The sequence below is a fragment of the Rhopalosiphum padi genome, chromosome 1 (genome assembly GCF_020882245.1).
Source record: "Rhopalosiphum padi isolate XX-2018 chromosome 1, ASM2088224v1, whole genome shotgun sequence".
Classification (NCBI taxonomy): Eukaryota; Metazoa; Arthropoda; class Insecta; order Hemiptera; family Aphididae; genus Rhopalosiphum; species Rhopalosiphum padi.
The window spans coordinates 67,287,440-67,410,584 of record NC_083597.1 but is presented as its reverse complement, the minus strand read 5'-3'; the positions used below and the strand labels follow the sequence as shown (position 1 = coordinate 67,410,584).

Sequence of the window (123,145 nt, the reverse complement as noted above, 5' to 3'; positions counted from 1 at the left end):
GAAAGTTCTCAACAACAACCAACGTCCTATTACAAGTAAAAGCTTTGAATATGATTTAGGAATTAGGCTAATCAGGCTTTCCTAATAAATCAAAACAAAAGCCAGGATACTTACAATTTTTTAAATCTTCAAACAAAATACTAAATTTTCATAACTGAATCTTTGAATAATAGAAGAGCAGGGAGTCTACCAAAGTCAAGCGAACATCGTGTAACTACAACCGAATATCCGTTTCATAATTTAAAACATTCGTATATCTATTTACAATATTAACATATATTACATATATATGAACATGTCTACTTCATACCAAGGCTGGGCAAGTTAATAATTTTTTTTTAACTCAGTTAAGTTAAAAGTTAATACACATTTTTTTTTAACTTTGTATAAAGTTAAAAAAAGTTATTATTTTTTTATTTGTTAGCGTAGGTACTTTATTTCTTATCAACACACGACTAAATTATAGACTATAATGCTTATACTTCATTCAACATACAGTATTTCTATATAGTATGTGTTTTATTTAATTTTTTTTCGTTAGAAACGAAAAAAAAATCAATAGTCATTTAAATAATAGTTAGGCTGCCTAAAAGCTGAAAATAATTAAACTTAAATAGCATTAATCATTAATCATTATACTAAAATAAATATTTCAATAAACATTATTTCTCTTTTTAATTATATATTTATATTATTATTATTGTTACTTAATAGTTGTTATAATTAATTAAATAATATTAACAACATTAAACCATTTGACTTTTATTATAAAATATTTTCTAATATAAGGGTGTTCCTTTAGAGTACAGAGTGATTGGAAAAATAACATTTTTAACTAATAAATTCACAAAAAAAATATCTTTTGACATGAAAACGAATGAAATAGTGAATATAAAAAAAAAAATTAACTTAATTTCACGTTAATTAAAAATAAATGTAGTAAGTTATTGAAAATCCAAACATAACAAGTTAAGCTAATAAGTTAAAATTAACTTAACTTTTAACTTATTAACTCGTTAATGCCCAGCCTTGCAGTTCAAACGAAGCTCTTCAGTATTTATTAGCTAATCCTGACTAAATATACTAATCAAACAATATAAATTACTTTCTTCTACATTAACACACAAAACAAAAGGTATAGAATATTACACAACAATATTGATCAACACAATTTCGAAATTTATAGAATTTTACTTTAAAAGTATTCAAAATATAAAATTGCATTACCTTAAAAAAACATTATAATATAAGTACTAACAAATTTATTTTTATTGTTAAACATGTTATTTTTTATTATTAATAATAGTCAATAGAGATTAATTTGTTTGTGTCCAAATTAAATTTCTAAAATATTAATTTCTTAAACAGGAAATATACTTAGAACATATGATTGCAAGTATATTATTATTTACAATATACATTTTAGTTGAATGCAAATAAAGTATCTTGTTCAACTCCATCAAATTAGTTATAGCCAGTCGTAGCATCAAATACTTCTAACCTGATAACAATTCTGTTGCTAAATTTCAGTATATATTCATACAAAATAAATAGATACTATAAATAACATTTAAAATTAATATAAACAAATTTTTGCTACACTAACATTTGAAATTAATAGAAAACATCCAATATTTTATTTTATTTTGTTTTATTGATAATTTTCTTGTCATTTTGCTTATTTAAAAAAAAACGTGGCATATTAACATTTCATTTTAACTCTGTTTATTGAAATTGATGTGCTTTTAGAATTTAGATTCAAAAAAAATTTCATATTTTTCTATCTATTTCGTAATCTGTACACGCATTAAACAAAAATTTTTCCAACGTATGAGCAGGCTACATACAACTTACCATGTGAGAAATCTAGTAATTTCCAATTGTAATCCACACACCTAGATATAACGATATTATCAATGCGCTTTTTTGATGATCGTTGCAAAAATAATTTACATCAGAAACTTTAAAGTTTGAATATGAATAGCATATCTGTCTAAATAATAGTATAATATTTCCTTTAAATTTTGCATTTAAAATTGTAGCTTCAAAAATATTGTTCATCATTTTTTTTTTTTTTATAAAAGACTGGTACTATAGTCATGGTAAATTTAGATACAATCCGCCACGTTTATTAGTAATTCCATGCGTAATTTTGTCATACGCTCTTCGTTATTCTGGACCAATTTTTTTATCGCCAAGATATGATTTATTATATTTATTTAATTATTTACTATTTTACTCACTGAAATCCTGATTAAAAAAAAATTTTCTAAAATTGTCACTTAGAGAGTTAATGAATATTATGATTTTAAACTTAATAAATATATAAATTGTTAGATAACTAATAAGTAAAATCTAATAAACTATAATATAATATAATAAATATATTGTTATTTTTAGATTATAAAAAATACGAAAATATCATTCGGTCATTTAATATAAGTAAGATAATTTATGTAATTTGCATGACATATTACAACTTTATGCAATTTTATCTGAGCTTAAATATATTCCAAAGGAGACATTGATGTAATAATTTATGTAATATAATATTTTAAAGGTGTGGATTAGAGTATAAACTTCAAATTGATAAAATATTTAAAAAATAATTAATACAGTGTTTTTATAATTAAATTTAGTTTGATAAAATTGTATGCTAAAACCATTAACTCAACCATTAATGAAACACTATAAATGTATTCATTATTACTACCACTTTTTTATTTAATTTGTAGGAATGGAAGGTGTGGATGAAAAAGGTAAAAACAAATATGGGCGTAGACACGGGGAGATATGAGTGATGGATTCCCCCATGGCCTCTTATATATACTTTATACATTATACAGATAATAAAAAAAAAAAAAAAATCTTATGTTATTGCTAATTAGCTAGTTTTTTTGGGTATATATATCTCTTCCCACATAGTAAATTTCTGTCTACGCCACTGAAATCAAAAGTAATGACTTAGGTATAAAAGTAAAACTTTTTTCCTCGAAATTATGCTATATCTACTAACACTTGAAGTACTAGGATTACTAGGTTTTAAATTAAAAAAATAATTATAATTCTTAACAGCACATTTAGTAAGTAACTTATTATTGTTGTTATAGATTACTTGACAACCATAGCACAAATGTCAGGTAATTTAATTTTAAGATCATTTTTCTAGGGTTAAATGTTTATATATTGGTTGTTTATTTATCTTTCGGTTAATAAATAATCAATAATTTACATAATATATTATATGGCTTTAATTTAGCTCACTCAAAGTTAAATAATCGAATTAAAATACCTAATAAAATTATATATTATTTAAAATATGTTTTTTTAATCTTTTCTTAAATCCAAGTCAATTATAATTTTCATACTCTATTTTCTAATCTAAAAATAAATGACATACTTTTTATTAAAAAATTGAGTTAAAATGTTTAAAAGCCCATGCAAGTAACTTTGCTTGTTAGGTTAAATTATTTACTTTAAAAATAAATAGAACTAATATTCATAGAATACTTTATTTTGATCCCTAGTGCTTGAATTTGGAAACATTTAGTAGAGTAGTTCAATTCAACGATTTGAAAACTACGTTCCAAGTGCAAAATTATTTAACACAAACCTCTGCCCCCCACATACTATGACTAAATTCTTAATACTACATCTCAGCTGACAAAAATATAAAACTTCAAGTATAATATATTATGTAACTATGTAAATTAATCTGGGTTAATATTAATTTCATTTTTCAAAATTCAAACAATACATTTCATACATTCATTCACTCCAAAAAGTAATTTTTGTATTATTAAAACTCCCCTTTTGATAGCAATTCTTACATACATGTAGCAGAAGGAAATACATAAATAACAATTATTATGAATTTGATTATTTAATTAACTATAAATTACAAAATTAAAATATTATTAATAAATAATAGTTCTTGTTTTTAATTCGGAAGTAACCACATCTATTAATAAGTATATTGTTCATCGTTTCAATTTCATTTTAGACAATATACTTTGTCATTTAATCTGGCACAACAATGTCAAACAGTTAATTGCAGTTCTAAAATATATTCAGTTTTTTTTAAAATTAATATCAGACAATTTTATTACTTTTTTGGGCATTGCATCAAATGTACTTCTTTTACGTTATTAATTGTAGAGCAGAGGACACACTTAAATTTACCTATTCTGAATTATCTTATATAATTATGTAGACTGTGTTTTATAATATTATTAACATAAATAAACAAATATGTTACAATAAAGTTTAAAGTGCAACATTTACTATTTATATCATAAAAACTGCCAATATCGTGCTCACAAAAGTAGAAATTTAGATATAATATTATTCAATGCCTTCTATGTATATAAATATAATACCATTTATTATAGTTACTAGTATTACCTACGTGACTGAAGTAAGTGTGACCGGGTCAACAATGCCACACCGAACATCATTATTAGTCTGAGATGTAATCTAAATCTGTAAAGATTCATTACGTACAGCTACAATTTATTTAAAATTAAGTTTATTAAAAAATATTAAAATTATTTTAAAATAAAATAAAATTTAAATACCAAAAAGCAAATTAGAGTTCAAATATTATTGAGCTAAAAAAATACAAAATCTAACTTACATAAATTCCTGCTAGTAGCCGCACAAATATGTTTTACTATACATGTCAATATAAAACAGGGTTTTTTTTATATAGTTTTAATTAATCAAATGTATTAACAACATCATAAATAATACAAGGCTTTTTCTACTGCATGAAATACTTAGTTTATCATGATTGTATTTTGAATCTTAAAATCATAATAAGTACCATTTAACTTCGATTTTAATCAAAAATAGAAATATTAATTATAAATAACACTTTATTTTTTTTAGATTTTGCACCAGATAAAGATGAAGGAGGTAAAATAAAATAAAAACTAAACAATTTTTCTCCTGGATTATATTTTGATATACTTCTAGCTGTATTCTCGACCTAGACTTATTTAATATCAATCTTTCTAAAATGCCCGTTTTGCTTTAGTAAAAAATATATAATATAATATAGACACAATTACAATGATTCAATTTATAATCTTCCAGTTCTTAATTTATTCTGGACATATATTTTATGTAAACACTAAAAACAGGAGACAGGTTCAACTAATAGTTAAAAACCTATGTAAATCCAATATCCTTAAGATTGGTATTCAACTATATGTGTTTATATTAAAAATATGAAAACAATAAATACAATAATTATTGAAATTATTGTGATTATAAGTATTTAGTTTTAAGATTTATTATTCTTTATTTTTTAATATGTTTATAGATATATATATATGCCATATTTCTATTATTATTATTATTGTTGTTGTTGTTGTTGTAACCTACGGCATCTTTATAATAAACAAAAAAATATTCGATGTTCGTGAGCTTTAACTGGATTTGTGTGTAATCCACCTATACATAAAGGTACTATAGTGTTATCCTATAGTAACTTATATGAGCTGGAAAAATAAGCAATAAACACTCTCCGAAACTAAAATAGATTCTTTGATAAGTATAACTTTTATTGAAAATGGCCCAATAGCTTTTAAGACTATAGTGGATAAAAAATACATAAAGAAACATTAAATAGACATTGTTCTACTGTTATAGTACTATGGTAACTAAATTTCAAATCAAAAAAAGGGTAGGAAAATAAGTATCGCTCTGCTGTACAGTAGAAGTGAAGAGTAGGTTACTAATTGGATGTGTTTAATTTGAATGCAATGACAGGTATCATTATGTACAAAAAACGATTCTAAACAGAGACGATTTGTGATTTGTCAGTCTAGGATATATTATATTATTACTTATATTTAAATTGTTATTTATTTTTCTCGACTACTGGTGAAAGTTTCAAGTTTCAAGTTTCTATGACTTATACTTTTTGAATAACAACAAATATTTTAAATCGTTTTAGGATATATTGTTATTTCACACGATTTCGTAAAAAATTATATTTCATGCGTTCATATAATTTTTTCTTTACTGACGCTGGGAGTTTTTTTTACAGTTATTTGAAGAAAAGTTTATGGAGAACCTTGTATTGGGTTTTTTAACCTAAAGTATAAATCACAAACATTTTATAAATTTTCAAATTCAAAATTCCTTGCAAATCTTCGCGATTTTGAAATATTTTATAAGCATTTGAACTTTAAATGCTTTTCAACAAAAACTGTGACTAACAATTTTTTACTTTTTTTTTACGATAAGTACAACTTATAATAAACCTTGTATTAAATTTTAAAGATTTATTGGAATGCTAGATTTTTTTTATCGGCATTTCAAAAAAAAAAAACTTAGAAAAAAATGGAACATTTCAGTTATCTATAAATAGCTTTAAAAAAGTCAAAATACTTTAAAAATTTAATTGTAAATAGATAACGCTAATATAAACATTTGATGAAAGTTTCAAGTATTTACATTGATTCATTTTTAAGTTACAGCAAAATGAAAAAAAATCGATTTTGTTGAAAACTAATTATGCCTAAAAATGCCCGTTTTTCCGTTACTTCTTTAAGGTTTGTCCTGACGCTTTTGAAAAATATTAGACATTTTTTACTGATTCACTTTCCTTTTCAAATCGGGGCTGAAATTAAAAATCAAAGCACTATTACTACTCCAAAACTTGATGACAGGCATAAAAATATAAAAAAAAAAACACGTATAATTGTAAAATCAATACATTCATTACACCGTTCAGAATCTAAAACCATTATAGTTTCTAATGATACATATTTTAATGGCATTTCATTTTTATTGTTATAGAATTCACTAAGACTTTAAAAGAATGGCCAAGTAATTTAATTTTTATATTATTTTTCAAACATTTTAAGTTTAAACATGATTGAATTATAATTCAAAATATAAAAATAATAACCATTTATAATTTTGTGAATCGTAATATTTGATTATACTATCAATGATATTTTTATAGTATTTTCATCGAATATTATAATATATTAAATTATATTGATCATATTGGATGTGTTCTAAACTTCTAAATACTAGGAAAATAGAACGTTTTCTACCACTAACACATTGTTAAAATACCATATTTGCAATATTTAGCAAATTATTAATAATTAATTGATATACCTATATAACAGAATAAATGAATCATTAAATTTATTCTATGACTATACTTAGTACAATTTCCCCACATTAACTATAATACTTATTTTTATTAAATAAATCTATTATCATTGGATGAACCTTCAAATTAATACAATTACATACAACATTTTACTTTTTTAATTTTTCGCATAAAATAAAATATGTGGTTGGACATCAATTGTTCTTGTATGTTTCAACTTTTTTGACCTAGTCTTCGTGAATATTCCTTAATTCATTTATCGTCTAACACGTGAAATGTAATGCCTTACTTCTTCACTTGTATCTCGTGAATATGGTTTTCCAGTATAATGTACAATAAAAACCAATGAGTACCTACTACCTACATAACATTACATTTTAACCAGAAATTTTAAATTGTTTGATAACTTATAATTCTATTAATAGTGGAATCGAAAATATGTTAAATATTTTTTGTCCACATAGTATCTGAAAAAGTCAACTTTGACACTTGTATACTTTTGACTCCTTTAATAAGTTTTATTTTTCACAATTTTCTGTTTTTCTCGTTAAACTATACTTACTTATCGCTTCATTTTCTAACTGATTAAATCGCGTACGTGTTTAAATACCCTATTATTTTTTTATGTTTGACGTTTTAAAATGTTTATTTTTTTGTTGAGATTTTGGAACAGTTATTTAACTCTATGTTAACGTTACTAATAATAGGTCAAGCTTTTCCAATTAATCAGCTACGCTAAACTTTGCACCCTAGCTAACAAGGTTTGCCATTGTCAACAAATTGTTAAAGTTCAACATTTATTCGAGTAGAGTAATGTTTAATTTATATACATCTTTGTTTAAACCAAATAATGCCAACATTTTAGAAATTTAAAATTGAAGTATATAAATTTCAGTTAGGTATAAAAGTAACAAGATACTTTAATTTATACAATTCTTTTTTTTTTAGGTGCTAGAAAAGAATACTGGTGTTACCACATGAAGGTGTTAAAAGAATTGTTGCAATGTAAATATTCTTTTTAAAATAATAATTAATTATCATATTTATTTGTTTAATTTAAATTTAAAAAAAGGTGACCAAGACAGTACAGCCTACGTACCGTTCTAGTGTATATTATTATAATATTATATATCAAGGAGGTCACTAATAGATGTATTAAACTTTAATTCAATGATATATGATTGTATACGAAAAACAATTCTTAGCGAATAGAGTCTGTCAGAGTACATAACTAAATATATTTAAATATTTTAAAATATGTTTTTTTTTTAATACCAACTAAAGTAATTATTAGTAGTAATTAACTTTACTATAATCATCGTTATTCGTCATGAAAATATGTAATTTTATTCAAATTTGAACTTCAAATACATAAAGAAAAAAATGTATACCTATGTAATATGTATTTTTGATATTTATATACATATAGAATAACAATAAGTTATATGGGATCATGTGTTAAGTTTTAAAAATTTTGACTTAGTGAATAGTTTTTAATCGTCATTCATAAAAAAAAAACATTTCAAATGTCTATAAATAGCTCAAAAAGCATCAAATTATTTAGAAAATTATACCATATTAATAAGAAATTTAACCATAAACATTTTATAAAAATTTCAAGTATCTACTTATCCGTTTTTTTTATCCATAAAAAATCAATATCGTGACTATATAGTATATATTATGTGACTTTCGGGTAAAATTTTTATTTTAGAAAATTAATGAGGAATCTTGTACTAAATTTTCCAATCATCGATAAAAATAACTCTTCATGAATTTCTAACTACAAAATACGTTTTCGAGGTTATGACAAATTTTAACAAAAATAACTTATATTTTTATTTTTTAAATAACCTTAAAAACAGCTAATTTATAAGTTATTTGATGAGTTTATATGATATAACAAAAATAAAAATAAATAATGTTTTACCAAAGATAATTTTTTTTTTTTAGGTGAAGATAAGTATTTGACAATACGAAAATGGTGCGAGCTAAAGTGTAATCCTTCCAAAAAAAATGAAAATAGCACAGATATATCAGAATAAAAATTAGTTTTATTTTAATGCTATTTATAACTTTCATTATATGATATAAAAATACATGAATTCTGTTATATATAGTATGCTCTAGTATAAATCGTCAATAATACGTCATTTTGAAATTATTTATTTGTATAACTCAATTATACAAACATAATTTACCATTTAATTTTATGTGAATTAATCCACGTATCCAGCAAATCACGAAATTTCGGCGTCATGTATAACGCATTATAACGTATTGTATATCTTAAGCTCAGCTTTATAAACTTTGATTATATTATTTCATACAACGAGTATATAATTATTATTGACTATAACTTATCTCAATACCGACATACAATTTTAAGAGGAAAAATTTATTTTTTCTTTTTATATTTTGACCGAGTACTGTGTTATAGCAGTCCTAAACATTAATTAAGTATGTTTTAAAAATATTAAAACAATACGTACACTCTAAAACTAGTTTCGTTTAAAACTAATTATTTATAATATTTATATAATACACGATTTTACATAAACAGAACTTTATGGTTCAAGTATATGATTTAATTTATCATTTATGTAGTTCCATTTTCGATTACATTATATACATCCATGTTAGTGATTGTTATAAAAAAAAATAACAATAACATTTCATAAACAACATTATCATAATATATTATTTTATTATTTACATAAAAATAATAATAATAATATATAGTTACTAATAAAAAATAAAGGTCAACAGCATTGCACGTTAAACCTTTGAACAACTTAAACATAAAAAAAAAAAAAATGTGTACAAATCAGTCCTTTAAAAAAACAAGTGTAAAAAAAACCACTGTCGTTAGACTACAATAGAAATCGACACGTCTATCAATGATGGTAACTTAAAATTAATCCTATACCTTACTCTAAAGTTTGAAGAGACTTTAATAGTACTTGATAAATGTAATTCAATGGTTTTTGTATCGACATAATATAACATTCATATCGCGAATAAAATTAAAACAAACAATATCAGTTATAGAACACTTTTGTAGAGTACAAATAAAAACAAAACAAAACAAAAAGCATATATTAAGTGTCTCTCTTAACTCTGTTTGAAATAAGGATAGTTCATACGTATAATGTATATAAAAATTACAAAGATAACACAATACGCAAGTAGAGAAAATAAATTCAAACAAATCAGACGCTTCGATAATTATTTCGATATAAATAAATAAAATATAATATCCTAACGTATAATTATACAACTAAAACACACATGATGAAAACTAACCGTTTCCGATCACATGTAATTGATAGAAGTTCCGCCGTTGTTTTTGGGTTCCGCGGCGATCCACCGTCTTTGGTCAGCCATTGCGTGGTTGTAGTGGTACTGGTGGAGGTTTTGTTGTTGTTGCTGTTGCTGTTGAGAATGTTTATCAGACGAATGCTGGCGAGACGAACCTCCACCACCATCTATACTGTAACATGATGACGTGCGGTCCAACGACGTCGGGCTGACACTGTATGCCGTGCCTGGAGGTGCAGCGTGTTTGCCCCGCTTGATGGAATGTGTATAGTCCTTGGTACCACGTCGTCTCAGTGTGAAGTCCCTTTCGCCCGTCACTTGGTACTGTTTTTTCCACTGCACCCAACAGTGTCTATATATTGGATCCACCGGGCCCCAGTTCCGCGCCGGTTTGATGGTACTCAGGAATTTCTATGGAAAACAAAAGCCCAACAGGTGCGTCAAAAACATCATAACATAATACGATACAGCACCGACCGGCCACCAGACCGAACACTCACTTGTGAAAAGTTGTAGTCCACCTGAGCGGATATCTGCCATATGGCTATACCGATAATCATTGACCACGTGAACAGATAAACGATCCAACCGATTACGTACAGCCACATGGAATCGTGTGAGCTATAATCAGACTCTGTTAGCGGCATTATAAACAGACTCCAAAACTCAAACACCTGCAGTTATAGGATTAGTCATTAAGCATAATTTATGCTAATAAATTTTATAACATACATTCATTAAAAAAAAAGGTTTTGAAATGTCCACTATTTATTTCAAATTTCCAAGTGGTTCAACGATTGAAGTCAAATATTTGTTTTACAAAAATATTTTACAACAATAACATATTACAATATTTTAATTTTATATAAGCGAACCTACGGCGTATTTGGTGGTACATACCATAAACAAAATCGGAGTACTTAGCCACACAAATTTCCACACGAAACACAGTTTGTATCCGAGTACAAACTCGAAGTCGTTGGATAGCGACTCCAGCCCGTAGATCCAGACAAAAGCGATCAGTTCCAGCACCGTGGATGTGACCACCATGCGACCAATGATGTACTCGTCTAACAAGTGCACGGCTTGAAGGTTTTCCTGAAATTCAAAATGGCGTCGATATAAATTTATAATAAATAATACTATTTTAAAGCAATCACGTCATATACTTACTGGCAAAAGGCACAGGACACCCACCAAGAAACCGATAAAACATACCATGCAAGTCAATATCCACCATTTCCATTTTTCCTTGGTCTCAACGGATAACCCTACAATAGCAGTGTAAATAGCAGCTATCTGTAAATCGATAAAACAATTGTTAGTTTATTGTTATTTGTGCATATATACCTATATGTTCTAATTATAAATTGTAGTTAATTTTTTTTTATAATGTAAACACTGTTGAATTTTTATTTTATCATTTAATAAAATACTATTTAAAAGAATTTATTGCATTATTATATTATGTATTTATTTTTTATATTTTCTTTTCAAATATTCAATGTTTATCTGGTTATGATTACTTTTATGGTATAATAATGTAATAAAGTACAAGAATATTCCCACTGTTATCAACTATAGATTAACCCACTGACAGATATTTTATATAATTTGTTTTTGTGGTTCATTGTCTGTTGAAAACATTTTAGAACAATAATTTACGAACAATTTTACAATTAACTTTAGTACTAAATATCAAGTATTCAAGTAGAATATAGGTAAAATGATTTTGAAAAACCACTTTATAAACGGTTTTCGGTCACTTACCAGACTCAGAAATCCGGAAAGAAACACTAGTGTATAGACCAAAGCGGCCCACATATCGGACAAGATGCCTTTGATCGTCAATTCGTACACAAATGTCAGGAACCATACTTCTGATATGGCCGACGTTGTGAACATTTTCTCTCCGGCTTGTAATTGCACATCATATATCCACATTGTAACAATTGAAACGCTACACACGCCGACTACGATGCTGACCACCGTAAGCATTACAGAAGTCCTATTAACAATTTTTTTTTAAATGTGAGAACTTCAGTCCATCAAAACGATAATTTAAAAGAAAAACCCTGCTGGGCGCTTACCAAAATGGATTAGACTTTGAGTACAGTCGACCTGCGCACGTTGTGATATTACCAAATCCCAAATGAGTAGTAAACAAAAACTGTACTATGGCGTGGTACCATATCTGAAAAAATAAATATCTACAACCGTCATATTCTATGTATAACATACTTTAATACTCGCTTCATGGTTAAAAATTAAAGGCTACTCAACTATTTTAAAATATAAATTAATAAGAAAAGAGATAATTAATTTTAATTTTTTTTTTATTTCGAGTCCAAGTAAACCAAAAATTACTGCGAACTTCAATAATATTAAGCTATATAATACAGTAATAATAATTATCTAAAATAAAGTAGAAAAAAGTTATTTACAGGTTAAAAAACACATTGAGATACACTCTACATAACATGATAATATAGTTAAAACAATAGTTTTAGTCAGAAATATTAAAAAATTAATTTTAGAATATTCTGCGTTTACAGGATTAACTAATTTTAATGCTTTTGATTTTTTCCAAAAATATAAAACTATCACATTCAACTTAAAAATACAAATATCTTATAGACTTACGTCTAGTTTCCACAAAGTCTCCCATTGAATGTTTAGCAATATTTCCAGTCCTTGTTGATTGGCGTTAAGTCCTTTGACCAATAAAACTGCAATTGTAATAAACGTTGCAGGTACGACAAGTAACGCCACTGTTCTGTATGATTTACTGTTTTTTATCAGGCTAAAAAATTAATATGAATTAATGAGTTTTCGCCAGCAATAATTACTAATTGATTGAGTATTTAATTTTAAACATCCCCAATTGAGATTAAAATAAATAACCCCCTTTTAAAAGTTAATTATTTAGTCGATAATTTTTCTGAAAATATTAACGTATCAGAATCAATAACCGAACTAATAATTTTTTGAAAACCAGAAGTTTTTATCGCAACAGAATACTCCTAAAGTATTAAAACAAATAAAATAAGACTTTTACAATATAGTCTTTTGAGTACATTTAAAAATTTTGATTTTGAATAACTGCATTATTGACAAAAAAGAGAGGTGGAATTCCTGGTGAAGACTGTGTATATTTCAATTACCTAAGTGGTTACGTACATTAACACATAATATGAGTGCTGTATTTTTCTAATAATATACCCTTGACCGGTAACAATATTGTTTATATCAAACACGAAGGTTCGGTCATATAAACAACGCTGTAGGTTTTAATTAAATAACAATGAGGAAAAAGCTGTATAATAATGAAGTCATGGTGTATAATTGTCTCAGAAATAGAAGCGAAACATCCGGGACAGGCGTACATCAATGTTAAGCGGTACGTGTACGACTGTAAATTGTAATATGGCACCTACATATTTTAATCTATGCATTGTTACAATTAAAAACAGTGGTCATGGGTTAGTTGTGCTAAAATTGATGACGTATTTAGTAGTCGGTAGATCAATTTTGCCGATTTAATTTAGCGATTAACAAACCATTTGTAACGCTGCAGTATTTTGGAATATGTATTTTTTTTATCTTTTTCTTTTGCGTCGATGTAAACGTCAATAAAAACATTTTTTTTTTTAAATTATAAATATTTAATTAAAAATTTAAAAATATTTTTTATCAAAGTACATAAATACATTTATACAACATTTACATGGTTTATATTTATTTTTTACAATAATAGTTATATACAATTATATCATAGAGTTCCAATAATTGGTTATTATTTTATTAATAAACTTAATTTCGTGTGCATTTAAAAACAAAATGGGCTTAATCGGTAAACGCTAACCACCAAAGTATTTATGCGACGTAATTAGTTAAGTACCAAAATAATAATAACACGTACCTTATAGCGGCTATGATCCAAATAAGTAATATTAACAAAATGTCCATCACAATCCACTGCCAGCTCAAGTGCGGTGGTTTGATAAAAGTCTGCTGAAGACATTGGTCGCTGTTGATAGAGTTAGAACTCACTCCTTGCTATAAATACGAAATACAATTAATATGCAATATTCTTTAACGACATAAATAATAAATTTCAAAAAATCGTTATTATTGAGAAAAATTTATTTTACTAAAAAATATACTGTTCCAGACTCACATAAAAGCTGATTGAATTGCTACACTCCGGAAACGGGATACTCCCGATGATACTACGTGAGCCGTAAAATAATGATAGCGCCATGATTATCGGGTAGTACGCAGCAAGTAACACGGACGCCAAAACTTTGACGAAACCAACACCTGCACAATTTTTGAAGAAAATTAAATCATAGAGGTAAGTACTTAATAATCCATATTTTATAACAACTACGATATTATAATGAACTATACCTTTGAGTAGAGGTACGGCCCTCCATAGCTTAGTGGTGCCTTGTTGACAAAACTGACCGAGCGTTATCTCCAAAAACAAGAGAGGAACCCCGAACACGACGGCAACTGTGAGATATGATACCAAAAACGTACCTATATAACCAACATTGACGATCAAATAATATATTATATTATTTTGTGAGGTACACGAAATAGGTACTTATTTTATTATCGTTTATGAATAAGTATTGAATATCATAGGAATAATTAATAGCTTTTTTTATTTTTCATCTGTCATCACGTCCATTATTTATATATTCAATGGCGAGATACACACGATTTAGATTTCGTGCTTAAATTATAATTTTAATAACTTATACATGGTTATCATTTATTATTTAAATACAGTTTGATTTAAACAGCATTTAAACAATACATTATTATATATAATACTACACGCATAGAGCAAGTATAGATATTGATTGTAGAATTTATTTACATTTACGCAATTACACTACATAAATATATAAAATGTGAAACGTGCCTATCGCAATATCCTTCTATTACAAAATTCAAATTTAAAATGTGTATTATTTATTGAAATACTCAAATACGATATGTCTTGAATTAGAAAAATTCTTATACTTTAATTCCAAAATTACAGCATTACGATAAATTTTGAATACAAATACTGATTAATCTAATATTACTACACTACTTTAATGAAAATAGTATATTTAACGATTAAAAAGTAATAATTTAAAATGCCCTTATGTTTTCTAAAATCTTGATCACAATAAACTATAATATAGAGTGATTTTCCAAGCATGCTCGACCCTCCCCTTTTTTCTTCAATAACCCAGAACGCCATATTTTCACATTCTTGAGAACTTTTTACTATATAAGGTGTATCCCGAGAATACATAAACTTCTGGTTTTCAAATTAAATTAAAATTCCCTTTCCTACTGTATTAAAAAGATTTTATTTTTGAAAATTACGGAGTTTCAAAATTTAAATTCGAACGAATAATTTTTAAGTTATTTACTAAAGATAATAGTTTTATAATAATTATGGGTTTGGAAGGTATAAGGGAAAAGATGATTGGAAATTTTAGCAATAACTTTTATTCGTCTAATAATATAAAGCTATATATATAATTTGTAAAATCCAATACCTTATCGATTTTATAACAATTAAAACTATTTTTAAAGACTATTATCCTTTGTATAAACATTTAAACAAAGGATAAACTAATTGTTCAAATTTTAAATTAAATACTAACATAAAAATTGTAAAAAAAAAATACCCATTAAATAATTTACAGTAAAAAATAGGAGGTTTTCATTCGAAAAACAAAAGTTTGTATCGCCACAGATACTTCGTTTGCAGTACATTTTTTAAAGTTTAATTTTTTTTTTTTAGAATGAGCATACTTGGTGAATCATTTTTATTATATAATATAACACAAAATAGTCAAGCAAAGCTTGTACTGACGACTCATAGATAAAAAGTTATTAAAATCAAAAACCTTAGTTATACGCATAAACCACTTAAGTACAATAAGTATTAGGATGAATAATTTAAAAAAAATCAATAATTCGTGTAAAACACACAGGAAAAAGTAGAAAAGTTATCTACCTATAAATTGTACCTATTACATTGCGTGACGTTCTTAAACAGCGCTGTCGTGTATCGATGTGACGTACAGAATAGTACATTTTGTAGGTACGTTGAGGAAATTTTATCGTGAACCACATAACTTTTTTATATTATAATTACAGTATTACACACTGTATAATATATTTCAGCATGTATGTGACCAGATAAAGAGAACACTTGTGTGTATATTGCACATAATAGTACAATATGATAATTCGTCATTTTATGGTAACATAATATTACGCACTGCAGTTATTATGTCGCGTTTCATATACACTTCACGTGGCACATATTATATACTATATACATATTAAAAAATAAAATTATTATTTTATAGTTTTGACAACAATTTGCATAATAAAATAATTCAGTATGAATGTAAAACAATTGATGAATATTTAAAATGCTACACATCATGAATATGTTTTTTTATACCTAACTACAATAATATGTTGGTGTGGGGTAGCGGGAGTGATAAATTTCGAAGATTTTTGGATCAAAACAAAGACGTACTGTACTACAATAAATTTACAGTTTTAGAGGTACTTACCGCCACCATACAGAAATACCATCCGAGGCAGTCGTATGACGTTTGCTAGACTTAATGTCAGTGAGACGGTCATCAACAGCGTGCCAAAACTCTGCAGACAATTTGATTTGCAGCAATATATCTGAAAAAAAAACCGTAACGTTAAAACTTGGTGTGAAAAATCGACAAACGGTTATTTTATGGCTATGTATAATATTAATATTAATATTTTATATAGGTATCTACTATCTATAAATACTATATACATTATAGTTGTATCTGAAAATATTGAACGGTACACTTCTGTTGCATGAGAAGAGAAACATATTAACTACCAATAAACATTTTGGTGTGTGAATTACAAAAATATAATAAATTCAGCGCGAAACTAAAACCTAACGCTTATAATAATTGTTGCTGCACTGCCGGCTGTCGTAAACTGACTAATTACTCTGTTTTTAAATTCTACCCACAGCTAAATTTTTATCCCGTCTATATATGTTTCCCGATGTCGCGACAAATAATGAATGTTGTAAAAAAATTTTAAAAATTGTATAGAGTACACCTATATACTACTACTCAAGTTCTCCGTATGCTCATATGCTCTCTAATAATTATACTAATTAGATTTAGTTACAATAAGATAAAGGTATGATTATAATCATTTTTCACTGGGTTAGAAAAGCTTTAGTTGAATGTTTTAATTTAATATAAGATATCTCATAAGTTGATGAAATAATATTATTAACAATATTAAAGCTACATACAATTCTTTTTATATCATTTGAAGTTCAAATTTTGACAAAATTAATTGAAATCATAAAAGTTGGCAAATAATTTTGTAATTCAAATTTATAGAATTTTCAATTTTTATAGTTAAAGTTTGAAAATGTAATACAATTATATTTCACTAAAGTATAATGTAACCAAAAAATATAAACATAGTTTTTTTTCAAACATAATATTATGAGTTTGGACAAAATTAAATATTTTAAATTAAAATATTAAAACGGTTTTCTTATAATTTTATTATAATTTAAAAATATTATTCGTTCGAAACTTTTAACATATATTATTATGTGTACAAAAATAATATTTTCAAATGCAAAAGATTCGACAAAAATGAATTCAACTTATTTTACTAATAGTTAAGTAAATTACTTTAATAGTAAAATTGTACTAAATTGTAATAAATAAAAAAATACTATACTAATATTAATATAGGCTGGCAGGCCGTCATCACTTAGAATCGTTTTTCATGTGTAATAATTCATCATTTAATTCAAACTTAACACATTGGTACATTAGAATGAATTTTACTCCCCAATGACTAGGTACACTCGACCCCTACAGTACAACAGAGCAATTATTTACTTTTCACCTTTTTAATGATTCGATCAGACTGGACAGGTACTAATATAACTTAATATATATATATATTTTTTAAATAATAAATTCGTGTTTAGATATAGCGATAATAACAATTTAAGTATTATGTGTCTATATTTGTGTAATATTATATTTTGCTAATAAAGTTATTATTTATTTATATTTAATTTTATAATTATACTGATGAATTCATGTATTTATATACAATATAATATAATTTAATATATTAAAATATTCAACCACGCCGACAACGAACGTATGAGCACCAACGATAATTATATTTTTTTAATTGATTCTATCACTAAATAAAGATTTTATATAAATTAAATACCTACTATTAATTTAATAATTTTAAATTTATTATACTTGAATTTTATCAATGAGTGTACCGACTATACACCATGTGTGAATAATTCGTACATAATAACATTTTTTTCACGTGTGCCAATTTCAAACTGCCAAATAATACGCACGACAATAATTTCCATCAATATATGCGTAATTATACACATTTAATGAATATTCCATGTGGATTTAAAAATCAAAGCACCACAGTACTGTCATCGAAGAACACGAGATTAATGTGCCAATGCGAGATACTGTAGTACTGTGGTTGTAAACGATAATCGGTATCATGTTATTATACATTTTGTTTTGTTATATTTTTTTAAGTCAATGAGTATAATGAACGTAAAAAAAAGACAAGTATTTATTCAAAATCATTTTTTTTTTTTGTGGTTTTTGAGTAAACTGAGAGTTAACCATTTGTTACAAACATTTTAAAGAATAATATTTTGAGAGGTTTATCATAGATACGAATATCTAAAAATTTAAAAAATCTTAATTTTAATTAACACTTATAGACTTCGGTGCATATACAAATAGTGTGATATAAAAATCACTACACTTAGAAGTTATGCGGAACTACCTCTATTATATAACAGGTACAATATTTACTGTCGCTATGCAACTATAATATTGTAGAAATCTGCAATTTAACAATATTATACAAGATACAACTAGGGGGCGAAAAATCTTAAATATTATAACATACATAATATTATATAAATGTATGCGTTTTCATCAGATTTATGTAATCGTCGGATTTGTGAGAATCTTTATCACTGCAGGTGCTACTGTGCTCAGTGTGCTCACAGGTATTATTATTATATTATGTATATTATGATAATTATATTTATTATGTATTATGTGACACGACGGCGATGCCCTCGGGGCTTGAGTGCCTCAGTAGAAGTATAAATTCTGCTGACGCAGTACGACGAAGAAGAGTGACCGCGGGCGAAGTTAAATTCCAACCACATATTGAATGCGAATAGTCGGCTTATGATATTATATAAATGTAATTTATAAATATAAAATGTAAGAACGTCGTTATCATAGTCGCCTTTTTCGGGGAGACGGTAAATTCCGCACGCGCACGCCCAAATTACATAACGGAATACGAATTATTATAAACGACACTGTTTCAATATGACATATTAAACGTATATTATATTATACATATATATAAACGTGTGTAAATTAAGGAAAGATTTGTGTTTTGACGGCCAAACCCGATCGTGACACAAGAAAAATAAAATAATTATAGAAAATTATGTTGTTTTTAGCACTAGCCGTGCATGGAGATTACATTATATATTATTATTGCTATTATTTCTGTTGTTATACACAGCTAGACGTATAGCTGGACGATGACGAAACGGTTCGCTAACGATTTGGCCAAACTACGGCAGCTATAGGTACCAATATGTATTGTGTTTTGTGAATATACAGGCGGTGACCGTTCTCAAGAGAAAAAAAATAATGAAATGAAGTAATAACAAATTATAAATCGATTCTAGATGTTCTATATAATAAATTACTGTTGTACTATTACATTGCCATCTCTATCAAAATATGTAGGTACCCCATTAATGTGATGTTTGAGTAGTTTATTTTGAGGAACGACCTACTAGATTTAAACGATATATATTTTTATAATTTAAACATTACTCATTTTATTTTTGTTATATATTATCCGTATTCTAAAAAACTCGATTGAATTCAAAACACTTGACCTCGCCGCTTACTCAATTAGCTGAATACGTAATATACGTATGACTATTTTTAAGTACGCGGGTGTACACTGTATACAGACCTAATTCTAGTACTACCATATACTATATCGACTACTATACATATTTATCGAATAACAATACGATTTTTGAGATCCGAAAGAATTAAATAGTCTGTTTCATACATCGATACAACATGTTATGTACATTGTACATATTATATTATCTTTCGTGTTTTGTGTAATACTAATGTAACTTATCCAGCTTTGTTTATACATTATATTATAAGCAAAGCAAATTTTTAACTCTAAACATTCTCGCGTTAGCACTCAAATATTATTTTTATTTTTTTGTAATAAATGGTTTTATATACATATATAATACAATATTATGCATATTTTTTTTTGTAGGTACAAATAAAACATATTTTCTTAAATTACATGTATTCTAATGTCATTGAAAAAAAGTAGTTATCACAATGATAAACAAATTATCTGGTTTGTTTGCAAAAAATTAGTCTTATATGTATATAGTTACTTCGAATTATACATGTTTACAATCCAAGAATTTTAAATCGTATTTAACAATTTTCACGTTAATATTTAGTATATTTACAATCGATTATAATTTAATTGATAACAAGTACACAAATTGTATTTTTAATGTTTGCGTCGTAATCCGTAATCCAAAATAATATTTTGCTAGGTACGTGTATCATTAACAGACCTAGCAGTACTTTCGCCCATTAAATATCAAATAAAAACTACTATTAAAACATTTAGAGAAGATACTATATATAAACATTATATATACTGTTTTATGTTATGGATCATTTTAAACTAGACATTTATCGTGAAAAATATCATAATTATGTGTATTTAATTTTTTAATTTCCCACGGTTTCTCATACTGAAAAATACTAATTAACAACAAGTTACGTTCACGATTTCATTTTCCCCTGTAGATAGCAAATCTTTCATTTTATGAACTAAAAAATAAAATTAACTTTTGTTTGAAACCAATTTGAAATGGCAATATTGATTAACACGATATTCTATCATACATATTAGTAAATAATAAATAGTAAAAACAAAACTATTCGATATGAAGTAAAATACAAGATAAACTAAATACTTTTTGTAAATATTTATTTTAATATGTTGCGTTCCTAATATTCCATTTTAGTGAAGCAATAAAATATTTCTTAAAATTGATTTATGATGAAATCGTGAATAATATGGTAAACATGTATTCAAAATTCCGATGCAAATACGTAATATGCACCTATACTCTATAGACGTAAAAAAACAAACTAAACTAAATATTCAACTATTTTTAATTCTCGTGAATGTATAACAAAATGACTTATTAATATTTTGTATACATATAAAACATACAATAATAAATAAAAACTATTATCAACGAAGACCCAAGCAACATCCATAAAATTCTGAAATTTCCTATTAAGAAGAAACCTTCTCAAACAAATATAACGTACCTACTTATATTAAATCTCTATGTTAATACTTTTAAATGTGATCAAAAGCATATTCAAATATATTACTTACAATACAATACGTATTAATTCCATTAGTTTTAAGATGCCAACAGATAGTATTTTAATAAATAATAATAATAATAATAATATTAATAATAATTATCGTAATAAATCTTTTTTCTTTTTGCATAACATATATTTTCATATATGCTGTTAGTAACTTGGGAAGTGATATTTGTATGATATTACTAATTATTAATAACTATAGACCACCTAACTCGGTTAACCCACTATAATAGGATATGACGAATTATAACTATCTGTTTTGTTGGGGAAAACATAAAATCGAATTTGGAAATTTAACCACTCGATAACGATATAGTATCTTTATCCTAAATGTATTAAATAAAGATAACTTATAAAGTATTTTTTAGCGTAGGTGTAGGTACCATCGTGAGGAAGTTTAAAGCGGGTGGGAGGTAGACTTCACGAGACGGGAAGTCGTAATCCGATCGCGACACAACATTTTTAACGCGTCATTGGTGAGGTCACGTCGATATGCACGTATATATAATATATTTATATATCATGTATATACACATATTGCATACACACCAAACTTTGCTTTTGTACTATTGCGTTCACGATGTCTAATGCTGCGAACTTTCGGCGGATGGCCGCCGTCAACGAAAAACACATGTGGAGAACTCCGCTCTCTCCTCTCTTCACGATACATCCAACGTATATATCACGTTATCATCTTGTTACCTATAAATAAGTCTCACTGCCAACTAGCACTGTTCTACTTATTATTTACAAAAACGAAATCAAGAGATCAATAAATAAAAAATGTTAACGTGTAATGCCACAGCACCGCGATAATTATAATACATGTTCAGTATAGTTTAACGAGGACTGACGTGCACGGAAAACCGACTAAACGAGCGGAGGATCGATGTAACACGGTTACAATTATAATATTATTATTACTACTACTATTATTATTATGCACACGCGCACACTCCACGGATGACGTGACCAGTGACCATTGCAGAATCGAGCGAATAATTGTAACCTATCGTCGACACTCGAACCTGGGTGGACAGTTAAACAAAATAACACAAATACGGCAACAGAATTAAAATAATAAAATAATATAGAGGTCTACCTATATCGAGAGAGACCACGGTACTAGCCTCGTTATTATAGCGGAAGTATTTGCCTCCCCCCGGCCGCTAGACGCGTGCGTCGCGCGCGCGCAATGATCACGACGTGACGATTGTTTACACACATGCAGCGGCGATAATATATGTACGAGCACGTGTCGATGACGATGACATACCTGTATAATATTATCGGCTATAAATACTATCGTATAATATGTTTTATTACTTAAATATTCATGTTGTAAATGAAACCGTGTACACGGTAAAAATTATTGACGCGGTCACGGTGTATAATCGACGCCTCTCGTTGTAGCTCATCCCTTCTGGATCCCAAGGATACCTTCCCTTATATCCATCACGTGCCCTTCGTGATTTTTTGCCTTGGCCTAGTTTCTCTACCCACAATATCACCTTCTACACATCACCAGTTCGGGGATTATGTTTTTCAATATGATATAATATACAGTAATATTATACTTCGTTAAACCATAATTTTTATTAACTTCCTACCCATCTCAATTTCACTTGCACAGTTTACATCTTCCAAGTTTTGTGTACTAGTTTCATGCCCATACATAAGTCCAGATCTGTTAATGGTAACGAAACATTTAGATCCCTATAAGTACATATTAGCAACATTGATTAAGTTTATAAGAATAAAACATTTTTTTTTTTTTATTTTAGTTGAAAATAAATGAATCACCCCATAAGTTTAAACTAGTATAAATTAAACAGCAACTAATGATGCCAAAGAAGAAGATGAAGTTAAAAGAGTATCACGGAAATTAGGTTTATCCGAATTTGAAAGTGTAGTTGACTTTCGTTCAAGAAATGCTTCTTCTAGTTTCATGAAGGCATTAAATATACTCCTGACTTCAACAGTTGATTACGAACAAGGATTTTCAAATATGAACTTGACAATAACTGATTCGAGGACTAGTTTAAACATCGAAAATTTGTCAGATTTGGTGTTCATCTCTATCAATGGCCCTTCAGTTGCAAATTTAAATCCACGACCTTATGTAAAGATTTGGTTGAAAGATCACCGTTCAGCAGTTTCAGCTCCACGAGGTAAGGAACGACAAAAATCAAACGATGAAAATAAGTTGCAGAAAATGTTTTTACCAATGTATTTTCTTAATGTTTTTAATATTTATAAAGATTGACGAAATATACGTAATATAAAGAGGATATATAAAAAATCTGATTTAAATTTTTTTCCATATTATTGAAACGCTCTTTACCGGCTTTACTCCTATAGACCATAAGAAAAATATTCTTATTGTATTAAATGTTTATATTTGATGATATAGTATACTCTCAAAAAAATTAATGGGAACACCACTGAGTATATAATTAACAAAAATCACTAAAACATTTTAATATAAAAAACTAAATGTTGAAATAATATTAAAATATATAAAACTAGTTTGAGTACAAAAACATATTTTGTATTTACTTAAGTCTTAGGGTCTTATTGTAGTACAACTTGGTAAATATATCGTAAAAAATCTTACCCATAAGACTTAAAATTATGTTGACATATTATTATAACGTATAGTGAAAATATAATAATACATTTTAGCCCATAAAAAAATGATATAACAACTATATCATATTTTATGATTATACTACGATAATATCATTTAATATTTATCAAATTAAGTGTTATTTACCTACCACAAAATATGATCTATTTTAGAAGAAAAAAATGTTTAAAAAAATTATTTTATCATTTAACTAGTATATAATTTTTAGTTGCTTAAATTGAAGAAATGTAGTATTAATATGTAAAATACATAAAATTAATCCAACCTAAAGAATTATTTGTTTTGAAAGATTAGCCGATTAAATAATAAAGTTTATTGTTTTAATTTAAGTTCTTGATCATCTTTTGCAGCAATAAAACCATTCAACACTACATTTTATTGATGAGTAAATAAACTATAAATAACTTCAATCAATCCGCATGTAAAATAATGTGCAGTTTCGGGTGAACGTTTGATTATTAGCCCGGACTAACAAATAGACACTTCAATTTTATTTATTTGTTTAGATAAAGATATAGATTATAAAAAGTTTATATAGAAATTCATCTCTATACTTTTAAACATCAGTTTCTAGGTTCTACACAATAACTTATTTTATATGATGCTTATACAAAATTTAAAATATTATAAGTAAGTATTGTTTTTTTTCTTATTATATAAAATTAAAACCAAACTCGTCGAGCAAGCTTTACAGATTCGTATAATATGTATTCATGGTTATTCATGTTAATTCATATTATTTTAAATGACCATAATATGTATTGACTATAGTATTTTAATTTTTTACATTACCTACTTCGTAACTAAGTACTTGAAAAACTTGTTTGTACAACACACAAGGAAAAATGGACGCACCCGTTTGGGCGCGAGGACATTTAGGTGCATCCATTTGGGTTCGAGTATTATTTAGACGCAAAAAAATAATAATAAAATTTACAATTGAAAATGTGTGTTGTCTTTCAAAAAAATTAAAATAAATGTCAACGCTATTTTTAAATGTATTCAAATTAAATATAAGAAAAAATGTATTCAAGGAAGTTAATACTTACTAAGATAATAAGGTTTACTGTTAAAATAATCAACCAAGAATATTATAAATAAAAAAATACATGAAAAATCCACTTGTTAATGAGTTTAAAAAAATAAAAAAGACAACAATATAATATTTATTTTGGCTTTCAACTAAGTTTGAGGTTCATCGATATTCGATTTTAAATTAGTTTGTATGATCAGTTAACACGCATATGCACTTGTTCCAAATCAAATACTACTGTATTGTCACACGATGTATTTAATCACTGACGACAATATAAATATAATAGATACAACACACTATCAAGGTTGATCTACAGCTTCTGTGAATAATAATAATCTCGGGTCTATCGGAGAAATCGAATTCCAACCTTATTCAGGGACGTGAAGATAGATAGTACGTGTTCGTTCATGACACGGTTTTTTGTACAAAATATTTCCTGGCCGATGTTTTTTTCAACTACATATCTATCATAGCATACCTACGTAGATGATGCGCACGTATGACGTCTATAATACGAGTTTTATTATTATTATGAACTATGTTTTTACTTTTTAATAATACACGTTTTACAAGTTTAATCGCGTTTTGTGAGAAAAATCGATATACCTAAACGTAAAAATGCGCTTCACAAAAGAATAACCGGTTATCACTTTCCATGTCACTACCTAAACTTATAATTGCTGTGGCATTTTAAAACATGGATTTAGAGCACTTAACTTTAGATCATCATGGCGGACGGTGAGATGTGAAATGGCATTGTTTCATGCAGATAACATATTGAATTAATATGCTTTAGAAACTAAATCAAGAACAATAACGAACGAGTTAAAATAAATTCCAAAAAACCAACGTGCGTCATTATTTATCTATATATTTTTTTTTTAATGGCAGGTGGTATTACTATTGAATTAAGACTGGTTAGTAAATTTAATCTAAATAAAAATGAATATCATAAATATAGAGGGGTATTGTATAATTATGGGATATGACTAATAATTAATAATTTAATAACAATAATTAATAATATTTAATAATACACATTCAATAACTTAAAAATAATTTCACCATTTTTTAATTTTATCTTATCGTATTTTATCAACAAATACGTGAAATCACTTTACCGCTAGTGGAATACTGACATTTAATATTTAACAACTTAGCTTGAAATCCATACATATATTAGTATATTGCCCGGGTAACTTAAAGAAACATGTTTAGTATTGTAATGTAGTATAATATTAATATATTATGTACCTATCTTCGTATAAAAACGACTTCTCCGATTCAGGAAATAATCAAAAGTAAAGTCATCGAACTTGATATACCCGTTTAAATATTTTAATAACTTTCGCAGTACAATAAACCAGGCCATGGTAATGCTACAATGGCAACGATACAATATTTGATACCATTTAAAAAATAATAATTGTAATTATTCAGAAGTCATAGATATAAGTTAAATTTCAATTTAAGATAAAACACCTCATTCAAAGTACAAATTGATTTTAATATGTTAAATAATAAACGTCATATTATCTAAATGTAATCAAAGTAAGTAAAAATTGAGTTCATGATGATTTCTAAAACCAAATAACCGCAATACTTAATTTTATTCTGCATTTAGAACAAAATTGAGGTTACGGTTATTTCGTAAAACTTCAAAGTTAAAAAGAACTGGGAGGTCACTATATAGTATGGTATGTGTTGAGTGTACAATATCGTTGTGTAAGGTACTGTGTAATGAACGTGTTAAATTTGAATTCAATGATAAATCATCACATACGATAAACCATTCTGAACAGCCTATATATTATTAAGGAGGATATTTATATTTATATTAGTATTATATATATATATATATATATATATATATATATATAAATTACTAATACGGTAGATTAAACTAAGCATTGCAAAAACAATTTGCATATATTTTTTTTATATAGTAAGGCATAGAAAAATTTATTTTAAATTTTACCATAAGGTCATAGGCCATAACCCACACAATAACAATACAATAAATGCATATTAAATCTCAATAAATATTATTTATACCGTTTAATACATGCAATTAAATTAAATTGTTATTTATCATAAATGTGCTATGTCTATAAACAATATACAAAAAAAATGAAAAATTGTATCATATTTAGAAACTGCTAATATAAATAATAAAATATATAATTTATATAATAATAAAATGGTCATTTAAAAAGACATGTACCAATAAATACTACTAAATAATACTAAAACTATAGTATTTATAATCAATGATATTATATTATTAGGTATTATAACAAATAATTACTAAGTTCCTATTTTCTTTCAATAAAAAAATATATATTTACTCCGTGGCTTATATGTTAACATGACCTTACATAACGTATACCTTCGTGATAATATATACTTTATATACATTACGTTAGTTTTAAATTGGTACCTAATAAGTAATGACATCATTTTTAATACAGATTTTGTGAAATAATATTTGATTTGAATACAGCTTACGAAATACAAACGAAGAATAATTATAAATTATAATAATTATTTCAAATGCGTATACCTACAACCTACATAAATATTTCATAAATACGTTATAATATATTATATACAATACTAAATAACTGAAATATTGCTTTCTTTGTGTAACTTAAGACGTTCCTAACAAAAATTCAAATTAATTTTGCTCCTTCAACAGTTTATGGGTTATTTTTAAAATAAAAATGTATACTAAAAAAAAAATCCATTCAAATATTAAATGACAATTGTATATCATATTCATTAGTTCATAATTCATGTAATTCACATTTTTAAATATTTTATATAATATTTATAAATACTTTTTTTAGAACTGAACAATAATAATAAAAAAATGTTGTATTACATACACAATGTAAGTAAGCAGCAAGTATAAATGTAAAGTAAAACATATTGTTGTATTATAATTTTATAAACACAATCGGGTAGTCATAATTTTATATTTTATGGTATTTGAAAAAAAAAATTAATATTTTCCATGAATAAGCAATAATATAAAACCATGATATAGTTAGTGATTATACCTATTCTTTCCCGCTTATAATTTTATTATAGTTATTATATTATTGTTTAATTTATAAAAACCTGTCTAAATTACTGGGATTTCTCCTCCACGCCTACATTGATGAGCTCATATATACGTATACGTATTGTATTTGACAGAATACTATTTCAAAATCAATAAATTATTTATTTATGGTTTACTATTTTGATGTTTTGAAGATTTCTTTAATACAAATAAGTCAACAATATTTAGTTGATACGCATAATAAAAGAAAAGAGAACGAATAATATGTACTTAAGCTATTATGTTTATATAATAATAGATAAGTGACAAAATAAAACCAATATCTTCAATAAATTTAAATCGCACAAAAGTTAAATATTTAAAATAAAAAAACAACACTGGTTTTCCGAGATTTTTAAAGGGAATTTAAAATTTATTTCAAAGTTTGCCATGAGATCAAAGCCCCTACAATAACAATACAACAATTAATATTATTTTTTATGTCTCATTTATAAAAAATTATATATTATTGTCGTTTATAAAAGTATGTCAATTTTCTTGACTTTGAAACATGATATCAAATATAATCATCAAAAACTTCTTCCAGGTCATTAACTACTATTACATGGATGACCAATGATAAATATATCGTGTATAATAAATTAATCAATAATAATTAATAAGTTTATTATATATAAGAATAAACTATATTAGGAAAGAATAATTCCGCCTCGAGTTGAAATGAATAAAAAAACGTCACGAGAAAACTATAATGTACCATCGAAGACGACGATAGTTGTAGGTAGCAGTTGGAAATTTAATCACAAAACCGTTGTCAATTGTTTACCCGTGCCTAGCTACCATGAGTGTACATATACATCTAAATATACACCGAACCTATTGTTTACATCGACTAATCTGCCTACTGTCATACACTCATACATATTGTATTCAATGTATAAGGTGATCCAATTAAATGTCTATAGTTATTTTTAAACGGAAAACAATCCAAAGCACAGTATAAGTTTGATAAAATAATATTTATAATAGATTATATAAAATAAATAAGTAATTACAGCTAATACAATAAAAATAAAACAAATAAAAGTATATGACATATGTTGATCAATCACAGATACATAAGTTGATAAAAATGATAAAAATTTAGTATTTTATTTAAAAAGATTTATTTTATCTACTATAACTATATTACTAACAGATAACAAAATATTTATATAATGTGAGAAAAAATGTTTATTTTTTTGAAGGTTAAAGGACGTAAAAAAAATTATTTTTTAACCTTATGATTTTTTATTTTAAAAGTAATTAGACTAATTAAAAAAGGATAATCGATATATTGTTTAGTAATTTGTATAGGAAGTTTATATATAATTGATTCTTTCTATGTTTTAAGGATCTCAAATTTAGATAGTCAAAGATATTGACATATTGTCATATCCTGAGTGAGGAAGTCTGTTGAAATAAATTTAGAAACAAATATATCAAAGAACTTTATTTTGAATTTTTTTAATAACAGCATAATGACTAATTTCAAAAGTTTCCCAAATAATCTATGCATGTTTTACTTAAGAGTTGTAAACTAAAAATAGTTATATAAAGACTTTTTAATGTAAATAATGTAAAATTAAAATCATAACAATTGTGTTTTATTAAGCCAAACATAGAAAGAACTTTTTCTTGGTTAAAAATATGAGTAAATTTAATTTAAGCTGAATTAAAATATTCCACAAAGATCTTCGATTTGAGAGAATAAAATACTATAGAGTATGGACAAATAAGTTATAGATAAAGAAATAATATTAGGTTTTTTTTTTAAAACAGTACTTCGAAACATATTTATGTTGAGAAACATGTTCCTTAGAATACATCAATTAAAAAGATTATAACAAGATCTTTTTATCAATACCTAACCTAACCTGGCATCCCCCAAATGATTAACATATTATTTAAAAATCTTAACAACATCTATAAATAAAATTAAAATAGAATGATGTATAAAAAAAACTTATTTACCTTATATTTTTTTTAAGATTTCACTTTTTTATATACATCTTTTATTTCATATCCGAATATCCCCAAACAGAATATTCTTCGAACAAGTTAGTTTATTAGTTAAAAATATTTAAAATTTAAATAAACAGGGACGCGGAGTATTGGATCAACATTTTGCGGGGTTCTCCAATACCACTTTATTCTGCTCGTCTAAGTTTAAATACTTTCTAAATTATAAAAAATTAACTACTTGTACGAAAAATATTCAATTTCGGAATATTATGAAATTAAAAATGCATATTTTATTTCAAAAAAATAGAAAATGTTGTTTTGTAGTGAAATATAAAATGTTCAAAAAACTTTTGAAACTTTTTGAAATAATTAGTATTGTCACTTAAATGGATCACATTTAACTTTAGTGTTATAAATACAAATCAGATCGACTTATGAAAAGTCCATTATCGAAGATATATATTGAACTGCAGTCTTCCTTCTCAAAAAAAAAAAAAAATCGCTAGATCTATCATTCACACGACGACTATACACAGCTTCACTATTACGACGATAGCACAGGGTACGCTCCGTCGCCCCACACTTATATCCACTTACACTGTGTATATATAAATTATAAAGGTGCTACATAATAATACTAATACTAATAATAATATATGTATTATATTTGTTGCGCACACTGTCATCGTTTCGTTTTTATTTTTTATAGGCACTAGGCGCGCACCGGCACAATAAGCACCGTTGCACGTTGACATTGTCATCGCGTATATACAGACCATACATAAATGAGAATTTTTAATTTTCGTGTCGGTCGTGCATATGTACGACACATACCATTCCATTGTAATCGAATAGCGTATATATATATATATATATATATATATACACACACGCACCATTCCATTGTAATCGAATATCGTATATAAATATATATATATATATGCTGCACACACACACGCACACCGCACCTCAATCCACTGCAGTCGTCTCCGTTACCTACAGGTGTATATTATATGTATACAGCGTGTGTTTGGTGCACACTTATTGTTATTCGTTCCTCGCTTTGACTGTAAGTAATAATAATAATATTTAAGTATTTAGTCCAACAAGAACCTTGTAGTTATCATGAAGACGATAACCATTACGAATCGCCTACATATCCTTTATTATTATTATTATTATTATATATACAATATACATAGAAGGAAATAGAATGTAAATCGGTACTATAAAAAAAAAAATTGTTTTTTAAAAAAACGGTAAGAGGCTCGTGCCCAAATGGTGTCACACAAACAATGACCGACACGTACTGTCATCCAAAGAATATTAATTTTAACGAAGAAAAAAATATATGAAATAGAATGATAATTCGATTATATAATATAAGATTCATGTGGTTCGTCTTAAGGGCGTATAATATAATGAACACGTCGTGCGTCACCGAGACGAAAACAATATTTTTTGTTATTATTGATGGACCTGATAGGGTACAATGACTAGGTCTAGAAAATCATTAAAAGTACCCCAGTAGTTCTAACATTTTATAGAGTACCCAATGCTCCAGACTACTACGCTTATCTAATATTTATAATCTTTAAATACTCAAAAATTATAGCTAATTTACTCGTTTGAAATTCAATTTGTATACATCGAATTGCTACAGAAAATATTCTGCTTTGGGATATGAAATTAAAAATATATGTTGTACAATGATATCAAATTATATAAAAACTATACTTTCAAAAAATATTACAAGTTTTTAAAATAATGAGTATAAACATCAATCATCTTGTACTATAGTAATTTATCGTACACAGAATTTAATCTGCAGTCTGATATACATCCATGTTTTTGTTAGAATGGTTAGATTTTTAAATATACTTTCGAGATGCTTTTGAACAAATATATATGTTTAATAATTTTGATTTTGTATATCTAAAGGGTTACATAACACCGATAAAAGAAAAATTGGTGGAAGTTTAGAATGTTTAATATGGGTACTAAACCTATACATTATACACATTACCTATACACAAATTAATGATTTTAAATAACGATAATCTAAAAAAATTAAAACAAACTCTTAAAATTCAACATAATGTTTGAAAATATAATCAGTTACGGTACCAGACGGAATTTTATCTCATTTACCATAGAAATATATTTTTTTGTACTCACCTAAATGTAAATAATTTACACTTAAATTGTATTGGTTCCATTTTCCATTATATCAAGTTATACAATATTCCATATTTTATCGTATTATAACAAGACAACGATTAAAAATGATGTTTTAATCCATTAGATCACGTTCTCTTAAGTATAATATCAATATTTAATTAAAACCACATGGAACATTAAAATCTATAATTGTACTATTATTCGCCGTTTATAATATCCATTACACAGAGAACAAATATATCAAATTTCAAAATAACAATTAACATTATATTTTATGTTTAAAATTTATCGAGAACTTAGAACATATTATATTATAATAATATAATATATCCTCATCTTGCCTTCTAAATTAGATATCCATATCATAGAAAAAACTATTATAATGTATAACTACGGTCAATTTAAAACGTGCAAAACGTAATAATATATCAAATGTAACATTTTATATTAGTTACATTAAAATATCAATGTAACGTATACCTTATACCTACCACATTATAATACAAGTATTATTTTAACAATACATTATAAAATCGAGGATTAAATATTATTATAGTATTATTATACTATAAATCTAAATAGCTTAAAAATTCAATTATATTTCTAATAATTTACATGTATTATATAATGATTCAATGGATACTATAGTGATAAGTGATATAACAATCTAAAGTAAATATAATATTTTAATTTCCCCCATGTTTGGAATCTATTATCTATTTTAATTTTTAAGTTACATGTATGACAAAACATAATCCACAAAATCTACCTACCAACATTACGATTTATGCATTTCATTATTTACATATAGTAATATAATAATTTTATGAATAAATTCAAATTATTATTACATTTTTTAATCACCTTACTAATTGTACTTAAACGACCGAAAACATCATTATTTATAAAATTTAAAACCAAATAAACGACGTATATCTATATGTTTCAAAATATAATATTCAACTTTCAACATACGTGTAAGTAATAGTTAAATAATTCAAAAATATTATTTAAAATATACAAAATTATTATTAATCATCTATCTACTAAGCTGTCACAAGATATTTTCTATATAATATTATATTATTACTTATATATATAAAATATTTATTCGGTGGTCGTTTGTAATACAATGTACCTATGCAATATGCATAACCAATTGTGCATTATGAATTTGTACAGCAAAATGTGTATAAGTCATAAGATAAGAAAAAAGTTAGTCCTACCTATTACAGAACTCCTACTGCACAAAAACATCATTAACTGTCAAAAATAATACACTCGTTTTTTATTAACCCTAAAATATTACGTGATTTTCTACACACATTGAAAATTTACTACGCTCATATTTCGGTGACTTGGTGATGTTTCTTGTATTTATTCAGGAAACGAAAGACTAAACTAAAAAAAAACCACTATTTCCATTTTTTGAGTCCATTTTTTCTAAAATAATTTGAATAAACAGATTTGTGTGGTTCACGGTCCGCAGAATTTAACGAGCTGTGCAATTTCGCCTTGTCAAGGCCGCCGTGCACGAAACTATATAGTTATTATTACTTATTATAATTGGAGGTTCTACGGCAATTGAATCAAAAATTTTGTTTAAAATGCTACTTTGCATCACACACAAATTCGTTATCAGTAAGGTTTGAATTTATATAAAAAAAAATCACGAAATATATTCTTTAAAATATGTATTATGCACCAAAAATTCCCAAACATACTATAAAATATGATCGCAGTCATGTTAAAAAAATTAATTAATATAAAACAAGTTACAGATTAAATCAATATTTATTTATTCATTTATTATTGTTTAAAAAAAATAGGTATGTATAAAAATATTAATTTCTCGAAATTTTACGTCAAGTTCTTATTTTAGTTACCAAATAGTGTAATTTTCCATAAACAAAAAATCTAATGTAAACTTAAAACTGTAAAATATGCTCTTAAAGGTATAAAATGTTGAAATATGCACAAAAATACTCCAAAAAAAATCGTATTTTTAATAAAACACATTTTCATAATACATTATATATTGTGCTTACTCAGCCTATACTGTACGACCAACCAGTAAAAATATGCAAATGTATACAAATCTAAGCCCCTATCAGTCATCACAATCACTTTTTGACTAGGTAAATGACGAATTTCAGCATATTTGATAACGGTTAATTTTATTGATCGCTTGACTGGAACTGACGTAGCATGTAGATACTTATATTACTATTATAATGTAACGATTTTAATACCTATACGTACGTACTACACGATACATACGCGGGTAGAATTACATTAGTACATAATATTATTTTCTTTATTAGTCCTACTATTGTTTAGTTTTCAAGCCCTGAGGATGTACAATTAATTTCTAACGGAAAATAACAACAAATTATTCAAACTAAAACCTATTGATTGTAGTTCAATTTAATTTTGCCAGTAGCAGCACATTCCGTATACATGGGTATTATTCTGATTTTCGTAATTTATTTTCAAGATGTTTGGTATACATTATATACTATATAGTGTTATGTACAGACAAATTAATAACCAAATCATTACTAACATTAGTTATGTGTAATTTTGTATTGCAACCTTGATTATAATGAAAAATAACGTATTTTAATATAAAGTTAAATTTTTCATTAATATATTTAATTAATAGATAACATTACCTATAAATATGTATAATAATAATATTTAAAATATAAAATCGTGTAGCTTGCCTCAGGTTAACGATACAATTACTTCATAAATATTTTTGGATTTTAATTTAAACTTATTATTATTATTAGATATTATTAATAATAAATGAATATGTTACTGTTCCAATAAATGCAAAATCACGCATAATCAACTCGGTTAATAATTAATAAAGGCTCGTGTAATCTACATGAAATAGGTTTTCACTCCCCAGGTTAGGTTATAACTTATAACTTAAAATACAGACAAACATAATCCGTAGAAGAATATTCTGTAATACACAGTATTTACTGATTTACTTTGAGTAACTAATAATAGTAATATATATTGTGTGTCTGGGACAAACATTACAACACAAAGGTGTGTCGAAAACTTTATCTATAAAAACACTAAACACTTATATAACTGATCAAAACAGATCCACGTGTAATGTACTTAAAATATTATAATTACACTAACTACACTTGTTGTGCGCTTTCACCCTAATATAGCGTTTGTTGTTTATATAGAACATTAGCATACCTATATAGTGTATTATTATAACTGTCCTAACTATGTATAGCAGTTGTTATTAGACCCCATCTCAATTGACGGTCCATCAACTCATATTACGTACTCCGTGGTGCCAAACGTTTTTCTTCATTTTGATTAATTTTTTTGAATTTGAAAAAGATTTAAAATTAAAAACTAAAAAATGACCAAATTTACTTAGCGATCGATTTTTAATAGGATGGAGTTATAGATATACACAACTTCGCCCCCAACTATACAGTGATTTGCGCTCCACGGTGGTGGAACATTTGTGATTTACTCGAGTTATAATTAGTTGTGAAATATTTTTGTATAAGTATGTAGTAATGTAGCAAACTGTAAACTGCAATATTGTACACTACCTAACACATCGTAAGGGACTAAGTGAAGATGAGCACATAATAGAAAACAATTATTTAAAAAAAAGCAAAAATCCGATATTTACGAACTCTTGCTTTACAACAATGTATTACAAGTATGAGCGACGAGTATAATATTGCAATAATTGACTATATGACGTTATATTTATTTGGATTGCCCGCAGGATTCAGTTGGTACCAGAGTGGTATGTAATGGGTCAGTACGTACCTTTGGCGTATCATCGCTGTTGGCGTCGATCCCCACGAGCTTGGTGGTCGAGCCCATTGGGGTGTGACTGAACGGGGCGGCCGCGCCCCCGCGGAGATCAGCCGTGGTCCCCACCGCGATGGCCGCGGTACAGCAGTAGTCGTATTCGTCCCAAGCGGCCGCGCCGCCGAAATCGCTCAGCCCGCTTTCGTCGCGTCCACCCGTCGAAGCCGCGTCTGTCGTAACAGTGGTCGACGTCGTAGTAATCGCCGTGGCCGCGTCACAACCGTACACCAAATACGTCTCGCGGTCAAAATTGCAACAGTCGTGGTCGAGGTTTTCGTCGTCGTGATCGTCGTCGGCTGCGGCGGTAGCGCACGCGAACGCTGACACTCGCGGACTGACTGGCGATATAGGCGGCGGCACTGGCAGTCGTGACTGAGGCGGCCGGCCGGCCGTGATGCGCTCTCCCCCGCCGACGGGTTCCAGTTTGCGGAACACGCCGTAACACGACATTTCGGCGCTCGCCACTTCCGACGGGGCGCGCGACGACGTCATCATCGTCGATTCATTCTTGCCGCGCATCGCCGAAATGTTCGACACCGACCTTGTGATCTGTAAATGCACACATACATCACATTATTTTTTGTATATTAATAATGGTAATAATAATTTAGTAATGACTCGAACGTGTTTCATACAATACAATATTATAATAGTATATAAAAATATGTATTGCAATGCGTAATATGAATAATTAGCAATGTTATTAATTTGAAAATATGATTAATTTATTTTTACTATAATCACAGGACATAGATTAAAAATACTAAAAAAATATGATTAAATATACTAGCATATATTTAATCTATGCTTTGACCGACTAAGCTCTTTTTTTACATTGCCGTATATGTACAATTTGTAATTTATTAATTTAATTAAACAGCGGCAAGCATAAAATAATATATACATGATTAAAATAACATTAGCAAACATGTTTTAAAATATAAATAAAAGTTAACTACACAGTATTCGGTTAGGCATTATAATATAACTGAAAATACAAATTTAAGTTTGAAAATTTAGGTCCGCAAATACGTATTAGTGGCTCATTTGCAAAATAAAAAGGAACATTATTCAATTTCAACGCTAAGGTACCTATATCTACTTTAAATAGATTCGCGTGATAAATGCAAAAGAAACAATTTTTCCATTTAACAATCTTTCAATGAACCAAATATCTACGTGCGCCTTCGCTAAGAAAGATTGGTCCAGTATTTTTGCTACCAGACTACCAGAGCATATACGTAAGTGCCAAAAAGCAAAAACTATACTCTCTCAAGTTACCTTGAAAGGATTGAATCATTTGAATCACTAGCTGTATGATAATTCCGCACAATAAAACCATACTCCAGTATTAGGCGGACCCGAGCATAATGTAGGTAACACAAACAGACATACGTAGTTAAAGTTCTTTTGCCAACCTCATACCTATCAAAACCAAATGTTTTAAATGACTAACAGCACACATATTTTATGTTTATTTATAAATTATAATCGTGTGATTAACGCTCAACGCAATGATGGCCAAATTCAAACGAAATGGTTTTTGTTTTCGCATACAAATGTTTTTACAAATGTTGTTATAATATGTAGTAAATACTACATTATATAATATGAAATTATTATTTACACATAAGAAAATAATTATATTACTAGATTCCATTGAGAAAATTGTACATACTGGCTATCAATCCACATTATATGGTTTTATAATATAATAACTAATAATACATAGGACTTATGTATAGATATAAGATAAATCTACCGAGTAAAAATCTTACAGTTATTATAAATATTACTAATGAAATCAAAAGATTTTAACATATTTATTGTGAATAAAATATTTAAAATAAATATTTCTTACCTATCCAGTATCCACTATCTAACCTTAATAAATATCACCTCACATTAATCACACTTACTGTTCTTCTATATTTAAAGTTTTGGAAAAAAATCTCTTTGTAAATTAGGTACCTATATAGTATATTCAATATATGGAGTAAAAAAATCGTGTTATCACCATACCTATAAATACACTATTTATATTTTATTATAATTTATATATATATCACCACTCGCACTCGTTCTGTAATATCATGGGATCCCAACATAGAGGTTTAACTATTTTTGATTACTTTACAAAATACCTAGTAATAACATTGATTTTAAAATCAATGATAATAATCATTTGGTCTGCTACATATATAGGTACGTATGTCGAAGTAGTCTCATTTCATAACTTTCTCCGTGTATCGCTATCAGGTCATCAGTTAAATAGATTTTTATATAATATCATATTAGCATTTTATGGTTATTACCTCGAAACAGTATTTAATTTTTAAATACATAAACCAATAGGTATTGTAAAAATAAGAAAAATATAAAAATCTCTAAGCCGATTTTATAAATATTTAACACAATATACATAAATAGAATATATCAATTCTAATAGTCACATTGATACTTAAATTGTATGTTGGGCCAATAAGTATTTATTGACCTATAAATCGATATTGTAAAAATAAAATATAAATACATCATAAGACAAATTTATGTAAGCCAGAGTCTTCAAGTGGGGCAAGGCAGGCAGTTAATTTCATATCTTGTGGTTTTATTTTTAATGTCTTATTTTATAGTTCATATTTCTGAACATAAACCGTTTTATGATTAGATTAATAAATATATACTAATAAGTAATGACTAATAATGAAATTATCCATGGATGAGAACAATACAACTAACTATATCTAAACTATAAATACTAAATAGGAAGTATGAACTAAACACTAATCGTTTTAAAAAACATTATAATACCTCGACTAATCTTTATATATTTTAAATAAATATATAGATACATTCATCTTATAAGTTATAAGTTTATAATTATAGCCTATAGGTAAGTGTTTCATTTATCATTATATTTTTTTAACTGATGTCGCCTCATTATCTGTATACTTAATTAATACACCTTCAAAACTTAAAACAATCATGGACAATTAGTTTAGTAACATAAGTATAATCATTCCTATTTAGACTCATTAATATAAATTATAACAACACCTAATCGATAAAAACGCGCGCTTCTCATGAAATATTTCAATTTTTATTCAGAATTCTGCTTAAATGTTTATTTATTCATTTTACTTCAATATATTAAATTTGACTTTAATACACCAAATCTATTTTATACTTATATCTATTTCAGTTTTCTATAATATATTATTTTTTTGATAATTGGATTATTTATGCAGTTCAACTATACCCACATGGTCACATGTTAATGTTAGGTTATATAATAATACAACTCATTAAAATAATGAACTCGGATTGATTTTTCTTTTCAACAGTTGTCTAACATCATATTATAACGTATACTCTTCCTCTTTCTGCTCTTTTTTTAGATTATAAATACTTTTGAAAAATAAAGAAAAAACAAAAATTTTAATAATATTTATTAAATATTAAAATCGAATTATTCCAAAATAGTTACCATCAGATATCATTTTTATCATGGGTATCAACAGTACAAAGTTTGAAACAATTGTTGTCGTTTCAATTTAATATTTAAATTATAAAAGTAGAAAAAAATTTGTTTGAAAAACTTTTTAATGAAAATATAATAATATAAATGAAAATTAACTGAAAAATTAGTGTATTAACTCATTCATCCTGTTAATGTAGAGTAGGTATAGATAGCTAATAATTGAAAATATCCGTTTTTATATTAAACATGAGTAAATTTGTTTTATGATTACATTCCAAAATAAATTAAACAATAAACAGTTCACTTATTACTTTTAAGTTAGTATAGACTAATTAAAGTTTAAACTATATTTCAGATGTGCAAATAATAATTTATTATTTACAGTGTACACCTATATAAGACTTATGCAATAACAAAATCAAATATAAAAAGTTTTAATAATGGATATATTTTTTTTGTTTACAATGTTTTTCAATTGTGACATTCCATTTTATGTTTTTAACGTATAGATCATATTATAGGTAAGTGATAAACCATAATATATTAGTATTATCACTAATTAATAATTATATAAACAACAATGGTATTATATAGGACTACAACTTAACAAGCTACCGAGAGAAAAATAATATACGGAAATAAAAAAATACAAAAGTTATTATTCAATAGTTAACATCTAAAGACTTCACTATAACCTTGAGATCTAGATGGCCTTCTATAATAATTTACTATTTAGAACAAATGTGTGTATACTTTATTTACAAATCAGTTATTTAGTTACATATTGACAAATAATAATCAATAACCATATATGATTATTATTTTATCATACTTAAAGTTCACAAAAAAAAAATAAGGATATTAATATAAACTTTTAATAACTACCATAATATATCGATATTTTATAAGTAAAAGCACTTGTAATAAAAATTAAAAATATATTTAAACTTTTGTATACACTCTGCGGGTCAAATCTATTCAACGATATAACTATTGTAAGAAGACAAGTAATAAATAAAAAATATTGGAGGTCAATTTATAATTAAGTAGAATTTCATACAACAATATTTAAACCCAAAAAAATAGATTCATCATTATTCAAATAGTTATTTTTTTATATATATATTATGTTTAATTAGTTTTTACTCAATAGTCATATACTTATACATTTATTTAAATCACAGTCTCTAAATGATATCAGACAGCTCTCATCGTAAATTTGAAGTTCTAACATATTGTCAACAGTTAATCATGGACATTGGTTCAAAACATTCTACAATTCTATAAATTATACATTTAACTACTTATATCAATATACTACTTAATTGATTGGTAATACATAATATTAGACTTTATAATAGTTAACCTAGGTGTTATATCATAACTGTGTATTTTTTACATTAATATTTAATATACTTAATTTAATTTTAAGTTATAAATATACTTAGAGAATATATTATAGTTAATCACTAATCACTTTATTGTTTTATAATAATTTAAAAAACTCACTTATGCTATAAAATAAACATCATTATTATTTATTATTTTTATTAGTATGTTAAAAATATTTTTATTAATTTTTCAAGAATTTATAAAAATGCCATGGTGTGTCACTGTGTCCCATTCTCAACTAAAAAATAATAATAACAACAACCAGCTATAAAAACTATAACAATACGATGATAAAATGTTTATAGTATAAACGATTATGTTTTACAAAAAAAAAAAAATATTTTTATATCATGTTTCTAATCTAAATGTTTATGTAAAGATAATCAATTATAAGATTAGGTACTAAATAATTTATACAATATACATTATATTTTTATCTTTTACATAAAGCTTTTTTTTTTATTAAATTTTTAAAGTAATAGCAGTTGAATTAAAAGAAAAATTACCATATTTTATTATTAGGTAATTTATTTACCTTCGTGTAATAATATTTTTCCATTTAAATATCTGTATTTTTAGATTTTGAGTGAAATGATGAATATATTGTTTGTACAATTACGTGTGATTAAATTTATTTTTGAGTTCGATACTTCGATTAAACATTGAATGTGATTTCTGGTAGCAAATTGGATTTAGGTGGAATTTTAAAGGTAAAAAAATTCAGTGCTTTTGAAAATAACCGAGTTAAAGAAAAATAAGAGAAAAAACTAAAAGTTTTACGTAAATCAAATATTGACAAAATATATTTTGCAGTTTTCTTATTGTAATGAAAAAAAATTGTTAATAAAGCTAAGACGTAAAAATTTAATATAAGGTACCTCCTAAATATTTTTTTCTCTTTCTGGAACAATCTATAAATCTAAAAATATATAAGCTTAATTTTTTTTTTATAGACATTTAAAATTCATATTTGAACAAAGTTGGATATTTAAATGAAAAATATGGATAATTATTTTATTATAGTTCAAAATATTCGTGAGAACTTGAAACTTGTGTCTATATAATCATATTTTATTATACTGAATGGTTAATGATAATTTCATAATATTGAAATTATCATTAACCATTCAGTAAAAAAAAATGTCAGTTGAAAAAAATTAGTTTAACCTACAGGATTATACTTATAGAAAATACATTTTCTAATAATAATGTAATATAAATATATTCTTAAAAAAATAAGCTGACAGATCTCCGCTTAGAATTATTATTTTTATGCAATAATTTATTATTGAATTCAAATTTATCAAATTAGTTCTAATGGTGGTTACGATAATATTAAAGGTTAAGATTCCTGGTTATAGTGATGATTTTAAATCACTTTCATTTAAGTCTCCTAATTTTTCAAAATTATTTTGTAAACTATTTACATCATGTATGTTTAAGCTTTAAATTTTCAAAAATTAAAAACTTAAGCATTGTAGCTACTATTTTTAGATATGACTATATGGGTATATTATAAAGTTTTAGTTTTAAAATTTTAAATATATAGGTATTATATTATAAACTACATCAAAGTTTAGTTATTGAAATTATTATTGTATTATATTATTAAATTCCAATCAATTAGAAAATAGAAAAAAATCGGAGAACTCATTCTACAATTTAGTAGGTGTCGATTATGCGCAGTTTATCTCATTATGAAGTATAATCTATCTTAAATAAGTGTAACTTCAGGCGGAGGCTTCTGTGGATGGCAACGACGTTAGTCACACTGTTAACACGAACCAAACACGACTAACACTCTAACGAACGAAACTTTATTATTCTAAAAACCATCTATAGCTTGAATTTGCTAAGATTAACATGGTAAAGTAATATTTTGGCTGTGGCCAATCATTAATAACGAAAACTGAAAACAAAGAAGACAATCTATATTCAATCACGAGGCTCGCGCACACTTAACAAATACTGTATGTCTATAAAGTAAATAAAGTTCCTAGATTTTTTCTATTTTCTAATTTATCAGGATTCAGAATACAATAATAACTTCAATAATTTAATCAATAAATAAACTTTGATGTCGTTTATCTATTTACATATTATTACATTAACCTACCTTCTTAAAATTAAAACTTATAGTATACCTGTAGTACATATAATGACTAAGTTTTTCGTTTTTGAATGTTGTATGCTTAAACATACATTATGTAAATAATTCTCAAAGTAATTTTGATACACTAGGAACTTAATAAAAATTATTTCTATAACCTTGAATTTTTACCATAAATTATCCAGTGGAAAAATATTTAAATTATATATTTTTTAATTTAAAAGAGGTTAATTAATTACTAATAACATTGACTTATTGAACCCCCCCCCCCCACACTCATACGGGAAATTTATTAAAAGTGGACAATTCACTCATGGTACACTCCGTTTTCGTACTATAATATTACATCATTTATTATTTTTACCAATATAGACATATAGTCGTCATCAAATTAAACAAAAACGAATAATCATTGATATATTATATCGACGAATAGATAGAAAAGTATAAATATAATATGAATATAATTCCATTAACCTTGTACATGAATTTCTAGTTTTTAAATAAAATAACAAGATTTTTTAAAAGATATTAAAAGTTTTATAACATAAATTAATACTTTATATCTACGTGATAAATTCAATGACAATATTTTGCTATAAGTTAAATTTATTATTTTCAAAAAACTAGTCCAAATTATGAGCATTGATGACTAATGATTAATTATATCTTATGGGCTTATGGCTTAATAGTTATATATTATAATATATGTCGAGCTAAATAATAATTATAATATTAATAATAGATCATTACATTATTACAATAAATAAAGAAGATTAGATACAACAAAATATACATAAAATATAAACTTGATTTTTTTATCTTGTTCATTGCGCCTGAATACACTTTATTCATTGCAAGCATTTATTTCTATATGTACATTAAGAAGTAGATATATTCTTTAGCAAGGGATAATTATATTAAAATTATTTATTTATTCATATAACAAATACGTATGCAATTATTAAATTTAGGCTGTAGTTATAAAAATAAACTGTTAATTAATCACTAGTCACCTGACATATAGTATCTTATTTAGAATTTCTTGTAAATAAAATATATTTCTGCATTTAAATTACTCAATTAAGTAAAAATTTTATTGATGTCACAAATTAAACTTGCCTAGCATAAACACAGTAATTTCGATGTTTTTAATAAAAAAAAATACTTGGAAAACAACATGTACGAAATAAATTAAGCAAATAATAGAGGTATATTCAAATATATCTTAACCAATTAAACATTTAATAATAAGTAATAATCACTATTCACTATGAGGCTTAAGAAAAAAAAACTGTAAAATAATTAATTTATAAAAACATAAATAATATGGCTTATTATAAAAATACATAGATTACAAACACAAAAAAACCTGAGTAACTGACAACCGTGTTTGATTTGAATTCAATAATAAATCATTGCATACAAAAAACGATTCTAGGTGGAAATATTCTACAACCTATATTTTTTAGAATATCTTATTATATATTAATATTTTTCTATTAGTAATAAAGTAGGTTGAACTTTTTCATTGTACATAGTAAATACATTAGTAACGAAAATTTTCAAATCCTTAAATATCTACATCAAAATATTTGAAGATGAAATTTCTATAAAAAAAAATGTTTTAAAAATGGATATTTATATTTATGAAATTCTTGGATAGGTGAAACTTATGATGAACTTTTTATGACATTTTCATTAATTATCTATTCAAATTAAATATTTTGAAAATGTTAAATCACACCATAATATTCGCAAATTCCGTGTTTTTATTAAAATTTGAACATCACACATTGATAAAAAAAAAAAAATCGTTCTTATTTATTTTTAATATTTTTATTTTTTACGGCATCTTAAATTAAATTTTCAAATTATATTATTATTGTCTTTTATCTTTAAAAAAATGTATATCTACCTAACCACAAATGCGTTTATGAGGTATTAAATATTTCCTAATACAAGTCAAAATATATCTGTGGCTGTCAATAAAATGGAAACTTAAAAGACTATTAACTACTCAATTTCAAATTTTAACTAGTTATTTTATAGAATTACGGGTACTTTCAGTTAATGTATTGAATGAATCCATAAATACATACTTCAACTAGTTATTCTACATACTAATTTATTATTCTACAATCTGCATACTAACTAGATATTTTATAAACTAACAATAACGGTTTATTGTTAGTGTATTTAAAACTATTTTTGAATTTATATAATATACGTATATAAAATATAAAATTAATTTTGAAAAAGTCAATTCTGATTTGTACAACGGCAATTTATTAGAATTATTAAAATGTTAAACAAATTTCGAATTAGAAAAAAATCAAATATTAATAATATTAAGTCAAACACGTTCTAAATTGGCTAGATTATTATATACCTAAAATATAAATATTCATTTTTTTAACGTAAATTTATTAGAATTATTTAATTATTATAATTAAAATTTTTATTTACAATCATTAAATTATTATCATTTTTACAAATTACAATTTTTGATTAGTACATGAACTTTTTGGGTGGCATTTAGAGGCACATTTTGTGGTGCACTTTTGTTGACAAGTGCATTTGAAAAACTCTTAACTATTACCTAGTGAGTAGTGATTGGGATTCGGATGCCTTTCAAAGACAAATATCTTCATTTGGGATGTCACTAATGTTATTTATTCCAGTCCCGGTTATCTACCTATAACGATGACTATAAATTTCATACATTAGCGAAAACCCAACTAATTTCTATATATTAACCAGTAAACCCGTGTAATTTATATATTAACGAGCATATTTAGAAATTTTATAGAATATCTAGTTATTTAACAAAATATCGTATTACATACATTACCGCTGATATATATATATATGTTTTTTTATAAAAATAATATTATTAGATATCGTTTTTATTAAAAACTGATATAGTTATCACATTTCTTATTTAAAATTTTAAATAAGTACATAATTTTTTAATTTGGGTAAATGGATTACGGGTGCTGTAAACGTATGATAAATTGTTACCTTATATTTTTATCTTCACATGAACAACTAAAACTTATTGGTTAAAGAACACGTGTATATAAAGGGCAAGAATTCGTCACTAGAAATCCGAGTCATCTATTAGGGTACTAGCGACGCCGGACAATGCTTGACCGCAACATAAATCACATTAGTGACAGCGAACAACCAGCACGCCACATCAGGCCTCTAAATAAAGCTATTTATATAAACTAAATATTAATATAAATTATAAAGTAATATAATAAAAAAACTTTTCAAGCAGTGAGAAAAAAAATGTTTGGAGTCGACAAATTAATAGATTTACCACCTACCTCCTTCCATGAATTGTGGTTCGGGACGACCCAGCATAACTATTCAATTTAAAAATATTATTAACTTTTCTACATTTTTGTAATTTTGAAGAATATCGTCAAAAATTGAACTTCCAACTTACTCACTATCATAAATTTAAATATATCCTTTGTCAAAAAAATGTTTAAAAGTCAAAAATTTTAAATATCTAAAAATAACACAAAAAAGACAAAATATTTTGAAAATACTATAATTTCTAAAAAACAAATTAACCATTTAAATCTTAATATTAGCTTCACATAAAATAAATATTACTAGTTTTTAACAGTTTTAAATTAGGTATTTTCAACTATTAAATATATACAACTGAGAATTCTCTAATCTTTCAAATACAAACTATAATTGCTGTGAAAAACCACCCTACGATGGTTTGATCAAATGGTAGGTAAGCTCTAAAATGAGAAGACACGTCATTTTTATTTTTTTACACTTAATATGTTTCATTCTCAGAAAATATTAAAAAGGTAATTAAAAATAGACAAACCTTTACAAAATACAGTAGGAACAAAGTATAGTAATCAGACAATGTCTGAAGGTTGAATAAATGAAATGACAATAAAAGTGTAATCCTTATAAAATCAAGGTCCAATAGGCAATGATCTAATGTAATACCTAACATAACCTAAATAATTTCATTGAATTTATAACAATTTACGTTTATTTTAAAATCAATTATGATAACTGATCTAGATACGTAGATAGATATCAATAAAATATATAAAGACAAACAAATTAACCCTAATAATAAAATTGTTAACGACATATCTATCAATAACGAAATACAACCAGAGCTTAAACAAAATCATAATCGCAATGTTTCGAATATTACACTATACATTATATACTACCTAACCTATACTGAAATTATGAAATCTGTGAGAATCTATTTCGATAAAATTATATTTATAATTTTTGCAATAAGTACAACAAAATCTGTAACGAAATATATTAAAATTTAATGAGATTCAACCAAATATATTTTCCCACGAGTTTTACTTATTACATAGGTATCAATGTTCTGCAATATTTCTTAAGACTACCTTATATATAATATAATAGGGTTAACACATCGTATATATTTAATAATAATATACTTTAATGCTATATCCTAGTAATCAGTATCTTGTACCTATGCATTATACGTATAATAAATACGTTCAAATTTTTATGAAAAGAACTTGCGCTTTTATTTTTTTTTGGTTTTAGCTACACTTATGAGAAATCTTGAATTACATTTTCAAAGCTTTATAATCAAATGATTATTGTTTTTTATCATGTTCTCAATGAATTCGGTCATTTGTAAAAACAAACCATTCGGGTTATATGGGTTTCAGCTGTATTGATTTCTTAAGGGTTTTCAGGGGTGTTATGAGTTAGGCCTGTTTATAATGTAATACATTCATTGTACAAAAGGTACAACACACATGTTAGTTGATCACACATAACCACACAGTCCACACTCGTAATCAATAATTAATAAATTCAATGTTTATAATATTAGATTAAATCATGAAAATACGACAAAATTATACATAACGAATTCGGGATTAATTTAAAGTTTATAATTTCTGACTCATAGTATTATCTTTTTTAGTTGCAAGAACTCATAACATGTTATTATACATAAATAGATTAAGTTATAAAATTAATGTTTAATACCTATTGCTATTATACCTATACAAAATGCATTATATATATAATATATATATGTATATATAAATTTAAAATAATCGTGGGTATTCGTTTTTTAATTAGTAATTACAACATAACAAAATCGATTTTATCAAAAATTAGTGTTGCGTAAATATCTTCAACTATCCGGGAAAAAGGACTTTTTCTAAGTTTATTAGTACCTAAGATAAATCGTAATGGAGGAAAAAAACCATAATTTAAAAATCAGGGGATTTTTTACCTTTAAAAAGTGTCCAAAGTACGTATAGTATGTTCAAATCACTCATTTAATCTAGATATTATATAGATTATATATTATATCAATACTTATAAATATATATAAAATTGTATAATAATAAAAACATGAATTTTTAAAATGTATAAACGTATTGATTTACTACTTAATTTTCATAATACTTATTAATTATTATTATACTTATTACTTATTATTTATTAGTTATTACATAAATTTCACTTAAAACAATGCAGTAGATTATTTATTAATATTTCATTATTATTTTACAATTTGTAAAGTTATAATGAAAAATATATTACCTATAAGCTATAACTAAAGTTTACTGTGACACACTGACACGTTATTATATATAAATAACTGTTCTGTAATCAAATTGCACGCAACTACGCAAGTCACTTCTCTTTTAAATAGTCACCTATGTCATGCAATTAATGATCGAATCAATTTTGCTAGTGTAACCAGAATTTTTTTAAGAGGGGCCCCTACTTTATGTGATATGTTAAACGTTATAAAACGTTTTTCATAGTTATATTATCATTTTTAATATGTCATAATATGAACCATATCACCATCGATTAAGTTTATTTAATCAATGCAATCACAAAATCACAAAATCTGCAGTTGATAATTTAATATTTATCCATATTATATTCTAGATTTAATAATAAGATGTTAAATTATGCATAGCCAACGGAAGGGGGTTCAGACACTAATATAAGTACACTAGGCACAGATTTTTAAAAACGACAAAAAGGATTAAAAACGCGATTCTATAAAAAGTATACAACGTGTTATCTATTATTGCAATCATGCCGAACTAAATGTGTTTTTTTCGACATTAGGTACTTAGGTATACTTCTATTCGACCATCACAATACAATAATATTATATAGTACAATATTTTCTATTAAAAAATAACAATGATACATTTTACTTAAGTACACATCTTCAAACTTTCGAAGCAAAGAATAATAATTAAGCTAATTAAAATTAAAAAATAATTGTTATACCAATATCACTCGTATATTATTGCGGAATATTAAACGGCATTCATATTCGTAAATCGTGATTACTGCTTAACTGCTTAAGTAATTTACTTAAAATACAAGACACATATTATAAATATTAGAACATCAATGGCGTTGTATTTCGAGTGTTCAGATAAAAATGTTTCAGTGTAGTAAAAATGAATTTTATTAATATTAAAAATCAATGCGCCTATGTTATTACAGTAGGTATTCGTCATATACTCGACTTGTCAATACACACATATGTACACGATAAATGACAATAAAAATCGTGATGAGTAGATAAAACAAATAAAAAAAATAATTTTAATTATTTGATTTTAATTTTTAAAAAAATCTTTTACCGCGATTATTCAGATTATTGTACGAAAACACACAGAGATTCGCATATACCTAAATTATTTTAATATTTCTATTGTTTTAAAGCAGGCAAACCTAATAATAATTTATAAAAATAAAAATAATAAAGATATAATATATAATATTGTCATAATCACTCACTTTTTTTGGTAATCCCGCTAACATAGTTATTTTTTTGCTAGCCGTGCAAGATCGTCCTCTATAACGAACTTTCCAGTTTCCCTATAACAAATGCACCGACCTTTAACGCGCGCGCATTATTTCTATCAAGTTATTTACTATGACGAATCACGTAATCATTTTTTAAACTATTATTTTGACTGGCAAGCGACAGACGCCAGCGCAATACCTGTACGCGGACACGGTATATAAACGCTCGCACGGCGCGCCGGCGCAGCCTTTGTCGCGATACTACGGTATAATACGAGTGAGGATGAACGTCTACGGTCGCGATTCTCGACTAGTGACGGGCAACGGCCAACGGCAATGACGGTAATCGAAAATACCGAGTACGTTAAATAAATGCACTCGCACTCTAACGGTTGTGTGTAAGTGTGAGTTCGAAAAAACACCTGCTGCACAGTGCACACACTCACTAACATGCATACACTACCTACGCCATGTGCACAAACGCACAGTTTACAATAATAATAATATTAATACGCGATCAACGACGGGCAAACGTCATGATAATATGTGCCCGTCCAATAGAATGTATTCCGAACTATACACGCGCGCTACGAGGTGCATTTCGGCAGTAATTCTATTTATTTTTTGTCTACCATGACCCTGAGACGCTGCCGTCTGTGGCTCCCCGACACTCCGAACGGTTTTTTTTGTCTACTTATTCGTCGGACGAGTTCTCGGTCAAATAGCCACACGTTAAAAGGTGACAGGGGGATGCAAAACATTAGTCAGATTGATTTATATTTTATACCACATTGACACATGGTCGTGATAATTACTAAAATATATATTAGCGTGCATTTTAATACTGTGAGTGTGTTTAGTGGTAAAGGGCGAACCAACATGTGCGTTATGTCAGTTGTATAATAAACTATGTCTATATATACATATATATCAATATTGTTTGAAATTTTATTACATTATAACCAGGCGTTGCACCCGAATAATTCAGAACCCGTAACACTCTTGAAAACCTTTAAGAAATCAAAACAGTTGAAACCTATTACCCATATAACCCTAAAGATTTTTTTTTCCGAACGACCAAAATCACTGAAACCAGAATAAAAAAAAAATATTCACTCGATCGAAGAGCTTGAAAATGTAATACAAGGTTCCTCATAACTTCATAAGTCGTATCTCATATTAAAACAAAAAAATCTAAAAATCTAAAATCACAATTTTTTTTTATAAACATTGAAGTGAAAGTTTGGTCAAAATAAGATACTTTAACAAAAAATTACAATAATAATTATTTTGTTGTAATTCAAAAATATTATTCTTACGTAATATTTTTACGTACTTAATTATATTTATATACACAAACACATTTTCAAAAAATTTAGATTAATTTATTTAAACTATGCCTATATTTATTATTCTACAAAGCTATTAAAGTATTAATACGGTTTTAAAATAAATAGTATTAACTTAAAAATCAATAACAATAATAAATTGTATAAGTATATTATAAACCGTCTTGTATAATAATATAATAAAAACATTATTTTCAGAAAATATCAAATCTACCTACCGTAATATTAATAGTAAAATAAATTATTTTAATAGCCGCGTATAATGAAATAATGTGCTAATTATAGGTTACCTAATGTCGTTGAATTTAAATTTAACACATAAAAGTTCATTGCAGTTACTTAAGTATACACTCGATCACTAATGTATAGCAAAGCAGTTACATATTACCCCCTTTTTTAATTTAATATATGTTTTTTAATAAAACTTCTTCCCCATTGAAAATATACATGTACGCCTGCAGTACGCCACTGCTTCTGGTAATAACTTACATTAAATACTATAGTTATACTATCAATAATTTACGTAGAACGGTGACTTCACCAAGTACCTAAATAAATATCTAGTACATAAAATTACACATTTAAAAATAGATACTTGACCTAACTAGCACTTAAATTAATTAGCTCATGGACGATTTGATAACTGATTAGTCTACAAGGTTTTAAGGGTGTTAAACAATTACTACCAGTGTAAATTCAATAATTTATCTTTTAAAGTAAAAAATATATATGCATGAATACCTAGATAGCTTATTTAATCTATCAATGACAATGCAGTCCATTAGAATCGTTCGACCTTCGCTTACAAATTAAAAAAAAAAAAATTATTATTCAACGGCGTTACCTGCTGTACAGAATAGATAGCTTTTTGCATGATAAAATATTATAGATCACCGATAATAATCGGCCGCGGTTAATTTGAATTTTGTTCCCTTGTTTTGATATAAAAAAATCTAAGTATTCGTACTTTTTTTTCGTGTGATGGCGATTGACGACTGCAGGAACGTCCGAGTGGTCGTGGACGTTTATCTGTACTGAACACAAAAAATAGGCTTGGTTTACACAACGATAATAAAATAATGTGGACAACAAATGTGTATGTGTGTGTAGTTTGCGACTGTGCGAGGGTACGGCTCTGCTCTTGAAGACAGTCACACGAGGGGGTAACACAAAGAAGTGACCATATGGGGGTATTCCATTGGGATCGGCATGCGTGTGTCGAGGAAGGTATAATAGAGAGCACATGTTTGAGATTTTGGAAAAGAGTGAGTGGGGGTGAGAGTGTGATGCTAGAGGGATCGTCGGCGGAATAGAATTGTAGGTATATTCGTATACAAAACCTTTTCAGTTTTTATAACAAAATACACTGCATCAAAAGAACGAATAGGCACTTCGTCATTATAATAGCTAGTATACCTGTTATATTAGGTAGGTACTATAATAATTTTAATTACTATAATTATTACATAAAATTAGAGGTAAGTAATAATATGTTAATAGGTTCTTACATGATATACCTATTGCATATTGCCATATGTATAGGTAATATACAACTATACAAGTGTATATAATTGTCGTCAATAAATAATAATATTATTTTTGCGAATCCATTTCGTACATTGGTAATTTGAATTTTAGAAATATAAATTGTTATTCCAGAATCGGTAGGTATAGACAATAGACAGTTGTATGATATAGGTACAGTTATGTACGTTTCAATAAGTAAAATAAGTCGCATTCGAAAAGAAAAGTACGTAATACAAAATATATCATACTTTTAAGATAAAGATTGTAAAACGTATAATTCTTAAAAAGTAAAATGTTGAACGAATAGTTTGACGAAGGTATCTACCACCAAATTAACGTATATTATGCCACCCCCTTCTTAGAGGACTCGATTTTTTACTGTTTATAATTAATACATAATAATTAATAAGTATAATCTAGTTCGACCATTTTTGGAATTTGTTACATACAACATACTCGTTCAACGAGGAGAAAAATCCATTATTGTGTGGGAGTCAGGGCCGTATTTACAATTTTTGCGCCCTGGGTCAACTATATTTTTACGCCCCCCCCCCCACCCCTCCAAAAAATAGATCTACTTTTTTGATTTTTCTCAATACATTTTTAGTTATAATTCTTTATTTTGCTTTAATTTGTCTATTTGTTGTTTTAATTACTATTATTAAAATGTAGGTTTAAGAGGACGTTATACCCGTATAATATGTTTATCTCTCTCGTACTAATATACCTCAAAGCAAATTTGCGTTCAGCCGAATACATTTTGTGATGTTAGCTTTAATATTCGAGTAAATTTACCTATTATCAAATTTATAGATAAGAATATTATCTATAAAACTTCATATGCTTTTATTGATATTATAACTTTATAAAGTGAGTTATGAACATTTTAATGTTGTAGTGTTTTAAATAGCTATAACTCAATTTAAAATCATAATATCAATAAAATCATACAACATTTTATAGATAATATTATTACCTTTAAATTTGATAATAGGTAAATTTACTTTAATATTAAAACTAACATCACAAAATGTATTCTACTGAACGCAAATTTGCTATGATGTACGTTAGTAAATAGTAAGAGAGAGACAACACATTTACATATGCGTGTATAACGGTCTCTTAACAATATATATTAAACATAAAAAAATCTACAAAAATGAATACAATATGTATAATATGTATATGTAATATACTTATATGTATAACTGCAGGGGGTAGAATATCAACCCCTCACTATTGCTTAAACACCAATTTTAGAAACTTTAAATAGGTATGCAAACAGTACGTGTAAATTAGTACTTAATTAGTATAATTAGTAAGTAGATTCAAAAAATGGATATAATTAATTAAGCGACGAATTAGATTGAAAATACAAATAACTAAAAGAAAAGACGCCCAGAATCTAGAATTGGAAAAGCGTACGAATATTACATCGATTACTTGGTACTAGGTACTATCGCAGGCGACAATTTATAATTATAGGATATTACTTAAAAGTTAAAACTATGAGAAAATGGTTTATTGCCAAAATAATTAAAGTTATCCATTAGACTTATAAATCTAATGACTTAATAATATATGTCTATAGACATCATTTTACATAGTTTAATTGAGATCATAGTGATCATACCAAGCACGGATTCAGGATCAATTTTCGGAGGGGTTGGGTTAAAATATTTATAATACATGAATTAAAAATACATTATAAAATTTATAGTTAGTTTGTTCCTACTTTAAAAATATCTGGAGGGTTGAACCCCAAATCCCCCCTATGTATACGGGCTTGGATCATACACATTTAATAATCTATTTATATGCACTCAAAGAAGAATGTAATTTAATCAACGAAAAACTGGTATGATTTTGATTCAATGAAGTCAACTCATTATATTAAGGTTATTGATTTCATTAAATTAATGAAACTGATAACTCTTGAAAAATAATAAATTTTTCATTAAATCAATTTGGTATGATAATAATTTACAATTTAAAGAAATTATTTCTTTCGTAGTAAGATATCATAATATAATAGAAACAAATATTAACTGTAATTTGTAATAAGATTAATAATACTATCTTTAAAATATTACCTTAATTTCTTTAAACTAAAGATTTAATGTACATACTAGACAAAGGTAAATTTTCCTTCAAAATAATGATTATTTAAAAAAAAGATGCAATGTTATCTTTGAAATGATAAAATTTGTCATACATTTTAAACAATAAAATAGTAAATCAATGGAATGAAATCATAGAAATTTAAACTGTATTTTTTCCGAGTGTGGATATTGAAGCAAAAGAATAAATATTTAAGATCGTCTTGATCGTGCTCATATACCGTAGCTTGATAGTTGGTACTGTTGCAAAAACTTGTTCTGTGTTTTTACCTTATTACCCGGTATCCTTATCTAACGCCGAATTGATTATAGGTAATATGATATTAATAATTAAATAACTAAATAATTTATAATAAATATTTTAACTGTACTATGAATCATATCATAGACAAAGTCCGAGCACATTTTTAGTGTCGGACAAAAAGTCCGAAAATACAAAATATTTCATATAATTCATATTTATTTTAAAAATTTAAAAATGTTTGTAAACATTATATATTATACACATTATATTATTAAATTTATTTCTATTTTCTTATTTTCATTTATAATTACGAGTATATAATTTAATATTTATTACAACATATTAGAATTAGAACAACAATATCAAAATTTATTTGTAACTATACATTTTAACAAACAATGAATTGTATTTTATTTATAAACACGTCAATCTAAACTAAAACTAAAAAAAATAGTATATCATAATTATAATAAAAAAATATAAATTTATCATTATTATAGGTATCTACCTAACTATACTATTAGATATAGTGGATTTCCGTTATATTTTTGTTAGTTATACGAAAATATAATAATATTATGTGTACCTACAGCATTTTTAAATTTTTAAAATAAATATTAATTAGGAATACAAAACATTTTGTATTTTCGGGCATTTTGTCTGACACTAAAAATGTGCTCGGACTTTTTGTCCGACTATACAAATCGAATTCGGATTTTTTGTGCAACTTTTTTTAAAGCGAACTTTTTGTCTATGGACTTTTCGTCCGTGATTCTCAAATAGTATGAGTAGGTACGGCAAAAAACGTTAAATGCATTTAACTTTAAAATTTCATATATTAATTAAGTATAAATATATTATAATAAGTCACTTGTTAAATTACATGAATAAATAATAATAAAAATAAATTATAGATATCATCATTCTTATTTCCTTCTAAAAATACTAATTTTTCAAGAGTATGATGTCTGATAATTTATTCCTGGTAGGATTATTAGTAAATCCTGCCGGGGATATACAGATATAGGTAACTATATAAGTTAATATGGCTATTAGGTTGAAAAATAATTTCGTACAAGTTGTACTGCAATTAAATTATGGATTCATAAAATTAATTTTTCAAAGTATCGAATATTTTTTGACACAATTATTTTATGAAATACTCGATATATTGACTAAAAATGTATCACGATACAGGATACTCAATACTTCATATAATTGTATCGAGATACAAGATACATGATACATTTGTATCTTAGATACTTGTATCGAAGATATTGCCCAACCCTGACTATGATGTATTAATATTCAGGATCAACAACCGGCGGAATCTAGCTTAAAAAATTCATCACAATAATCATTGTTTCTTACAAGTAAAAAGGTTATTTCGATGGATGTAAATATGTGATATACTTACTAATTAGCACAGTACCTATTAATTATATTATCATCATCGTAGTCATTAGTAAATTAATATAGAAATAATAAAGTAGGTACCTATACTGACTTATCTAGTATCTACTCTATGAAACTAACTTTTGTATCATTGTAGTATTATACTAATAATGGCTAATGAATAATGAATATATTAGCAAATATGAAATAGACCATAGTATTTTCAAATTTAGAGTTATTAGTCTTTATTCTTTTAAAATGTATCAACTATTTTATTTGGTCCTTTCAGAGTTCAGAGCATAATATAATTTTTTAGTCTGTAAATATACAATGACTTGTTTCAAAACATTATCAAGAAGAAGGTTTAGGCGTTGTGCCCCTCTTCCAAAAAAAATTATTTTGTTTTATAAATGTTTTCACTAGCACAATTCAATTATAATATCGATTCTTTGTTATGTACACATAAATGTATGTATTTACTTACCCTATCTCCTACTAACCAATGAAACCTAATTACACTAGTTCCTCCAACAATAAATATTGTTAGATTAGGTAAAAACAAATTTACATTTCAATTATTTCAATGTTGCAACATTTTAATAGTAGGTATATATCACTTTTTTTAGATTCTGAACGGAGTGATGAATGTATTGATTTTACAATGATGTGTGTTTTTTTTTTGTCTGTCATCACGTTTTGAAGTAGTAATAAATAATGCTTCGATTTTTGACTTCAGCCCCTCTTTGAATAGTAAAATTCATCTAGTTGGTACTTTGGGAGGTCAAAGTAAAAGCATCGGGAAAAACCCTAAAAAATAACGGAAAACGGGAATTTTTACGCATAACCATTTTTCGACAAAATCGATTTTTTTATTTTGCTGTAACTCAAAAACAAATCATTGTAAATACCTGAAATTTTCACCAAATGTTTATATTGTGGTTATCTATTTACGATTAAATTTTGACCTTTTTAAGCTACTTATAGACAATTGAAATTTTCGACTTTTCTAAGGTTTATTTTCTTAAAATGCCGATAAAAAAATTTGGCTATCCAAAAAATCTTTAAAATTTAATACAAGGTTTATTATAAGTTGTACTTATCGTAGTAAAAAAAAAATCAAAAATCGTTAGTCACAATTTTTGTTTATAAGCATTAAAGTTCAAATGTTTACAAAATATATCAAAATCACGAAAATTTGCAAAGAATTTTGAAGTTGAAAATTTATAAAATTTTTGTGATTTATACTTAAGGTTCAAAAATCCAATAATAGGTTATCCATAAGTTTTCCTTCAAGTAACTGTAAAAAAAAAATTCAATTGTCAATATAGAAAACATTTTATGAGCGTATGAAATTTAATTTTTTACGAAATCGCGTAAAATAACGATATATTACAATTTAAATATAGGTAATAATATAATATATCCAACTAATTATCATTGACTGACAAATCGTCTCCGTTCAGAATCGTTTTTCGTATACAATGATACCCGTCATTGCATTCAAATTTAACACATCCATTATAGTGACCAGTGACCTACTCTCCATCTCTACTATACAGCAGAGCGATACCCACTTGCCCACTTTTTTAAATGATTATTGTATAAAAAATTAACAAATAGTTTTAGTACAATGAAGATACTTATGACCTATATTAAATATACAGCAATAAAATAAATGCATTTTATTTTTATTTATAAACAATGATATATTACATATTTAAAAAAATTAAAATCAAAAACTATTCAATGTTATATATATATATATAACATACAATATAGGCATACAAATTAACTGTATATGTATATTAATTTTATTATAATATACAAGTGTAATAATCATGACGTTTATTTCAATATCTTGAAAAAATGTTATTTTAAAAACTGCACCTTAGCACAGAGACGTTAATGATCCACATTATGAAAATTGTATATTATTTGTTGGAAACCAAATCAATTCATACTTGACAATATAGCATAAAAAAAAATTGTATACCTACTGGTTATACAAATAATGAATACAATTAATTTTACAATTAAATTTAACATTTCAAATTAGCTTATTTATTCATATTTGAAAAGTAAAATTTTTCAAAGTTAAATCAATCTTGTTTAAAGACTGAAGCTAAAAATGTATAAGCTACAACATATTCAATAATTACATTTTAATAGAGATAATATTTAAGTATCACTGTATTATATTTTAAACATTAAAAAAAAAAAAAAATTATAAAATAATTGGTAAAATACATGGTTTTTTTTATTAAATTAAAACCAAATATAAAAGTAATTTTGAAAATTATGTGTTCTTCAGTATTTTAAAATTTATTCTTCTTGAATATCAATAACCTGCGGACAAAATATAAAATGTTTTATTATAGTACATTCAACATAATAAACATTATAATACATAAAATCTTGTATGTCAAAACTATTTTTATTTGAAATAAAACTATACATAGCTTACATTCAATCAATTAATTTAAAAAAAAAACTAAATTGATTAATATTAGTTATGTTTAAATTTTTTACTTAAAATAATAATTAATAAAAGTATATCTAATACACCTAGGTAAATAATATTTATTATATTCAAATTTTCTAGTGTTTGTTTTAAACATTATTCAATAAAATTATAGTAGTTATCTGTAAACATTTTACATACCTACACATAATTAACATTTATAATAATAAATATATAATACAAAATTGGGACAATAAGTTGGTTGGCAAACAAATGGGAAACTGTTAAAGCTTAATGAGAAGGTGAAATTTTGAGACCCAAGAATTGTTTTAAAAAAATTATTAAGATTCAGTGGTTTTTCTAAGGCTTCTTTCATTATTCTTTTCCTGAGATTACTGGAAAAATCTAAAATGTTATATACCCATAGGCATCGATATACCAAACATAAACATTACATTTTAAGACATAAAAAAAAAAATTAAAATATTATATATAAATATAAATATGGTTTGGTACCCTATTTTATTTGTAACTCTCAATAGTAAAATTATTATTTTAATTAATTTTAAAATTAAGTAATTTATATGTTTATTTTATAAGCAGTTTAATTAATATAAATGTATTTAATATACCTAGTCAATATTTATATTTATTTTACACAAATTTTAATTTCAGTAATAATACATGTTTAACTTATTAAATTATATAAATTAAAAAAAAAAGGAAACATCTTGGTATTTTACATTATATTTAATGAAAGTAATATCATTGATTAATTATTAAGTTTCCTGCACGCTAAAAAATATATTATGACATCAAACAAGGATAAGACTAGAACTGTATTTATTTTTAGTCTATGAGCAAGTATGGCACTTCTAGTACTTGATACAGGTTAGGATATTATATGGGACTAAATAATGTATATTATTATAAATTTATAACATACCTAACAATTAATTTTGTTATGTTTTATTCACCATTAACAATAACTAATTGAATCTATAATAAGTCATAAAATATACGTTAAATAATAAATCATGTCATGAGATAAATTATTGTAACAGATTGATATTTTTAAGTATTTTTCCTATTTTACAAGAGAATAACCTAATTATGAGTTAAAAGGATGCTACATACATGTATTATCTTTAAAAACAAAGAGCGTAGAAAATTGATGTTCATAAGAATTTTTGTGTTATTAATTTCAATTTTAAATAAATTACCCTATTATCAAATTTAAAAGTAAGAATATTATCTAGTCGTCTAATGGACTAAAATTAATATTTTAATTTTGAAGTCTGTTATAACTTATAAATTAGGACTATGTAAAATATTATAATTTTCAAACGCTTATAACTTATCTTAAAATTTAAATATTAAATAAAAGTCTAAAACACGCTTTATATAATAATCTTACCTATATGCATTTGATAATAAGTCAATTCACTGTTATATTTAAACTAACAAGACAAAATGGATTTTTATTTAAAATAAATTTTCTGTTGTGTTTATAGGATAGAGATGACATATGACAGGTTTTGAGATCTTTTTAAACAAAATATAAAATGTTTGAAGAAATATCAATTTTTATTTCATACGTTTTGTTATGTTTGAAAAATTAATAAATTATGTTTACACACAAATACAATACAATAGGATTGTATTGTATGTTAGAAGCATATTGGGATACAATTAAAGTTAAAATTGGATGTATATTATAACTTATAAGTTCTTTATATTTTATTGTACACTTGTAACATGGCCAATAGAATAACATAACTTTCATAATATTACAAATATCAAATAATAGTAAGATTACTATTTTCAATTATGACAACAAAATGTTGACCTTTACATTAAATATATTTTATACATTAGTTATATGCAAGTTCATAAAATTATTGTGGGCATTTCATACAAATTTATGAAATCATTAAATTAAATTTATATATAATATATAGATTTTACATGTAAATATATTTAGATATTTCTGCTCGTAAGTACTTATGATGCATTATATATACATATATATAAATAAATATATTAATATATATAAATAAATATATAAATATATATATATATAATTATATTACAAATTTATCTCATTGCTATATAAAAAATTATTGGTTAAAATATTTACCTTATTTATACAATATAGATGGTGGTACGATAGAATATTTATGCAACATAATTGTAAGTATTTCGATCTTCTGGTGTGCGTGCTAAATACTCTCTTTCGATTAAACATTCAATACGTTTCTTAATAAGAACAGGCGAAGGCATAAACCTAGATCTTAATTGTTCTGTTACCTCCATAATAAGTGTATTGTGTGTTAATTTTTTACGAGCCTTCATAATGCGTACGAGGGCTGCTTCTATTTCATGTTTTCGATCTTCTTCTACTTTGTCTTTAGTCTTCTTCCGCTCTGGTTCGTTTTCTCCTTTGGTAGTAATCGACTGAATTTTAACACGATACAATTTTGAAGTATATGACTCATTAACAGAAAACTCATGATGTGGTTCAATATCTTTTGTTTTGGGACTCTTCAACAATACCCTTTGTGACGGCTTTCCCATTGCTAAAGATTGTAATGCCCTAGTTAAGTCTTTTTCATTGATGTCAGTTTCATTCATTATCATTTCCATTGTCATCTTTTCATAACTGTTAAACAACATCAATATTGCCATCTGATAAGTTGATACTTGGAAAATATGCTTACGTACAGATGAATTAGAATTGTTCATGCTAGTACCAGAGATAGACGATGTCGACACAACAGTACTACCACTTCCATTTGAACTAATTACAGATGTCGCACTATTCTCTCTACGGTTGTCATTGAAAATAGCAGTTAAATCTGCAGAACCTAATTGTGGTTGAAGTCGAAGTTGCCTGCCATTATGTTTGCCCAGATAAAATGTTCTAAATTCTTCATATGCCAAACGTGCTATGCTTGGAACATTGCACTTTGGAGTAGTTGTTGGTAATGGCCAAAATCCAGTAGTTAGTACGCGAACTGATAAGTCAATATTATTGCAATTAGATGATGGCGAATTGGACAGGTACAATTTGAACGAATCCATAATAGTATTTGACAAAGACATGTCTTTAAACATACCTTCTAGTTTGGAAGTAAATTGACATCCACATTCAGTTTTTAACTTTGAGATCATATTTTTCTCATTATCATCACTCACAGACTTGTTCAACAACAATCTTTTAGCTAAATGTTGTTTGTAGTATGTTTCAAAAACGTCTTTGTCCTGTAGAAATCGGAACAATACCATGGCTTTATCAAGCACAGGTTCTAGATCATTTTCATCAATACCACGCACTCCTTTTTTCAATTTATCATCAATAAATAATGACATATATTCAGGAGACTTTGAGTTAAGATTAAGAAAATGTTCAAAATCTGAAGATATTGTTTGTTTAAACATTTTATCACTTCCAAACGAATTATACAAAAAATAATCCAATTTATCTTTGAGATCTAATAAGCTTTGTACATAAGTGACGGGATTTAAATCAGTCTCGTCTTCTTTGACTAAAGATCGGCCTTCTTCTCTTAAATACTTACTTAAGCAATCAGACATGGTCTTTAAACCATCAGACAAATTGCTCAATAACTTATACATACAGGCCAGATCTTTTGTTCTCTGATTCTTCAACATGAAAACAAATCCAGAGTTTTCCATTTCAACAATAGTCTTCATATGCTTTTTAATAAGCTCTTCTTCGACTACTTGAATCACACGGCTTTCAGTAGAAACATCAAGGTAATTTTTAGCTCGTTCAGCTTCTTCATTTATTCGAGATTCAGCTTTTTTAATATAAATGGAAGCACTATTTTCAGCCAAAAGCATTTGACTTTCAACATTATAAAATTCACTAGACTGAGCGAGGAACGGACGTTCAAAATCTTCTTGATAAACTATCCTATTTTGTATACCTAATATCATAAGCATTTGGCAGGCATTCTTAAGTGCAATACGGTCTATTACTTCACCGTTTCTTTCTTTCATCACCATGCTCAACAGTGTCTCGCGTAAGTGATCTCGTATACGATCATGCCGCACAATTATGTCACGAAAGAGCACAAGTCCAAGATTATAAACACTGTCGACTTCGTTGTTCTTCACATACACCTTGTCCATATACATGAGAATGTCTCTAATCATGACCATAGATGTTTGGTGGTCCCTCCAACACTCATCCAAGGTTTGCAGGAAGTTATTGTTTAGAGCAACGAGAACGTCCTCTCGCACCTTGGTTTCCAAGTGTATAGAAACAGTCTCCCTCATACCATTGTATAAGCGTTCACCGTGCTTTAACAATATCATAGTGTATGCATTTCGATACAGTTCTTCAAAGCTCAGACATGAGTTGTTTTTCTTGTGTATTTCCTGTATGGCATTTTTCAGCATTGCCCAAGTGGTGTCAACAAACTTCTCGTCAGTGCGAGACGGGAACGCCTTGACACGCATGTTGCCCCTCTTCTTTGGCACAGTACTATTCATGATACTACTGCGTCTCCTTCCCAATGGGTCACTACTCATAGTTGGCACGCAATCACCATCAGTGCAAGATGGTCGTCTGTTAAATCAAAGTGGTCGAATGTATAAAAAAACATATCACATCAATCTAGACACAAATAAATGATCTTGCAGTACTTAATAGTGGTCCTTGGAGATTTTTCGTGCACAACCTAGGGATGGGAGGGGGTAGAAAAATCGGAGACCGAAAAAAATACCCGTATATATAAGACTCCGTTCCTCCTCTTCTTGGCGATGTACTGGTGAATATCAACTATTATTTCCGGACTACAATAGTCGTGATCTGATCCCTCAGATCGTTTTGCCGTAACCGCAGTGCACTTAGCGAGCACGGAGTCTGAATGATACCGCAGGTGCAACGATAAACTAAAACTGATGCGGCAACATAGAGCAGCACGATCAATTTCAGACACACGGACACTTTCACATGAAATGAAGCAATGACCAGTCGAAAAAAATATCTCAAATTTTCAACGCGTTTAAATCATTTAATTTGACTATGTTTCAAAACATAAGAACACACTACTATCAGTATAATATTGTACACTATGAAATTAGTAGTAAGAATATTGTAGTATTGTATAGTCTACAGTGGTGGCGAAAATAATAAAGTGTACATACAAATATACAATACAAAATGTATAATACATTTAATGTCTTTCACACGATTTTTTTGCTGTTCGTTAGGTTATGTTGGTTATCACGGGTCTGTCGTGGTTTTTGTTCCATGAAAATCGTGGCTAAATTCGAAAATCCTCGTCGTACGGGGTCACTGAGAGAGAGACGTGGAGACTCAATAAGTGTCTTACAGGTTACAGGCCTACAGCAATCTGCACTTCTGCAGCAGTTAGCTAACGTCACTCAACTCAAATTTATGATGATTCCGTGGGGGGAGGAAGGACAGATCCCAGTATCCCACAATCCCAAATAATATTCAAGTTTTTCAAAAATGATTTATATAATTATTATTATAACTTTTAAGTTTTAAGTCAATATACACCTTACGCGTTACCGTACGACAACGTGAATAAGTTCATAGAATAAATATAAATAGACAACATTCATTATTTTAAAACTAATATATATGTTGAAAATATCATTATTGTATATAGCTAAATTTGTAGTATACCTAAAAATTGTACCTATGTGCCAGTGAATGTTTTTGAATTACAACAAAATAATTAATATCATTATTCATTATTAAAATATGTAATTTTATCAACATTTTAGCTTTAAATATTTATAAAACATAATTTATTGATAGTATATTTTTTAGATTTTATAGTTTCATTGTGAACTACTCCAGGGAACATCATATTAACTTTTCAAATTTAAGCTATAAAAATTGAAGATTTTATAAATTTTATACTACAAAATACTTGTAATTTGTAACTTTTTGTGATTTTGACGTATTTCGTAAAAATTTGAACACAAAAGAAAATAATTCATTATTGTAAATCTATTCATTCATTACTTTGCTTGTAATCAAAAATGTACCTCGCCTAGCCCCCCATCACCAAAAAAAAATATAACTACTAAACATAGTTTGAGTTGTCAAACTATACTCTATTTTATTAGTCGAAACAATAATTTTAAATTAGATATTGTCAATCGAACTAAGTAATCAATTAATTATTTTATAATTTAAAATATTGAAGTTTAATTCTAGAACATTCGGCTATCCAACACAATCAGGGTGCAATATTAAAAAATTAAGTCAGTTGTCCTAGCCAGCTGGGCATAAGCCAACTTAAGCGTCTACAATTTTACATCCATGATATTATTGGGAATAGAATTAAATTTACTTTAAATACTAATCAGATACCATAATTGATAATATGCATAATACTGATGATTATGTCTTATGTGTTGTCACTAATTGAACATAATAATCAAAAGCATTATTTTTGCATAACATTTACATATCAAGTAATGAAATATATAAATTTTTATCCATACAAAACATTAACTAGGTTGTACCTAAATCAGTTAAAATATTTAAGACAATTTATTAATATGAGTATATTTGTCTTATGAGAACCACTAATGACCAAATTAAAACTATTTTAAGTTTTTTTAGTTCTGACAAGAGAAAAACTACAATAAAAAGTATTTAATACACTATATATAATGTTATAATTTACTTGTAATTTTAACAACTTAAGTAACCACAAGTGTATTTTTTAATGATACACTTATATGAACTGTTCAATTTTTACAATACTGATACATTATTCATTTATTAATATTAATGATTTGTAACAAATAAGTAATTAATTGTTTTTTACCATATTATATGTATATAGGAAGTAATATACAAGGAATATCAATAGATAACAAAAAAAAAAAAAATTGAAGATGTGGAATTTATTTACTTACTAATACATAGAAACAAAAACTTGTTTTGAAACATTGAACTAAACAATAATTATTACTTTTTTTTTTAATTTTCCATTTTTCTTAAGTTTTACAATTTGACTTATGTAAAAAATAGACAATATAGTACAAGACAGTCTATTAAATCATATTATTACTATAACGGCCACCATTTGAATTTTCTTCATCGGGTTCTTCCTTTTTGACCATATCTGGATCATATTCATCATGAGGACTGTTGTAATTATCATAGTCATTATTGTAATTGTCATAATTGCTGTCATATTCTAAAAATAAAAAAATTAGATAAATATTTCAAAATATTATTTACAATAAGTACTTAAACAGTAAAAATAATTTGATATTTTTAAATTTTAAATAGTCAAATATTTTTAATTTAAACATAACAATTACAAGTTATATCATAATTCTTTAAAAATAACGAGTATTTTAAGTTATTTAGCATGTTAAATGCCATATCTTATTTAGTAAATTTCTCATGGATCAAATTCATTTTTAAATAATTGCTTAAATATTATCAAATGTATAGGTTTATAGTGCAAAATATTTCATCTTATTTTTCAAGGACACTAAATTAAATAGATATTTAAAACAATAATATTTTGGGATCAGAGCTTAAAAAATAAACTATGAATGAGAGACAAAGACATCTAATGACCAATTATGTAAACAAACTATTGAGTTATATAATGTCCATCATAACTGTCAACATGTTAAGAGAACGTTATACCCGAATGTGTTGTCCCTGTCTTACTAACGTACATCACAGCAAATTTGCGTTCAGCAAGAACACAGTTTGTGATGTTAACTTTAATATTAGAGTAAATTTATCCACTATAAAAATTTAAAGATAAGAATATTATCTAGGAAATGTCATATGGTTGTATCGATATTATATAATTTTAAAGTTGTAATATTTTACATGGCTATAATTGAATAAAAACTTTAAAATTATAATATCAATAAAACTATATGACATTTTCTAAATAATATTCTTACTTTTAAATTTGATAACACAGAAATTTACTCTAATATTAAAACTAACATCACAAAATGTGTTCTGCTGAACGCTAATTTGCTATGATGTACATAACAAATAACACATGCGGGTTGAATCCTCTTGAAAATATTTAAGTTGAAAAATATACCTAATCTATACATAGATTAAAACACTTTTTCTACCGGTGTTTTAAAACACAAAACTAAATATAGTACATCATTATAAAACCAATCCATTGCACAGAATCTAAAATAAATAAACTAACCATCAACAGGTTCTTGTTTAATGTGAATTTTGTCATCACGTTCAGAGTTGTCTTTATCATGTTTGTCACGGCGATCTTTACTCCTGTAGAACACAAAAGTTTTAGTTTATGAAATAGCTACAAAATTAAAATGACACTTTACTTGTCTCGGCGATGATGATCTCTTTCTTTGCGATCCTTCTTACGTTCACGGTCCCTAGACCGACTACGTTTCCTTTTTCTTTCACGATCATGATCTTTATCTCTAGATTTAGAAACAGGAACCTCTTCAACTTCATCATACTCTACATCTCTAGCACGGTCTCTACTACGACGTCTCTTGCGTTCACGTGAACGTCTGTAATAAAGTTTGAATATATTAATGAAATTATTGTATCTTATCAACATAAATCCACTTTACTAAGCACCTTTTGTTTAAATTATTTTAATTTTTTATTTCATAAGTAGAATTTAATAACAAATTTTAAAATAATGTATAACTTTTCCCTTAAAATTGGTTTTTACCCAGTCATCTACCCAAGGTGTTTTTGCATAGCAAATTAGAGGATATTTTTTATTTGCAAATGAAACAAATCAACAAGTATCAATCAACAGATGTACTTTTTTAAATTAGGAAATACATTTATTTGAATTTTTAAAGTGTATAGTTATGTAAATAAATAATAAATTAATGATAGGTAATTAAAATTTCAAAACTGATAATTTTTGAAAATGTTTAAATTGATTTTCCTAGGATTCTAAAAAAAAAAATTCTAAAAGAAAAGATGCCTGACAAAGTACATTTGATATGGTATAAATCATTTCTTTAGCATACATTAATAAAACTAAAAAAATAATTATTTTATTTTCAAAACTAGTTTGACTTTAAATATCATGGTGATTCAGATTTAAAACAAGTATTTAAAAATGTTAGGTGTTAAATTAGATACGTACTAATTCTAATAAAAAACTAAGCATTATTTTAAAATGTAAAAAAAAAATGGTTCAAGTAACTCAGTTATAAATCTTAAGATTAACACTTTGAACAATGTTAAATGTTAGAAAAAAATAATAATAGGAAAAAATTTAAATAGGAAAAAAGATGTAAAATCAAGTTTGTTTTAGAAATAATTTTTAAAGTATTATCTAATAACAGAATAAAATAAACATACTATGTTTACAACAAAACCAAAATGTTATATCAGTTAAGTTATACACACACACAATGATATTTGATACTTGATAGTTTAACCAATGGTTTTATTTAATTATTATGTGTAAATTATAAATATATTTAATACATACGACTTAGAACGGTGACGTTTTCTTTCACGGTCTCTACTACGAGGACGTCTTGGTTCACGTTCACGATCTCTATCTCGATCACGATAATCACGTTCACGATCTCTTTCTGTAGTAACACTACGTCCAGAACGACTACCGGCCATTTCACGGGCATACCTTTCTCTTTCTCGTTCATTATCTTCCCTACCTGAATGTTTCAAATTTACTTCTGGTCCACCTCGTCTTGTACCCCCTAATCCACCTCCTAAATTAATAAATAAAAATCCATTAATGTAAAATTATAATAGTTGTTATTATCTAATATTAATTAGATTAAAAATAAAATTAATTTACCTAATCTTCTGGGAAGCCATCCTTTGACTGTGCGTGCTCTCTCAACATCCACCAATACTCTTCGTCCATCAATCTTTTTTCCATCAGCATGTTTATATGCAGCTATAATAAATATTATTGGGGGAAAACAATTAGACTGAACTAAGACTGTATATAAAAACCTTGCTGACCATAAGAAAATTGAAAATTGAATAGTACCCGTCCCGATTCAAATGAAAATGTGTAACTAGTTAATGAAATTCTTGAACAAAATTTGTTAATTGAAGAGTTGATAAGATAGCACAGATTGTATCTTTGAAATGTATTGGAACAAATTTAAAGTACATCAGAACCAGGACTTACCAACCTCATAAAATCAAAATTGTAATTCTCGTAGAAAAAATTAGAAAATAATCAAATATTTAAGTACCTACCAATTATACTTATTTGCTATTCCCAGATTGTTTTTTTAGCGCAGTTTGTAATGCCAAGTGAATCCAAAATTTGTCGATTTTTTTTTTTTTTTACTTTACCTGGGACGCCAATACTTACACATGGGCGCAAAATTATTTTATTACCCAGTAAAATTAAGAATAAGAAGAATGTGTAAATGAAATAAAAATATCACGTATTCTTTCACCAATATCACATTATCTTACCTTAGCATATATTCATGCTCGAAAGAATAAAATAAAATATAAAATATTATACTATTATTTAAAAAAATAACATTACAGTTTACCATATTCTGTAATATCCCCAAGTTGTGTAATATCCCATTAATTATTTTATTTTTTGTATATATATTAACTAATGTAAGTTAAAATGTATTTTTAAGTTAAAAAAAAAAAAAATAAATAAATAAATAACACTTGTTCACCAATAAATACGGGTTATTGAAAAAACTAATAAGTAATGCACATTTAAAAATGCATTGTACTTGAGAAAATTTTTGGAAACTGAAATGATGGGTTAATTTATTTTGTAATTTGTATGTTGGGCTTACCACACATACAAACCTATTATCAACAAAGTCGTCTACGTATAATCACAGGGTCATTAAAGAAGCTCCAATCAGCGAGCTCTTCACAGTTCACTGCATCAAGAACAAAATACAATTATTAAAACTGTACCAGAATGTTTTATTTTTAAATTTTGAATTTTAAAGATCATTGTTTTTAAGAACGCGCAAGGGTTGATATAAAACAAGTATTTAAAAAATAATTTTTCAAAACTGGCGAGTCTTTAGATTTTGAATTTTTTAGAATAATCTTTAGTTAAATTAGAGGAATAAATTGATTATACTAATCCATATATATATTTTGAAATTGTTATAATTTCTGTTTGCCAAAATGACCAGTTATTAACATTATAAAAAGCACAATAAATAGTATATCTGTTTGTGTATAGGTTGTTATAATGTTAAGCAAATTTGCATTTTGTTTATACTTAAAAATCAAATTAGTGGATAAGGTAGAAATTTTTTAATAATTATAAAATTAAAAATTAAATGTCCAGGTACGTAGGTTGAAAAACAACAAATAAATTCCAAAATATTCACAGGCCAGTAAAATCAATTTTGTTAGATTTTAATCTCAATAATCGCCATTTGAGACCACCAGGTCAATTTTTGAAAATAAAAAATAATTTAAACATTAATTACTTACAATGCATATCACGTTCATATTCGTACTCAATGAAAGCATACCCTCTCGGTTTACCATCAATCTTATTATGTGTGACAACAATCTGTATAAATAAAATACAAGAGTAAATTAATATCAAATACAGAATATTTAAATAAAATAATTTACCTTTTTTATAGGACCATAAAGTTCAAATTCTCTTCGTAATTTTGATTCAGATGTATCATAATTCTGAAATACAATAATATATGCATATATGTATAACTTGCACTTATTAAAATTAAATAGGTAGGAACAGTTTTTTATTTTTGTAATACAATTTGAGAATAATATAGAAATCTCTAGATATATTACTTATTAAAGTAATAAGAATAGTGTAATCTATTAATGTCATATAAAACTTTTCATCATCATACAATTTGATATTAAAATAACATAATATACAATAATAATCATTATTAATAAAGCACGGTATTACAATATTTATATAATTTTTTTAGCTACAATAGTAGTGTAGCATTTAAATGAATGTTTTAATGTTATATTGATTTTTGTAGTATGTTATTTTTGTGTTTCAGTTAATTTATGAGAGAAAATATATTCTGTTATTTAATATTTAGTAACAAAGCAATACTAAATTATTTAAAATATAGTAGTTTTTTTTTGTCAATTAGCAATAAACTAATAAAGTACCATAAATTTCAAAATTGAATTTAATGATTTTTATAACTCTAATTAGGATAATATTATATTCTAACTAATGTATGATTAAAATTTAATAAATATTAAATCAAGTTTCTTGGGATTATTTCAATTATAATTGTAAATTGGGAATTAAAAATAAGTAATATAAGAATAGTATACAATCTGTAAAAACTACAAAATTACTTACAATTCTAGCAACAAATAATGTTTTGAATGGATCTGTTGTAGCATTCGCAACTGAATGTGGTTCCCCTAAAATGGAACAAGAACAAATATTTATTTATACTCTATAAATGTTACATAAACAAAAAAAGGCATTAATCATATGCTTACATAGAGCAATTTCTTGTTCTAATTTGTACGCCACCTGTTCAGCCTTTTCGCGACGACGGCGCTCTAGTCGTTCTTCTCGGGTTTCAATTTTTGTTGGAGGAGGCGTGTCTTCAGGGTCCTTTGGAAAACAAAATTACGAAATTAGTACAAGAAGTAATAAAAAAATTGGCAAGACTCGATTCAACGTTAAGTTTGGCCATACTTACTTCGAACAAATCCATAAAACTCCCGACGCCTAAGTATCCACGGGTTTTCTTTTCGTGAGGCAATTTGGCAACCGGCGGCAGGTAAGGGACTGGGTCCCTCGGCGCGAAAAGCGCCAACAAATTGGGCGGAAGAAATTGAGTCATCGTATGATGTTCGAATTACTTGTGGTTCAGCGGTTAAAAAGTGGTTGGAGGTTAATCACCAAAGCAAACCATTGAAAAAAATAAATAAGATCAACAACTACCTACGAGTTGTTACAACTAACCAATTGGGCCGATTCCGTCAATTGACTATCGATAATCACTTATTCACTCTATCACAAAAAACACGCACTAGCTAATGGCTATTCGCCTAAAATGAAGTGACATCTAATGGAATACACACAAAAAGAATAACAAAACACATTTACATTGAAGTTGAAGCAATGAGTATTGACGAGTTTACAACAGCACTATGGTTTCGGTCTACGAAAGACCAACTACTTAATATTTATACCGTACACTGTCGAATAACATAAATGGTCGACCATTTTAATCAAAAGTCATGGAATAAAAGAAACTACCAAACACAAACTGTATACACTGGATCACTGCCTTTTGTTCTACAAATTTTTTCCTAAATCAACTTGTTCTAATGATATTAATTTCCAAATTTTACCTTTTCCAACGCATATATTTGTCGCACGGACTAAGATACTATTTTGGTAGTTTGTCGAAAAAAAATTGTTCCGATCACGATTATAAAGAACGTAAAATCGTATAATCGTGATTCCGATGGATATTTTTTCCCATTATATCTATTCACATACACCTTAGTTCCAATGAACGTTTATTCCATTATTTATTTGTTCCACACGATTTATTAAATTTTTATACAAATAAATATTTGATACGTGTTCATTCGCACATGATAGACTTTGAGTACTTGGATTAAATATTAATCAGAAAATAAATGTGCGGGAAAAAATTTGAATTGCATATAGTTTCCTCATAAGAGACTTATACCACTGATTATACAAACAAAAATAAACTACACAATAACAATTCTTTTTTATAAACGTTTGAATTTCAAACTATATTTAATAAGGCTTAACATACTTACAAGGTTCTTCAAAAATGTCTCATATAGCATTTAAAATAAGTACATACAATATTATTTATAGACATTTGATAAAACTGCATTTTTAAAATCCAAATCGAAATCTAATAATTTCAAAAGTATAAAAATTTGAAACAGTTTCGACCCTTACTTTAGACCCGAGCAATTAATATTTAAAAACTCAATTCTTAAAAATATGATTTATACCAATAATAACAACATAATCAACAGTATCTATTGTACTTGGTTTGTTGATTTATTAATCTATTTATTTCTACGAATATTTTTGAATCATAATTGATTTTCAAGCATGAAAACATTTTTAGGCTTCAGTTTTTTATATCATAAAAAGATTATAAACGCAATATCATCAGGATTTTTAGTAAAAAATTCAGAAATTTTAGCTAGTTCTCAAAAAACATGTTTCAAACCCTGCTTTATATCTTATATGATATAATATAATCAAAAAATAATTGAATAAAAAAAAAGCAAACATAATTTTTTAATTTTTTTAATTTATACTTATTTAATTACTCAGGTTTTTCATAATACTCCAATTTCACCAATAAGAGATTTTTATCTCAGTGGTGAGTTGGGCCATTAAACGCGATTTTCTCTTATTGAAACTATATTGTAACTAAATATTATGGCCAATAAATCTTATATTATTATTATTATTAATTAACGTCTTCCAGTTGCAAACTTAACATTTCACGATTTTTTAGACATCAATGTAGGCATAGAATATAGATAATATGCTATAATATTCTATTATCTATGAAGTATGAATGTAGGTAACCTACACACTTTACATGTTTTTAGTGCTTTTACCCTAGAATTAAATTAGACAATATTGTCCATTATTTATTATAAACGTATTGTTTGGTTTAATTATTTGTACATTGGAGATTTTAGTATAAATTCGACGATAGATGATTAATCTAATTAAAATTAATTTAATTTAATCTTATCAGCGTGACAGCGTCTAAATAATGAATTTAATACATTTTTAAATTTATTGAATTTAATGAATTTGTTTATATTAAAATTTAAATTGTGTATCCGATATGGTCGATATGGATCAAGGTAAATAATCTCTTATAATCTGATAACCATAGCCGTGATATGAGTTTTTGAGGTTATGTTCGAAATTATCGTAATGACGATTAAATATTTTGATTAACAATTAAACTCACAATAAACAGTAAACTCAAGTCGAAGTACTCGCAGGAATTGAGGAGTCATTTAGTCACTACCTATAAGTAAAGCTTTTTACCATGGATATTAAACATCAAAACTGGATTCCTGGAAATTTTAAGAATGTTCCCGATACTGGACGTGCAGGTTTGTTGAAATTACAATATATTTTCATATTTCGGAATCTCTATTGTTTTTGTTTTGATCGACATTAAGTGAAAATAGTTTCAACATTACTTTAAGATATTGAACTATTTAAGAAACTGTGGTCTGTTAGTGTTGGGATTTTTTTGTAGTATATAAAGGGACGTAAATATGTTGCACTGTTGAGTGCTAATTACCAATCAATTGTTCTTTGGAAACAATTAAAAAAATATGATTATCTACTGATGTTTGTAATTAAGATATAGTGACTATAATGTATTTGTTAATTTGACTTGTAAAAGAGTAATTGTATGATATAAATTAGTTCAATATTTTGAGTGATATAACGACCCATCTTCAATGTATTTTCACTATTCTTAGCTTTAATATTATCTAATAAGGTCATGCGATAGACCCCCTTTATTTATCATATTTATACAAGTGAAGATTTAACAAAATGTTCTGCTGATTTTAATTTGCTTATTGTTAAGTGTACCCTACAGTTTCCACTGTATTGAAATATATTTGCCCTGTCAGCTCACTTGACATTAGTTTAATGAGTACAGTCATTTGATAATTAAACATATTCAGTAATCCAGCCTCCTATAATTATTTTTGTTATATCAAATACTATTAATAAGTCTATACACGTCCCAATTAATTGATTAGATATTATATTTTTGTTTTTAATGTATATACCTAGTTGTTACAAAAAAAATGTTCTAGCAGATAAAACTTTAACATACAACTTTGTCTCTAGTTGAAAAACTTACAATTTTAAAATAAATTAAAAATGTATAAAGTTAGTCCTCTTCTAATATGTCTTCTGGTCTGATATTTATTGAATTACTGAGAGATGACTATATATTAATACATTTTTAGATATTATGTGTATAGATATATAGTCCTATCTCACTCAAGTATTATATTAGTTACTAAATAGTCAATAAATAAATTGTTTTTATTTTTAGCACATGATGTTGTACAACATGGTTGGACACCAATCACAACTACTACTTCTGTTCTTGGTGTTGTGTTTGACTCTGGTGTAGCTTTGGCTGCAGATACACTTACATCATATGGTTCAATGGCATGTTTCCAGAATAATCCCAGAATATTGACGGTATGATAATTTTATATACATATACTCTGTCCAATTCTGTCCAATAAGATATTATTCTCGTGAATCACTCTGACACTGAGACCGGTTTCACTGAATCTAGGAAAAAAAAGCCCGGTGCCAACTAAATACATTATTCGTTATTTTATTATGATTTACATAATTAAATATAATCATTATATTTATCTATGTAACACTTTTTTAACATATTTATAAGTATAGCACAATCTGCATTTAACAGTCAATAATTGTCATTTTTCATTTGTACTTACATAATTTAAAAAATATTTAAGGGTAAAAATGTAAAATAATTGTAATTTATCAATTGTATTATATAATTAAAAAAATGTTAAATAAATTATTTAAATTATATACAAATGACAATTAATTTAGTGACAATATATGCAGATTGCAGTTATACTTTTAGATATGTTTAAGAAATGGTACAAAAATAAATGTTAATATTTAATTATGTAAACCATAATAAAATAACGAATAATGTATTTAGTTGCTATGGCTTATTTTTCCGATTACCGTTTCACTATAGTTATAGTGGCATGTCATACAAGGATGCCCAGAATCTACTTTTGTTGGGTGTGGCATGTTAAGCAGAATATAGTATCTTAATAATTATTAACTAAAAGATTAATAATAAAATTGATTAATTGAATATGATTATGTTTTATCAACAGGTAAATCAAAACATTATTGTTGCTGCAGCTGGTGAATACTCTGATTATCAATTTATAAGAGATGTTGTCGAAGAAAAAGTGAGGACTGAAAAGAGTCTTAACGATGGAATATCAATGAAACCAAAAGCTTTGCACACTTGGTTGTCTCGTGTTTTGTACAATCGCCGGACTAAGATGAAGCCTCTCTGGTCTACATTCTTAGTGGCTGGAGTCCAAAATGATGTTCCCTTTTTAGGTGAAATCGATAAATTGGGAACTGCATTTATAGATGATCAAATTGCTAGCGGCTATGGTGCGTACCTTGCACTACCGTTAATGCGAAAAGCAATTGATGAAAAGCGTGAAAAATTCAATTCTAAACTAACAAAAGATGAAGCTATTGATCTACTTAAAAAGTGCATGGAAGTATTGTATTACAGGTAATTGAATAATGATTTTTATCTCATACTGTGTTTCTAAAGGTTTAGGCATCACCTAATGCTTTTGTTACACATTAATTTTGATTAAGTATTATGATTTATTTTACAGAGATGCAAGGAGCCACGATAAATATCAAATTGGTATTATTACCAAAGATTCTGTAGAAGTACAAAATCTTGCATTGAAGCCTAGATGGGAAGTTGCAAAACTGGTACAAGGATATGAATAAATTATTGGAAGTCTTATATAACATACAATTTTGTCTTATCATTATTTTTAAATAATTATTACATTTATGTAGGGATTAACTTTTTTTTGCTAATAAAAAATTTTCATGGAAAAATATTTGTTTTCTTTTATAATTCTATGTAGTATACTATTATAGGTCTTGATTTTTAATATGCATTCACTGAATACTGAAACCATAATTATGTGATCACTAGAGGCAGGCTCGGATTGAATATGTGAGTTAGCGAAATCAAAGTTCCTTATTCATAATAAAACCTAAAATTGTAAAATATATGTATGCACAATTATTTTTTATAAAAATTTGGATGAAGAATAATGATTGCTATTATGTGTTTATATCATGAACTTATTTATGTTTTATGACAAAGTATTATTGACTATAATACCATACATAATAATATATATTATTCTATTCTGTAATAATACCTACTATATATACAGCACAATGGTACATACTCATTTGCTCACTAAATTTTTTGTTCCAATTTTCTACCAAAAATCACCCTCAACTTTGAAAATCAAAGTATTTTTATTGATCCTAAAAGATGATGACGCAAAAATAAAAAGCATATAACTATAAAATCAATACATTCATCGCTCCGCTTAGAACCAAAAATATAATTCAATAAATATTAAAATATTTTTCATTGTAGGATTTATTATTTTTATTGTATAAATATTATATGTTAAATATATTAATGGCAATGGCCACATGGTAAGAATTTATACATTAGTCGTATAATCGTATAAATATGCTTAATTTAATGTAAGATATAACGGCTTTTAAAAAATAATAAATACAATACATAATGTACAAATAATTAAAATTAAAATATATTTAAAAAAACTATTTTTCCTTTGATAATGAAAATAATATAATATAAATTAGAGTGCCTTGATAGAAAGACACTGTAATATAGATGATCAAAAAATGGATTATATTATGTAAGACAAATTCAACGGTATTTAATATTACTGATGGAAAAATAGAAGAGTTAAATAAAGTTTCTTTAAACGTTAGCTATTTATGTAAAAATAACAATAACAAATTGAAAAATTAACTCAAATTAAGCATTTAATTGAGAATTGTATGACGATCATAGATATTTTTTCTTTGTTCTTTCACCTGTTTCTTCCATTTGTCTTGTTGATGTCCAAATCTGTTAAGAACATTACTGCTGTTAGCTATAGAAACCATTGGATCACTTCCTCCCCTTGCATTTAACGAAACAGCTGGAGGAACTTCATCCTATATTCCAAATTAATTGGTAAAAAAATGTTTGTTAATACACATTTTAGTTATTAATGTTATTATAAAATATAAATAAATTATAAAGTTATGTAAGATGTAACTAATAAAATTTAAATGAGAAAATTGATACAAACACATGCATTAAATACTTAAAAACCAATAAAAAATAAAAATTGATAATTTTTTTGAACCCAGCATTTGTCACACAGTATTCAATATTTTTAAAACAGGCATTAAGTGGCCCACAAAGTGCTATAGATACATCCATTTTATCCAGAAGTGAACATAAGTAACAACATCAAGCACACTGATCATGATGATTAAGTTAAAAACTCTTTATCATATTGATTTATTATTTGACAAGCAAGGCATTCTGATATAGTAGTAAAAAGAGTGGTGTATTATTCTAATGACAGAAAAAACAAATTAAGCACAACAATAAAAAAACTCAAATATGTCCAACTACAACAATATTTACTGTATAAACCATATCTTTTGATGCATTTTTGTAATTTTTCCAATTTATTTGACATGGTCATGTCGAAATACTTTTTCATATCACGGAACGTTAGGAAATAACTGTTGTTATTATATATTTTGTAAGAAAAATTGGGAGAGAATTTGTTGGACTTACAAAACTACCGCTATCGGACATGGTCGCCTCCAATAAAGAACATACCTCTTCGTTGGTGTGCTCTACGTATGCGCCAACAAGCTTGCGTCTTCTCATCATTGGCTCCAGACATAGCAGGAAAAACATGTACATCACCAAACACGATATCACACACAGCACAATTAAAACCACCACCTAAATAATATGAGTAACAATTAATAACATATTCAACATGAGTTAGATTAACTTGTTACTTTCATAGTTGTAGTGTTTCTACTTTCATAAGTACAAGTGCATCGCGGACATAATTCTTTTTTTGTATTATTCACTTCACCAATAATTGGTAAACTTACTCCGTTACAATCGCTGAAAGGAAATTATATAGTTATAATTAATGTCATAAATTAACAATTTATTATGAACATTATTTTAACTCACTTGCTAGGAAGAACATTAGCTATAAATAATTTATTATACATTTCTGTACCATTCACTATAGTACAAACACATTTGCAACGGGCATCTTCATATGATTCAGCCTGAAAAGTATATGTTAGCTAATAAAATGTTGAAGAAATACAGGTTTATAGACATTTTTCCATTAACTACCTGCCTATCTTATTATTTATTTATTTATTATATATAAATTCATGTTTGTTTCTTTATTCTCTATGTACTTGATTAAACTGTGTAAGTAACGGATGGAAAAACAAAAAATATTATGTATACAAAAGTACTTAGATAAAAAGAATTAAAATGACACATTAATTGTCAAACAATTTTTGAAGTATTGAACAAAAAGACTCAAGTTTTTTTTAAATTTAATTTTGGATGAATGCACCACTTATATTTATAAGTTGTATATTTAATTTATTTACCTATTATTTAATAATTTAATGATATAAGTAAGAGTATAGTAGTACCTAAGTACTTAAATAGGACACCTGGTTAGTTTAATTATTGATTTAAATTTGTAACAGAAAATTAGAACTAATATCTTATACAATATTATATCAAAATAACTGATAAATTATGATAGATAAATTTGGATTTTCTTTCTGTGATGTTTTTGTTTATTTTTTATGTGATTCCACGTACACAGTATTTATTTCACAGACTTGTGATTTATTACAAAATCAGTAACAAAAACAATTTGTTGATTAATAGTTTTCTCATAACATTATCAAATTTTAATCATTACCTATTATTTTATTTTCTGAGTTTAAAGCAAACTATGTTCATTATTATATCTTACAAATTAGCTATAGGGACTTCTTTGTTGCTCCCGCTCTTGAGGATTCGCTTATTTAATGCTCAAGTACAAGGTGAAAATATTTGCAAAATTTAACTCAATATTTAACTGACTAAATAAATTAATAATATTCAAAGAATAAAAGCCATTTAGTAACATAAATATAAGATAAATATAAGTTTAATTAACAGTGTTAGGTTTTTTAACACTGTTAAAATATGAAACGGCTTTTTAAAATGTGACTAGATAATTAAAAATAACTCATATTTAGGTAATTGCATATTTTGATAACTATATTTAATTTTAAAAACATTAAGTACAGAGTTCTGATCATGAGAAATATATTTTTGCAGTATTTACTAATTGAAAATAAATAGGAGTTATTTTTGCGGTATGTGAACTTTAATGTCTAAAATTGTTAACTGTCAAATAAAATGCTTACCTTCAACAAGGTGATCAACGATAATACGCCCACCATAACAGGAATCTTAACCATTTTGCATAAAACTATAATAATAGATGTTACGTTTAACAGTGGACGGTAAACAAAAAAATCTTGAGCATGACAATTATTATTAAATTGTATTAATATATCAAAAATTCGATGACACTATAACAGCAAAAACATTAATAGGATAACCGATATCTTTAAACACCAACTAATGATCGATCCCGGCCATTTAACACATCAAAAGGATTTAAGATTACGATTAACATATTTATTATTTAGACGTTTTGTTAACGCGAATAATAGCGTACAAAATATTTATAAAAAATAGATACTACTGGTACTATAGGTATATAAATATTAAATACTAATTACGAATTACTAATTAGTAAATACTAAATAAAAATAAAATAAATTTTAACATCTGTTATCAGTAATGTTTATGAAAAATGAAAAAAGCTCTCAATACTTCCATAATCTATAGACGATAATAAAAAAAGACTCCCGTATAGTAAATTTTAGTATATTTCTTAAATATAACATATTTTTAATTTTGCTATTTATCACTGAATATAATTATTACGGCAATACTATAAACCCAGCTGTGTAACTTCTTGATGGAATAAAGAACTCTTATATACTAGTACTGCCATCTAGTAATCCATAAGTTTAATATTAATGATATTAAATTATTAACTGGCCATTATAAAAGCTAATATAGTTCAATTATTATTTACTATAGAGTATAGGTAAATACAATTAATAAATAATAATTATAGGTAGTACTCAAGTATTTAAGTCTAAAACAACAAACAACTTTTGATTAAATTTAATATAATGAACACAATGACTTAAAAATCATACATATTACGTAACGAGACACAACTCAAATGTCTGCTAGTGACAAATCTATTAATCTAATAATTAAATATTCATGTAATTTTATAGATAGACTAATAACTATTAAGTATGAGAGTGTTAAGCATATAGTGTTAGTCATTAATATATTACTGGTCTTAAAAAATTGACATCCAAACTAATAATTGCAAAGTTCTTTGGAAAATTCACACTAATTACAAAAGTTTTGAACAAGAAAGGGCTATTTAAAGTTGGGCCTTCCTCAGTTTCACCTCTAATCACTCTTTTTTTATTGACTTGCTATTTACTTGCAAAATCATTGCATTATGCAAAAATTAATTAAAATAAGTATAAATTCCAACTTCACTGTGGTAATAAAATGATCGTATCTCATACCTACCTTGCGAAATAATAAATAATTTGAACTATACTGTACTATACTTTATGCTAAATAGTATATTTCATAGATTTATTCTCCACACTAATATAGGAAAATATTGTATTTATTAATTTACTATAAATGTCTGGCATATATAAAACTAACACATTTAGTACTAAATTATTACAAATGTATTAAATGTGAATGTGAATAATAAATATTTTTGGGTTCAAAATAATATATATTATAAAATAAAATTATACACCTATAATCAAAAATGTAAATTATAAAATAAATATATTTATTGTAAATAAAATTATTATTTGTTTGAAAATGAAACAGTAATTTAATAATTCAAGTATATCAACAAAGACAAGTACAACTTAAAAATAATCAACATAAAAACATGTACAACATATAAAATAATAGGTAACAGTTAACAGGAATAATATATCACAGACAATATAATCATAAGAATAAATTATATCAATTACTTAAATATTTAATATACAAACAAGCATTAGTATTAGTATTAGTTAAATATAATAGAATAGAATGAACAAGCTTTGGTTAATAACAAAACTCAATTAATTTTCAGACCTATGGCTAAAATACAAGTTTAAAAATAATTATTTTTTTTTGTACCTATCATAAATATTTTATATACATTCCAAGATATATCATAAGTAATAATTATAAATAACAATCTAACATATTAAAAGTATGTTGATTAATATAAAATTTATCGAAAAATCATCATTTATTCATGGTTACAATAATTGTAATATCATTAGTAAAAGTAATAACTCATAAAAACAATATTTATTTATTTAATTTAATTTTCTTAAAAAATATAATTTTTATTTAATAATAAGAGGAATTTATTCAATGTTCCAGGTTTATCTAATGAACAAGTCATTAAATACTTTATACATAAAGTTATTTTGAAATTAATAGAAAATTGACTTATAAGTTTACTGTAAATACAATTGTACGTATATTTACAATACAACATCAATTTTACTTCTTCCAATACACATTGTGACTGATACATTTTCAGACTTGGAACATAACTAAGATTAATTTATAATAATATTATTATAATCTAATTCTGGAATATCTGTTGAAAATTCTGTTGTAGTTGACAACAAAAATTGATTTAATGTTCTTTCAGTGCATTCAGCAATGAACCTCAAAAATGGTCTGATGTCTCCTTTATTTGCAAATTCCAAAGTTCGATAATATCTAGAATAAAAAAATATAAAATAATTTTTAAATATAAATATCAAAACATTAAATTTAAACTTACTTATGTCTTTCTCCTTTTGGTATAATAACTGGTGGATAGCCAGCTTGCATTAAAATCATATTCATCAGCAGACGCGAAGTTCGTCCATTACCATCAGTAAATGGATGTATATGTACTAATTTGTAATGTGCCAGAGCTGCAAATCTCACAGGATGTAATCTGAGAGTAGATTCAGAATTGAGCCATAAAGAAAAATTTTCCATTAATGTTCCAATATGAGATGGACCAGGAGGGACATGGCCACCAACAAATACCTAAAGAAATTATTAATATCAATAGAAAATTATATTTCAAAAATTGTATTAATAAAGTATTGCTACTGTTATACATACTTGTGTTTGACGGAAAACACCACTTTCTAAAGGATCAACAAATCCCATTACTCGTTTATGAATTTCCAAAATATCATCAACAGATATACTACCAAGTCGATTGATTAATGTTGCATTTATATACTTTAGAGCTGCTTCTAGACCTATTATCTCATTGTGTTCGGCAATACTTCTACCACCAATGGCCATTCTAGTTTCTAAAATAGATCTAGTTTCTGATAAAGACATTCTATTTCCTTCAATCCCAACAGTATGATAAATGTGCTAAAAAAAAAAAAATCATCATCAGAAGTTAAGTTTTTTATTACAAATGTTATTATTAAAATAAATATGGATAATAAAAAAACACAAATAAATAATATGCTTTATTTATTATCATATAAATTGTGAGTGGGACAATAAAAGATTTCGCTTCACAAAAAAAGTCTGAGTTCAGTGCCACGAATAACAGAATAACAGTATACATTATTATTTTTATATTTCAAAGAAGAACATTATTGGGGGACTTACAAATATCGGTTATCAAATTAGTAGTAATTTAATTAATTAAATATTTTTTAATTTAAAATAAGTATAGTCATGTACCAGCAAAAAACTATTGATTCAATATTCAATTTTTTATTAAAATAAATTTACTATTTAATAGTTAATGAATAATACCTAACAAAATACCTATATATTTTTTATTAATTATAAAATATACAATCTATACAATAAATCAGTAAAACATATGTGCTATATAACGATTAAAATATATTCATTGTATACCTCAAATAAAAAAAAAAGTTTTTTTTCAAAGATGTTTATATAATTTAATATGAAAATACATAATTGATATTTTCCAAAAAAAGAATTATTTGGATTATTATTTGATGTATAAAAAGAGCCTAAGTAATTAGACAAAATAAAAAATAGTATTGTAGTTTTCATTTTTTAAATATTGTTTTTTTTATTATTTGTTATATACAAAAATATATTCCTATATTGAAAAAATATAATTGAAATAATTTCCTTGTGGTTAGTTACCTGAAAATATGCTTCTTTTTTTGCTCTTCTAAGAGCCATATTAGAATCTGATATTAAAGCCATTTTATCTCTTTTTTCGTCAATACGTTTAAGCTGCTGCCAATCCAAATCATCAACAATAATTTGAGTTCTCTTACGATTAGTTAATGCTTCTTTATGCTTTGGACTATATATAAGTGCCTGTTGAAAATACTTTGATTAAATTAAAAGGTCAAATATTATTTTTATCAACAAACCTGAAAATACATCTGATCGGCTGTTAAAATGTCATCTCGAAGTGTCTCAATAAGTTCACCATAGCCATTTAATAAATCAGGATTTTTTGGAGCAAGTGCAATACCGTGTTCAATAAGTTTCAATGCTTTTTCACCTTTACCCATTGATTTCATCTCGTTGGCAGCAACCAGTGACATTAACGCTTCAAAATTGTCTTGATCGGCTATACAATATAGATTCAATTAAAATATACATTAAAAAAAAAATAAATCATTATTTCAACATACACACAACATCCACATCTGTTTCTCTGATGATTAATTCATGGGCGTCTTGATTCGAATCAACATATTCATGATCATCAAAATCAATAATAGAAAACGGGCGACGTACAATCAAATGTCTGGTTTGATCATCAACGTACAGTGTGTAGTTCCAGTATTTATTAAAAAAAATACTAGACAGTGCTCCAATCAAAAATATAAAGATCATAGAATAATATTTAGACATTACCCCATTGGTATGGAGTAACTTCAGAGCTAAACACCTCATGATTATTATTGAATGCTATATAAATTTATTATAATATAAAAATGTAATAAATAAAACTTCACGATGGCCCTGCAATGTACACAACAGGTTTCATTCTACAAAAGATTTTCATGAGTGTTGTTGGTCTAAAAAAGACTCTGTTCATTGTTCGAATCTGTCAAAATCGGCGTTGAATAATAAACATATTGTTAAAACAGTGAACTACTAACTAGGAATGATATGAAATGAGATTATCTTCATTGATGCGGAAGGCGGTAGCAGACAATTACGGTAAACACGTATATCGACTACATGTCTATATATATGTGTCTATAGTAGCAACATGTCCACATTTACATATTAAATAATTTTAATATTCAATGATTCTTAAATGTTATTTAGTGTAGTATTATTAATGTATTAGTTATTTTATAAAGCCGTATTTTATTTATTTATTTTAGGGACATTGCTATATTTCTAAATAATATTATTTTTTGATACCTTTACAACATCGATACTTATCTTTCGATATAAGTACTTTTAGTATCGATATTTTACTATTATCGGTACAAAAGTACTCGTTCGGTCGTATCGAATCATTTTTTTAGATTTATATATTAGTATATTACTCTATGATTTATTTACGCTAGAGGGGATTTGAGATTTAGCCCCATCATAGAAAATACTCTATGAGCCCCATCGACCATTACCAATTTTTTGAAGATACTTACAACTTACTCATATCGGTACTTTTTTTTCGAAATTTTATTTGGATTCGATAACAAGTAAAAGTATCGATGTTTTTCTTTCGGTATCACGCCATATCGTCACGTCTTGTCAGCATGATAAAACATTTTGTCATCAATATAGATATAAATTGTATAAGACTGGTCTCACGTGCTACGAAATTTTGTGTTATCACTGTTATCAGTATCACAGAATTATATTTTCATTGATATTTAATAATATTATGAGTAATTATTTAATAATTTCCTAAACTTAACTTATTTACTTGTGTTGATTTGTATATGTTTATATTTTGTATTCCTCTTTATTTTTTAATTTTGAATCGTGATTGAAGAATATTTTAAGAACACTATGGTGTCCATTGGAAAGTGTCATCAGTGGTACTGCTATTTTAAAAAAACGTCCACCAAACGCTTAATAAATACCTTATACAGCGCTTCGTCAGAATCAAATTATTTAAATCATCGTACGCAACTAAGGTGCATGTCAATCGACAACAGTTCAAAGAATACAAATGAGACCGACATAAAAAAACTGTTGGAAGACGGGACAGTTCCAGAAGAATCATCTGTGGTTGGAGATACTGAGAACTGGACGACATCCCCATACCCAAAAGGTTTGAATTACATATTCAGAATAGTATTTGTTTTAATTTATTTTTGTTTACAACCAGGTTCATATGTACCTCACAAAAACCAGTCCCAAGCGCAACATGCTTTACGGCCAAATGTTGACCCTAAGGAAACATCAATACTCTTGTTTCCCGGCCAAGGTACTCAGTTTGTGGGTATGGGTAAAAATCTGTTAGTATTTCCTCAGGTTGTAGAGATGTTCGAAGCAGCTAGTGAAATACTGAAGTATAATCTATTGAAACTCTGTTTGGAAGGACCAAAATCTAAATTGGATCAGACCATCTATAGTCAGCCAGCCATCTTTGTGTGTTCCTTAGGTGCAATTGAGAAACTAAAAGAAGAACAACTTAGTGCCATTGAAAACTGTATGGCTGTTGCTGGTTATAGTATTGGAGAATTTGCTGCTCTTACATTTGCTGGATGTTTTTCATTTGAACAAGGTAACAAATAACTATTTTTTATCATAGTTGTACCTTTTTTACAAAATTCTTTTTTTCAGCTGTCAATTTAGTGAAAGTACGCGCTGAAGCAATGCATTATGCATCAGAAATTGAACCGGGTGGAATGGCAAACATTCATATAAGGCCAGATTCTAAATTAAATTATGCTATGAAAATGGCCAAAGATTGGTGTCTGGATAAAGGAATTGAAAACCCCATTTGTTCTATTTCAAACTATTTGAATCCTGATTGTAAAGTCGTTGCTGGACATTTAGAAGTAAGAAGTATTTAAATTGGTCTTTGGAAAAAAAATCCCTAATATAAATATGAATCTATTTTTTTAAAATTTTTATTTTTCTTGAATGATAATTAATAATTTTAATTATAAAATAAAATATATAGATATTAAGCAAAGATGCTATTTATATAATTAAGAGTATTTTTTCTTGAATGGTACATAATTGTCTGTTTGAGATAATAAACTGGTTAAACATAATTAATTCTTATAAAGATTTATTATTTATATATACGTTTACGAATTAGTATCTTATTAAAAATAGTTACAAGCATAAAAACTATTATCCTTTTAAATCCATTAATTAAACAACAAAAAGTGATTGCATTTTATTGATTAGCTTAAACATTATGTTATAAAGTCATTTATAAAATATAGTTACATTAATTTAGTTTTAACTTAATTATAGTTTTCAGAACTATTTTGTTGAATAGAAGTTTGTTATATTATGGCAGTTTCGCTGCATTTAAAAAGTGTTTTTATATTAGATATTTCGAGAATATATATTATAACTAATAAACTTTAATAATATTTTATTGTTTTTTATCTACATTTGAATTACTATTAGTTATTTCTTATTAGTTACTTAGACCATAGAGTAAATATGTTATATTAAAATAGATTAATTTATACAGGGATTTTTTTTCTGCAATTCATTTAAATTACAATCTTATAATATTGTGACTGAATATGTTAGTAGCATAATGTATACAATATATTTACCCATTAATTTATAATGATTATTTTAGGCATTAAAGTATTTGGAATCAAATCTAAAACAATATAATCTAAGAAAGATGCAGAGGTTAAATGTTTCTGGTGCATTTCATACGGACCTCATGCGCCCTGCTGTTGAACCATTTGCAGCTGCATTGCATAACATAAAAATAGCAGAACCTCTGATAGCCGTACATTCAAATATTGATGGAAAACGTTATCAGAACAGTGCTCAAATTTATAGAAATTTACCCAAACAAATATACAAGCCTGTAAAGTGGGAACAGACATTACACATACTGTATGAACGTCCGGTTGGGTCAAATTTTCCTGATACTTATGAGTGTGGACCTGGCTCTACCCTCAGAAATCTGTTAAAAACAGTTAATTCTAAAGCTCATTGTTCTTGTCAAACTATTGATATTTAATTTACTTAATGAGTAGGTAGCTTTTAACTATAAATATATTTGTAATGCAACACCAGTTAATTGTTATATATTATTATTATATCGTTATATGTAATTCTCTCAGTAGCTAATTTCATCCACTGAAACTTGTGATTAATTAAACTACAATTAGTATATATGAAGATATATAATAAAATAAAATTTTATAATTTAAAATACAAATACCATTTTAATGCAGGCTAAGGGTAATCTGACTAAATGTAAGTTTAAGGTCCAAATTTTTTATCCATAACTAAACTCATTAAACTTTTTATACTTTTTTCTTATGAGTTTTTAAATTATGATTTAACATTAACGTACAATTTTATTAATTCTTCTATTTTATTAATAATTTACAATACAAAATCACTTCAGGTATAGCAATGTAATTTTAGTATCCAGGTGTACTCAAAAATTGTTTTTTAACCTGTAGACTGTGACTTGACCAAAGAGATTATGCTTAGCAAATTAAAGGATATTTTTGATTTCAACTATTTGAGCAAATGAGCAACCTCGTTGACTGCCGAGTTTCTAGGAGGTGGGTCACCTTACTTTAATGTCTGGATTTTTATTTTTATTTTTTCATTTAGTTATTCTAGGAACCTATCTTTTGTATTGATTTGTATCACTGAGTTCAAAATGTATACCTAAATATTTTGTTTAGAAAATCTATTTTTTTGCCGAAGTTCGAGGTAAAAGTTCCAAACAAATACCCTAGAGCACATACATATACGAAAATCTTAAAATAAATAACAATTTAATGAACCTAACCAATAGACAATAGTCAGATTTAAACACAAAAACTAATAGATCTATCTATATCAAAAATAGGAAACACTACATATACCCAAAAGATGTAGTCATGACTTCATGAGGCGTAAAATTAACTGACCTAGGAAACCAGGTGCAAAGCATTGGATGAATAATTTAAAATAACCATTATACATAATAGTATCTTAGTATACTCGTATAACCATTAACCATAATAAGTTATTTTTATGTTTTATTAGGTATATTTCAGGATCTTAAAGTGCGTATAAAATGTGGTGGTAAATTAAAAACGTTCGGAATGAGTGACCACACTGCTCTTAATATTACTTATTAGTCATTAGTCATTACCAATCAATTTTTTCAAATAAAAATCGGTATAAATACAGTTTAGTTTCCACTCGATTTTTTCGATTTTTTTTCTTTCCAAAATGTGTTTTTTAAAGCACTAAATACAAAAGTTTAATTAAAAAATTCTCGCAAATCATTATTTTGGAAGTTCTTTCTTTCCAAAATTTACGATTTTACGCATTTACACATGCATGCGTGAAACGCTGTATACTTTGCTTTCCTACGTTTTCGTATTAATTAATGATTTAATTAATTTATTAATACCTACATATTTTAGTTTTTACCCTGTGACCTACATGAGGTGGTTTTGCATAACAAGTCGAGGGATATTTTCGATTTGCGGAGCGGATAGCGCCTAGGGATATATGGATATTGTGATATCGAGTTGTGATATTGTGTTAATTTGTTTTATTATTATGAAAGATTTATTCACGAAAATAAAACATTATTATTTATCAGTTTTATTGCTTTTTGAAGGTCATTAAATATAATAAGCTAAGTATAATCTAAATAAATAAATAAAGTCCCGTCTTTATTATACTTTATACTTTATTAAATTCCGATAGATGAAATACGAAAACAGCTAGGCAACAATTGACAATGGTATTCAAAAATCACGAACGATTACAAGCTGCAAGCTGCAGCATAATAATATAGGCACTAAAATATAATTTTATTCCCAATGCATTCAATATTTCAATGTACCTAGGTAATAAGTAATAACCAATAGGCACTTACATAATATACTCCGATACTCTCATAATCACATACTATGCATTATGTACCTATTTTATATATTATATTTATAAATTTATTATAAGTAAACCGAACAGAATTTAGGAAAATATATTCTACTGGCTATTTGTTACAATATAATTAATTTTATTAAATTAATTGTTCAATCGTTAATTTAATGGATCATCCAGTATACTGTTTATATATTCATTAAACAATAATCGAATAATGAATATATTGTGTCCTAATTCTATGGAATAAAATAAATATTGTTATTGTGTAGTTTTGAGATTATTCGGATTTCAATGGAGTAACTGGCGCCATTGTGTATTTCATTATGCGATTCGGATCGATGGAAGCTACGTACAACGACGATCCGTCTTTTGAGATCGCTATGTCGTGCGGCACTTTGATAGCCTGAAAAACAAGACACAATAAAATAATAAGATAGGTAGCCAGGTAGGTAGGCACTATATTATGTTTATAAATGTTTTATTTAATATTATAATATTATATAATAGTCACTGAAGTGCGGGAGTGTTAGTGTTTACTACACGTACATATGAGTTATGGCATTAATAAATAATTTAAACGAGACAAATTAATAAAATATTTATATACCTACCCAATACACGCGTATTAAATATAAATGATAAATAAATAATATATTATTATATTAAGTAATTTATTGTCGCATTAACTCACTGTATTTTTTGATAGTGTCCAGTGATCGACTATGTTCTCGGTCATAGGATTTATAGTAAATCCTTGTACCGGTATTAAAGGTGACGTAGGTCCGTTGACGGCGTAAATTAGATCACCTTCAAACAAAATTAAAATACGTTTTAAGGATAGCCAAACAGCGAAATATAATATTTAATAGCCTTGCAACTTTTCCACCCTTTTGCTACACTAAAACACATACCGTGATTGGTTATCGCGTACACCCGTCCCAAGTCTGGTTGTTGAATCGTCAACGGAGCCTGTTCTTTGCTTTCAGTCGAAAGCTCGGCGCCCCTGCACACGACTCTCATATCTTCACGGTCAGCAATGCAGATGAGGTCATGTTGTTCGAGCAACGCCAGACTGTGTGGTACTTGAAGGCTAAGAAATTCTAATAACACAATCAATTATAACACGGTCGGATTAAAAAAAATGGTAAGTAGCCAACATGTACCCGCCCTGCTCTGCATTTGAAAAGTAGATACTATATATTTTAAAATATATTCTTATAAGTCTATAAACATAATACATAAACCATCTAAAATCTATACGATTATCATCATCGGATTATAATAAGCATAGTATAATAATATAGATATAATAATATAATAATCTTGTCTAATCATTTGAAGGGCATTTCATAGTTAAATTTAAAAATTATTTTACGAGTCGTTTTTCATATCCATTTTTTATTATACTGAAATTTATAATAATACCTAATTATAAGCATAATCTAAACAAGTAAAATCACAATAAGTTTTGTTTAACAAGTACATGCATGGGCACCCTTATATTTTAAGTGGAGGTAAAATAAAAATAATCTCAAATTTAAACTAAAGAAAGGTGTAATGTATTTCAGCATAATATGCTATTATTTATAATGTATCTATAATAATTAATATTTGTATTGGTATAGTAAAGTTAATTAAAATAAATTTCAATAAGTACCTACAGGAAAAAAATAGAAAATAAAATATAATCAAATGTATTATTTAGTATAAATAAGAACTGCATATTTCTTCGTTTTATCATGTCTCAGTTATTACTTATTAGTTGTTGCGTACCTAATAATATCGTGATAATATTTATTAAATTATAAGTTAATATTATTTTTCCAAGATGAGCAAAGTGCCCAGTTTTGCTCTCCTCCATGAGTGCCCACAGGCACATGTAAATCTATGTAATTCTTATTCTTAAATTTAACGAATACTATCAGTTATCCAATTATTACATGTATATAGCACCATAGGGTATAACTATACATAAGCATAGCCTGTAGGTACCTAACGGTCCTAACGTATTATTTACATACAGATTAAAACTTATAATAAACAAAATAAATGCTATATTGATAGGATTATATAGCTTTCATTTTATAGCTGTCCAATGAAGATTTAATTAAGGTAAATACAGTGTAAAGTAAATTAAATATGTAAAGTCTAAATCGTGGAAATGTATAATACATGTAAGATTAAATTGTTCAGTCCTCCTCCTCAAGAGAAATTGAAATTATACTTTCGGTGTTGGATTTCCAGCACTCGATTACTTATTATAGGGTTATAAATTATATCAATATATCATAGGTATTAATTATTCACAATTTATTATAATTTATAGTTATTATAGTTATATGTGTAATGAACTAGTGAATATTTTATTTCATTTATAAAATATAATATTATAATAGGTTAGCTAATAAATTAATATAATAATAAATGACAAATGTAATGTCTCGTTTTAAAAAGGGTTTCGTAGATTTTATTATGTTAAACATCGTCTGATTTTTAATTAATTGATGGATTTTGTTAAGCAGTAAATGTAAATAAACACTATTAGCTTAAAACTATTTTTTAAACCTTTTAGCCGTTTTGATCAACAATTTATACATAGTTATATCTCTTATATTACCTACCTATGTGATGTCGACATGCAACTAATATATATATATATATATATACTTATTTTTTTTTACAATCTCCAGTAAATAAAGCCATAAGGTAGGTACTAAAGACGCCTGATAAAATATTATATATTTATCATTCTTCTCCTTATCTCATATAGGCTGAAGTTATCCGCATCTGTCAGAGAACCTATACTAAGTATACTAGACTTCGTTATCGGTATATAGTAAGTAGTAACCAGTGTTGGGAAGGAACGAAACTTTTACGAGGAATGGGAAAGTTACTATTTATGAAAAACTCAAAGGCAAATTTCTGTTTCTCATATTATGAAAAAAAAAAATGAATAATATTTAACAATATCAATGATAATTTTGTCTAGAAATTATTTAGTGTTGGTATTATAAATATTTCATCAGTTATACTAATATACTTTATAGATAACGTTCCTAATATATTAATAAATAATAATTATTAAATAGTAAGATAATTTTAAAAGAAAAAGTCTTCATCAGAATAGTTATAAACTTCGATCATTAGAGAAAATCGTTTTACCATATAAGTTTTAATAGTTTTGCTTTATCAAAAATTAATACATAATATAAGTTTAATGAAAATGAACGGATACGAGTTTCTTTTAAAAGGAACTTTCCCAACACTGAATTAACTACTATAGTTATTAAATCATTATATGCAATGAATATGAGTGAGTCATACAAGTGACTCAAAATTAATTAATTCTTATTCTATTTTAAATAGAGAAATTTACCGTTAGCATGTGGAAAAACTCGTAGCAACTCTCCTCTGCTTGTGAACTTTAAAACTCTAGAATTGCAGTATCCGTCGGCAATGAAAATTTCACCGGTCGAAGCGATGGCCACAGAAGTAGGTTGACACAATGTCCTGTATCCCTTGCCGTTCTCGAATCTCTTGCCAAAGGTTAATGACGCTCTGGGCGCTCCGGGCGAAAACTGTTTATTTTTTTTATCACCATTATTCCGTTATATGTCAACATGCGTTGTGGATGGGTTTAAATGCGTTTGAGCAGAAAATTATAATATATTATAAAAGTGGTGTTTTTTAACCTTAAACACTTGATGCATAGCCACATCTGTGACCCATACGTTTCCTTGGTGATCTATTGTGATGCCGTGAGGCATGTAGAAGAAACCTGCTCCCCAGCTGGATAAAACTTCACCAGTTTTCGGACTCAGAGTGACTATGGCGTTTGTTAAAATGGGACCTTCTTCTACATGTTGATAGTGAAATGTTTCGTTGAATGAGCTAAAAAAAATTTGATAAATATTTATGCACGTTCTGGAAAACAAAGTACAGAATAGTTAAGCTCACTTTTCGTCCCAGACACGGCTACCCCGGTGAAAAATCACAGGCTGTCCGACCGTGTTTATTGCCACCCCGCTCACTTGTCCGAGACGGGGTATCGGACTCCTTGGCCATCCTTCTACTTCTATGGGCCTGTTTATGTCCTGTGTCTGTTCATATCAATTAAGAGCCATTTATTGAAAATATAAAATATATACATAAATGCATAATGGCCAATGGGTTGCGTTTGAGTAAAATACCATTTTATATTTAAAATTTAAATGCAATCTAAAACTTTAAGTTTTGTCTCTGGTAAATATAAAATATAGTATAAGCAATAGCGTATTGCAGTATAAATAATTGTTATGATATTTTTAACGTTTATTATTCGCAATATAATATTACGTTTAGATAGGGAATTGAATATATCAGAAATAACCTGTATGACAGACTATTGATGGTATATATAATGTATACCATATACACCCAACACCCTATTATCATATCATATTACATATTTACACTTGAAAAATGCGTCACTTCGTCCTAACCTAATATAAACAAAATAACGTAAGTTGTAAATCATTATTCAGAAATAAATAGGTAGGTATAGAAACTTTAAAATTTTGCGAAATATTGATACTATATAGACATTTTTAGTTTATTATTGATTTTTATATAATAAAATGAGTAATTTTTTTTTTGAGTAACAACATGAAAAAGTAATAAAAGGTCTGCTGCGAAAAAAAGTTAAATAGTGTAGTCACTAGTTTCAAAATTGGAACATAAAAAACGCCTGTTCTTCTTATATATATATTTTATAAATATGTATAAGGATTTTTGTTTTATAAGCATTTAAAATACATTAAATCACGTAAATATATAAATTATTTTGTAGTTCACAATTCATACAATTTTTTTTTTTTAATAGCTACCTAAGGTTTGAAATATAAAACAAGATTTCTCATAAATTTTTTTTTGTTGGAATTGTAAAACAAATTTAGTAATAAGTCACATATCTTTTATAAGCGATTTAAGTTCTGACGACACTGGTTATTAAAACGTATAACAGCTCGATTCTATAACTGTAATATCTAAAATATTTATACTTATATATCTTCACTTATCTCACTTATTAGGGCCAAATAGAATTTATACTCGTAAAATGGAGTCCCAAGGGCAGTATCAAGTAGGCGTTGGCGTTCATCTATTTATGCTACCAAAATTAATTAATTTTTAAATTAAAAAAAAAAACAATAGTTTTATTATTATAGTTTATTTAATTTATGCAATTTTACATTATACGTACTATGTCTTACAGTTGATACTGTCATACATTCATACCGATAACATAACGTTTAATGAAACTCTTTGATTCATTTTTCATTGTCTAAATTTATATCAATTAATAATATAATATCCTGAGTCCCGACCTGGCCCATACTCTTATATGAAATATGATATGTCTGCACTTGTTTTAGTTTCTATAACTGTTTAACTTTAACCTGAATTTTAAATCAAATTCAAATGTCTGTATATACATATTGACATATTGTATTCACGAAAGTCGACGAGGGCCCTTCCAATTCTAGAGCCCCGGGATATTTCCGTGCCTTTCCATCCTGTAGTCACGCCACTGGAACAGGGTTCCTAAGGTGTTGGTAAGAAGTAAAACATAATGATTTTTGAAGGTCATAAAAAATAAAATAGTTGGAAAATGTGAAAATTTGAATTATTTATGAATTTATGATACAGGATGGAAAATGTACAACTCACCCCAATCTTTATGCCCTAAATGGCTACACATTTATAATATCGTCGATCAAAGTTATATACTATATATATATATTATATATTGTAATAAACATATTGTAATAAACTCGCCTGTGACGATGACGGCAACGAAAGTGGCGGCAGTGGTGATGATTCAGTGGCGGCAGAGTCGTCGACGTTATCTCCACCGTACACTACGCGCTTGATCTCGTCGTAAAAACTGCTGTCAACCGGCCAACCGGTGGCCAACGTGGGACACGTGGCCAACAAAGTGGCCAGACAGATTGTGGTGGCCAACAGCGACAAGTACAACGGCTGACCCATAGCGCAGCAGTAACTGCTGCAGGTATGTGACGTGACGTGGGTGCGCGTGGGCGCTATAGGTGTTTAAGTGGGTGAGACGTGTATGAAGTATCTTGTGTTAGTGTATATATTTCGTTATCGATGCATTGACACGGCGGCGGCGACGACGACGACGACAACGATTCACGAATTTGGCCTTGGTGAAATCGCCGAGATCAATACCTTAGGTAGGTATGCCACAGCAGTGGTCGGTTGATTTGATCGCCAGAGAGCGCCGTGTGACCCCCCTCCGTGCACCCTTAAATGACACGCTTCCCCTCATCCACCCCTAAATTATATGATCCCTCGTACACTCCCTGCCAACAGCGGTAATGGGTTGCTGGGAGAATAATCCCTGACCCACCCTAGTGACAAACCCGTTCCACCACAAGTCATGACGCTCTAATGATCTACGTTTTAAATTTGTATTACAATAAAAATTAATTAATCGTATTTATTAATATATATATAGGGTGTAGTTGTATATATATATATACCTACGCAGGGCGGGGTTGGATTTAAAAAATGTTAACACTACGATGAAAATAAAATACAACCTTTTAATTCTTAAGATTAGAGCAGATTCAGATATACGAGTACCTAAAGCCTAAATTTCTGCATTGTATTCAAAATGTATTATTGTCCACGGTATTGAAAGCTTTAACTAGATCCAAGTAAATTAATAAACACTTTTTTTCGATCATCTAATACAGTGTGGGTTATGTTAGCTATGACTTAGTCACTTAGTCAGTGCTTATATTATTAGGTCGAAAATCAAATTAATTTTGAAAAGGAAAATTATTCAATTCTAAGTAGAATTAATTAATTTTGTTTTTTGATTTTTTTTAAATCTTTTGCTACGTTTACATTAACCTATATTGAACGGAAATTATTGAGAGATGAGGTAAGATTTTTTCTGTGTATATTTGTTATCGGCATTACTTAATAACATCTAGTACCTACATTATTTTGGGTTAGATATACAAATATTAAAATTATGACTTAATAATTTACAGAAGATAACATTATCCGATTATTTCGATCGGATATTGGAAGATAGGTTGTCAACTATCAAACATAGTTGGAAATGAGGGCTTTTGGGCTAAGACAGTAAAACCCCCCGCCCAAAAAAAAAAAGAAATTGTTAAAAATATACTGATATATTAAAGGCTTATATTATAAACTCATATTGATGCTAAAAATGTTAACGTCCCACTGAAATTTCAATGGAATTCCGAGTATATTAAAGAGACTAAGTGAGTAATGAGCGTATCTTTTACTTTGGAGATGGTTTCTATTGAATTTTATTAGAAAAATATTTAATAATAATAATAATAATATATAATATCTACTACTTATTTTATGGAATAAAATTTCAATTTCAATTTTAAACAGACAGTGTAGTACAGTGAATATAATCAGTTTTTGATATTTAATAGTTTAATACATATATTTATATAAATTTTTATAATAAATTATTTTTAATTAAAATATATTATAAATATGTATAAGTATAAGGTATATTGTAACATATAATAATATGTAGATAGTATATATAAGACTTAATGGTCTTAATGAACAACAAAGTGAAACAATCGTGGGTAAATAATATTATACAACATTATATTATGACTGGCGTAGTGGCGTACAACTTGGATAAAAAAAAAGACAGTGGAGCTAGAACAGGCGATACCCGTTTCCACAAAATAAGATATTGACCATCACGTTTTGACCAAAACAATTGTATATACTACGCTTATATTAAAAACTATAACAGTAATAATTTTATTTAACATACTAATGCTGGGTTGCATGCATGATATGGGACCATTATTAGTTCACTATTAAATCAATAAATATAAAAGTATTTTATAATAATATATAGTATAGGTATATTATATACAACGAAGGTTAGAAAATTTTAAATTTTATTTTAAAAAAATGGTTAAGTATAGAAATGTGAAAAAAAGATTTATAATATTGTATACCTTCGTTATATAAATTGTACCTATTATACATATATAAAAAAAATTAAAAAAATATCAACTAGTTATTTTTTAAATTGTAGTACCAATATTCTTTTTACAAAATCGTACCTGAAATTTAAAACAAAATTTTATTTTAACAAATATATTTAGTATATTATTTTATTAAACACAATATGTTACCTTCCAATTATTCCATTTTTGTAGTTCGTTATGATTTGGTCATTTTTCTTTTGGAGGATTCCTACTGTATAGTCTTTTGGATTATTTGATATATTAGTACTTTTTAATTTTATGTAAAAGTCTGCCTGAATTTCTGTTATTACACTTATTAGAGCGGTTAGCTATTTTATAATTGGACATTGGAGGACCTTCTTTATAACAACTTTGATTGAACCTCGAATTTGGTGAAAAAGTGGTCAATATCTCATTTGGTGGAAACGGCTATTGGTCTAAAAGGGAATGGTCCATTTTTGTGGTAACGTCGTGTTACAGTTACGTCCGCTAGAATGGGGCTAGGTAAATTGGGTCTGCGATAATTTGTGTATATTTTGAAAGCGGTAAGTTGAGTACCGTGTAAAAAAAGTTAGTAGGTAAGTTAGGCCGCGGCTATAAACCACTGGTATTTGGTGATTTGGTGCAACTAAGTTTAAAATATTAAAAACTTAAAACTTTAATATTTTATATTTATATAATAGTTTAAACATAGAAAAAAACATTTTTCAAATATTTTTTTGATTTCCCATCTTAGACCTGAAAAAATTGGCGAATGTTTTGTAAAAGGTTTAATAGCCATATAATCAAATGACAAGTAAATACAGATATTTTGCGGTTATATACTAGACACTTATATCTAGATGTGATGCTACATTTCCCTCAAATATTTGGTCTGAATTTGCAGTTACCGCCGTGCGTATAACAAATGGTTGTGAATCATATATCATGCTGAATTTGAATTTATTAAATCTTTATCATTTAAGTTTTTACATAGAACATAATATTATAAAAACCACATATATCTTAATTTATACCATTTATGTACAATATTTATACTATATATATTAATTATAATTATAAAATTTGACGCACTATATTTAACGTAGGTACTAACATTTTTTTTCCGGAATTCAATTTACTTACTGTACTTTTTTTTCTGAGACTCGACTTACCTATTACTTTTCGGGATACCAACCTCAAGTGCGGATCCAGGGGGGCATTAGGGGCAAGTGCCACACCCGCTGGAAAAAAATAATATTAAAAACATAAATGTTTATCATATTGTTTTTTTTATGGGGGCTATATCTAAATTATATAATTTTACCTACAAAATACCTCGACCGTAAATACATAATGAATCTGCCCTTGTCCAATGCCGGCTAGAACATATGGAGCACCCAATATTTTCAGTTAGCCTAATAATTTATTTTAAATTACTTACTATATAATGATCAACATTCAACTTCTTCCATATATTTCACCCTCTTCATATAAATTGACATTTAATATTTGAATAATGATACTTATATTTCGCGTATAGTATAGTACCTACTCATAATATTTATTGAATATATTAATTTGTACTAGTTTTTTCAACAATACGTAAAAAAGTAATCTTTAACTTTCCAACTTGTTTTTATTTTTATCAAAAATAGATACTTGTTCACATTTTTTTTTAAGAACTCATTATAAAATAACATTTTTTTGCTTCACACATTTCACTATTTTCACTATTATATATCACACAATAATACAATATGTGCCTATAGGCAATAACAATCAAAAATCATAATGTAAAATAGAAATATACGATCGAATCATAGAGAACATACAAAATAATGTATACTACTGTAATTATATAGCCGTCCATCGATTTCGAACATTGCTCCTTAGGTAGGTACGTGTGAGGAATGGCAAGCGGGTCGACTCGTGACTGCTAACAAGTTTTTCCCATAAGCGTCGTGTTTCAGACACGTGTGCGACACTAACAAAAAAACAACAGAAGAGAAAACTCTGCAACGACCAGCACCATGTATACCCACTATACCCAGATCGGTAACCCTCATACTTATATCATATTGTATACTTTTTATAAATGCATTATATAATCAAATACATACATATTATGTTAAGAATTGAGCAATTTACTTACATTTTAATAAGGTGGTAATATACCGATACCTAGAGTTAATAATATTAAGCATTGATATTCTTGTATTGTTCTACTGAAATAGCAATAATTAAAGATATTATACCTATTAACTAAAAATTTGTTTATGCTATGGGTATACACGCATTCATTGCCATCACGAGTCCTGGATACGTCTAAGTGTCAAATGTGGTAAAAATCACTGTATTCGGAGGAGTTTACCTAAAAAAGCTGTTATATTGCCTCGCCAAATATGGCCTTTTCGATAATAAAGACAATACTGCCAATTTCAAGTCATCTTTCAAAAATACTGCTATAAATATCCCTCCAGTTTTGTCTTAGAGATCCTTAATTCCCAAATTCAATCATTTAAATTTGTTAGGAAGAATTTTTTTCACCTTTTCACTCTTTTATAATTTTTCTTAACTACTATTAAGTATAATGTAAAATTTTGTGACTTTATAGTTTTTGATATACCTAATATAATATAATCATAAGTAAATTTGCCCATATTTAAACCAATCCCGCTGAATTCTGGTAAAATTATGTTGCTTGGTGTAACATAATGTATAATAAATAACAAAAAAATTATTACAACAGAATTAATTATTTATTATTATAAAATATGCGATGGTCAACTATATATAAACATAGACGAACATCTGGGGGACTTAGAGGGTTTATCCCCTCAAAATCAAAGGTAATATGTTATACTTGTGTATAGAAAGGGATTGCGAGGGCGAAGTCCCTGAAGGTCACTTTATATTGGATTATTATAGCTCCCTAAAAATTCAATCAAATGTCCGCCTATGTATATAAATTAAATTATAGTAAAGAACGAAAAAATATATTTTACAATAAATATTTATATTTACATACAAGAATTTAACATTAAACTATTCACCATTTACAAGCCAAAAGCTGTGAGATATTAAATTCATAACTATACACATTTCATAAAAAATTAAAAAAATGTTTTTGTCTCTTGGACATATTTTTATTCAAAAATAAAAAATGTTGATAAAACCATAATGAAATCGTTCCTAATGTGAACCACATTATTTATAAAATATATGCTATTTGTATACAAACGATTATCAGTAAATATACATAGGACACAGGCGAAAACCTTTTATATAAATATTTTAAATAAATAAGTAATAATACAAAAGATGAATAAATTTAAAAAATACAATTTAAATTTAAATATATATATATATAAGTACCTACAACATAATGTTAGGTAAATATACTTATTAACTATTATGATATAAGTAGTAATTGACTTCTTTTTCCTTAATACAATTTAGGTGGTGTTATTCTTAATAATATTAATGTAGTATATATACGACTGGTTTGAGGATAGTTATAAGCAGACTATACAATTGTTAATCCTAATATCACAGACTCGCCGTTAATGTGTCGCGTGGGCATGACGTAAAATAAATCTTAAATTAGCATTCCGTTCCCACAGTCGTATAATTAATTAATGATTAATATCATATTATGTATAGTAATATAAAACCCGACCATCCGGAAGTAACGTGAACTCCGGAAGCGAGGTTATTATTATTATTAAAACGATTGTCACACCACCGCGGCGATCATGGGAGCTTCAGTTTCACCTTCGTCATCTTCCACGCTATGATTTTCCTCGGCACCACCTTCATCTTTCTCCGGTGGCACAACTACCATCAAGTATTGAATGAACTTAGTGAAGTCATCTAAATACATAGAACAAAAATACTATATATACATACGGTTCAAAAAAGGCTGATGACTATTAACACACAGTATCTTCATTCTTCAATCTATTATCTTAAGATAATGTAGACTTAAAAGCTGATTTTTTTGGTGCAAGCGGGAGGGGATATCCTACTCTGGAGGAAAAAAATCCTTATTGTACAATATTGTTAGGGAGCAAAATGTTAGTAGGTATACCAAATAGGTATATCTGATTATTAACACATCAAAAAATATTTTGGAAATTATTAATTATTATAATTTTAACTAACAATAATTTATGATAATATAACTATAGTCTATATAGCGAAAGAACACGCAATGACTTGATGAAAATTGGTTCTTCTGCGCATCATCACGTAGCACATTGTTATGTGGGCTGGTCTCAACGATAGGCCGTTGAGTGAGATGCGCATCATATCCATGTTTTCTCTCGCTAGACAGAGTATAGCTATTATAGCCTACTTGCCTACTACCTTAGTACCTTGTATATTGCAGTAAAATAACTAAAATATTATAAATATTATTATACAACAATAAATTATTATTTAAAATTAACGTGATCTAAGCATTTTTAAAAACCATTTACTTATTTATATTAAAAAAATATATATATATAAATTATAATAATTAAGAACGAATACTTTAAAGCTTAAAAATCGAGGCTTTTGGTATAACTACATGAGTGCGAAGTATCTGATATTTCGATACTTACCAATGTATTTATACAAAATAACACCGTAATATTATAATATTATATACGTACCGACAATCGATAATCTCTTTTTCTGGTAAACGAATGGAATGTATATCAAAAACGCTGACAGAATAAACACCAGACCAATAAGAAACTGTGGCTTGGGATCGTTTAGTATGGGCGTGATGAATAAAACGGTAGACACGATGAGCACGAATATCGGAATTATGATTGGAACCTGCGTGATCGAACAAAAAACAAAACGTACAGATTAAAAACGAACTTTTCATTGATCTACGTAGCATGCACAAACGATACAATTTTTTTTGTCGAAGCTACATACTTCTTACGGGGTAGGCACGACAGCTATAAACATATACCTATACGCCATATATAATTGTTTTTTACTTATATATACCTATATATATATTGTTTGCGAGTTTGTGTGTATGTGCAGAGCTGTATATATATATAGGATTTCATTTCGTTACCGTAAGCAATGCCGTGTCATATATTTGATCATCGTCGTGCAGGCGGAACAACAGTTTTATAATACCCTCCTAATTATTCGAAATATTATTATCTATAAACAATTGGACACTAGTGAAAGAAACATAATCACGGAAAATTAATATAATATAACATTATTATATAGTCTTATACCGCATCCATTTCTGGATGCGGTAGGAATTTTAAGTCCTTTGAGGACCCAGAACAATCGATTTATTCGATCCAATACACATATAAGATGAATATTTTCATCATATTATTTTGCAACAATACACGTTCCCTCGACGCACTGAGTCATTTATAAAGCCCATAGTAGGACATCGAAGAAAACGTTACTAAATTATATTATACGAACTGTACCGTCACCATAAAGGTGACAAACGGAATTATATAACGACCCGGAGTAACAATATAATTGATTTATCAAATCGATGTAAGATGAATAATTTCATCATGTTATTTTCCCCCGATATATAGAGTATCCTATAAGTCCATAGTAGGACACGGGAGAGACATTATTAGGCACCACCATAGAGGTGATAAATAGCATTAATGTCGTTAGTACGACAATATAATGATGTGTTTACTTTGAATGGACGTTTAACGTCTCTCTTGGTATAACGCATCACTATCAATGCCGCCATGGAGATACCGTAGAACATCCACACTAAAAAGCTAGCGAACTCTATTAACACCACAATGTCTCCACACAATAGACAAATTAACGTGAGCAAGCCCTGAAAGAAAAACATACAATTTTAAGACATAAATTAAAATTAAAATTGAGTAATATATAAAGTACAATGTCTTAACTCTTAATTATACTGACATACCTGTAAAACTACAGCGGGAGCGGGAGTTAGCTTTTTTACGCTCACGTAAGAGAAGACTTCTAACATTTGACCTTCTCTACTCGCTGCGAAGCATAACCTACAACGAACGACAAATTACAAACAATAAGTAATAATAAAATATATTAATACGTATGACACGCAGTTAAATATTTCGAAGTTCGAACACTAAACCGGTGACCAACCTGGTTATTCCAAATTGGACACTGAGCGCACAACCAAATGTTGCCATGGCTACACCGAGCGGAATAATAAAACTAAAACTTCCCAATGCTCGAGTTCCAAATTCCTAAATATCAAAATGTTCAAAATTATTTAAAGAAAAAAAATATAATTATCAAATCTAACTTTATTGTAATATACTTACTACCGCTACCGCTTGGACTGAAGTCATTTCCGCGACCGACAGGACTGTTAAGTACGATACGTTCATCAGAACATAAATCATTGTGACAAACGGTACCGCCAAAAGAATACTGAGCAGTATGTTTCTGTAAAATATAAATGTTGTTGTATAGAAGAAATAACACAACAAAGATTGATAGAAATAAAATGTATCGTACCTTTGAGGATTCTTGATTTCTTCGGATACCACAGTTGTAGCCGTCCTACAACAGGCACGTGTTTTATTAACATAATATGGTCATAAACTATTATATTATAGGGTTTTAAATTTGTGGTGAGTGCAGTTATTTTTTTTTTTGTGTATACGTATCAATGTAAATAATTTTGAAACTTTTATTTTTTTACATTTATTACATGTTTTTGGCTATTCTTCGATTTCTATATTTTTTTAAACATATTTTGTACTCACTATATAATATGTATATTTTCAGATGGTTTAGCGTAACCTTATTTTTTTTGTAATTAAAATACACATAAGATCTAAATTATTTAGGTTTTTTACAAAATATAATAATTTTATATTAAATCATTTTTTAATTATAAAAAAAGATTTCTAAAGTGATAAGTAGATAACTAATAAATAGATCTACAACCTATTTTAATAATTTTGTTGAAGGTTAACCTGCGATTTCAGCTTCCTTATGACCTTATATATTTTTTGTTGTAATAATTACTTGATACTAATTTAGATATTTTATTCCAAAAATATACGTAATATTATAATTTATAATCTTCATAAAATATATATTATTATAAAAACTAACAAAATTGAAATATTTAAACTACACTTTATTACTGATCCATTTAAAAAGATACCAATATTTCCTCGATTGCCTTCAAAAGTCTACTACCAGCTGGTACGTACGCTTATGGTCAGTATAATAAGTTATGAAATGTTTGTTAGATTGTGCTAAAGTTTTTAAAGGAGTAATGTAGAAAAGGACATGGAAGGAAAACTCTTTTGTTTATATAATTGTGTAAATTAATAAGCTGCGTGGATCCAATTTTTTTTTTTTTTGTTTAAGCACTGATTATCACGCGGTCACGGTGACTTACCATCCATCGTATGCCCAAAGGCCGCTGTAAAAGGCTATCGGGAGCGTGTCTATAGATAACGTCGTGCCCTCGAAACCGGTCATCAAATTCTTAGTATTTCCTGCAGAGATAAATAATAATAAAACATGACGTTAATTAAGTTGATTTTCGAAATGGAAATCCGTCGTTAAAATATAGAAATCACTCACCCTGGTAGAGTTGATATAATCCACCTATTATGACAAATATGCAGGCGGTAACTTTACATATAGTGAACACGTTTTGGATTTTTATGAAACACTTGACACTAGTATAGTTGATAAAAGTTATGATACCTTTAAAACAAATCCGAACAAACATAAAATAATATATTATTGCCCGTACTTAGATAATAATAACAACAAAAACGATTTTAGCACTGTACTTAGTACTTACCGAGTGCAAGTATGCTGACAGTTTTTTTCACTGTATGTTCAGTTTCGGGCGTCATGGAAGTCAAAATGCTGAACGGCCGGATGAAGTATTCGGAGAACGTCAATATAATGATGGCCACCTCGGCTGGACGAACGTACATGATACTCACCCAAGAGTATATGAAACTCGGCAGAGGTCCCCAGAACTTATGCATATCAGCGAATGCAGATTGATAGAAACTGAACTCGCCTCCCGACTTATTTACCACCGTGCCAAGTTCGGCGTACGACATGGCACCTGAACATAATTATTGTGAAAATAACGATTGTAATAAAAACTGCAGTATACATACATATTTACATCACATAAATGAATTAATTTAAAAAGTAGTTACCTAAAAGCGATAACAGCCCGCAAGACGCCCAAATGATCAGACACATGCCCACAGATCCTGTGTTTTTTAACGCATTGGCTGGAGACACGAATATTCCCGATCCTACGAGAAAGAAATCATACATTATTATAATTTAAGATCAAAGTAAAGTCGGCTAATATATAAACTTATATTTTATTATTACTACTCACCCAACATTACGCTGATAATGAGGCAGACGGCACTGAATAGACCCAGTTCTCGGCGTAATTTTACGTTTTTCGGTATCGATGTCATTTTTATTTCTCCGAATGTATAGTCGAATAAAATATTTTTTACCTGGAAACAATAATACAAACGGACTTCAATTTAATATTTTAAATTATTTTTTATTGCAGTTTGTTGTAAATATTGTCATTAACATGCAATCTTTAGTTGTGAACAGTTGAAGTGCATAAATGGCTAGTTTGCAAGATCAGAGAGTTTGTGACAAACATAAATCGTTTAGTTAATGTTATTCAAATTTGTATATGAGTACATTGTCATATAATCCTATAAATGTCAGTCATAAAATTAAATAATTATTACGCGAATAAAAATTGCATGTCGCGGCGACCAGATTTTAACAGTTTTATTTCATTGGTTCAGTAATGTGCTTGGATTTGGAGCGGAGAGAATATTGATTTCAAAATTAAAAATGTGTCTAATTAGTAAAATCATAGTACTTTTGTAGCTTTCTTAATACTCAGAAACAAGACAAAGCTAACAGAAAAAACAAGGATATTGCATCACTATTTTAAAAAATCGATTTTTTTTTTATTGAGAAATGAACTGTAGTAAAGATTTGAAATTTTCACTATAATTATCACTTCAATAAATTTAAAATTAAAACAAAGATTTTAGTAATTTAAACATATCGAAAATACATAGGTATATTTTTTAGTCGAACACTAGGTACTTAAAATAATATTATACACCTGCAAAGTTCGATTTTTTCCATCTAATGTAAATTTAACAACGCCCAAAAAAAAAATTTACTTTCAACGTAAAATAAAAAACATTTAAATACTTTAATATATTGCTGCAAGGCTGCACCTACTGTATGTATTATACTCGTATCTATATAAAGGAATTTGTAATTTGTTTTCTAACTATTGGCATTTTTACTTTCAAGTTAAAAAGTATTTCTCTTAGTACGGAAACTAGTTGTTTTTTTCAAATTAATTATTTTATTTTATTTATTTCTATAAATATAATACATAAAAATAATATATAAAAATAAATTAGCTCCTGATTATAATTTATAATAACACTTCGATATTTTTAAATTGAATAATAATTGTATTGTGTTACGAATTTCAATTTAAAACTTAATAAAAATGATCATTTTATTAGTTGATATAAAATACTATATATATTTTACGTTGTTTTTCTTAAGATTTTAAATAATGTATAGGTTTTATATTAACAATAAGTCTTTTTAAACTGAACTGAATTATGTGTAATTATTTGAAAAAATATTAAAATATTTTGTTATTTTAAACATAAGTACTCTTCTTGGTGTCCTGCAGATAATCCACCTCAGTCTGGTTAACCCACAAAGTTAACTAGGTACTACAACACCGTTGATACTGAGAACTGAGGTAAACTTAAAACAAAATACACTGTTTTACAAGCAAAATCAGGTTATATACTTAGTATATTACTATCCTTATAAATATTAAATATATGGATATATACCATCTCCTCCGCAGAAAATTGTGTTTTGAATACAATCATTTATCATTGAATAGAAACATTGAATTCAAATTTAACTCATAGATCATAGTAACCTAACCTACTCAATGACGATATATAACCTATATATTATAACAGAGCAAGTTCCAAGGTTTTTTTATAATTAACACGTGTATTAATAAAATAGTTTTACCATATAATAAACTATATGGTAGACACAATTTAAATGTATAATACTAATTACTATCTACAACTATACAGGCCACAATACCACAACACGTGATAATAAACAAACGGCATTCTTATAATTTATAAAAGAACAGATACATTTGAAAAATTATATCAGTAGCCAGTATAAGCATTCATTTAAAAGGAATTGTGGACCAATTAAACACAAAAACAGATAAAAGCATATAGCTCAAAACGAAATTTCGAGAAAAATTCCCGGCGTCATTTTAGATACACCAATAAATCATATAAATTGTACTATAATGTATAGTTAATGTCTATGATACTAAACGTTTATATTTTATTGTTCGCAATATTTGTAACAATTTTAGTTGTTATTTTGTTATTGTCTGGTTTTAAAAATTCAATTTTTTTTTCATTTTATTGATGTTACCTGCGTATAGTTATAAATGTAATATCCGCTTTTTTCTGATAAATAATACCACGTTTAATAGATAATATTTTACCAATCACTAAGCATAAGTTATACTAATTAAGTGTAGATCTTAACTCAGTTAAGTACTGAATATACATAAATAGGTAACTAACGCTCAGATAATTATTATTACATTTAATTAATATCAATCTAACCTCGCGTGATTTCCGCAATGTGAACATTTCGATAACCTCGTCTCGGTAACCTATTGAATAATCTTTTTCACGAATTCATTAGGTGAAACTTAACTGTGTGTTAATTTGATTAGTAATACTATACCTATGTACATAATTCACCTTGAACTTTGTTTAACCAAAAGATGGATTAGTTCAGAAAGTGACTTTCAATATAACAAAGTACGTTTTGCGTTTTAGACTCTGAACGAAACGATTATTGGTTTTACAATGATGTGTGTTTTGTAGAAGAAAAATTCTCCTATAATTATCATTAAAATAGTTTCTGGTAGCAAATTTAGTATATTCTTTTAAAATTCTAAAGAAGAATTTTTTTAGTACTTTAAAGTACCTATAAGAAAAAAACAAAATAAAAACAAATTAGGTACGAAAAAAGGAAAAAAGTAGATAACTCATCTGTTGTATTTGTACAGTAAATTATGAGTATACCTCGTCATTAAGTAAGTTACTATAATGTGTTTAAGTTGAATTCAATCATAAATCATTGCCTACAAAAATTTTTCAACTTAAATATTATTATAATAACATTTTTATGTAAATAAAAAAATTTGAAAGTATAATACAAAGTTCATAACATATTTTTTTACAGCAATTTCAAAATAAAAACAAAAATATATAGTCACAAATATATTTATAAAATATTAACTACTAGATACCACTCTTTGTATAATATATATATTATACATACGAGTATAGACCTACACACTATACGTAAATCATATCAACACGTGCAAGAATAAAAATATAAAATATTAATGAAACACGCAGTTTTATTTATTTGCAGCTACAACGATTTTTTTTTGTTCAAACTATTTATATTAATGAATCACAATTCGTTTTAGTTCATCAGACGCCAATGAATACGGTATATAAACTATAAAGTATAATATACAAAAATCAAACATTGTAAATATACTTTTTTACCAACGTATTTTGTCTAATGATATGTACATCAGCAATTCTCAAACTGTGCTCATACTATAATATTCGTATAGAAATTTTTATTCGCTGGCATACTTAATGAAAAAATGAAATTACAATTATTTTAACGTAGATCATAATAACACATATCAAAATAAAATTAAAAAAAAATACAATTACAAATTCCTTTTAGTTAGAAAATTGAATGATGGTATTATAATGCATGATGTGTGTAACATATAAATAAAGAAAATTACTAACTGCGACACTGCGCCGAAAATATTTTTTAACTGTAACTAACAGCTTAGCTGCTTAACGAAACTGAACACAACCTAACCTAAACCAGGATCTGCGAGATTCGTCGGTCTTCATTCACGTATAAACATAATATAACATTATTTTTATAGATTTAAACTTTATAAAGTAGTTGCAAATACAGCCACTCTATTACGTAATGGCTGTTTTAATGTTATTCATCGATCGCGACTAAAATGAGCAGAGACATGTGCATGTGCCAACTGGTATATGTATATTATACAATATAGGTATATACAGTTACAATAAGTTATAGTCTTCTTATATCGGGTGTATCATACAGCGTAAGCGCGTAGTACCTAAGTAGTAACTAATAACATCATCGCACAACACATTGCATGTGTAGTATATCTGTACGTTTATATAATGTATACTACATACATAATATAGAGGTGCCATGAGATGAATAATTATATAATTCATATATAAATTACATAAAGCTACAATATTCTGTATGATAAATAATTATAATAAATCATAATTTAGTTATGCATGTAAATACTCGCTAATAAAATTCAGTTAGAAATAATATTTACTGAAGGTACCTATAAAGGCTACAAGTATTTGAAACGCAATTGTATTAATAATTTCTGTTTGATTCGAAAATGTAAACAAAATGTAATATATTTTTTTTAAATGCCTAATATTTATGTGTATAATTACTAACATTACTTGTGTTATTATGGTTAGTGTAATAAATAATCGTCATAAAATATTGTTAAAAGTATGCATTATATAAATAGAAACCCGCCATTATATATAGAACCATCCGTATGACACAAAATATATGAATCGCTATAATACGGATATTTGGGTGGGACCATTTTCGTCCAAAAATGAGATATCATTTACCTCCATTATCCATTTTCTACTAAAATGATAGAAACGCACTTCTTTTCTAACCTAAAATTTTCATTTTCCTCCATACAAGTGTTTAAACAGGAATAATCTTCCTCCAAATATTAAATTCCTATACTATTTTTTTTTTTATAAATATATGACACAAATTATTTGATTTGGATTCTTTTGTAAAAATATAAATATCACTCCTAATATTAATAATATATAGGTAAAGAATCAAAAAATTGATGATAATTTTTAGTGATATTATATTTAAATTTGAAATTTTAGAGTTCTAAATTAATATTTTTATTAATTTGATAAAAATTAATTTTATTTATTTCATGTTTTCATCCGTACATAAAGATGAAATAGAACAATTATTGACTAGAAAATGAAAGGTTGGGTTTAATCTACTAGTGTCTATTTAGTATGTTTAATCCAAAAAGTGTTTCACAAATAAGCAATAAAAATATTTTAAAAATCCATTGTATACATAAAATTTTAAGTTGCGAAAATGAGCAAAGTAAAATTTTGTTATCAAATTTGTACCCTCACTTTTTTGAATTCAGAATGAAATTCATCGGTATACAAAAATGAATTAATTCACAGCCCTGATAATAAACTAATAACGTTAAGATTTTAAAAATAAAATATAAATTTTCGTAAAAGCATTTAAATTAATAAAAAAAAAAACACAATATCCGTGTATATAACTAAAAACCCTTTCTAATGGCTAATGATACCATAAGTAGATAGTTATTTTAGCCAGCTTTAACATATGAACACAAAAATAAGCAGATAGTTATTTTAAATTCAGTAACCTCCTAAATTTAGCATTATATTATAATTTTTAAGCAATTTTAGATATGATGGTAAAAATATATTTAAAAAACTAATTAATTACCATCGTAATTCATAAACAGGAAATCATTTAGTTAATATATTATTAATTATTATGATTAGAAAGATAAATAGATAGTTAAAAAACAAAAGTTATAATTTATGACAGCGAATAAATTATTTCAAAAGTCAAAATTAATTATGGATCATTTTATTATACATGCATAAGAACACATAAATGATTTTAGTAAGTACATATGTATTGTACAATAGTCGTGGATACTTTCATTATTATGGTAATGATATATTTCTTTTTCGTTTCAAAGTCGGTTTATTCATAGACATAATATTTTTGGACAGTTTAATAAAAATTATAAGTATCTCGTATCCTTTTTTAATGTGCTTATAGAGTTATAGAAAGATAATTGGTTGGTACGTCTGAGCGGTAAACTATATTATATTTCGAGCATTATACCACTAGATAACGTAATTGGCGTAAAAACGAAATCGTCAATATACAATCCACGACCCACGAGGACTAAGGAATTATCTTATCAAAAATATGAAATATTAGGATAAGTAAAATTACAATGAAAAAAAATAAAATATGAATATAATAATAATAAATGACAAAGGAAATGAAAATACAATATTGCAGTAAAGCGGTAAGTATAAAAATTGTAAATCGCTACTAACTAAAATACACTATCATAAGAATGTTTTTACATTGATTACACACGAAACTATATTATCTCGGTTAACAGCGATTTGGGCAAAATATTTTTATATTATTGAAGTCTTACATCCATATCATAACTATTATTATATTTAGACAATTACCATTTTTGCAAATGTAATAAGAAAATCAGAAAATAAAAATCTTACCTGTCTGAAAAATGACTGTCGTATAGTATTATTATTTATTATACTTTAGTAAAAAATTACAAGTAGCGTTTACGACTGAAAAGTAAAAAGATCGATTTGAATTGATTTCTAGAAAAATAAATTATAGAAATGCACGATTAATGTAGGTATCCCAACTCGGAACCATACGGCATAAGTACAATTGTAGTACTGACTATAATAATAGGTACTGTACGTCTGTACTACTGTAGACTCGAGCCGTTTATTCGTGTATTTGGTATTTAGCGCACGTTAGACTGTATAGTGACGACTTCTCAGTACTCACTACTCACTACTCGAGGATGAAAATCGGCATAGCTTCGTTAACACGATGACCCGCAGCGATCCCAGTGAGCAGGTTTCGTTTCAACTGCGAAACACAAAAATTGTATTATAAAAAAATATAAGCTATAGGTAGGATAGATTTCTTTATAAATTACCTACTTATATTATGTAGTATGCAAGTTATTGTACAATGTTCATGTTATACGAATATATATTATTATACATTGATACTCGTTAGTCGTTTAAACGGTAATTTATTATTGTGTTGTATAAATACACGATAATATTAGAATATTTAATTCTGTTGATTGTCAATGAAATGATATTCAATACCAAAAAAATTGTTTTAATCAAATGAGAATTTTTATTAAACTTAAAAATCATAATTTATACCTAAAAAGTAAATATAATTTATTTTACAAAATATAATTTCAATTTTTAAAAGAACCTATAAATCAAGTTGTATAATACGACTATCTCCTTCGTATGATATCTATGTATAGATACCAAGTACCTAGTACCTACCCTACGAAGTACCGGGTGTAAACGCGTAATAACTAGGTATACGAAAACATTTACATAAAAGATAAAACAAAAATAATTAGATAGAAATAAACATGTTCACAATATTTTTATCTTTATAAATATTGTACTGTATTAAGTAGCTAAAATAGGCCCTATGAACTTAGATATAATCTTACGATTTTTACACGGTAAAATCCTTTGGATATTTGTACCTATAATATAACAGTGCCGTAGCCAGGTTTTGGGCTTAATCCCCCCCCCCCCCCCCCGAAATGTCAGACAACTATAATTTTATTGCATGTTATAGCTTATAGGAAATAGACAAATAGGCTATCTAATGTATTAAGCTATAATAAAAAACTATTTAAACTGTAAAAAAACTGAAAAATCCACAAAGGTGCATATACTATAATTAGATAATAGACAAATTATTGATAGGTACCTTAAAATTCCAATACCTATAATATATTAATGTATAATATAATTCAATTTTAATATTAAATCAAATAAAACTGTGTTAATAGTCATACTAAATGTAAATTGTATGTATAATGTATATCTGATCGAAGTATAAACTATTACCTATTAGTTATCGATATTCAATTTATAATAAACAAAACTTATGAAGTACCTATCTTATGTAATTTTAATATAATACTTTATTTAGAAACAGAAAACATGTGAAAAATTAAAATTGGATGTTATTAGAATTTAATATAAGATTACAGCATACAAGTTTATAATGTGCAAACTGCTATACCCTATACCTATATCATCTATGTATTATATTACTAATATAAGGAGCTATAGCTATATTATGCTATATTGCTATAATATAGTTAAGTCTATAATTATTATTTATTATTTTATTAATACAAATTATGAACAATTACATAATTATTTATTAAAATACCAATTATTAACAGTTAGTAATTTTTAATTATTATTTTTTTAATCAAAGTATTGCTTGTCATTTAAACATATAAATTAATAACTAAAAATGTTTTAATCGGCTAATTAAACCATTATAATGTAAAATAACAACAAAAACAAATATTATTTATTTATACTCTAAAAGTATGAATTACATATTAAGTATTTTATAATTTCATTGTTCCATCACGTTATTTATAAATTAGGTTCGCCCTACTTTATTATATATATATATAATATATGTAAAAAAAAATTATAAAGATATTTTATCGACTGAGAATAAGAGCAGGTAGATATAGGTAGGATATGCTATAATATTGACAGTATACTTAATTATTACTGATGCAATAGCAAACGTAAATGAAAACATATACCTAACTATATATATAATAAAGAATTTTAAACCAGAGTATATTATCTCAAGTAGGTATGTATAACATGTATGAATAACGAAAATTGAATTAACGTATTATATAGAAATAAATTGTTATAAACCAGAATCAGTGCACATAAAAAATATTTTACTAATATCTAATTAATAATTATTAATGGAAATATGACAATGAAAAATATTTAAATAATCATATGAAGAAATAAAATACGCACTGCATCCTGTTATAATCATACTTAGTTGAAAATTGAAATATTAGAAGGTTCAGTAGTTTTATGTTATAAATATTAATAATGCTATAAACTACCAATACCAATAGTAAGTATTGTATTATACCAAATTAAATATAATACAGGTACTCGTATATTATAATAATATAATATACAATAATATTTATTATATTACATTATTTTATAGATGACTATACCTTAAATTTGAATCAAGGATTTTGTAACATTAATAATATTAAAATGGCTTGTTTTACTTATTTACGAATTAGAATTAATTATTATTAATTATTAAGAAATAGGTATAGTGTTTTGGATGCGCATCATAAAAATTAGATTACGGGCGAGTATATATAATTAGCTTTAAGTATTTTAAGTTTATATAAGTGTATAGTAATGACACAAGGGTAGGTACTTACGATATGTACGACTGTACTTATTTATGCACAAACTGTTGATCCTCTACCCCGGACTCTTCTAAATTTTAAATATTTATAACTAATTAACTACTTATCGTCATTGCCATCCTAAGTTCGATTTTATACATAAAAATTCTTGTTATTACGAAAACTACTCCACTTTAAATTAAAAAAGTATGTATGTTATTATTCAAAAGCGTAAAACTAAAAAGTTATAACAATACAATATTGTAAAATAAATATTATTAAAAATGTTAGAATTTATTGAAATACTGAGAGCATAAAGACTAAAAGGAATCACTATTGTTCCTATATAAATATAAAAAAGTGGAATCACTCATCACTCTACAGTACAGTTTATATTTTTATAAGTGTTGAGGAAGGTACAATGTACTTCATTAGCTAGCCATTGAGTAAGTCACTGTAAGGCAATAAGCTAATAAGTGTTAAATTTTAGTTTAATGATAAATCATTACCTACATACAAAATACAAAAAAACGATTAGAATGTAAAGATATACGGTTTGTCTGCAACCTATATTAGTATATGGTAACTGATTAAAATATATTTGGTTAAAATATCTCGAAAAAATATATCCGGTAGATTATATCTCTGACAAAATATATCACCTATACTGCAAAATATCTAAAAATATTAGACATTTTGAAACGCTTTAATTTATAGTCACTGCGATCACCAGACTCGCCGTCGTGTTGCTGGCGTATATTGGGTTAGTATATTACTATTTACTAATGCCGTAAGTATTGCATGAAAAATTGATTAATATAATGGTTCAATAAAATTTAAAAGACCAATCATATTTAAGAGACCATTAGCTTACTATATTGATTCATTAAATGTTTAGTGATTGTCCATACAACTCGTCATGAATTCATGAATATAGATTATGATATGTGTTTTGATATTGCTATTAAAGTAATTTATTTTATTAGTATGATACTATGATGACAATTGATTTAATTTTTGCTGAAAATATTTTATTTGTTATATTATTAATATTTACATCAATATCATATATTGTTGTTATTCACTTTTAAGACAATATACTGACTTACAAAAGAGGGTCCGTGGTATTAATAGGCAATAATGGCTTAAAATTAATCAAAATGTTTTAAAAATGTAATATTATTATAAAATATAATAATTGGTATATATAAAAGTCCTTACTATTTTTATTTTAGTATCTAATTTCGTTCAAACTTTAAATTTCTAAAAAAATCTACTATTAGAATTTTTTAGAATTGTAATCTTTCTACCTATAAAATAGAACCTTTTATTACATTTTTAACTACAAAATAATTAGCGAAAAAAATTATCTTAAATATTTACCATTAATAATTTATAACTAATTTTAGATTCTGAGATGAGTGATGAATGTATTAAATTTATTACGTATGTGCTTTTTGTGTATAATTTATAGACGATAATTTATAGACGATTCGATTTTCAAAAATGAGAGTTTTTGAGTTTAAAATTTGATATAGTTATGGAATTATTACTCAAATCCTTCAATTTTCGACAAAATCGATTTTGTTTTTTTTTAACTGGAAAACAAATAAGTAAATAACCGTAGAAATTTAATATTTTCGTGGTTTTTGAACTATTTATAGATATATGAAATTTAAAATTTTATTTAGTTTTTTTTTTATAAATGTTGATTAAATATATATATTATTTGCTGGGTACAAATTCTTAAAAATTTACTACAAATCTCCTCATAAGTTGTTATTTTCAATTACAAAAATATCGATATCTATAGTCACATTAATCATAATCTTTTTTATAAGCATTAATAATTAGAATTTTAAAAAAATTCATAAACATTTCGAAATAAATAATTGTCTTTTTATACCTTAAATTTAAAAATTTTACACAAGGTTTTTTATTAGTTTTTAACTTATTAATGAAATAAAAATTCTACCAGAAAGCCAAATTAATGTTTATGAGCATTTGAAGTTCAAATATTTATGACATTCGATATACTCACATAAAATATTTATATCATCTCAAACCATTTTTGTATTAAAAAAAAAAAACAACAATATATACTTGAAATTTCTAGCAAATATGCTTAGATCATCGTTTTCATCCTACAACAAAATATTGAAACTATTTTTGAGTTTTTTATAACTTTATAAGCATAAGATATATTTAAATTAATTTTTTTGGAAATTTAGATAATCCTATTATTATTCTATCTATATTAATCCTATGTTAATCTAAAATCTTACATCTGTATAAAAATATTAAAAATATATATCTACAATTTTTTTATTATTGCATTTGTAGTAAGTTAGAATATTCACGAAATTTGTCAAAATCGCAAAAAATTACAAACTATTTTGTAGTTAAAAATTCATAAAATCTTTTCTTTTTGTATCCAAGATTTGGATATTTAATACTTCTTAAGTATAGTTCATACTGAAGCCAAAAAATCTAAAAAATGTAGATATAATGACAATTATTTTTTATAGACATTTTAAGTTTCAATTTGAATGAAATTACTTATTTAAACGATAAATAACGATAGGTATGTTAATTATTTTGTTTTAATTTAAAACACATTATTCGTAACTTAGGCTTGTATGTATTTTAATAATATAAATTATTGTAGATACTATCCACAATATCATTTTTGATTTATTTTAAAATATTATCTATTTATAAGACAAGAACTATGAATCTATTTTTTTTGTTCAATAGTATTTACAGAAAATTTTTATTACATTTTGAGGTATATAAGTTGATATAATATGGTACAAATATATATAATTATAATAATTAAATAATAATAATATAATAAATGCAATATTTTTGCAAACAATTATTTCATCCTATATATAGTATAATATTAAAAATAAAATAAATTTATTTAATAGCTATGTCAAATAAAGATATCACTTAATGATACAGGCTGATAGATTGTTTCCACTCAGAATCGTTTTTTGTCATAGTGATACTCTATGTTTTTACTTTTTTGTATACAATAATAATTAATTAAATTTTAACACGCCTATAATAGTGCAATCCATACATTTTTTTTAACATCAAAAACTAACAAAGTTATGCATTTAATCTTAATAATGTAATGACTAATGAAGCTTATTTTTTGTTAATAGTCGTATGAAGCGATAAATATATCTGGAGGGGTGGACAACTGGAGACATTAATTAATATTGGTATAAATGCTCTAAATGAAAAACGAATTCATAGAATATTTGCTCTTTTTATATTTATCTCTTTAAATGAAAGATTATAATTTATAAATAGTTTTTTTATTTTTGGAGAAATAATATGAAAAACGACAATTAAGCTAATATATCTTGATTACATACCATACGAGTATAGATAGTAAACAAAAATGACGCCCACTAATTTACGCTAATTTTAAATTCTTTAGATTGTTTATGAATAAAGTGCATAATATGAATGATGAATCTTAGGATATATCAATAAGATAGAAGCCATTCGTTTAAAAAAAAATATTTACTATAGACTTGAACTCAAATTTGTTTAAATTACGGAGGTATACAATTTAAGAGGAAATGAGCATATAAAAATGACGTACTGACGTGTCTGTACAGTGTACGTGTCGATGATAAATATATCTAAATAAATAAATCATATCTAGAGTTTTGTTCAGTTTTGTATCTTCGTATATTTTCTTCAATGAGGAATTTTTTTATATATATGATTAGAAGTTTGTATCAAAATTGTTGTATCTATTTGAATTTTTGTAAATATTTCTAAGAAGGAATATATGTCCGGATGAGATGTGTAAAAACATGAATTAAATTTTGAATGGAAGCTTTACATATCACTACACATCACTACACATACTGCACGTGGTTTTCAAAGACTAATTACGAATAGTATCCTTCTACGTATGAACTAAAGTGTAAATACAAACTAACACAGTAGCACAGTGCAATATTATTAGTTATCAATATTCAATACATTTTATCCATAAAGATAAATATTGTTAGCAATAATATCGCGGACGCACATGGGATATACCAAAATTTTTAGCGATATTATTACGGACGCAGTTGGGCTATTAAAAAGGTACAATATAATTAACGGAACGCACTCGGGCGACGCCCCTTTAAACAGCCCATAACCTTCCTCAAGAATTAAGCTATCAAAATGCAAAAATCATTTTTTAAATCCGACAGGTAGTTCCAGAGATTAGCGCGTTAAAGCCAACTCTTCAGCTTTATTTATTAGTATAGATAAAAAATTCATAAATTCTAATAAATATATAGATATCTGATATAATAAATAATGATAAACGGTTTTACCTATAAATAATTTTTATACTTTATAGCTGATCTGACAAATGCTATACACACATATCGTGGTCACGAGTTCATAAAAAAAATCTCATCGAAAAAAGCACCTTCAGTTTTTCCCAAATTTTTCAATTTTTTGGACAATATTTTCAATTTTTCTTTCCGTAAAAACCTTATTTGGATTATCAAAAAATTTAAAAGAAAAAATGAGTTCAATTGGTCCATTCGTTTTCAAATTATGCGTTTACCAGCGAACAACACTTTGTTTATATAATATATAATATATAGGTATAATAGTTGAACATAAAAATTAAAAGGTTACTGCGAAACACGTAAGAAAATATTGAACATATTTACGAATTACGAGTAAAAATATACGTTTTTCAAGGATAAATTTATTTGATAAGATATAGCTGTGTTTCGAATGTCTAACGTCTAAGTCTAACAAGTAACAATGATTTATTATGTTAGAACAAAGTATAAACGGCTAATTAAATATTACATTCAAACAAATGTACAAGTCAATGCACTCTTTTAATAATTTATGTAAGTCATTCTGTATAACCATCACGCATCTACGTCTTAAAATTATAATTAGGTAAAGGTAAACAATGTAGACCACGAATGTAACTGATATACAGTCGATACCTAAACAGAGGTAAATATTATACCTATATCCATGGTTAAACCTTTGTCAACAATTAAAATTATAAGCCACAATTACCATAATTTCTACGTAACCCTAAGATATAACAAAAAATTATCCTTTAACTGACTTACATTATCATTTATATTTTCGTTTTTTATTCGAATAATATAGAGAACTTGTAGAACGCAATGGAAAAGTAGGTAAGATGAATAGGTAGTAGGTTCAATGTACAAAGCATTTTAATAAAAAGTAAAAACCATAATATAAAATAATTATGATTAACATAATAGATAATATTATATTCATATTAGTACAACTTACAATAAAATGGTACTGGATAACCGTTAGATCGTAAGGGTAATGCTTAATTAACATATATACCTACGATTGTCAATGCAAAAATTATAAATATAAAAAGGGTTAATACAGTTAAAATTAGAAATCCGGGAAACTAGCTAGTTACTGGTTACTGTTGTATAGTAAAGATTATTTTATATGAACAACTTTTCAAATTGGAGACAGTTTGTACGACTGTCGGACTGTATCTATTGGCCTATTATCAAGGGTATTAATATTTCAGAATATTTTATCGCGATATATACACATTAACACATCGCTATTGTTAGTAATTTATTGAACTATTAATAATAAGAGTATATATGATTGGTTAAATTAATTTTCGTCAAAAACATTGCATTTATTATTTAATTTAAACAGCAATATAAGCAGATAGGTAATTAAAATATTATCAGAGATAGTTTAACTTTTATTTACCACACCCGAAATATGTTTATTTGAGGCATACTGCCATACTGGCATTTGTAAATCACGTGGAGTATGGGCATGACGCCATGACATGACCACAACTCACATAATATATAATATTAAACAGTACCTATAACCTATAGGTAGATACCTATAATTACTAATTAGTATAAGAATACTGCGTTTTTGCGATTAGTGGAAATTTAAATAATGTATTCATAGCAGAGTTTACTGCTAAGTTATAATCAAAAATAAATAACAACTATCTTGCATCATTAATATTATTTGAATACGTGCCGTATACATTATACATTTTTAATCTAAAAAATAACGTGAGTGCGTTGCCTAGCGTCGGTGAAAAGTAAATTATATATCGTATCCTTACAGATAATCTCGATAATACTTACCGTGCTTAATCTTGTTATAGTTGTTTCACAGGAGATGGTATTTCGTGCCAATTTTAGTACCTACTCGTAATTTGCGGCATAAAAAATATAATAATATTAATTTAAATAATCTACGTCACGTCAGAAAACGAAACGACATATTATGTATTAAACTTATTATGTATTAGGTACTCTGTGCCACAATTTCAATTTCAATTGTTGTTAATTTAAAACCTGATCAATTTATAGAGTTTAACTTACATCAGACATCAGTTACATCATACTCCACTAATACCGACACATGTCCGTCGTCCGAATTGTCCGATATAATATACGTATTGTTCTATTTTACTATAAAAAAAAAAAACAATAATCAGTAAGTTAGAAACGAGAATACGAGATCCATCATTACGTCTATAATATATTTGATCAGTATATACTTGGGTACACGTAAAACATTATTTTTAATTAAAATTAAAAGTTGACTTAAAAAAAAAAAACAAAATTCCTAATTTAAATAAAAATTGATTGGAAAATGTTCAACAAATATAAGAAGACTGCGGACAAAAAATAATTGACAGAAAGAGCTTAGTTTCATACTTTCATCGTTAATTTAAATTAGTTACAAATACAAAAAAATTAAGAAAGCAAGGTAGGTAGGTGCCTATTAAAACTATATTTAATTTTAAAAATGAATTTCATAACTTAACGATTTTAGCTTTGAGTTTTATATATTATTACTAATTTATACCTATTATATAAATTACTTATTTAAAATAAGTATATCGTTTTATATTATATTAACAAATTTTAAAAAATAAATGATTAATTGTTTTTAAGTGACGCAAGTGG

The 123,145-nt window shown here is 26.5% G+C and overlaps 9 protein-coding genes and 1 long non-coding RNA gene across 15 annotated transcripts; 3 read left to right on the top strand and 7 right to left on the bottom strand.

Moving 5' to 3' along the window:
* Positions 1-8,078: 8,078 nt before the first annotated feature.
* On the top strand, positions 8,079-9,291 carry LOC132931627 (uncharacterized). The gene is made up of 2 exons (XR_009662765.1): positions 8,079-8,143; positions 9,092-9,291. It is a non-coding gene; the product is annotated as an uncharacterized LOC132931627 (long non-coding RNA).
* Positions 9,292-9,811: 520 nt separating this feature from the next.
* On the bottom strand, positions 9,812-52,934 carry LOC132931626 (sodium-dependent nutrient amino acid transporter 1-like). 3 transcript variants are annotated; one of them, XM_060997515.1, is made up of 13 exons: positions 52,890-52,934; positions 36,829-37,422; positions 17,062-17,182; positions 14,873-15,004; positions 14,640-14,782; positions 14,382-14,518; positions 13,103-13,262; positions 12,550-12,653; positions 12,230-12,467; positions 11,633-11,758; positions 11,360-11,557; positions 10,960-11,133; positions 9,812-10,870 (listed from the first exon to the last, which is right to left on the bottom strand). In XM_060997515.1, exons 1-13 carry the CDS (start codon positions 52,917-52,919, stop codon positions 10,454-10,456), a joined length of 2,574 nt encoding a protein of 857 aa, XP_060853498.1. In that variant the 5' UTR covers positions 52,920-52,934; the 3' UTR covers positions 9,812-10,453. The 3 variants fall into 3 exon arrangements, with proteins under 3 accessions (XP_060853498.1, XP_060853499.1, XP_060853500.1); XM_060997516.1 differs by lacking the exon at positions 52,890-52,934 and adding an exon at positions 50,688-50,955; XM_060997517.1 differs by lacking the exons at positions 36,829-37,422; positions 52,890-52,934 and adding an exon at positions 22,618-23,171.
* A 6,069-nt stretch (positions 52,935-59,003) lies between these two features.
* LOC132929649 (cullin-3-B-like) lies at positions 59,004-64,971 on the bottom strand. Its single transcript, XM_060995156.1, has 2 exons — positions 61,933-64,971; positions 59,004-59,677 (listed from the first exon to the last, which is right to left on the bottom strand). Exon 1 carries the CDS (start codon positions 64,350-64,352, stop codon positions 61,971-61,973), a length of 2,382 nt encoding a protein of 793 aa, XP_060851139.1. The 5' UTR covers positions 64,353-64,971; the 3' UTR covers positions 59,004-59,677; positions 61,933-61,970.
* A 1,730-nt stretch (positions 64,972-66,701) lies between these two features.
* Positions 66,702-73,011, bottom strand: LOC132923933 (U1 small nuclear ribonucleoprotein 70 kDa). Its single transcript, XM_060987950.1, has 11 exons — positions 72,764-73,011; positions 72,498-72,659; positions 72,292-72,409; positions 72,146-72,210; positions 71,422-71,484; positions 71,275-71,356; positions 69,629-69,730; positions 69,296-69,539; positions 68,154-68,348; positions 68,012-68,094; positions 66,702-67,012 (listed from the first exon to the last, which is right to left on the bottom strand). The coding sequence occupies exons 2-11, from the start codon at positions 72,639-72,641 to the stop codon at positions 66,867-66,869; spliced, it is 1,242 nt and encodes a 413-aa protein (XP_060843933.1). The 5' UTR covers positions 72,642-72,659; positions 72,764-73,011; the 3' UTR covers positions 66,702-66,866.
* Positions 73,012-74,761: 1,750 nt separating this feature from the next.
* Positions 74,762-77,512, top strand: LOC132917663 (proteasome subunit beta type-4). The gene is made up of 4 exons (XM_060978505.1): positions 74,762-74,940; positions 75,909-76,060; positions 76,750-77,168; positions 77,278-77,512. The coding sequence occupies exons 1-4, from the start codon at positions 74,874-74,876 to the stop codon at positions 77,396-77,398; spliced, it is 759 nt and encodes a 252-aa protein (XP_060834488.1). The 5' UTR covers positions 74,762-74,873; the 3' UTR covers positions 77,399-77,512.
* A 718-nt stretch (positions 77,513-78,230) lies between these two features.
* LOC132917750 (uncharacterized protein CG1161) lies at positions 78,231-81,504 on the bottom strand. Of its 2 annotated transcripts, none has more exons than XM_060978631.1 (5): positions 80,978-81,504; positions 79,722-79,822; positions 79,538-79,649; positions 79,305-79,478; positions 78,231-78,667 (listed from the first exon to the last, which is right to left on the bottom strand). In XM_060978631.1, the coding sequence occupies exons 1-5, from the start codon at positions 81,029-81,031 to the stop codon at positions 78,494-78,496; spliced, it is 615 nt and encodes a 204-aa protein (XP_060834614.1). In that variant the 5' UTR covers positions 81,032-81,504; the 3' UTR covers positions 78,231-78,493. The 2 variants fall into 2 exon arrangements, with proteins under 2 accessions (XP_060834614.1, XP_060834615.1); XM_060978632.1 differs by having other exon boundaries at positions 79,350-79,478; positions 80,978-81,491.
* A 1,462-nt stretch (positions 81,505-82,966) lies between these two features.
* Positions 82,967-86,018, bottom strand: LOC132918655 (protein adenylyltransferase Fic). Its single transcript, XM_060980048.1, has 6 exons — positions 85,391-86,018; positions 85,124-85,326; positions 84,888-85,067; positions 83,862-84,125; positions 83,530-83,783; positions 82,967-83,465 (listed from the first exon to the last, which is right to left on the bottom strand). The coding sequence occupies exons 1-6, from the start codon at positions 85,653-85,655 to the stop codon at positions 83,300-83,302; spliced, it is 1,332 nt and encodes a 443-aa protein (XP_060836031.1). The 5' UTR covers positions 85,656-86,018; the 3' UTR covers positions 82,967-83,299.
* Positions 86,019-86,568: 550 nt separating this feature from the next.
* On the top strand, positions 86,569-88,987 carry LOC132918661 (probable malonyl-CoA-acyl carrier protein transacylase, mitochondrial). Its single transcript, XM_060980063.1, has 4 exons — positions 86,569-86,997; positions 87,055-87,453; positions 87,513-87,730; positions 88,498-88,987. The coding sequence occupies exons 1-4, from the start codon at positions 86,733-86,735 to the stop codon at positions 88,891-88,893; spliced, it is 1,278 nt and encodes a 425-aa protein (XP_060836046.1). The 5' UTR covers positions 86,569-86,732; the 3' UTR covers positions 88,894-88,987.
* A 1,574-nt stretch (positions 88,988-90,561) lies between these two features.
* Positions 90,562-97,026, bottom strand: LOC132918665 (peptidyl-alpha-hydroxyglycine alpha-amidating lyase 2-like). The gene is made up of 7 exons (XM_060980076.1): positions 96,594-97,026; positions 94,737-94,879; positions 94,472-94,670; positions 94,156-94,357; positions 91,691-91,879; positions 91,471-91,586; positions 90,562-91,182 (listed from the first exon to the last, which is right to left on the bottom strand). The coding sequence occupies exons 1-7, from the start codon at positions 96,804-96,806 to the stop codon at positions 91,057-91,059; spliced, it is 1,188 nt and encodes a 395-aa protein (XP_060836059.1). The 5' UTR covers positions 96,807-97,026; the 3' UTR covers positions 90,562-91,056.
* A 4,517-nt stretch (positions 97,027-101,543) lies between these two features.
* Positions 101,544-113,724, bottom strand: LOC132917344 (b(0,+)-type amino acid transporter 1-like). 3 transcript variants are annotated; one of them, XM_060978060.1, is made up of 14 exons: positions 113,577-113,724; positions 113,383-113,490; positions 107,196-107,322; positions 107,005-107,106; positions 106,632-106,907; positions 106,406-106,531; positions 106,218-106,317; positions 105,320-105,364; positions 105,124-105,247; positions 104,942-105,045; positions 104,739-104,835; positions 104,493-104,642; positions 103,465-103,633; positions 101,544-102,679 (listed from the first exon to the last, which is right to left on the bottom strand). In XM_060978060.1, exons 3-14 carry the CDS (start codon positions 107,278-107,280, stop codon positions 102,543-102,545), a joined length of 1,515 nt encoding a protein of 504 aa, XP_060834043.1. In that variant the 5' UTR covers positions 107,281-107,322; positions 113,383-113,490; positions 113,577-113,724; the 3' UTR covers positions 101,544-102,542. The 3 variants fall into 3 exon arrangements, with proteins under 3 accessions (XP_060834043.1, XP_060834052.1, XP_060834035.1); XM_060978069.1 differs by having other exon boundaries at positions 113,383-113,457; positions 113,577-113,701; XM_060978052.1 differs by having other exon boundaries at positions 113,383-113,680.
* Between the last annotated feature and the right edge of the window lie 9,421 nt (positions 113,725-123,145).

Bases quoted from the DNA above. Each gene is read 5' to 3' on its own strand.
- LOC132931626 (XM_060997515.1), bottom strand. From the start codon at position 52,919: ATGCAAAAAGCTATCTATTCTGTACAGCAG. The intron at 15,005-17,061 runs GTAAGTACCTCT...TTGGTTATATAG, and splicing joins GGTATTTCTGTATGGTGGCG to GTACGTTTTTGGTATCATAT. The intron at 11,558-11,632 runs GTAAGTATATGA...TTTGAATTTCAG, and splicing joins GTGTCCTGTGCCTTTTGCCA to GAAAACCTTCAAGCCGTGCA.
- LOC132929649 (XM_060995156.1), bottom strand. From the start codon at position 64,352: ATGAGTAGTGACCCATTGGGAAGGAGACGCAGTAGTATCATGAATAGT.
- LOC132923933 (XM_060987950.1), bottom strand. From the start codon at position 72,641: ATGACTCAATTTCTTCCGCCCAATTTGTTGGCGCTTTTCGCGCCGAGG. The intron at 71,357-71,421 runs GTAAATTATTTT...TTATTTATACAG, and splicing joins TTTATGGTCCTATAAAAAAG to ATTGTTGTCACACATAATAA. The intron at 69,731-71,274 runs GTAAGTAATTAA...TATTTATTATAG, and splicing joins ATATGAACGTGATATGCATT to CTGCATATAAACATGCTGAT.
- LOC132917663 (XM_060978505.1), top strand. From the start codon at position 74,874: ATGGATATTAAACATCAAAACTGGATTCCTGGAAATTTTAAGAATGTT. The intron at 74,941-75,908 runs GTTTGTTGAAAT...TTTTATTTTTAG, and splicing joins TCCCGATACTGGACGTGCAG to CACATGATGTTGTACAACAT. The intron at 76,061-76,749 runs GTATGATAATTT...TTTTATCAACAG, and splicing joins ATAATCCCAGAATATTGACG to GTAAATCAAAACATTATTGT.
- LOC132917750 (XM_060978631.1), bottom strand. From the start codon at position 81,031: ATGGTTAAGATTCCTGTTATGGTGGGCGTATTATCGTTGATCACCTTG. The intron at 79,650-79,721 runs GTGAGTTAAAAT...ATTTCCTTTCAG, and splicing joins GCTAATGTTCTTCCTAGCAA to CGATTGTAACGGAGTAAGTT. The intron at 79,479-79,537 runs GTAACAAGTTAA...CATATTATTTAG, and splicing joins GAAACACTACAACTATGAAA to GTGGTGGTTTTAATTGTGCT.
- LOC132918655 (XM_060980048.1), bottom strand. From the start codon at position 85,655: ATGAGGTGTTTAGCTCTGAAGTTACTCCATACCAATGGGGTAATGTCT. The intron at 85,327-85,390 runs GTATGTTGAAAT...TATATTGTATAG, and splicing joins AACAGATGTGGATGTTGTGT to CCGATCAAGACAATTTTGAA. The intron at 83,784-83,861 runs GTATGTATAACA...TAATTTCTTTAG, and splicing joins GTGTTTTCCGTCAAACACAA to GTATTTGTTGGTGGCCATGT.
- LOC132918661 (XM_060980063.1), top strand. From the start codon at position 86,733: ATGGTGTCCATTGGAAAGTGTCATCAGTGGTACTGCTATTTTAAAAAA. The intron at 87,454-87,512 runs GTAACAAATAAC...TCTTTTTTTCAG, and splicing joins ATGTTTTTCATTTGAACAAG to CTGTCAATTTAGTGAAAGTA. The intron at 87,731-88,497 runs GTAAGAAGTATT...TGATTATTTTAG, and splicing joins TCGTTGCTGGACATTTAGAA to GCATTAAAGTATTTGGAATC.
- LOC132918665 (XM_060980076.1), bottom strand. From the start codon at position 96,806: ATGGGTCAGCCGTTGTACTTGTCGCTGTTGGCCACCACAATCTGTCTG. The intron at 91,880-94,155 runs GTAAATTTCTCT...TTGTGTTATTAG, and splicing joins AGTTTTTCCACATGCTAACG to AATTTCTTAGCCTTCAAGTA. The intron at 91,587-91,690 runs GTATGTGTTTTA...TTTTGTTTGAAG, and splicing joins GTACGCGATAACCAATCACG to GTGATCTAATTTACGCCGTC.
- LOC132917344 (XM_060978060.1), bottom strand. From the start codon at position 107,280: ATGACATCGATACCGAAAAACGTAAAATTACGCCGAGAACTGGGTCTA. The intron at 106,532-106,631 runs GTAAGTACTAAG...TTTGTTTTAAAG, and splicing joins TGTCAGCATACTTGCACTCG to GTATCATAACTTTTATCAAC. The intron at 106,318-106,405 runs GTGAGTGATTTC...TTATCTCTGCAG, and splicing joins ATTATATCAACTCTACCAGG to GAAATACTAAGAATTTGATG.